The 118994-nt window shown below is 38.9% G+C and overlaps 3 protein-coding genes across 3 annotated transcripts; 1 reads left to right on the top strand and 2 right to left on the bottom strand.

The window, feature by feature from the left end:
• Window positions 1-628: 628 nt before the first annotated feature.
• Window positions 629-54500, bottom strand: BTBD19 (BTB domain containing 19). Its single transcript, XM_070939600.1, has 8 exons — window positions 54409-54500; window positions 45430-45631; window positions 42833-42886; window positions 12733-12792; window positions 4732-4800; window positions 3924-4055; window positions 1819-1944; window positions 629-781 (listed from the first exon to the last, which is right to left on the bottom strand). Exons 1-8 carry the CDS (start codon window positions 54498-54500, stop codon window positions 647-649), a joined length of 870 nt encoding a protein of 289 aa, XP_070795701.1. The 3' UTR covers window positions 629-646.
• Window positions 54501-64706: 10206 nt separating this feature from the next.
• Window positions 64707-65404, top strand: DYNLT4 (dynein light chain Tctex-type 4). Its single transcript, XM_070939599.1, has one exon. The coding sequence runs from the start codon at window positions 64709-64711 to the stop codon at window positions 65363-65365; it is 657 nt and encodes a 218-aa protein (XP_070795700.1). The 5' UTR covers window positions 64707-64708; the 3' UTR covers window positions 65366-65404.
• Window positions 65405-69528: 4124 nt separating this feature from the next.
• Window positions 69529-87562, bottom strand: PLK3 (polo like kinase 3). The gene is made up of 15 exons (XM_070939598.1): window positions 87268-87562; window positions 82774-82881; window positions 82558-82674; window positions 80917-81046; window positions 80460-80547; window positions 79006-79101; window positions 77241-77439; window positions 76591-76717; window positions 76025-76134; window positions 75795-75912; window positions 73814-73897; window positions 72879-73041; window positions 71913-72042; window positions 71334-71444; window positions 69529-70239 (listed from the first exon to the last, which is right to left on the bottom strand). The coding sequence occupies exons 1-15, from the start codon at window positions 87463-87465 to the stop codon at window positions 70045-70047; spliced, it is 1974 nt and encodes a 657-aa protein (XP_070795699.1). The 5' UTR covers window positions 87466-87562; the 3' UTR covers window positions 69529-70044.
• Window positions 87563-118994: the final 31432 nt, after the last annotated feature.

The following is a 118994-nucleotide window of genomic DNA, read 5'->3' as shown; positions in this document are numbered from 1 at the left end:
CTGGAAGGAACAGCAGATCAACCCCAAATTCTGGACCAGATTATGTACATACAGCAGGGGTCTCCGACTTTGGCAACTTTAAGACTTGTGGACTTCAACTCTCAGAATTCAAAGTGAATCAGATCTGACTCTGCTGTGGCTATTAACATAATGTATCTGCTGTTCCAATCAAGTAAATGCCAGATACCCAGGCTGCTTTGGATCAAGATCCAGGCCCTGCCTAGATTTGTTTGTTTGAGTCCCTGGTTGCTAGGTAGGTCAATGACTTGGAGAATACAGAAGAACTCTGGGAGTTGAAGTCCACAAGTCTTAAAGTTGCCAAGGTTGGAGACCCCTGACATACAGCATCCAAGGGAAAACCAAAAGCAGCAGCCCATATCAAAGAAAGGGATTTTTTTTATAAGTAACTCAAGGCAGTGATCATACCTAATACTCCTTTCTCCTTCTATTTTCCCTACAACAGCACCAATCCTGTGATGTGGGTTGGACTGAGAGAGAGTGATTGACCCAAAACCACCCAATCAGCTTTCATGCTTATGGCAGGACTAGATCTGGTTTCTAGCCTGGTGCCTTAATCACTAGACCAAACTGGCCCTTGGCTGGGCACGAAAAGTGCTGCTTCCTCTCTCATCCCAAGGATATCATGTCACTTATGCTGGGGGTCAAGGTGGCGATGATGGACTCGAGGCAATGTGCCACGCCGGCGCTGGCACAAGGAGGATTGCATCCCACGCCTCTTCCACAGAGCATGGGTTTTCCAGGCCTCAGCAAAACTCTCTACCTAGGAGGGGACAAAAGAGTTACAGAATATTTGAACTGGTACTATGTAGGAATGGAACTTAATAGGTAACACATTCAGAATAAGTTACAGAGGTGCCATGGAAAATGGATGCGTCTCTTTCTCAAAGGCAGAGAGGACATCCCCTGCCAATTTACTAGTTATTCTTTTCTTAGTCACTAAAGCCTTTCCCTGCAATGTTGGGATTACTTATTTACAACTGGGATATGCCACAAAGGATTGTAGTTTGAATAGTTCCTGTTCAGTGGGTAGCCAGCCAGACATGTCGGCTCTGAGATTAATCCATTGAATCCTTCCCATTGCACACACACACTCACACCCCACAAAATGTCGTTAAGCAATCTATTATGGCAACAGTGGACTGTTCAGCCAGTATTTCTTTAATATGTTTTGTTTGAAATTTGTTTGTACTTGTGCTGTGCTTAGTTTTTCTAAGCAAGACTGGATAAATCAGTGGGGGTTTAAATTTAACCGATTTGTTTCTTTTAATTCATCAGTGCGATTCTTTTTTTAAAATAACCCCCAAAATTTGCACTTGCTATAACATGAATTTTTAACATCTTCTCTCTCTCTTTTTGTTTATGCAATTTTCCTAATAAATGGTTTACCTAAATATATAACAACTTTTTACAAACGCATCCTTCCCAAATATGATAAGATTTCTGTACAACTTTTGAGAACACAGTAAATTCTGTGAACTTCTGACACAGATGGCAAAAAGCTCTATTCATTTCTACCATTCTGTTGCCACCATCTGTTTTGGTGGGGTGTGGTATTTCAAATTTTTTTTAAAAAAAATCCTCTGATGGATATTCTAACATAGAATTTCCAATGAAATGGATGAGACCACCAGAGGCCCTATCCTGTGTGAGTTAATTCACCTCCTTAAATGGAAGAAGAGGGCTATAACGTAAGAACACGCAAGCCAAGGAAATGACAAAAGTGGTAGAAGCTGAATGGGAATGTGTCAGGTCTCAAATGCATGCAGAAACTACACAGAGGCTGATAGCCCCCCTCACCGGAATCATCTGGTCTTTTTTGTTCTCTTCTTCCAGAGAGGTCAGTTCCCTTGGGGACAGCAGAGCCAGACGGAGCTGTGGCACCACAGTTCGTGCCATGTCATGCACTGTCCTCTCAAGCACAGCCTGCAGGGAGTGAGCACAATTTAGAACGGCTTTAAATAATAAAGACGGAAAAGAATAATAACAAAATAACAAAATAAATTAGTAAAATAATAAAATAATAAAATAAAATAAAATAAAATAAAATAAAATAAAATAAAATAAAATAAAAGAATAGAATAGAATAGAATAGAATAGAATAGAATAGAATAGAATAGAATAGAATAGAATAGAATAGAATAATAATAAGACAAGACAACAAAAGACAAAATAGAATTGTTGTTGGCTAGCATACCTGCCATTTCTCAGCTCAATACTGAAGTTCAAAGCGACTATATAAATAGCTATTCTATTTGTTGGTCCTACAATTCCAGCTCTAATTACAATACAGGTAATTCTCAATTTACAACAGTTCATTTAGTGACCGTTCAAAGTTATAACAGCTCTGAAAAAAGTGACTTATGATCATTTTTCACAGTTACAACCTCTGTAGCCTCCCCCATGATCATGTGATCAAAATGCAGATGCTTGGCAACTGGTTCATACTTATGACCGTCGCTGTGCCCCAAGGTCCCTTTTGCATTCCCTTAACAACTGTGGCAAGAAAAGTCGTAAAATGGGGAAAAATAAATATCTCACTTAACAACAAAAATTTTGGGCTCAATTGTGGTCATAAGTCAAGGACTACTGTACAGGATTCTGGAAAAAAAACATTTACTATATATGCACCTGAAATATCAAAAGAACAGAAGGCGCTTCTTATATCTTATAATGAAATGTGTTTATCAGAAATGGTGCTACCAGACTTCTGATTTTTTGCTATCATAGACTAACATGGTTCCCCTCCTACAAGGCACCAAAGATAGTGAAAGATGCCACATATTGCCCAAAAGTTATGATATGCCATTATTTTTAATAGAATTAGAGATAGCCAAGGAATCAGCTGATCTGTTATCACAGAACCAGCTTTCCTGAAAGATATCAGCATATCCTTCAGCTTTTCAGCTTTTGTAGCCTGAGGATATTGACAAGTCCCTGAAAAGGATGAGAACAATGCACTCTTTAAGATTGCCTATTCTGATATTTGAAATTACCCAGGGCTAGATTCTGTTTATAGAAACACTGCAATAAAAGTCCCATTAAGACACTGGTCCCCAACCTGTCTAGCTTTGCGGACCGGTGGTACCGGAGGTGATGGGTGAGAGGGGATAGTTTGGTGGGCATGCCTGCCACTTCCACTTATCTGTCCCGATCCTCAATGGGCCGTGGACCGGTACCAGTCTGGGGACCAGGGGTTGGGGACACATGCATTAAGAGATGGTGCTGTTCTGATTAACTGAAATCAGAAAACTTAAAAGAGGCAACAGCAACATATATTTTGTACATGGCTTAACATGAACCTGATATTTTTGTATAAGAGTCTAAACTGAGGAATACCTTCTCAATTGTAGACAGCTTTTGTAAACATTTGGATTCATTCTAATCCAGTTTTTCATATGGTTTTGAGATGGAAACTATCCGGCAGCATCAAAATGCAGAAAGTGGACTTTGCTAGTTTCCTGGATTGAAGGTTATCAGTACTCATGATAACAGCTCTCAAAGTATCAATCTAATACTGGATTAGGATATGGGGCCTTTATTGCAAGGGCTATTGTTTTACATGGAGAGAAGGGCTAGTTTCAAAAGATGGCAGTGAAGGTATTCAAAAGTCCCTCTTCTCAAGGTGTTCTGTAAGGCCCTGAGTATCAGGAAAAACAACAACTATGAATTACTGTCTCAAGTAAATATCTTTGGTTACTTTCTTATTGGACTATGTGAGGGTTCTAAAACCTCTATTGTTATCATAACAAGTCTATTGTTATCATAATATTGTTTTATTATCACTGACTACCATTAAGTATTTGAGGAGAATTATCTCTAGTTCTATGAAGCTTATTTAAAAAAAACCTTAAACCTTGGGCCATTCCACACACTCCCACCCCATCTAAACTATCAGTACTTACAGACCCAACATGAGCCCATTCTCGTACAGTATGGATCAGTTTCACCTCATCAATAGCCAGACAGTCACTCTGCAAAATAATTTGCATTGCCTGTTCTGAGAGTTCCAAGAACCCACGTGTTTGGGTCACTTCCTAGGGAGAAAAAAAGATGCTGTATATCTCTGAGATACGGAATATGAGGATAAAGAACTTCAGATAAAGATGAAGAGTCTGTGGAAAAAAGAGAGTGTTAAGGCAATCCAGTTCCCCATTATATTACTCACCAACATAACTTCTAGACTCAATGCCACCATTTCCTATTGCACCATGGAACAAAAAAACTTTTTTGAGGTAGAGAGATGATCAAATCTTGAATACTGCTGATGTACAATGGTTGTACAACTCAGTCTGAAAGCTGAAGACATAATAGCATTGCCAAATCTAAGTGCAATGCCTATTGTTTGTATAGGAAAATGTCTGGAAGCCCTATGTAATAGTACCGAGAGTTTCTGCATGCAAGGAAGTTTATTTTATATATATGGTTCAAATGTATTATTTGGGCTATTGTTTGTAACTGCTGGGTTTTTAATTGTTATGCACCACCCAGAGTCATTGCTGTGAGGTGAGTGGCCATATTAAGTAAATGCATACATACATATATTCATACATACATTCATACAACTGTACATATATACCCATGGTCCAATAGGAAAGAAAATTACATTAATTTATTATAAATTCTCTTCATTCCCCACAGTCTTGGTTAGAATAGGAAACATTGTATTGGGCCTCCTTTCTGCATGTCATCTCAATATCTACATCTTCTTACCTGAGTATAATTCTCAATGAAGGCCAAGCAATATGTTTGCAAATCTAGTAGTCCATAGGCTACTGCTGCCTGTCATAAAGAGAGTAAGAATAAAAAAAAATGGATAAAATGACTACAGTGGGTACAACCGCATTTATCGCCTATATTTTTGACGGCATTATTATGGGCAAGAATAACATAAATGAAATATTTATTCCAACATTTCAGGGTCTTTTCATGGGTGAACAATTAGATATTATAATCTTTAGCAACTCTATATATGGAGACAGATAATTTTGCAGTCATTTAAAGTCTCTGTATTTCCCTGTTCCACTTTACTTTTTTATAATATCTAGTTTAGACTTCCTGGCTGGTATCTTTCAGATGTGTTCACTCAAAATTGTTGAGGTTACAGTATCTATATTATCTAAAGAAATGAAAGATGGGTGAAAATTGATCTTAATAAACTGAGGGTATAATTCAGTATTATTAAAAGATACATTAGATCAATTGGTCTCTCCCCAATTACATCTACCAGAGCAGGAAGACAGGGCATGTTGCAAGTCCCACAACAGGAAGGTACACATAGAAAAAGGGCCTTCTCTGTAGTGGCTCTCTCCCTTTGAAACATCACTCCCCTCAGATAGGACTCATCCCACACTGTTGCTTTTCCACAAGGCACTGAATACATAGTTTTGTCAGCAGGTTTGGGGGAACTCCTTTAGAGCTTGTCTGATTGTGCTGTTGTGCCATGGAGTGGATGGAAGGGGGGGGGCACAGTATATTGTTGAACTAATGTTGTCTATAATTTTAACAGGAACATATTTTTGTTCCTTTTATGAAAGGAATTTCAAATCAAACTATTTCTAAAGGCAAAATCTGCAAATCGCACCCTAACAAACAGCTGTGGAATCTGTCCTCCGACCATGTGGCTCTCAAATGTCATTACCTGGTATTTAGATTGCACTGACAAAATTGGCAGTAAAATTATGCATTTTTTAAAAATACCATTTTTGTCCTATTATCAACTTGTCACTGTCTGGATTGGAAAAAGGCAGAAAATGTTCAGCCCCAACCACTGACAATATTACTTTATCACCAGACATGTTTCTGTTACCCCTGGAGATCAAACATTTTGGTTTTCTTTTTAAATGCATTACCAGGCTTTTTTTTTTAAAAAAAAGTCACTGGTGTTTGCTTTGGATTCTCTAGAGTAATGGAAATACCTCAGCACTATGTAGTGCTGAGTTCATTTTGAAAGTATGGAGAGTCACTATCTTATGCCTAGACTGAATGGGGATTCAGTCTCCATGTGACATGTTTACATCTCATTTTGCTTGCTCTACTGCTCCCCATCAGATTAAAACTACTGTTTTTTTCTGACATATTCCAGGTTCAGTAAGCAGAACTGCAGCTGGGAGTGAAAAGGAATAAAATAGGCAGTCTGCAAGATATAAACAATTTCTGTTACAGAGTATATGTGTGAAAACAATGTGATTGTGGCAAACCACATTATCTTGCCAGTTGAATTCAGGATATACCAGTCCCACAAAGGGTAAGCATGCAACTCACAACCGCTTCAAAAACAGTAAATACCAAACATCATGCAAAACACATCTGACCACAGCTGTGTTGTTTTTGTACCTTGATTTGGTATCTATATGTCCTGAAAAAAGAACACAGACCATGGTTTTTAGTGACCCCAGTCCGTCCTCTGATTTGCAAAGTGGGCTAACCAAGTAATGTATATATTCATAAATAACTACGCATCACTTGACAAACAAATAAAGGAAATGCTACTTGGCGGTTATGGAAAATACAAAGGGGGGAATCCATTTTTAAACGTGTGGGTGTGCCTCAGAGGCACAAAGGGAGAGTTTAGCAAACACCACCATGACACCACAAAGTTCATCAATTACATACAGAGGTTTTTCCGTATGTGTGGTTCTTTTTGCAGAAAAGAAGAAAGAATGCACCTGTGAGCCCACAGCGCTAATCTCTACTTTCATTCCCTGCTCCTGGATTACTCACGAATCTCCCCGGTACCTACACATGTCTGTGAGACACTAAAGAGGCTAATCTGAATTTGAGTATGAAAGAGGCTACTATGTGTTACACCATACCAATGTTTTCCAATCTCAGCAACTTTTAAGATATGTGGACTTCAAATTCGCATCAAATTCAGAATGTTGAAAAGAAATTGCATGAAATTCTCAGGACTATTCAGGACTATTCATCAGTAGAATAATAATGTTCCGACAATGCAACAGAACAGGATCATCTTGGTGTTGGGAGAGAAGATGGCAAAAGAAATAATGCTTTTAAAATGGGCTGGATCAAGCCATAAATTAGAGGGAAAAAATATAGGAAAAAAATCCACAATATATCCCTATGGAAGAGATAGTAGGATTATGTACAGAGTTCAAGAAACCATGCTCTGAATGTTTTACCTAAAGTAATTTCAGCCAGAAATTACTGGGGACCGTACCAAGGTTTTCAGGAACTACACACTATTCTAAGGCCTCATATTATATAAATGTGATCCCAATAATGACTTAAGAAAAAAATCATATTATAAATTAAAATCTCAGGCATAATATTTTATTTATATGTTCTATTTTAAGTTTTTTTTAAAGAGCCCTTGAAGCAATATAAATACAATATAAAGGTAAGGCAGTATTCAGTGCTGGGTTGCTACCGGTTCAGTCCGGATCTTGTGAACCGGTAGTAACGGCAGCGGGAGGCTCCACCCACCTGCCCGGACGTCATCACGGACGATCTGCGCATGCACAGAAGCGCTGCACGCGAGCGCTCCCATTGCGAACTGGTGACTATAAATGCGGGCCAATTGCTGAGTGCCCAAAATGCAATCACATTACCATGGGGGAGGGGAAATGGCCACTGGAACTTTGAATCTGGCTTGTAAGTACCTTTTTTGGGGTCAATTATAACTTTGAATGGTTGCTAAGCAACTACTGTGTAATGTCCTGATGGGCAAAAGCAAACCACAGTGCAGGACTAGGCCATCTTTGGTGGTCAAGAATTGCAATTAACCAGGGAATGCTAAACGTTGCAAAGCAGTTTGGCAGTTTGAGTCCCATTGGCTCAAGATTGGAGTGGAGTCACATTTTGGGTCAGGTCAGGTCAGGTCTGAATTTTGTTAATGGGGGGAGTTTGAGTTTCTTTCCTATTTTTCACTCTGATATGCCTATTTTGTTTTTGTTTTGTTTTATGTTTTATTAAATTTATATACCGCCCTACTCCCGAAGAACTCAGCGCGGTGAACAGGCACAAAATAAAATACATAAATACAAAAGTTAGAAACATAATTAAAACCAAATTAAATAATTTAGCCCAAGACAATTAAAAATCCCAATAATTTAAAACAAATTAAAATATCAATTTAAAAATTTAAAAGAAAGGGGAGAAAATTAGACCAGGCCGGTTTGCTGGAATAGGAGGGTCTTAAGAGCACAGCGGAACGTGCGCAGATCCGGGATCCGCCGTATCTCCGGGGGGAGCTCGTTCCAGATAGTGGGTGCCCCCACAGAGAAGGTCCTCCCCCTGGGCGCCGCCAGTCGACACTGCTTGGCTGACAGCACCCGGAGGAGCCCCTCTCTATGAGAGCGTACTGGCCGGTGGGAGGCTGTTTTACAGCTTTTACAATACTGCTCTTGTGTTTCCAACATGAAGATAGTGAGAAACTGTGCCATTAGTGTTTAGCAGCCTAGCTTAATACTTCAGGAGGTCATAAAAAGTGCCTGCAGGTTTCCTACCCCATATCTGGTTGGAAGGAAAAACATAGTTTTATGTATTGAGTAATTTGGAGTAACTCTTGTACTGTACTTTAGCCTATGATATCACTTGTTTAAAGACATAGGAAAAAGCAATATATGCTAATAGTGTTCGGCTAGGCTGGAGGGTAATTACAGTATAAGAACTTAGCAGTGCTCATTTCTCATTAAACCCCACCCCAACAAATGATAGGTGCCATAATGATACTGTTAGAGCAATGAAACTTAATTAGGGTGAATGAGTGGAGGTATTGAAGTGAATGGAGGATTTCCTCTCTATGGTCACTATACTCTTTAGGCTACAGAGGTATCAGTTAGGCCCATTTAAAAATAACAACACTAAAAATAACAGGCAGTTAACTGGCTTTAGTTCCACTATTATTTCACAAAAGTTTTTTTGAGAAAATTACAGCAACAAAGAATGCATCTGGAGACACAAGATAAAGTGTTTGCTTTTTTTTTTTTTAAAAAACTAGATTTTTAATTTACATTTTAAATTTTGTAAACTCCCCAAGGAAGTTTATTAACAGATTATAAATTTCTACAATATATTAAATATATTTTAAAAATTAATTGACATGTGCATGCAGACATATATATAGATATAAAGGTATCTGCATTGAAAGCTTTAAAGAAGGCTGATATTTGAAGTGAGGAACAGAAATTAACCATACAAACAGACTTCATTGCAAATTCTTAGTTCCAAATTTAGCAGAGGAAATCATTCTTTGAGAACAGGATTGGGAAGAATTGAAACCAGAACTTCTTTCTGAGAACGATGATTGGTTTTTCATATCCGAAACAGAATTTCCCTGTAATTTTACACTGGATGATTACGTATTAATGTAGGAATGTGAAAAACAAACAAGCATATCTAGATCGTCACAGATTGTCTTTTATGACTTTTATAATATGACATGGTTATGCTGATGGGCAAACTGCATAGTTACAAAAATCCTACAGTCTCTGTCATAAGCATGGAATGTGGGCATATTTGAAACATAGATTCAGGAACACACAGAATATGAATCACATGGCTGTGATTCAAGACTGCACCTTAAAACACTTCTGTTTGCAATTTCTTCATAACTATCATATTACAGTAGTGTCTGCCTAGCACAGCTGGGCATAACTGCAACACAACTAGAAATAAGCCCCCCCCCCCCAAGGCTCTCAATTTGTGACACCAGCTGTCCAGCATAACACAAAGCTGTGTATGCTAATATCACTTTAAGACAGGTCCGGAAAGCAGCACTACAGATTTATTTAATCAGATTATTTTATCAATAGAAAATTAATCCAGAATCTATTGGCCACCTGACATTGGAGCAGACATGCCCTCCAGTTCCTGGAGATTATTTTACAGGGCCATTCTGATAACTCTTTCAAACTGGGTTTTCTCCTGTGCCCATCAGGTCTTGGAGACCTAGATTATTTGGAAAACACTGAAAATCTACCGTGATGACAGCAGTGGAGCTACACAGTGAATCTGCATGGTGAAATATATCTCTTTTCTGTTGTCAACTGTTGTACAGACTTCTTTTGAATACAGAATGGGTCTCATGCTTTTTTGAACATAAGATTAGCATAATTTCTGAATGAGCTATTCTGGAATAGCCATAAATTTGTGTCCAAAAGGAGCTGAACCATGAGCTGTGAGGCTCTCTTTGAACACACCTGAGTACTTGTACAAAATCAGCACATTTTGAAAGAAGGATAAACTTGCTATCTGGCTCTTTTTCATAACCAACCCCCTCCTTCAATTCTATTCCTATAGTAGAGGATGATTCTTCCACCAGCTGATGACTTTGGGGGAAGGAGGAAATAATGTATGGGCAATCCATCAACTGTGTCTTGTACACCATAAATAAAGACACCATCATTTGCCAACATTACGCTTGTAGCAGAATTGGGCTCATCAATGGGGACAGCAAGTTTTATACTGCTGACGTTGCTGGTAAGAACAAAATAACTGGGCCATGTTGAAGAGCCCCAAATGACGCAGCCCCTTTTGTTACAGCAAAGTTTTTCATCCTCCTGCCGCATACACAGAATATGTGCTATTGAACTGAGATAGCCTACATAAACAACACAGAAATGGCTGCACCACATCATGTGGCACATCCTGTTAACTTTCACACAGTGAAACCGAACAATCCAATGCAAACAGAAGCAAAGTAAAGCAAAAAAAAAAACCAAACAGAACAGGAATCATTGTATTCTGTGTTTGATCTCTGGCTTAGGGAAATGTTGAAAGCTGCCACCATTTCGCATGATGGTTGCTCTTATACTGTATTTCACTTTCTGAATATGGTTCTGCATGTCAGCTAATATGGAATGAGCCAGGATAAATGTTTGTTGGTGTTGAAAGGCTTGCAGTACAAAAGCCCTTGGCACAGTGGGGTACTTTATAATATCCCTGAAAAAGATCTCCGAAGTGGGGGAAGTTCAAAGACAGCAACATTTCATGACTGGCTTTCAATGCAGAATAGAACTGAAGTCGGGAAGGGGGAGGACATGTGAGAGAAGCTATATGTTCCTTCCCCCTGAATTGGAAAATCCCTTTTTTCAATACTGAAAATTGCAACAGTAATGGGTTTCCAATGCTTCTCTCACCACCAGATTGGTGCTGTTTTTCCAGATACGGTACTTTTCCAATAATTCAGGTTTTTTCCCTCAGAATTAAAACTGTAATAGTTATAATAAGAGTATTTGCGACTTGTTTTGTCCAAACCCTGAGAAACACATCATGACTCTTCTGGTAAAGAGACTCATTTACCAGAAAGCAAAAATATCCTGTTTAGTTCCATTCCATTGCAGTACCTAGTCTTTGTATAACAATTCATTTATTGTCCCAAATGGCTGGAGACTGTAAAGGGTCTGGATGGAAAGGAACAGACTCAAATTCAGCCTTAGCAATACCAAGTAACTGGATATCTCGACCACCTGATTTTGGAGAATGTCCATCTTTAGCAATAGCACTTATATAACAGCCCATAATGCTTTACAGCACTCTCTGGGTGGTATACCGTGACAGCATATTGCCCTCAACAATCTGGTCCTCATTTTACTGATCTCGGAAGAATGGAAGGATGGGTTAACTTTGAGTCCCCTTAGGATCGAACTCTAAGCTGTGGGCAGAGGTTGCCTGCAATACTGCATTCTAACCACTGCAACACCAAGGCTTTTCAGTTGTTAATAGGGCTGCTCTTTCCTATTCAGGATTAGTACACAATTTGGAGACATTCTAGACTTGCAGCTCCTCCTTGAAGAGCAATTAGTATCTAGTGCTAGGAAAGCTAGAACTTCATCCTATAAGCCAGAGGCCCTCCAAATAGACACTCATGCCTCAGTCATCCTATATATGGATTATTGCAATGTATTCTATATGGGACTATCTGAAAGTCCTCTTGGAAGCTGCGGCTGGTCCAGAATGCAGTGACACAAATAGTATTGAGCATGCCATGGCAATCCCTGTTTTGTGAGCTGTACTAGTTGTCAGTTAGTAGAATTCTGGGGGCAATTCAAGCTTCTGGTTACTATGGTACTTCATACCATAAGGCCTCGCTATTAGGTAAACATATCTCTCTTATAGCATTTTTTCTTTCAATAGTATTTGCTTGTCTGCTTGTCTGCTAATCCACTTATCAACGCATTTCAACATTATTCCCTATCTCCATCCAACTGGTAAGATGGAGGCAAGCGATGCTTACTCATCACGGCTTATCAGGAAAGGTGATTAACTGCAAGTTTGCTAGTGCTAGTCTTTCCATACCAGTTGCTCAACATAGGTAGTCTATGATGAAGATTTCTACCACTGCTGTCTGTTTACAAGCAACACAACTGATTTCATGTGTTTTTACCAATTAAGGCATTGCATGTCTTTGAATTCAGCCTAACAACAAAGAATTTGCATAGAATTAGACAGCTGTCAATGTCTGTAGCAGTGGTGGGTTGCTCCCGGTTCACACCGGTTTGGGAGAACCGGTAGTAGCGGTGGTGGGAGGCTCCACCCACCCACCCGGAAGTCATCAAATAAGCTCTGCACATGCGGAGAAGCTTCTGCGCAGGCACAGAAGTGGCACGCGCGCGAGCGAACCAGTTGCAAAGATAAGTAAAACCCACTACTGGTCTGTAGCTTTGGCTTTCTGGGAAAGATCTCCTGCTTCTAGCCTTAAAGTGATTCAGGGAGTGACATATGATCAAGCCTGGGAACATCACTACTTACCTGAAAGGCCTCACATGCTTGGTTCACGTTTAGTGTGTCTTTGATGAATTCAATGCATAGCTGAAATAAAAAAAAAGACTGAGAATGAATGAGATGTGTATTGCTGTAGTGACTCAGCATCTCAAGACCTTACGCAACAGGGATAGGAAAGCTAAGACTTTTTCCCAGCAACCCTAACTAATAGCAAAGGAAATTGAGAGTTGTAGTTCAACAACATTTGGTCAGCATCACATTTCTTACTGTTGTAAAACTGCAATGTATTTTATTGGGGAGGGTCATCTTTTTAATGTGGAATGAGGGATTCACATTTCTGCTTTGAAATCCAGTTCTGAATGTTGCCTCTGTTCTGGAGTCTCTTTCAACCAGAAATTTTCTCACTGCTAGCTGAGAGCTACTTCATATAGTATTACGGAGGAAACTGACCAAAAGAAGCATTTGTCTTGGTCACAAATCACAGTTCATCAGCTGTATGCCAATAGTCATATATAAATGTTTCTATAAGAGCAGGTTCTCATTTATTCCCTAGGCTTTGCATACAGAAAGCAGGCAATAAGGACATCTGAAGGAATACCAATTATCTTTCTGGTGCGTAAGAAAAAAATAGCAGAAAATAAAAATAAATATTCCTGGAAACTAAAATTTTGCTAAATTTTTTTCTTGCCATATGGATTCATTGTTAAATTTGTATTGACAGAAAATTCAAAGTTCAAGAAGCAGTAGATATAACTTGATTTAGTAGACAATTTGGGAAAAAGGAGTGCCTTTCTCCCAAATGTCAGTTAAGCCCAAATTTACATCATTAGTGTTAGTTAAAGCCAAATGTACATCAGTTAAATGTCACTTAAACCCAAATTTACATCATCAGTGTTAAATTAGATTGTGTGATTACAAAATTGATATTTTGTATCATTTGCATTATGAAATAAATTGAAGTATAGGACATAAAGCTGGCAATTGCATAGTTATGCAAATAACGTAAATTGACCCAAGTGATCTAAAATACATCAGTTATGCAGGGCTAGGCTGCTTCAGAAAGAACGAGGTTTGCATCCAAAGAGACTGGAGAACCAATAGAATATTGGTATACAGGTGGCGTTCCTAACTTCCATTCTGCAATTGTTATAGTGAGCACCAGGAAATCTGCTTGAATTAAACTACCAAAATATAAAGGACAATGATTCTAAAATGATAGTAAATATGCCTATATGCAAATAAAGTGATAAATAACAAAACTGAAAGAGAGACAGAAAAAGAATGTGTGTGTGTGTGTGTGTGTGTGTGTGTGTGTGTGTGTGTGTGTGTGAACAAAGATTGCTGCACTGATAAAAATCAGACAAAGCTTTAGATTTTATCAAAAAGCAAAGCTGACAATAAGGGAAAATGTATATAATTAACGCAAAGCGGAAAGATTCCATTCTTCTGACAAAAGGAAAAAGTTTACTCTATATATGATAGTCTTCAGCTCAAAAGACTCCAACTTGTGTTAGCACATTAGCAGGAATTTGTAAGCACTAATGGATTAAATGTTCTGGGCCTAGAGTAGGTCTGCTTACACACCTACATCACTGCTGTATGACAGTTTGCGTGGAAAAGGTGAAAAATCAAAAAGCACAGCTTTTTGAAAAAGCATGTTTATAAGTTTTCTTTTTTGAATGAGGAATTGATATGTAATTATTGCTAAATACAACTATGTTCTTGGAGAATTAAAATATCTGAAGGCAAAGCTGTAAAGTTTATTAGGAATTATTATTAGAGATGTTACTGATTGTATTTAACAGTAAGCTATGGTTTAGTGCAATGACTAGATTAACACACAATATTAAGGTGACCAACTTTTTTACAGTGAGAAGGAGGACACAAATAAATTGAAGAAAAAAAATATCGTAAATAAAAGAAACATTTCATTCATTGCAACAATGAGTCTAATGCTGAGCACATTGTAAGCCGCCCTGAGTCTTCGGAGAAGGGCGGCATATAAATCAAATTAAAAAAAAAAAAAAAAATGCGTGCGTGTGTGCCGTGTCGTGTTTTGGTAAGAAGTAAACAAAGCCACTTGTATATGGCACAGTCTTGCGCACGGCGCACTCTCTCAAAACAGTTCTCCTGTGTGGAGCGCATGCATCTCATAATCGCGTCTCACCACACTGTACCGAGCCTTGATGAATCGTCATGTCAAATACAAATACGTCACATCACACGCAACGGATCGGATCGGCATCGATCGAATACGGAGATTTACAGATTAGTCTTCAAATATGGAAAAGGAGGACATGTAGGAGGACACTTTTCGAGAGAGGACAGAACTTACAAAAGAAGGACTGTCCTCCCTAAAGGAGAACGATTGGTCACCTTAACAATATACTAAGCTAAAACTAAATAAATCACGATACAGACTCATGCAATATGTGAACCCAGTCACTCTGTTGCCGCATTAAAGTTTATGCCTCCCATAAACTTCTGGAGTTGGGGGCCATAATATTTTTTATGTTACTGCTATTATTAAACATCTTTTTTGTTTTGGTTATAACATATATGCACTAAGCCCGTGATGGCAAACCTATGGCATGCATGCCACAGGTCGCACACGGAGCCATATTGGTGGGCACGCAAGCTCAGCTCCGGTGCACATGTACGTGCCGGCCAGCTGATTTTCGGGCCTTCTGGGCCCACTGGAAATCGGCAAACAAGCCATTTCCGGCCTCCGGAGGGCTTCTAGGGGGTGGGGAAGGCCATTTTCACCCTCCCCAGGCTCCTAGAAAGGCTCTGGAGCCTGGGGAGGGCACAAAGCGGGCCTACCGGGCCCACCATGCCATCACGTGCCATCACGTGCCAAAAACGGGGGAAGCATGGGGGGGGCGCACACACATGCGCAGGGGCGGGGTGCATAGAATTATGGGTGTGGGCACATGCGTGCGTGATTCCTCCACGATCCCCCCGCTTTTGGCACGTAATGGCAAAAAGGTTAGCCATCACTGCACTGCACGGCAGTTCGGCGGTTTGAATCCCTAGCGTGAGCAGGGGGTTGGACTAGATGACCTCCAAGGTCCCTTCCAACTCTGTTACTGTTATTATAAGTCCCTACAGTTTAACGAATAAGGTAACTCTGGGAGGTTAACATATATAACATATACCGGTAATATATATTAAAAAGAGATGTAGTAAAAAAGTAAGAATAGAAAAAAAAATATCTAACAAGCTATGTAAGAGAGGGGAGGGGAAGGTAACAAAAAAAGAATTAAAAAATTCAACAAAGCCTTCACACAGTAATTTATATTAATTCTAAACATTAAGGAAAAAATAATATTAGCCCAATAAAATTATATAACTTGCTTCAATTCTATCATTACAGCTTAATTTTTGAACAAACTGTGACCGTATAGAATCAAAAGGTCCTGCCTTGCCTTTCACGCAAAGTTAATTCAAATGTTGAAAAATCACAAATTTCATTTAGCTAACTTTTAAAGTATGGAACACAAACAGTGTTCCAGGAAAACTTATCAGGTAATCATATTTTTTCCCCCAGATTCCAAGCTCAGTATTTCCAAAGTTCTTCACAAATGAAGTGATTCCAGATTTGGGGGGGATATATAGCTTTTAATTCCCCTCCAAGAACTTAGTTCAGCATGGCAATAATATCTACCAATAAGGAATTATGGGAAGACTCCAACGTATGTACCAATATTCTTTCAAATGTATCATTTTCTGTGGTACAGAAACAATAATAGCCAACCTTTTTTAAAACATTCTTTGAGGGATCTAACAGACCCTAGAGAAATTTTTGTGCTGAATGAATCAAATATTTAAGTTATAAGAAACATACGTATCTATATTCCTTATAATCTAGACTGAAGATCTGCAATTGGGCTAAGAGGGAAAACACCATTTCCAGAACAGAGCATTTAAAGCTGTCTTTGGGCTACATCAGTTGAAGAGAAAGATGAATATATAGAAAGTGACATATGTTGTCTCTCATGCAGTATGCTCAGTTCTTAGGCCACAACCACACAGAATCCTTGCAAGTTCAACTAGATTGGAGAAGGCTGTTTATAGGATGTATCTGGACAGTTGTTTATAAAAGGCAGAAAGTTGACAAGCAGGTAGTCCTTGATTTTTCAACCATTTGTTTAATTGACTGTTCAAAGTTACAACAGCATTGTAAAAAATGACTTATGATTGATCCTTGCACTTATGACCAGTGCGGTATTCCCAAGGTCATGTGATTGGGCCCTTGGCAACTGGCATGTATTATAATGGTTGCAGTAACCCAGATTCACTTGATCACCGTATGCAATCTTCCCAGATGACTTCCAACCAGTGGTGAAATTCAAATTTTTAAATTACCGGTTCTGTGGATGTAGCTTGGTGGGCATGGCTTGGTGGGCGTGGCTTGGTGAGTGTGGCAGGGGAAGGATACTGCAAAATCTCCATTCCCATCCCACTCCAGAGGAGATACTGCAAAATCCCCATTCCCACCCCACTCTGGGACTAGCCAGAGCTGGTATTTGCCAGTTCTCAGAACTACTCAAAATTTCTACTACAGGTTCTCTGAACTACTCAAAATTTCTGCTACCAGTTCTCCAGAACCTATCAGAACCTGCTGGATCTCAGCCCTGCTTCTAACAAGTAAAGTCAATGGGGGAAACCAAGTTTGCTTAACAACTACTGCAAAAAAGGTCATCAAATTGTGTGTGACTGACTTAACAGTCACATTACTTAGTGACATATATTCAGTGGTGGGATTCAAATAATTTAACAACCGGTTCTCTGCCCTAATGACCAGCTGGGTAGGCATGGCTTGGTGGTCATGTCACCATGTGGGCATGGCCAGCTCAACGTCACTCACGTCGATGGGCACTTCACCTTAGCTATTACAATGGGTTAACCAGAGAGGCAGTTTCTGTAAGCAGGGCAATAAAGATTAGGCTAAAACAACACCAGAATGTTTCCTTCCTGCCTTCCTTACAGGATTATCCCTGTCAAGTGGGGAAAAAAACAAAATAAGATTTCTTCCAATAACCGGTTCTCCGAACTGCTTAGAAAGTTAACAATCAGTTCTCCCGAATAGGTGCAAACTGGCTGAATCCCACCACTGCATATATTGTGATCATAAGTCGAGGACTACCTGTAAACAAATTCAGAGGATTTGTCCCTCAAAGCCATACTACACACTCCATGTAATTTTGTTTTAATAGGCTTTGTAGCACTTAGTTCTGGAAGGGGTCTGTAACTTATGTCACAGACTTCAAAATCCAGCAACTTTGTACCTATTATTGGGCTGGTAGCATATATTTTAGGATGGAAATTTCAGCAACATATGAGCAATATAGGAATAAAAACTCTCCATAAATTTAGTGGAATATAATGGAATACCAAATGGAATACAAGAGTATTTTAATTACAACAATAGTGCCTCAATTCCATAGATAATGTGATTTAATCTCTCATCTGGCTAATACTGCAGCTGACACAGAATTTACCATGCCTACCTTTTTATTCTTTTTATTCCTCCATTTTTTTCTTCTTTTCAGAGGTCTTGCACTTTGAATACAGAATAGCAATAGCACTTAGACTTATATACTGCTTCACAGTGCTTTACAGTCATTTTTAAGCAGTTTACAGAGTCAGCATTTATTAACAACCCAACAATTTGGATCCTCATTTTACCAATCTTGGAAGGATTGAAGGCCGGTGAGATTCGAACTAGAATGCAGAATTAGCCTGCAATACTGCATTCTAACCACTGCACCACCACAGCTCTTATACTATACATTCATAGTTATCAAATACTGAAAATATTAATTATTAAAAGTTTATTTCTATTCTGCCTTCTACAAAGATAATAGTGTAGAACTAGATTAACTTTACCAAGGACAGAAGGATTCTTTTTTGTACAAGCACCCTAGCAGTGCACTCTTATGCACTACAATATAAGGATTGTGTTTGTGTGATATTGCCAAGAAAAGTCAGTGCTAGTTGCATGAACTCAGGATATTTGACACATGAAAATAAAGCACTCCAACCATTCCAAATTTAATTGCTGATTCTCTTAGCTTGTTCTAGACTCCCCATGTTGTCTAAATTCAGAAAAGAGAATTAAACTACCTTAGCTTTACTTCTGGAACTGGCGCTTATATGGGAGACTAGTCTAGCACAGAAATGGGGTTACCAAATTTGCCTGTTTCTTCCTGGTTTACTCTAATGGGCACAGAAAGGTAGCTGGACAGGAGCTGAATCTTACCTTAGGCATTCATGATATTTTTATCAAAATTGGGCTACTTGAGATTTAAAACATCTTAAAGCAGTAACAAAAGAACAGAAAAGGACAGCCTGTCAGCCACTGCAAAACATTCTGTAATACTGTGCAATACGAACAACCCTGATTTAGCAACTGCCTTATTTAGCAATCATTTGTAGTTATAATGATGATGAAAAAGTAACTTTGCAACCAATCCTAGCATTTACCATACAACCTTTACCGGTGTGTAAAGCAAAGGAAAGCTGCTGTAAGATCATGAACACAGCTGTGATTTTACTTAGTGACAGAGTTACTTAATGACCAAGTTACCAGTCCCAATTGTAGTCACTATACGAGACCACCTGTACTGTTAAAATATCTGTTAAAATTGGTGAATTCTTGAGTTTTCCCATCCTCTGGCACTGAATCATCAAGTCCTCCACCTATGATTGATATCACGAAGTTAACTAAACAGAAGTTCTTCTGGGTTATTATACACTACGTATACTTCTGGATGATCCAAAATCTGGAACTAAATATTCTTTTTGTATTAAGTAATAGAGCTGGTATGTTGTGATACAGTAATAACAGGGACAACTAAATGTCAGGCGACACATGTTGATGGAATGAGTTTAACTTTGGAGAAATTAAATCTTCCATTGTTAATAAATTTAAAACATTTCACACTGTGAATTTTAAGAAAGATGAGGAAAAGGTCAATAATAACATGGGTTTCTCCTTGACTGGAAAATATAAGAGAAAATATTTCTTTTATCTAAACCTGTTCTAGCTTGGTTTTGGTTTTCTTTTGCCATCTGTAGCCAGATTACAAACTCTTATTCATTTTGCAATGATAAAACAGGAAGGCTGGAAAAAAGCTTATCTTGGACCAGAGGGCTGGTCTTCTTACAGAGTCATATGCTGCTTACTCATTTATGGAAGAAGACACAATTTTGCACTCACTCACCTCTTGTTATTGAAACTTTCTATAGAATTTCATTTGACTTTTCATCCCTACTTGCAGTCTCTGACTTCAGAGCTATAAATATTGTTCTGGTAATGAGCAGAATACCAGTGGATCGGAAAATAAATGACTGCAGAGGATTATAATGCCCTTTTGGGGTTTCCCCAGGTACAGAATAATCACCCACCCACCATTATTAGCAGTGCCAATTACTGCGTATGCATGACTCATTATGGCTCAACAGTGGGATCCTGATAATTTTAAAAAACAGTCCCCTTTAATGTGATATGGAAGAAGCCAAAATTAGCCTTCGCTGAATCACAATGGGTCTTATTCACCCTGCAGTACAAATGGAAAAGTGTTATTCCTATGAACTCTCCTTGTCAATCTATTTTCCCACTTTCACTAATTTAAGTACAGACATTACCTACTGAGGACTTTTGAGTTGCAAATTTTTGCTGAAACAAACCAACCTATTCGCATCCAGAAGTCAGGAGAAAGCTGGGGCAAAAAACAGCTTTGGGTGCACTCCGTACATATGCAGCATGTCAAGTTTCCGAAAGCTTTGCAAGTTGACACAGCACACCAGAAATAATTTACTCCTGCTCTTTCCCAATCCTATGAGCCCTTAGGTTGGATAGAATCTAGATTCATTCATTGTAGCCATCCCTACAATGAGATCAAGCAGCTCAGGAAAGGTTGGAAGGACTGTACAATAGCAGCATCCCCCCAGGCTTGTCTCTGTAACTCTTCTTCACAAAAATGGCTTAACAACTACACCCTTGAAGAAGAGTGATCCTTGCAATAGTACACAATGGCCATACTGCCTCTTCTGTCCCAAAATTAGGACTGATGCAAGACATAAAACCTGGTTGGACAGGTCTCACTGAGTAGGATTTTCCTTTCTTTTCCAGCCAGGTCTCACTGACACATGCCAGGTTTGCCCTCTTATCCTTGAGTATATCATTAAGTTTTATTGCAGCCGGATTTGGCATTCAAAAGCATCAACCTGTGCCCAGCTGTTCAGTTGCCTGGGTCTTGAGATGAATTTGGAGAGCCAGCAACAGATTGGCATTGAATGTTAGTCTTTCTTCCTCTGGCATTTCTCATTGTATTTCCCCCCCCATTCATCACTAGTATTACCTTTTCTTCCATCTTTACTTCTCCTTAGCTAATGACCTTTCACCTCCTTGGTGTTCTTTAATCAGTGCTATTTTTTTTCCACTATCCAGAATCAAGAAAACTGAAAAGGGGAAGAGATTTTAACTTTACTTCCTGACCGACCATGTTCCTATAATCACTACTTGCTGTTGGTCCTTTCTTTTTACAAACAGTCCCCTACTTAAGAACAGATTACATTCCGAGAGGCTGTTGGCAACTTGGTTTTGTTCACAAGTTCAACAAACGTAAAAATACGCACAGTGCAGTTCTTGCCTTGCATGGGTTGCAATCCAGGGGGTCTTGGCTGGTAGCAGGAGGAGCCATGTGGGGAGAGGTATGCGTGTGTCAATTTCTGGCACGTGACGTAGGTACGTGGCGTGCTAGAAACTGGCCATTTCCTACTTTCTCCCAAATTCCCACCACTGCCCAGGGTTTGCTGGACCTGTGATGTGGCTTGTGTGGGGTAATAACTTTGCTGTCTGGAGCTTCCAGGTCTAGTAAAAGTCATAGTCTGCACCTGAAATCTGAAGAGTTGCATCAGTCTTCAGGGAAAAAAAGAGAAAGCAACAGATGGAAATGTTCATATATTCCTGCCTCTATCTGCTATTGTTTCCAAAATTATCTATATTGTTCGTTATATTCAGCCTCATTGACATCAAGGAAACATCTTTAACAGTCATGTGGATTCTATGTAAAGCTATTTTGAAATGAAACCTACTACACAATAAATTGCTTATTTACATCTGTTTCATTAGGTTAGATATTTTTCAGCTTTGGAAACAAGAACTACCATACAGTTGTCAAAGCCACTCCTATGTATTCCAGGGTAAAACACATTGCAAAACAACTTAGTGACTTCCCCCATATTTGGAGTTTACCATAACACTTATAAATTACTTTGACGTAAAAAGTGCAACGTTCTATTCTGTACATGCAATTCAGAGGTGGGTTTCAGCAGGTTCTGACCAGTTCTGGAGAACCAGTAGCAGAAATTTTGAGTAGTTCGGAGAACCGGTAGTAAAAATTCTGACTGGCCCCACCCCATCTATTCTTGGCCTCTCAAGTCCCAGCTGATGGGGAGGAAATGGGGATTTTGCAGTATCCTTCCCCTGAATTGGGGAGGGAATGGAGATTTTACAGTATCCTTCCCCTCGAGTGGGGTGGGAATGGACATTTTACTTCGCCTGCCACGTCCACTAAACCATGCCATGCCCACCTAGCCAAACCAGTAGTAAAAAAAATTGAAACCCACCACTGATGCAATTCATAAAAGAAAAATTATGTATTTAGTTCTACCTCCTCACGCATATCAAACATGTAAAAATTTGAAATATGTCATAGCAAATTATAAACTATCAATATAATAGTTTATATTGAACCCACTGCGGCTGGGTTCATATGCTTTTTAAAAAAAGGTTTAACCATGTTTTGAATATACCATAATTCTTATTCATGCACTATGTTATCCTAAAACCAAACAATTCATGTTATAACCTAATATGATATAAGAACTCAGCTTATGCAGTTAGCTTATGGCTCAGTATATTTTATCATCATAGAAAATTGCATTGATTCTATATATTGTGGTTAAATTTGTCATAGGTAAGTGTAACATATGAATGCAACTGTAGTCACATGTCATATTCACTGTTAACCTAATCATATTTTATTCAATTAAACCAATTTTCACAGCACACCATAAACTAAATGTATAGATTTGATTTGCTACCATCAGCTGACTGACATCTAATCATTAGGATTTTAGCTAAGGATCTTTATTGGTCCTTCTTGAGGATGCAGGAAATGAACTTGGAATATTTTATATACAAAGAATATACAGTAGTTTTTGTTAGTTAGCATTGCTAACTTCCTGGGAGGGAAGACAGCTAGTTGTAGCGGACAATCTTCTGAAGAGAAGATCAGTACATGTGAAATGCATGTACTAGCAGTTCCCGCCAATGTTTCAGTTGAATTAAAAAAAGACAGTAATAAATGTGAAAACTTACTGTTCATTCTTAACCTAACAATATGCGTAGGCAGCCAGTTCAGCTGAATGATTAGAAAGAAAGTACTCAAGAATAAATGAGAACAGAATATTTTTTGACAGTTGTTTATCAAAAATCAGAATATATTATAACAACAGATGCCCCCATTCCTCATATTTGGTAGTTCAAAATGAGGTATGTAATGTTTTCCCAAACTGTGTATTAGCATTATTATGTTGCTGATATTAATATTACACAAATTGCACCTCATTATTTTTAAGGGCATGTGATTTTGGATGCCTTACAAAAAAATATAGTTCCCACTTGGTGTTACATTTTCTTAAGTCTGCTAGCAAGCATTATACGTGTATCCATAGCAACATTTCTGATGTGCTCAAAGCAACAACAACAAAAAAATTGTAAGAGTTAAAAAAGAAAAAAATCCTTGTTATAGAATTATGAATGATGTTGAGCACTGGTGTCAAACTCGTGTCACGTGACATATCTTGATGTATCACCGTGTTTTTTGCCTTTGCGGAGCCAGGGTGGGCGTCACCTGCGTGTGACACGTCCAGCCTGTGGGGCGCCAGTTTGACACCCCTGCTGAAGAGAAAACTAACTGCAATGTTTCAATCTCCTTCTCCAGCATGGTGCCCACTGCACTGGCCTTCAACTACCATAATCCAAAAACCAATATGGCCAGGGAATTGGATCTTGTGGGATTTGAAACATACAGTATCCAAGTTGGGAAGAATGGAATTATAATCATAATGAATCATAGTATGATCAGTTTCCAAAAAAAAACCTCTTTTAAAGAAAATTTCAGCAAGGATACCTTTTTTCACAACCACAGTTATTAATTTACCATTAATTAATGTTTTTGGTACAATTAAAAATAGAGAAATTCTATTGTCCTTTGCCTTCTTAACCCATGATTGTAATTATATATCTAATCCAAGTTCTTCAATTTTAGTCAATTAATTCCTTCTTATTCAAACAGATCTAACTGAAACACAGCATCATAAGGGCTGCAACACTACCAGAAGGGCCATAAGAGGTCATAATTAACTCTGAGGGATGAATAAGGGCAAGGAGTATCCAAGAAGGGCATTCAGCAGCATTACTGCTTTGGAAGACAGGATAAATTACACAACACCACAATGTGTAAAGTCTTTAGCAGAGACACAGACATGAGGGCAGTAGACAGTTACTAATATGGGGCAGTCAACAATAGTTATTACATCTAAATAAAGCAGGGTCAAAGTATTGAAAACAGGGTTGAATTGAATGTGAAACAATTCAGGAGACGAGATCTGGCTCAATCCATGTCTCCATGTGAAAAGTACAATTAGAAATATGGGTTTGGAAAGCTATATGGTGACAACAGTAAATCAAGCTGTTATGGATCTGCAGCTGAGCAATATAGATAGGATATAGGTAGGTAGGTAGATACAAAACTAGATTGCAATCCTTTGATAGATGTAAAAAAAAAAGGGGGGGGTTTCAACAGGTATAGAAAAGTCCCTTTCCACCCAATAAGCAAAAAACAGAAAAATGTTTAATTTTGTTATAAAATACCTACCCTGTTTCTCCGACAATAAGACATCCCCTGATAATAAGCCCAATTGGGCTTTTGAGCGCATGCGCTAAAATAAGCCTCCCCCTGAAAATAAGCCCTCCCCCAAAATATTTAAACGTAGAGGTGGAAATCAGGTAAGATGGCAAGAGGAGCCCCATCTTGCTCCATGCGCCCCAAAATAATAAGACCTCCCCGAAAATAAGGCCAAGCGCTTATTTTGGGGTTCAAAAAAATATAAGACAGGGTCTTATTTTTGGGGAAACATGATATTTATGTGGCCCTAGTTTATTTTTTATTTGTAAAATTTATTTGCCGCCCATCTCACCAAGAGACAGCAAATCCTTTGAGAAATCAGATCTTCAACATAAAAGTTTACTGATAAATAACAGGAAATTCAGGAATGCTTCTTTAAATAATAATAATAACTATAGATGGGGGAACAAAAGCTGCTTCCACAGGAAACTTTTAAGGTGCAATAGTTTATTATAGTAATTTTCTGGAGCATCCAAATTATAGCCCTCAGCCTTTAATTATTAGCCCATGACTAAATCTGTGAGGCCTTGTTTATCAGTGAATGCATTATTCCACATTCCATACTCCTACTTCTATTGTTGCATAATATGCTTGATCAAAGTGATGAAGGGATGGGGATAGGGCAGGGGTGGGCAACTGTGGCCCTTTTACAACCTGTGGACTTCAACTCCCAGAATTCCTGAGACAGCCAAGCTGGCTCAAGAATTCTGGGAGTTGGTCCACAGGTCATAAAGGGGCCATATTTGCCCACCCCTGGGATAGGGGAAAGAACCATTTGCAAAAAGTGTGTACAGGTAGTCCTCAACTTATGACCACGATTGAGCCCAAAATTTATGTTGCTAAGTAAGACATTTGTGAAGTGAGTTTTGCCCCGTTTTACGGCTTTTCTTGCCACATCAGTTAAGTGAATCATTGCAGTTGTGAAGTTAGTAACCCTGTGGTTAAGTGAATCTGGCTTCCCCGTTGACTTTGCTCGTTAGAAGGTCACAAAAGAGGAACACAGGACCCCAGGACACTGCAACTGTCTTAAGTATGAGCCAGTTGCTAAGCATCTGAATTTTGATCACGTGACCATCGGGATGCTGCAATGGTCATAAGTGTGAAAAATGGTCATAGGTCACTTTTTTCAGTGCCGTTGCAACTTTGAATGATCACTGAATGAACTGTTGTAAATCGAGGTTTACCTGTATATAATGCAAACGTGGTGATCGTTACTCCTAGACATTCGTTCTGCTCTTTCCCACTTTGCAACTTATTCCCAAGTTCTGAAAATGGTTTCTGAACAGTTCAGAGTACACAGTCATATATATAAACAGCTGCCATGCAGGTATAAATGGACAATAAAAGGCAGAGACTGGTTTGGGATCTTGCAGCAACAATGCCAAGTCTAGAAAGAAGCAGCAAAACTGTAAAGATGCTCATACAGATCACTTTTGCAAGGGAACCAGCTATCCTCTGCTGACTGAAGAAATATAGTCATCAGCTGATTTCAAGTACAATAAATAAATTGTATAAATACATATACATGTAATGCTTTGATCCAAAGGAGAAATGAAAAGTCCTTTGGGTCCCTGTTCTTAAAGTAGCTACATCTTTTCTTTAAATTGTAATCATCCTCTCCAGTTGCTGTTTGATTCTGAAATGATGGGTTTATCTCTGGCGGAGATCTCTTTATCTCTTTAATAGCGGAAGGCACCAAGCTTACACGGAAGCTCTCATTTTATAGCTCAACAAGATTATTTTGGATGGTGCAACTATAGAGAGCTGAGAATACACTTTCTAGGGGAATGGTCATGATAAACACTTAAATAGCTGAAGTCATGCTAGACTCATCATTCAGGAATTTAGTACAGGGAGGTTTCCTTGCCTGCCACGTGGCAGCTGAAATAAGATGATCTCACCTCCTTCCCAGCCATCGCCAAGGCAGCTTCCAGGGGAAGAGACGGAATGAAATCAATGATTCTATCTATCAGGGGTGCTAGTCAGTAGGTATGACAGGTTCTGGAGAACCGGTAGCGGAAATTTTGAGTAGTTCGGAGAACCAGCAAATACCACCTCTGGCTGGCCCCAGAGTGGGGTGGGAATGGAGATTTTGCAATATCCTTCCTCCAGGAGTGGGGAGGGAATGGGGATTTTGCAGTATCCTTCCCTGGAGTGGGGTGGGAATGGAGATTTTGCAGTAGCCTTCCCCTGCCATGCCCACCAAGCCACGCCCACTGAACCAGTAGTAAAAAAAATTGAATTCCACCACTGCTATCTATCCAACTCCAATCTCTTTCTTACCCCAGATTTCCAGTAACAACTTTTTTCTCCTAGGTAATACAGGTGGTCTTCAATTTATGACCACAATTAAACCCAAAATTTCTGTTGTCAAGTGAAACATTTAAGTGAGTTTTGCCCCATTTTATGACCTTTCTTGCCCCAGTTGTTAAGTGAATCACTGCAATTGATAAGTTAGTAACCTGGTTTTTAAGTGAATCTGGCTTCCCCATTGACTTTGCTTGTCAAAAGGTTGCAAAAGGTGATCGCATGACCCATAGCATGGGTATGAACCAATTGCCAAGCATCTGTATTTTGATCACATGATCATGGGGAATGCTACAAAGGTTGTAATCGTGAAAAATGGTTTATAAGCCACTTTTTTCAGTGCTGTTTTAACTTTGAACGGTCACTAAATGAATGTAAGTTGAGGACTACCTTTATTCTGAACTGGGGATTCATTGCCTCCTCTATTTCCTAAAGTCCCTTTGCCCAAGCATGCCCACATTCCATTTTTATAACAAGTAGCCCAGATCACACTGCTGATAACGTTCTTTCCATGCATTGCTACCTCCTGGTATGCTGGATTTCTAGCTTAATCTTTTTCTTTCTTTCTTGCATACCTGCAATATATGATCTATTTGAAATTCTTTAGTGATTAGAGTTATAGATTAGCTAAAGAAAATCCAGTAAAGATCTGTGTCCCAATGGTATGATGAGAAAATTTCAATGTATGTGGTTTGTTCAGATCACATTTCTCCCCATGGGAAAATCTACCCCCAGAGCCTGGGAGAGCAAAAACACATGGCTAATCCATTATGTTTGGAAATTCCATTAATCCCCCTCATTTGGGGTATCCATGCTCCCTCAGTGACAGAAATTGGAACCTCTAAAAGTAATTCAAGTGATAATTATGATATACAACCAAAATAGTGTTGCTATATTATAGTGTGTATCAGCATGCTTGGGAAAAAGCAGAAAACATTATGAAGAAGAAAAATGACCCGAGAAGACAAACATCTCTGATACAGTTAATCCAAACGGATTAGCGAGGAATTAGTACACTGAACAGGCTTAGAATACTAACAAGTGAGGAACGAAAAATGAAAACTGGGAAAAAATTAAAATTAAATGTAGAATCTTGGCTAGAACTCTGAACAGCAGAAATCCACACTGCTGCGCTTTGCTGTAGATCCCACTTATCCTACCTCAATATCAGGATGCTGAAGGCAAACTTGAAGATAAGGTTGGGTTCACCTTTTCCAGGAGATATATGGCTGGCCAAGGGGTGGATTCTAAAATTTTTTACCACCAGTTCTGTGGGCGTGGCTTATTTTATGTGCATAGTTTGATGGTCATGTGACAATTCTTTAGGATTTAGCAGAGGTACTGGTCTACCAGGCTTTTAACTGCTTGCAGAGCTGTACTGGTTCACCCATTTGTTCTTGGAGCTTTCCGGTCTACCCATTTGTTTTTGGAGGCACCGGTCTACCCATTTGTTTTTCGAGCACACTGGTCTACCACCACACTGCCTTTTAACACTGATCAGCTGTAGGGCAGCGCTTTGAAGCCCCGCGACAAGAGTTTAAACAGTTTTTTTTCCTTCTAGCCGATCAGCTGGGACTCGGGAGGCAGCAAATAGATTGGGGGCAGAGCCAAATAAAAGGTAAGAATAACGCGGGGGCAGGCAGCTCCCGAAGAAAGAGAACTTGTTCGGTGACGTCATATCGTCACCGCTACCGGCTCAGCTGAATTGGGTCGAACCGGGAGGAACCCACCACTGGCTAGCCCATCTAGAAACAATGTCTTTTCATGTTCTTATACTAATTGAAATAAGGCAATGGGACCTCATAGCCAGGGAGGGAGGCCTCCCATACACCTGCAATTTTACCAACTTTTTCCATCTATTTGTTCTAGTCCACAGAATCATTTCCTCCATTACTCAACTGCTGAACAGAGAGAGGAGATGTTGGAGGAGATGACGTTTTTAAGTTCCTGATTCTTCAGTCTCCCTTCCCTCCTTGCCTGCTCTGCTAACGGGCAGGAAACAGTTTGCTACACTTCTGAACTGAGTGTAAAAGGTGACACTACTCATCAGTATCATGTGACATCCAGAAGGTTATCCATGAAAGTAAGACTGAAATGTTCCCCTATATCTTGAGATATAAAAAATGCAATAAGCATTTCTATGAATCTCTCACAACGTTAATTCAAACATACTATCTGGGTTCAAGACAGGTACTCAACTGCCACAATTGTGTTAATGAATCTTCAATGAAAAAAAACCCTGCAATTTGCTGGGTTGGCATCACATGCTAAGATACAAAATCAAATCGCTGCCATAGAGTTTTACCTCAATAGCCCTGTTTTAATGTAATAAGTGCATAGATGAAAAGAGTGTTCCTCTTTTTTAACAAAAAAAAAAAGAATCGCATATTAAACAGAACTGTATGACACGGCAGCCTTATAAAACATAATTCAGGTCTTTATGTTGTACTACAACCATTACTTCTTACTGAAAATCAAGTATGTTCTTCCCAACGGAAAAATAGACAAGAAATTCTCAATTTCAGTGCTTAATCTGAACCAATATTCAGCAGGCACATAGTACCTCAGAGCATACACAGAATGCTTTCGCTCATGCCAATCTCCACATCATTCCTCTTCTGGAATTAGGAATCAAACTTTGACTAGAACCCTTGGAACATCACCAGTCAGAATCTCCATGTTGCATAAATCATCCTGAAAACTCTGGGGAATTTTTATTTCTTTAACTCTCAGATATACATTAGCAGGAACTGAAATGTGGTTACATATAAGCACTGAAGGTTCTTCTACTTGCAATCATCAATGCTAAACACATGATCCTCTTTAGACTCTGAGACCAAATTTGCACATGGAATAAAGACACAGAGTTTTTACTTTACAAAAATAAACATTCTTTAGAGTCAAAGAGTAAATAGAGTTATTGCAGGTTTGTAAATGCTCCCTGTATCAACTGTGGGTGCTTTAATGGATCTACCCTACTATCTTAGGAATGTTAGTTTGTTTATTTAGCTTTTTCCCCCTGCAGCCTTGTTTTGTTGATAATATTGTCTAAAAATAACATTCGGATAACCCCCTGCACTTCATGGGAACGGCAATCTGCATTCCTCTAACACGACTGCTATTCTATTCTAGCTCTGGAACAGGAAATTATTCTTCCGAAAGCAAAAGCTTGGAAGATAAGAAAAGTGATGAGCCTGCCAGGAAATTGCCACAAAGCATATGGGCCCCAGCCAGCTCTGTGCAGCTGCTGACTCATAGACAATGAGCAACTTGAATTTGTGGACCACAGATATTGTATACTTTCAAAAGTTTTATTAGGAAAAGCCGTAACAAAGATTTGTGTCAGTTCTCAGTTGAACAGATTAATGGGATCTGTGTTACGTCTGCCGACAGAGCACCTTAGGCAATGAACAGTATCTCTTTAAATAGGGGATAGTTTTTGTTGTTGTTGTTGTTTTTACGCCATAGTACAAAACATGAACAAGCTACTCCCTATTCTTAAAATAGCATTCCCAAATCTGCAGGCTGTTCCTCCATGCCTAACTCTAATTCTCAGCAAATGGATGAGAAAAGATTCAGACACAGATTTTGTTTTCAGCTGAATTCCAGTAATAATGGAAAGAACTTACTTAGAAAGTAATAATCTGAAATTGGGGAAAACATGTCACGCAGAGGGAAAAGATTACACCTTCTCCTCTGACTGACACTCATGATCCTGATTTTAATTTCTCTCTCACCCATGTGAATCAGAGAAAGTGTCTAATTTCAAGGGGTTTAATTTTTGTTTGAGGACAAGACAAGAAGCAATGGATGAAAACTAATCAAGGAGTGAAGCAACCTAGAACTAAGGAGAAATTTTCTGACAGTTAGAACAATTAATCAGTGGAACAACTTGCCTCCAGAAGTTGCGAATGCTCCGACACTGAAAGTTTTTAAGAAGAGATTGGACAACAATTTATCTGAAATGGTTTTTCCTGCCTGAGCAGGGGATTGGAGTAGAAGAACTTCAAAATCCTTTTCAACTGTTCTATTCTATTCTATTCTATTCTATTCTATTCTATTCTATTCTATTCTATTCTATTCTATTCTATTCTATTCTATTCCAGAGCTAATTAGAGGCCCTTTGCAATATGCATATGATTTAGGGTACTTAATATAATTCCTGGAAATCCCCAATTTTTTTTTTATACTGAGGTACAATCATTTACATGTGGAGAAGAGTTGGTTGGATATGAAGTATGTTCTATTTGCATCTGCTTTGGTTTATCCAAATTCAGATGAAAGGATTAGAAATGCCTACTGCTTAGAAACCATAGCTGACATCCGTGGCATCATTATGACTTCTCTCGCTTCTATTTCAATCTTTTTGTACTTTCCTCTTAGTTCTAAAGACAAAATTGACAGTGAATATTCCTGATTATCCTTAACTATCATGCCAATTCTGCAGACTAGACCAATGGATGAAATATTTTTAATACATAACCATCCCCTATTTATACACTCTGTAATCTGTAATAATATGTTTCTTCCAAGAGAATTTGAAAGGAAAGATGGTGTGAAAACAAACCACAAGCTCTACCATGAAGGCCAGGAGCATTGCACGCCCTTTGCCAAAAGGACAGAAGAAATGCAGCCTCTCTCTTCAACTTGCTATCTCTACAGTGAGGGCGATAAGTCAGAAACAAATGTATTACTGTGGTTCTTAAATAAAACTATATAAACAATATAAACCAGAAGTATGCGGTATAAAAGTAAATGACCTCAAAATGACTTTTGTCCTACTAGTCCACCAAGAGCTATTATACTGTACAAGGCTTGTCCTGGAAGCACATAATGCTAACCGGCTTGCTATGCAAGCATGTTTGGGCCTGGATAGTGCCTAGATAAGGGAGCTTGGTTCACACATCATCACACTCAGCTTTTGCATCTCAGAATAAAGAGGCTCTTCAGTTTTTATTCTATGCACAAAATTGGGAAATCAGGTTTAAGGAGCGAGCAGCAAGTTATCTGCAGTTATTGCTGGAACATTCCCACAGTCATTTTTTTAAAAAACTTCTTTACTTCCCCTTTTGTTGTTGTTGTTGCTGTTATTCTATTGCTTTACATGTACACTGAATGCTTTTGCACCGGAGACAAATTCCTTGTGTGTCTAATCACATATGGCCAAATAAATAATTCAATTTAATAAAGTATTCCATTCAAGAGGCACTGAAACTAGAGACCAAAAGCAGAAGCAGAATACCTGATTGTTACACAAGTGTAATAAAGGACTCCACCAGTGATCCCACTGATGAATGAAGCCTTAGAGCAAGGGTGTCAAACTGGCGGCCCACGGGCCAGATGCATCACATGCAGGCCACGCCCACCCCGGCTCAGCAAAGGCAAAAACATCACGATGCATCGTGATCAGAGGTGGTATTCAGCAGGTTCCGACCAGTTCTGGAGAACTGGTAGCGGAAATTTTGAGTAGTTTGGAGAACTGGTAAATACCACCTCTGACTGGCCTCGCCCCCATCTATTCTTTGCCTCCTGAGTCCCAGCTGATTGGGAGGAAATATGGGTTTTGCAGTAACCTTCCCCTGGAGTGGGGTGGGAATGGAGATTTTACACTATCCTTCCCCTGCCATGCCCACCAGGCCACACCCACCAGGCCACGCCCACAGAACTGATAGTAAAAAAAAATTGAATCCCACCACTGATTGTGATACATCACGTGATGCGATCAAGTTTGAGCCACCGTTCCCTAGCTTAACAGAGCAGAATGTTTCCCACCTATTTGACCTTTAAGGGTGCTGAACTTTTCCCAGCAAGTTAGAAAAAAAATAATATGGGAAAAACACTTGTCATGCCAAAGTTATAGCAAGTAGGTCAGAACAGATGTTGTAAAAAGGCAGAAGCTGAAAACAATAATCTTGAAATATATATGATCTTCTATCTTATCTATTTCATGTAACCAGTCACTGGTAATCTGTGCTGGCATGTCTTTTTCTAGACAGTGAATTGATCATTTTGAGACATGCTGATTGTGTCCATGGATAACAAATTATACCTCTGCCCGTGACTGCTGGGCCTGGTAATTGAATTAGCTTGTTTCTTAGAACAATTCACAGAAAGAATTATTTAATGTTCACAAGATGTTGAAAAACCCACAAGTAAAATCACAGTGCCTGATTCACATATGGTGGGTTTGTTTCATTTTAACTTACACAATGTATGAGCTGAACTAAGGTACTCTCACAATAATTAAGGAAATACGTTCTAAAATAAAAAAAAGGAATCTCAGCCCACTTCACAGGAGCAGAGGTGCAGTGACTCTCTAGGCTGAATTTCCCCATGATGACTTGACAGCAGCTTGAGTTGACCTGAAGCCCTTGTGTCTTCAGGGATAAAACCATACAATTTCCTTAGCAATAACATGATAGTGATTCGTCATACGGCATTGACTGCATTTTAGGAGACGAGTAACATTTGATAATTAAGTAGGCATTGTAAGTGGAAAGCTGTGTTAGTTTATGATGGGGAAAAAAAATCAAAAGCCTCTTTTCAGGCTAGCAATTTTATTAATAGCGTTCATGAACTGCAGCATTAGCTTCATCCAAAGCATAGAAGGGTTAGATTGATGTATAGATTAAATTGGGGCAGGGGGTGGGAAATGGAGGAGACAGGTTGGTTAGGAAGGTGCAAGTTACAGGTGAGACAGTTTGCAAGTATCCTAGCAATTAGTAGTTGTAATGCATCTGGTGAAATTGCAAAATCATATGCCTTCTGATAAAATGTATTGACTGGAAAAGGTACTACTACCAGATTCCTGAATTTTTTACTATCAGGTAATATGGCTACTTATCGTGCTCCATATGGGATTAGAAACTGCATTAATGTCAACCTCAGCATTTATGTTAAACCAAAGAAACGTTAGAAGTTTACTTAGATAACAAAACAATATTTAATTATTTTTGGCCCGCTATATTAAGTTTCACATAACAAAGGGTTAAATATTTTTAGGGCTCCAGGGGGGGACAAGAAGCTGAAAGATATAGAGAAAAACCTCAAGAACTATGTAAAGGCAGTAGAGGAAGACCTGCAGATAGTTTCTTTGTCAAAACATTTGCACATCTGCAAGAGTTTGGCTCTCACACCAGGGATCACTTCCACCCTTGTCTGATCCACCAGAAGTTGTTAGCAACCCTGTCCCACTCACTCAGAGTCAAACTCAGATGTTGCTGGGAGATATTGGGGGAGGGGGAATGAAAGCAGCATACATTCTCACCAATTCCCAGTGGGTCAGGTTGTAAATCAGTCAAGTCTAGTGTTAAAAATCAAAGGGCAAGAGGAACTCAGCCATCTCCCCAGAAAATTCACTGATGTTTTTGTTTCCTTGTTCCCTTGGGAGAATCTCACTTCCAGTGTAATTCAGTTCCATCTTTTAAAGACATTTTCTCCTTAAAGCAAGAGAACTGACTGTTGACTAGATGCTCTGGGACCATATGTTTGTTGTTCTAAGATCTGTGAAGGACAACAGCACTGATAGTATAGCTGGCACACAATGCTTTTCCTGTCCAATTCTTAGAAGAGCTATAGGAGCAAATGCACCACAGGGTTAAGAGATCTGATTTGATATCCTGTTGCACAGTTCACTAAATGTATTATCCTAGACTCTGCATTGGCAGGTAAGCTAATAGTATTTTACATCCCCAGAAACAGAACAATATTTCTAAGCCCATCATATGAGATAGTATACTTCCACCCTAGAAGTCTTTGGTTACAGGTAACAACTCCCATCACCTCCAGCCAGCATGATACTGGCCAACAAAATTTATAAGAATTTTAGCCTAATACATACCATCCTGCCCTATAGATTTATACTTTCTTTTCAGCTGGCCCTGAAAAATGGAACATGACTTCAAATTAGCTGGCAAGGATTTTTTGGCCTAATAAATTATGACCTATAAATGTGATTGATAATTGATTAATGCTTCAGTGCTGGTTCTTGTGATTTATTTAATGTATGATATTTTATTTGACTGGCTGGTCTCCTTTCTGTTGAAGAGCAATTGAAGTATTTGATTACAATAAACCCCAAACCTGTTTCTCGTGTCCTTTACAAAGCACTCAGCAATGCTCAATGGCAGGACCAGCTGTTGGTATCATGCTATTCCCATTTTTATTAAACTGGTAGTAAAAAAAAATCAATATGTCCACAATTTGTTCTTTTACATTTAGAAACACTACATTGTCTTGCCAAAGTATATTCACTTATCTTCAGATAAGGATTCGCTTACTTATGTAGTTACAAAATGCTGAATCTATACAAAATGAGATAGAGTTGGAGTTTCTGGGAAACTTCAATCCCTCTGGAATTAAACAGACTGTGCAAACATTTCAGCTCTTGTTTATTTAACTCGGGGGTGGGGGAGTTTAAACTGGAAAGGTTGAATCAGAAAGAGATAAAGCTGCAGTGTGGTAATTGCTACCTGCTATTGGTATGGATATTTTGAAAACTATTTATAAGTGAAAGAAATTGAATTTTAAGAAGCAACATTTTTGAAAAGTATACATATGGGATATCCTGGAGCTAGAGTGGGCCACTTCTGGACACATTTACAATTAGAGAGTAGTCTGATAACGTATTTTAGCATAAAAGTATTTAAAGTGTTCACTTTATCAGATACAAGGAGTAGCTAAAATGATATAGGATTTAACTTGATACAATTGACAAACATGCCAGAATTTGCATAAACGAATTAATAGATAGACTCAAGTTTGACATCAGAACTCAGAACAAAGACAAAATAATAACAAAGCATTTTAATCTCTCCAGATGCTCCATACAGATCTCAAAACAACTACTATGGAACAAAAAAACTTCACCAACAATATTCAACAAGAGACTGCTAAACTCCTATACATCACATGGTTTAGGTTTTCTTAGACAATCTGGACAAACACAATAGGTTTTAATAATTAAATTACAATTGTTAATTGATAAGGTATTTGCAATCTGATTCACCAATAACTCGCATGGACATAACCACAGTCTTCTTCCTCCTTCATCCCACTATCATTCTAATTTAAATTCTACTTATTTTAGCTATTCATTTCTGCTGTAGTTCACAAAAGCTGATGCCTTTTAATAAAATTGGTTTGCCTGAAAAGACGGCATCAGATTTCTTCTGATTTTGGCTACCACAAACCAACATGGCTCTTCTCCTGCAATTTTTTATAATTTTACTTTACAATTATCTAATTCTACTTTTGTCTCTCCTTGTTGCAGATTCTATTATTCCAATTTTTCTGTTCCCGCACAATTTTTAAAATATCTGCATTACAATATTGTGTAAAATCTTCAAGATTGTACCATCATATTTTCCAAACCTTTTTTTTCTTTTGTTTAATCTCCAAGAATTCCCACATTCTAGACACAATATTTCTTCCTAATTGCCAGGGTCATTAATTCCTTCTTAGTCAGACTTTGTGAACTGTCTTGTGTTGTATGGATGTGTTCATCCAAATGTAGTTTCCTGCTACTCCCACATTCTAAGATACTTGTATCAATTGGGAAACTCCTGATGGTCACATAAGGCTATTCTTGGATCACCAAGTCAGCAAGGAAATGACAGTTATGACAACTCCTCAGGGAACAGTGCCTAGGGCTAGACTTTTAAACCTGCTGGAGAACAGATGGATAAGCTTATGTCTGTAGCCAGCTGTCACTTCTCCCTTGTTTGTTTCCACGATTTTTCTTCTATTCTCTTCCTAAGAAAGAAAGTCCCTCCAAAAGCCACTAATTTGTGTTAATAGTCAAGACCTAGTTCTCCCTCATCCAGTTTTCGCATCCTTTTATGAGTCTTTGTTGCTATGTTATTTCTGGGAACACTTGTTTACCCTTCTTCAGAGGACAGAGAAATTCTAAATAATCTGATGCTGTTACAGATTTGAGAAAATATGTCTAGATGTATGTATGCATTTCTCTTTAGCCAGGTTCTTCCTACTTAAACCAAGATTTTTATGCAGCCCTAGTTCAGTGAAATCACAATCCACTAGTTTCTAGGCTTTTTTTCAGGCAGCCAGCAAACACTCTGCCGCCCATTGGGAGACTAAGGAGACTAAGATAGATCTATCTTAGTCTCCTTAGTCTCCCAAGATAGATAGATCCTAAGATAGATCTATCTTAGTCTCCTTAGTCTCCCAAAGGGCAGCAGAGAGCTTGCTGGCTGCCTGAAAAAAAGCCTAGAAACTAGTGGATTGTGATTTCACTGAACTAGGGTTGCATAAAAATCTTGGTTTACGTAGGAAGAAACTGGCTAAAAAGAAATACACATAAAGCCTACGAAAAGAAAACATACACACACACACACACACACACACACACACACACACACACACACAAAATCAACTAACAATTAACACTGCCAGTTAAAGTACTATCTTTAGATGCATTTTCACATGTAAATATCTTCTTATTAATACATGCCATTTTTCTCAGCCTATGTATATTCTTACCTGTAATAACAAAGAAGTCCAGAATGTTTTATGTTTCCCCAGAAATCTCCACGAGAGTTAGTTTTAACACTAAGATATACGTAACATGTTGCTGTAATATATCTTAAGTAAAAAAAGGGAAATATATCCTTTATGTATATAAAAAGAGAGCTAACAGTCAAGAGTTCCATAGTGCCATCTCTAAGCACAATACACTGACATAGGACATACTGTAACTAATTTGAGCTAGAAGGGTAACTCCCGTGTATATTCTGCAATTCAATGCCAAGCCATTCAGAAACCATGGATTTCTATTCCCAGAATAGGTTTTTTTTTCTCCTTTCTGGTAGTTATTGAAAAGAGGATGATTAATATAACTGTACAATCACTTGAACATGTATACTGGCAGGTTCACTTTATTAGCTGACATATTTTAAGCATCCTAGTTATCAGCTACTAATGTAGTAGCTGGAACAGAAAGCATAGAGAAAAGCAGGTAAGGAATACTGGGCTCTTATCTCAGAGTTCTTGCAAATGGAATTAATTTTTTTCACCTGCACATGAAATTGCATAATTCCATCTTATCTCTCAGAACTGGACAAGGGAAAAAGAATGAGGCACCAATGTCGTCAGGTAGCTTGAATTATATGTCCCAATAGTTGCTTTAGTACTTCAATATAGCACTATATATTCGTAGTGGATGCCATAATTATCTGGAGTTGTTTGTTTAGTCCAATGGGATATTACTGTATTTTTCGGACTATAAGACACTCTGGACTATAAGACGCACTTAGCTTTTGGGGAGGAAAACAAGAAAAAAAAATCTGCCTCTGCCTCCCAGCAATTTACTTCCTTGCAGCAACCAGCAAACAGCCTGGTCAGCTTCAGCACAGCCTGATTTAACACGAGCAGCTGATTGGCGGTTGGATCGGCCTTCCAGAATACCACCTACCAGCTGTTCCAGGCTGCGGGGACTGCTGCTGCCGCCTTTTGCCGCCTCTGTGCACCCCATTTTTTGCCTCCACGCATCCCGGCGGCGACGGTGGCAATGGGTGGTAGCGATTCCCGCAGCCTGGAACACCTGATAGGCAATATTCTGGAAGGCCGATCCAACCGCCAATCAGCTGCTCGCACTAAATCAGGCTGTGCTGAAGCTGACCAGGCTGTTTGTTGGTTGCTGCAAGGAGGCAAATTGCTGGGAGCCAGTTTGCTGTTTGTTGCAAGGAAGCAAAGGCCAAAGGATGGGGGCCGGCAGTGAGCGGGGCTTTGGCAACATTCGCTCTATAAGACACACAGACATTTCCACCCACTTTTTGGGAAGGGGAAAGCGTGTCTTATACACCGAAAAATACTGTAATTTTCTCCAGGTTTTTGCAAATGAGTGCATGAATTAATACTGGTTTCTTTTTTCCCTCCTGCAGTAGTAGTTACATTGCCAGTATATGTTCATTTTTCATAAAAATGCATCTATAACTCTAGTTATACAGATGCGTCTACTTTGTTCCCTTTAGCAGAACAAAACAGTAAAACACAATATCAAAAAGGCACAATCTCACTACCATCCAATTTAAAATCACAATTAAACAGCCTCAGTAATCTGCATGGTCCATATGATTTAAAATAACCATTAAAAACAACATTAAATGCTTAATATCTTGCTGCATAAAAGTAATACTTAAAGCAGATTAACAAAGGCCCATAAGAAAGAAACATTTTTAATACTGGTATCTTTTAAAAATCTGCTCAAGGTATAGAACTGATGGAACCTGATTCCATAGAACTGCCACCAGATGAGAAAAAGCATGATGAGGTTAATATAAGAAAGACTGGTCCCCCCCTGACTAGACAATTGGGTCAACAAGGCATATGAGAACAAGCATTATTCCACTGTACAACACCCAGTGAGTGAACACCAACAGATTAAAATTGATACTATTTGTGAATACTCAGCCCGCGTATGATTTGGCAAAAAAACAAAAAACTCCCATTCCTGCTGTGCAGTAACATCCCACCTAGTATCATTATATACAGCATAACTGTTTTCTTCTGAAGTTGCCCTATATGGGGGGCGGGGGGTATCTTTTTCTGTGAGTTAAAATGAGAAACAAGAACACTCAATGTGTGTAACCGTATCTCCACTGACCTTTACAATGACTCACCATTTGGCTTCTGACCTGTCACTGCGTTATGTGTTTGCCAGCTGAGCATCCATTCTAAGACTTACGGTAGCCTGCCAGAGAACTTTATCACGTCTCTGTAGCAACAGAGATAAGACTGTCTTGTGATTTCTGAGCTACTGCGCATGTCCAAGTTTAAGGAAGAAACTTCCTGATCTTTTCCTTTGTCCTGTAACAATGTAGTTAGTAACTTTGTTTTATTTCTTTATAATAAAATGTTTTTTAGAATATATTTCGGGTTTTCTTTCTTTAAAGTATACAGCATGGAAAAACAAGATCCATCCGCCTCTAATCAAGTGCAATTACCCCAGGGGGAAGTATCGAAGTTGATTTACGCTTCGACAGTTTGGTCTACTGAAAATGATGCTTAGGATGGAAAAGAACCAAATATAGAACACTGTAAAATATTCAAAGCAAACCATAACAACTGTTATGAAGGAGATTGATCAGTCTCTAAGAAAAGGCCAGTACTTAGAGCTTCCTTCAGATTACTCCCAGGAAAGTCTAAACCTCTGATATTAGATGCTAATTTAATGGGGGGGGAGGGGGATTCCAATAGGCCGGAAGTGGAAGATCAAAGAGATGGCTAACTCACATGGGCTACATTTCATCTCTACGCATAATTCAATAAGTTTGTACAAACAAAATAATCACAATTCCAGTAAATATAAATGTTATCAATGGAATTGTGTAAATGTGGGAAAGAAAAAGGAGAAAGGAAAAGGAAAAGAAGCCGATTGTCAAGTTGTCAGGAAACTGGCTAAATGCAGCTGAGGGTTTAAAGAAAGAAGCTCTAGAACTAAACACTTGGAGGGAGAACATGGATTTTTGTCCAAAATAGAAGCAAACCAAATGGAGACACAAAGCCTTCATATAATAGGAATTAACCAAATTAGATTTGTCTAAATAGGACAGATTTAATGAAGTCATGAGAACAGAGTTCTACAATGTCAGCAGTTCCTGTGTTAAACAGCACCTGCCGTGCCAAAGCTCAGTGGTGCCATCAACAATGTGACAGTTGCTGTTGGTTTTATATAACTGATGCAAATCTGAAAGTACCCAATATATGCTGCTTCCTCCAAGTCACCAACAGTTAATTCGTGTGTGTGTGCACATAATATAGAGGATTATCAGTTTCCAAAGTAGAATTTCTAATTTTAATTTAGATTATAGGAATTCCCTAATGCTGTTCCCACAGCAATTCCCCAGGTTCCTTGATATCAGTGACAAAAGCAATAGATTTTCAATACATAAGTAATTAACTCAGAGGTACTGAGTTTTGACAAATGGTATGTAAATTCCAATTAATGAAAAATCAACATATAATGAAGGCCCAGCTTAAACTCCATCATTAGATCTGACATTTCTGCTTAATAGACCATATATATATGACAATTTTTTAAACAAAACCTTCCTCTAAATGCAGTCCTTACTTGGCTACCACTTAATTAAGAGGCCTTTCCCCATGCTGATGTAGAAAGTTAGCACCCACCCTTCTCCTAGAAGAATGAAATATTCTAGGAAATATTAAAAAGGCAGAATGTTATATTTTCCCTAAAGGAGAAAATGTTTCTAAAGACATAACTCAGAGCCTCAACTCCCTGCTCCCCCAGCAGATATTTTGGTGCCAACCTATCTACAAGACAAAAGGCTGGGCCAGTTTATCTACAAAACAAAAGACCTTCACCTTCAGGACATAATGGGATTAGTCCTCTACCCATTTCACCAAATGGCACCTGGGAAGATTGCATCACCCAGTAAAGTTCAACCAAGCCTGGGACTCAAGACAACCTATAAAGTTAACCCTGCATGGCCCCCTGGGAGTCTGACAACCAATCAGAATATATGTCCTTGCCACAGGAACAGGAAGCAAGTTGAAAGCCCAAGAGAGGGTCTCTCTCTCTTTCTCTTTCTCTTTCTCTCTCTCTCTCTCCCCCCTCCCTGTCCCTGTCCCTCTCCTCTCTCTCCATGTGCTCAATTGCCCAGGACCTCAAACCACATGGTCCTGTCCATTATTAAACTATCTTTCCAAACAGCCTCCATGTTTGCAGTGTCTTTCTCCCCACTTGGAACTGAATCCAGATGGACATTTCTTCCAATATTGAGTAGTAGTGATATCCCCCTATCCTTTAGCTGGCAGAAAAGGATAACAGCGGGAAATTCCCACTGCCATGTCTGGCTTAGATTGCCTCTCTTTCAAGGCACTGCGATCATCTGTCCTCCTTGAGATAACAAGTGACAAAACCTGTCTTTGAATGACTTGAGAGTGCCCTTGGAAGGTGCTAGAATATGGGATCCACCCATTGTGCTAAAGATAACTTAAGATTGCTCCACTCAATGCTCTGGGCATAAAAGATGAAAGGGGACAGAACTGTTCCTACCAGTACCAAATCTGAGCTGATAAAACGCAATCAGGAGATAAAACAAAAATGTTCCCATGACAGGTTTTTGCCACAATTGGGTTCAAGTGGGAAAAAGCTCTTAATTTAATTAAATCAGCTTGTTTTCCTGCTGCTAGTAACTGCTATAATTATTTTCTTTCTGCCATTCACTTACAAAACTATAGAAATTTACTTAATATTTTCTTAGGCTTTCAAGAAGATAGCAGGATAACACAGCTTAATAACAGACAAAACTAAGGGAGAAAAGTAGCAGGACAGAACGTTTTGATTATGAACTGAATCAATATGTAGTTCTGTCCTGCCAATATCAATACTGTACTGCAGTGGTGGGATTCAGCCAGTTCTCTCCGGATCGCGCAAACTGGTAGTGGCGACTGCGGGAGGCTCTGCCCACCCACTCGGATGTAATGCACAACTACTGCACATGCGCAGAGGTGGCACGTGCACTCACATTTGCGAACAGGTAGGGAAGGTAAGTGAATCCCACCTCTGCTGTATTGACATGGTTTCTCTTTTATAGTGAGGAATGGTAGAAAGTCTTACCATTTTATTACTTCTATATGGGCAGGGATCTCAGGAATTTGGGTTAAATGATCTGTAGTCCAATCTAGAATAGCAAAGTGTCTAAAATAATATAAGGATATAAAACTTGCAGTCTTTGAATAAAATAAACCAGTATCTACTGCTTGCAATATATACCACTAACTACATTAGCACATACTTCCATAATTATAAAATCCTAAATCATTATTCATAAACTGCAGTGCGAGATCCTTACCTTTCTGAGGTCATTTAACCCATATTCAATGGATGAAGTCAAAACCTCAAGGGCCTGCAAATAAAACGAATAAGGCAAATATTTTGTAATAAGCCACATCTTTTATCTTGTCAAAGATAAAAAAATGTACCTAAACTTTTTTATTTTCTCACTTTCCAGCAGTATGAAACGTTTCTATGTGATTTCATCATACTTTCAGCCTTTTGAGTGTTTATTTTGATCTTCTCAGAAATGTTGTATATTGTTAACACAATATTCAGACTGATACCTTTAGGATTGTTGGAAGACATTATCCCTGCCCACTATGCATTCTTTCTAACTGTATGATCATTTTTTAAAGGAAGGGAAAGAAACCTGAAACTTTCATAATTCCTCAGCAATTAATATGCTGGCTTGATGGAAGCTGTAACTCAACAAAATATAATGAGACACAAATTGCCCATCTCTATTTTAAGATAACATCTGCAGATTTTAATTTGCATATTCATTCAGCTCCTCTAGTAAACAGAAAAAATGGTAGATGAAGCAGATTTAATGATACATTCTATTTTCTGATTTGTGAAAGGATATTTGAATTTCTAGGGCCTTGGTGATTTCAAAAGTGCATACTAATGACTGCATTCTGTAATTCTGGACAACTCACTCTGAAGATTCTTGTAGATATTGAAAACCAAGGGAAGGAAATCTGAGATAAAAAAAACTCTGTAAGGAGAATTGGTATACATTGAGATAATCATCTTGATACTACTTCTGTCACATATGCGGGAAAATGTATCTTTTTGTTTCCAATAAGTGAAACTAATCACTGTTAACAAAAGCAGAGAGAGAGATCCAGGATAATGAATCGGTTTTATATCCTCCACACATGTAAAAATAATATCTGCCCCCAAACCCAACATCAATTCCATGGCCCCTATGGATGGTCATCTTCATCCAAAAAGGATTTTCTATTGCAGAAAAGTCCTCTATAAAGGTGGGCTTCCCAGATGACACAACTGATAGTGGGAAAGATAAAGTTGTTGTATTTCTGCAATTACACAGTACAAATGAAGACACTAAACGTTATTAATTAAATGCCATCTTAATAAGGAATTTCAGATTGACTGAGATCACAATGTCTCTGTATTCAAGAGACTTTCCCTCCATGCTAGTAAAGGAAAAGACAGTCTTATATACTGAATGTAGTTTTGAAACTCGTTATTCAAAAATCGTTTTACTGCTTTCTTTTATCAGAACTGTGCTAATGATTTTGGGGTGGCTGCCAACAACGTTAAATTAGCAAAAAGCTAAGCAACAAGACTTATTATCTGGAAGCTATTCAGAGTAGTTGCTTAAGCCAGCATTCCTGCAGAAACATCCTTCCTTCCCAGCTTCAACCAGCTTCTCTATACTGCAGTGGTGATAGGATTTTAGAACTCAAGGTTCTGCAATTCAAGACTCCATGGAAAAGATTTGCTTCAAATATTAAGAATTGTTAATATGAATATGGATAAAATTCAATGCGAACACTAATGTTTCTATCTTTCACATATAACTACCATAAAGGCTGCTTCCAGAACTGAGTCTTCATTCACATTATGTCATTGGAGGTTTTGTTGTTGTTGTTGTTTATGGAATTGCAATACAGATTGTACACAGCTTGTTCCTCCTAATTTTTATTTTATTTCATCATATTTGTATACTTTTTTTAAATAAAAAAAACACTAATTGCGGATACATTGTGTTACTTGCCATACATATAACAGAATTTTCTTTCTTTTTTGGGGGGTGGTGGGTTGGAGGGACAGCCAATGAGAAAAGATAAGTAGATATGAGGTGATAAAATTGTATTTTGAAAGTCTAGAGCTGAAAAATATAACCATGTAGAAGCAAAAGCAAGAGTAAAAACTAAAAATGCTGAGCACGCAGATGTGTATGGCAAATCAGGGAAGTGTAAGTGTATAATTTCCATTAGGAGAAAAAAAATAAGAGAGATATAAAACTTGGCTGATAACTGAAATGAGAAAAGATTCTCTGCATGTTCAAAGAAAATATGGTAATGAATCATACATGTTGCACATTACAAGTGCCATCTGGACACTTCAAGAATCTTAGTGCATTGAGCCATGAGCAACTGTATTAGCTGTCAATTCTGTGGATTAAAAGAGTTTATTGATCAGTTACTCACTTGGATATCTAGCTGATTTTTTCTAGGCCACTAATTCACCATGGCCTTTTTAAAATTATCATCTTCACATTAATTTTTCATTATCATCTGTTTACTACACACCTCACTGTCATACTGGAAAAATCTATACTGAAAGTGGGTTACCGAATTTTTAAAAAAATACTATAAAAACAGCAAATTCGTAATTAGAAAAGACTACATAGTATGAACAGATTTCCAAACTGCAGAATTAATCAAAATCAGGAAAAGAGAAAAAAAACCCAAATGTTTTTATATGTCACTAAAAAGCTGATAAGATTTCAAAATTCATCTATTTCATCTTACAAACAAATTAAAAATACAGCATTAATAAAATTAGTACTGCTGACTAATTTTAATTATTCCTCCATCCATTTCCCTGGAAGCCCAACCCAGCCAGTAATATACTTACAGTAAGATTGTTGAGAGTTACACCATTGGTGTACAGGTACTCAATGATTGTAAGGAACACTTCTGGCTGTATGCGATTCAGGATCAGTGGGACTTGAATCTCATGGTTTAGCATTGCATGGAGAACTTGGCAGCGGGTGGAGAGTAGACAGCGATGGGCAAAGACTTTCTGCTTCTCTTTGCCAACCAGAAAAGTTACATCACTGTGGAAAGAGAGGCCACACAGATCTCAGTATAACTAGCAGTGTTTCCCATATAGATGGCTTAGCTTCTTAGCCTGCTGTCTTCTCATTTTTCTATAGATGCCTCCTTTTGAGAGCCAACATGAAGAATTCAGATGACCTTTGGTAAAGTAAGTCAAATCAAGGGCTAAACTACTAACTAAGAGCACATTGACACAAGGATGTATTTGAATGCAGTTCTAGATTTCTCTGATCCTGTAACATCAACAGTGTTTGACTGCTGAGCCTTGTTCTTTTATGTAATTAACTAACACTTTGGTCTTTCTCTTTTTTTTTTAATGATGACGCTTATGGCAATTTTAATCTGTTTCTCCATTTGCAGGGATTCATCTGACTATGCCTTCCATATCTTGGTCTTCAGGACTTTCAAGGAGAAAAATGGCTTAACATTTTTTTCAACACTTGATATAAACCATTAGTTTTGTGGGATTTTTGACCAATCAGAAAATATGTAGAAGAGTGAATAAGAAGAATCTCTGGAAACTATGATGCCTTGGACAGAAAGATAGTAAACTGAGAAAAGCCAATTTGATGTAATGGTGAAAATGCTAGCCTATAGTAGAAACCAGGAGCTTGTGAGTTCTAGTCCTGTCTTAGGTATAAAAGCCAGCTGGCTGACAGGGCAGTCACTCTCTCTCAGCCCAATTTACCTCATAAAGTTGTTATGGGGAACAGACAAGGAAGGAATATTATATATGTTCACTGTCTTGAGTTAAAATAATAAAGACTGGATTTAAAAATCTAAATAATAAATAAAAGAGGCAATTTTGTATCAGTTATTTCAGCTGGGGGTAAAAGTATAAGAAGAGAAAACAGAATCATAGCAGTCAATAGCTGGCTACATAGATGGGGTTGCAAGAAGGGTTTACATTATAGGACCTGGGAAGAAAGTGTTTGCCAGATGCTTTATTACTCTCATCAAGGCACTAAACTAGAATAAAAGATGGAGGGCGGCAAAGCTAAAAACTGAATATCCAGTCAAAGATTGGGACCAAAAAAACAGAATACAATGGGAAAAACAGAAGGTCAGAACAGGGACTCAGAATTGGACAGGATCATAAACAATTCAACAGCAAAGCATGAGCATAAACCGGGAGAAACAGACAATTTATCTTCTCTCAGGTAGATAAATATGATGTGACAGATATAATTAAAACTTGATGGGATGATACTCATGATTGATATATAGTACTGGAAGGCTAGAATTTATTCAAAAGAAGAAGGTGCAACAGAAGGAATGGAGTGTTTACTGAATATAAGGGAAAAAATCAGAAATTAAAAAATCAGAGTATATAACACCTTGCTGAAAGTGGGGATTTATTGAAAAAGTAAAAGGTGAGAAAAAAACAAAAGTGATAGTGGGAGTTTATTATTCACTGCCTGGACAGTCAAAAGACACAAATAAAATGCCTCACTTTCAAAGAGACATGCATCAGTGATAATGAGGGATTCTAATTTTTTTTATATCTTCTGGGAATCTATCTCTGCCAAGAGTCAAAGTTCCAAGAAATTTTTCTTTCCTATTGTTGACAACTTCATTTGTCAGGAGGTAGATGAAAGAACATGAGGATCTAGTATTCTCAACCTAATCCTTACCAGCAAAGAGGAATTGGTTAAAATTGAAGATGACATCTTTGAAAAAATGATCATATTATACTCAAATTTAGAGACTAACTTGAGAAGAAACACATTTCCTATTCTCCATCAGATAACAAATTTATTGGACTAGTCATATTGCCTTCAACAAAAAGTAGTAAGAGAATACCCAATGATGAATAAATTAGCATGTGGGAATGGATGTATATAACAAGGTCAGAACACACTGCAAGCAGACAAAATAAAAACAAGGCAATAACCTCACTAATTTAATAAGTAGAGCCTCATGTACTGACTTCTGCTTTCCAAGCAGTATTGCAGATCAGGCAGTTATATATTTCAAGATCATTAAATTCAAATGATCTGTTGCACCAGATTATAAAGAACATGTAATCTGATATTCCTACCAGATTATGTAGTGACAAAGCACTCTGTAAAGGTAACTACAGGAGTATCTTCGGTAATTTATTTGGCATTCACTTTATATTTCATTATCTAATGACTTTCTCACTTTTGGAGGCCAAAAAATGGAGTGTTTTTAATTTTTCTAGGAAATGAAACATCACTCAATCAAGACAATTATCTTAATTCCTAGCTGCACCAGATCAATAGCTATTGTAGAATAATGTCAATCAGCCAAGAGTTATCTACATTTTATTGGAGTCTTCATCTACCCAATTCCACACATATTAAAATTGGACAAGCTTTCTATAGGGAGCAAGACTGAACAAGTTTATTTTTCAGTTTAAAATGCGGGGGAGGGGGGAATGTACTTTCCTTTTGAGGATGCAGAACCCAAACATATATATTAAAAATAATAAAGGAGAGAGAGCAAGTAGCCTTGCTAATATGTATTAGTTTACATTATTGGAAACATCTAACATTCAAACAAGTTTACTACTTATTACTATATTGCACTTTATATTGATATTGATATTAATATTGTTTCCTGATTGCTTATTTGGACCCTATGACTATCATTAAGTGTTGTACCTTATGATTCTTGATGAACGTATCTTTTCTTTTATGTACATTGAGAGCATATGCACCAAGATAAATTCCTTGTGTGTCCAATCACACTTGGCCAATAAAAATTCTATTCTATTCTATTCTATTTATTAATTTATTTAACATATGGCAGCTATATTGTACTGTAATTTATGAAGTCACAGACACTATCTACTACGTGTGATACTCACAGAACTATACTCCATTCAGCATTGTTGTTCACAATGAGTATGCATTTTCTCACTGCTAATATATTGCAACTCAGCATGTTAGAAAATGCAGTTTCTTTTCAACAAAGTTAGCTATAATATGATTTCTTAATAAATATTTGTGGTTTATAGAAATGAGCCTTGTATTCTATGCCAGCTTTCCCTGGGAAAGGCAACTTGGATTGTTTGTGTTACATAGTGAATGAAAGCTATATCACCATATTAGATAACATATAACACAAACAATATTAAATATCCTCATATAGAGGATAATTGATAACTGAAGAGCAGACAGTGCAATCTGAGCATTGCATCAGCAGCACCATTTGGAATATAGTCAGAAAACATGGATCAAGATAGCTCAAAAAAGCAAGACAAAATACTTTCGATATGGAAAATGTGGAAGGGAACATTCAATATATGTTCTAGCATTAGCAGTTGGTTCTCATCAATATTAATCGTCATTCTCTTGAATGCTTTAAATAGATTGAATATCTTGAAAACAACTGCCTTCTTAAAACTTTTACTAGGTCACAGTTTTGGCGTTTGATTTTGCCACAGACTGGTGATTCATTCTTCTGTTGGATTGTACAGCGTGCATGGCTGATCCTGTTGTATACACTGTGAAAGAGAGAAACAGGAAGTTCAGCTACTTAACTTTTAACTCAAAACTAGGTCTAGTTATAAGCCTCTTAGCTTATAGAGACAATTGGCTGTCTAGGCTGTTGTTATGATATGACTTTAATTCCACATCTAACAAATTAGGGTTGATAACATTAATCACACAATGATATTACCAATATGCAATATATTACAAAATAATCACAAAAGATTTTGGGTCAATGATTTTGTGTCCATAATATATCATTTATTTTTCCCTTTGAATTTTGTATCTTTACTTTACTTTACTTTTATTTGATTTGTATACCGCCCTACTCCCGAAGGACTCAGGGTGGTGAACAGCCAACAATAAAATACATACATACAAAATTTAAAAACAGAGATAAAATCGAATTAAATAATTTGGCCCAGACAGATTAAAACCCAAATCAATTTAAAACAGATTTAAACTTTGAAGATTAAAAGATATTAAAAATATTAAAATATTAAAATTGTTTAAAAAGAGGGAGAAAGTTAGGCCAGGCCTGCCTGATGAAATAAAAAGGTCTTTAGAGCACGGCGGAAGGTCCGCAGATCTGGGATCCTCCGTGTCTCCGAGGGGAGCTCGTTCCAGATAGTAGGTGCCCCCACAGAGAAGGCTCTCCCCCTGGGGGCCGCCAGTCGACATTGTTTGGCTGACGGCACCTGGAGGAGCCCCTCTCTATGAGAGCGTACCAGCTGGTGGGAGGCTATTGGTGGTAGTAGGCGGTCCCGCAAGTACCCAGGTCCTGAGCCATGGAGCACTTTAAAGGTGGTAACCAAAACCTTGAAGCGCACCCGGAAGACCAGTGGGAGCCAGTGCAGCTCGCGCAGGAGGGGTGTTACATGCGAGCGCCATGTCGTTCCCATTACCACCTGCGCGGCCGCACTCTGCGCCAGTTGGAGCCTCCGGATGCTCCTCAAGGGGAGCCCCATGTAGAGAGCGTTACAATAGTCCAGGCGGGAGGTGACGAGGGCATGAGTGACCGTGCGTAAGGAGTCCCGATCCAGAAAGGGACGCAACTGGCGAATCAGGCGAACCTGATGAAAAATCCTCCTGGTCACGGCCGTCAAGTGCTCTTCTAAAGACAGCCGTGAATCCAGGAGGACGCCCAAGTTGCGCACCTTCTCCGTGGGGGCCAATAATTTGCCCCCAATAGTCAGTGATGGCACCAACTGACTATATCGGGACGTCGGAAACCACAGCCATTCGGTCTTGGATGGGTTGAGCCTGAGCCTATTCCTCCCCATCCAGATCCGCACGGCCTCCAGGCACCGGGACATCACTTCAAGGGCATCGTTGGGGTGGTCTGGGGTGGAGATGTACAGCTGGTTGTCGTCAGCGTACTGGTGGTACTTCACCCCGAAACCACGGATGATCTCGCCCAGCGGCTTCACATTGAACAGGAGGGGCGAGAGGACCGACCCTTGCGGCACCCCACATATGAGGGGCCTCAGGGTCGACCTCTGCCCCCGTCAACACAGACTGCGACTGGTCAGAGAGAAAGGAGGAGAACCATTGCAACACAGTGCCTCCCACCCCTAACTCTTCCAACCGGTGCAGCATGATACCATGGTCGATGGTATCAAAAGCCGCTAAGAGATCTAACAGGACCAGGACACAGGAGCACCCCCTGTCCCTAGCCCTCCAGAGATCATCTACCAACGCGACCAATGCCGTTTCCGTGCTGTACCCGGGCCTGAAGCCCGACTGGAACGGATCCAGATACGTCGTTTCATCCAGGTGCTGGGGGAGCTGTTGTGCAACCACACTCTCAACAACCTTCGCCACAAAGCGAAGGTTGGAGACCGGATGATAGTTTACCAACATTGCCGGGTCCAGGGAAGGCTTCTTGAGGAGTGGCCTCACCACCGCCTCTTTCAAGGCGGCGGGAAAGTCACCCTCACCCAATGAAGCATTTATAATCCCCTGGAGCCAGCCTCGTGTCACTTCCCGGGAAGCCAGCAGTAACCAAGAAGGACACGGGTCCAATAAACAAGTGGTCGCGTTCAGTCTGCCCAGAATCCTGTCCACGTCCTCAGGGGTCACAGGATCAAACTCATCCCAGATAACATTCTCAAGACCTGCCCCAATCCCTCCCCCTGAGACTACCCAGTCAGTGTCCAGATCGTCCCGAATCTGAGTGATTTTGTCATACAGATACTGAGCAAAATCCTCGGCTCTACCCTCCAAGGGGTCCTCCCGCGCTTCCTGGTGGAGCAGGGAGCGGGTCACCCTAAAGAGGGCGGCCGGGCAGTTATCTGATGACGCAATATGAGCAGCAAAATAACTACATTTCGCTGCTTTTATCGCCACTAGGTAATTCCTAATATGGGATCTTACTAGTGTCCGGTCAGATTCAGAAAGACTGGCCCTCCAATTACTCTCTAGGCGTCTTTTCCGGTGCTTCAACTCCCTCAGCTCCTCGGAGAACCAAGGAGCCAATTGAGATCGGCGCCGGGTCAGAGGCCGCAAAGGCACAACCCGATCCAGAGCTCCAGCAGCCGCCCTATCCCAGGCGGCCGCTAGGTCTCCAGTCGAGGCGTGTGCCAGAGCCTCAGGAAATGGCCCAAGCTCCATCTGGAACCTATCAGGTTCCATCAGGCACCTGGGGCGGAACCATCTTACGGCTCCGCCTCCCTGCGGCGGGGTGCAGCAATTCGAAGGTCGAGACGAAGGAGAGAGTGATCTGACCATGACAAGGACTCGGTGACTATATCCCCTATCTCAAGATCACTCAAAATCAAATCACATTCTGGCATAGTCAAGATTAAAATATGCTACAGTATACTAAGCACAGGGGTGAAATCTAGCAGGTTCTGGAAAACTGGTAGTGGAAATTTTGAGCAGTTCGGAGAACCGGTAGCGGAAATTTTGAGTAATTCGGAGAACTGGCAAATACCACCTCTGGCTGGCCCCAGAGTGGGATGGGAATGGAGATTTTGTAATATCCTTCCCCTAGAGTGGGGTGGGAATGGAGATTTTACAGTATCCTTCCCCTGCCATGCCCACCAAGCCACACCCACCAAGCCACACCATGCCCATCAAGCCACGCCCACAGAACCGGTAGTAAAAAAATTTGGATTTCACCACTAAGCACAATAAATACTCTACATGATTTGCTTCATCATGATTTATTAAATAAACTACAACCATAGTAGCTAGGTTTATAGTATACAATATTGTATATTTTCTCTATTCTAAATGGCCGACTTGTTCACCCTGATTGCTGAAAAAGCCTGCTACTTAAGAGTAAGGCATATAAATGATCTGTGGATACTAACATTGTAATTCAAATTCCCGTTTAAGAAAAATGTATTGGCTGGTTTTGTCAAATCTTGATACTATAATTATAGGTGTCTGTTTCCAATGGCAATTACATCAAAATGACAACATGTGCGTCATCAAAATGTCACCCTTTTATATTTTACCTCAAGTACCTAAGAAACTGAGAGTTTGTCACATTAGAAGGCACATTTTGCCACTTACCCTTTTCCCACAGACATTTGTGGTTATAGACATTTTCTTTTCTCTCAAGAACAAGTGCAGTGAATAGATTATAAGAGGGGTTTACAAATTTAACACACCGTGGTTAAATTGACTTGAAATAATTATCTAGGACAAAGTATTAACAATACTTGAGAGCTAATTCTCATATTTTAGGTTGTCAATGCACAATAAATTCATGTAACTGTGCATCAAATCCAGTGGTGAAATCCAACAGGTTCTGATAGCGGAACTGGTAGCGGAAATTTTGAGCAGTTTGGAGAACCGGCAAATACCACCTCTGGCTGGCCCCAGAGAGGAGTGGGAATGGAGATTTTGCAATATCCTTCCCCCAGGAGTGGGGAGAGAATGGGGATTTTGCAGTATCCTTCCCCTGCCACGCCCACCAAGCCAGACCATGCCCACCAAGCCACGCCCACAGAACCGGTAGTAAAAAAAATTTGGATTTCACCACTGATCGAATCATTCATGCTGCATTTCCACTTCTGGACTACTGCAACACCTTCTACATGGGGCTACCTTTGAAGAGGATTCAGAAGCTAATGCTGGCGCAGAAGGCAACTCTGTGGACTGTTTTAGGGGCCGCTAGCGTGGCCCATGTAATGCCATTGTTGCATGAGCTGCACTGGTTGCCCGTTGCTTCGGGGTCCAATTCAAGCTGCTGGTTATTACTAAAAAACCCTTTATTGCACAGGTCTGGGTTACTTGAGGAAACATTTCACTCCAATGGGATGGACTTGCCTGACCGATGCTGGCAGAAGGGACCCGCTGCAGATCCCCCATCAGTCAAGGAATTCCACCTGGGGGGTCGGGAAAAGAGCCTTTTCTTCTATGGCTCCTGCCGTATGGAACACTGCGCCCCTTTAGGTAAGATCTGCACCTCCTGGCCTTCCATAGGGGCCTTAAAAATCTGGCTCTGGCACTTGGCCTGCCCTCCCCCCCCATGGGAGCGTGACATACTGGAGTGGTTACTGGACTACAGAAGTTTCCACCTTCATCCCGCTTATATCTTGCTCCCATCCTTGCTACCTTTGTTAATTTTAATGTGAATATTTATGATCCTAATATTTTAATGTTTCATCTTGTTGCTTTTACTCTGTTGTAAACCACTTAAAAGTCACCTCTGGGCAAGATGTATGGCATATAAATGTAATAAATAAAAAATAAAAAATTTCACAATGCATACCTGTAAAGAGAGACTTTCGTTGTCATTTCTCACAATAGTCTCCAAAACAGATGATCCAAATATTTCTGCATCTATCTATCTACAGGACAACTCTTTCAAAACAGTCATGTGACTCACTCTTTCCCTTCCATTCTTACAACTAGAAAGATTACAGAATCAACGCTCGTTTGAAAGGAGGGCTTCCATTTCTTGCAAACAGTCGTTTATTTTTAGTAAAATCTTTCTTTGGGCAGGGCCCAAAGAAAAGAAGACCACAACGCCTTTGTATGCATTTTTACTGCAAACCCAATTTTTTTTAAAAAAACTGAAGCCACACAGGCCGGAAAGAAACTCTCTGTCAAATCAGACACGTAGTTGTGATCTGGGGAAATTCAAAGAACCGAGCACATTTACTGGCGTGCGAAGTCAGGGAAACGATTTAAAATCACACAAAATCCGTCTCTTGTTTCTTTGTGATACCGTAGTGAACTTTTCCAGCAAGCCTCATGGAATGGGCTTGACTGCCTTCCCAGTCACGTGATCGTCCCGGCCCGTTCTTCGGGCTGATTCCCACAGCAGGCAGGCAGGCAGGCAGATTGCTTGGCACGCTTACCTGAACTGGGGGTTGTTGATGAGAGTCTTGAGGGCGGCAGCAAAAGCAGATGGATCCCCCAGCAGGAGAACCGAGCCAGAGGCAGCGGCCATAAGTCGGCCCTGGCAGGGAAGGGCAACCAAACACAGGGGCTTTGCCTGAGTTTCCTTGGCTTATTGCTTGCAATCGCGGCGATACTGAGAAACGACACGGCTGCCTGGAGCCTCAGCGGCAAGGCAGGAATGCAGAGAAAGGCCAAAGAAGTCGAAAGCAAGACTTTGGTTGCTAAGCAACAGGCAGCTGCCAAGGTCCTAATATCCAGCTGTTGTGGGAGGGACCACAAAAATATAGAAGGAAAAGGCTTTTGTAGAAACCGGGAGTCCCAAGAGAGAAATCATCCAGCCAGGGGTCCTGATTGTTGTAAAGAAAACAAACAGGCTTTTCTCCTTACTTGGGGAAATTGCATGTGTGGGTTTTGTGCTTCCAGCCAGCTCAATGTTTGGAAAAAGCTCATGCTTGGAACTGAGATGTCATCTAACTGCCAACTATTCTTTTAATAAAATTAAAACAATACTTCTCTGTACATGGAATGGGATGGAATTCCTGCTAAGGAATTTCATATTGTGATTAGATTAGATGCCATCAAGATAATGTTGACTCCTAGCAACCACATAGATCATGAGTGTCAAACTCACGTCACATCATTATGTGGTCACGTGACGTATCACAACTTTTTCCCCTTGGCTAAACCGGGTGTGGGTGTGGCCAGCACATGACACATCCAGCCCACGGGTCACGAATATGACACCCCTGACATAGATGATGATCTGGGCCTTCAGCTCTTTCAAAAGTGCACTCATTGCCATTGTAACTGTGCTTGCTCCATGTCATCCTCCTCTTCTCTTTCTTTCCAACTTTTCCACCATTCGAACATTTTCCAATGTTCCAAAACTAGGGCATTGCATAATGTGTGCAAAGTAGGATAATTTAAGCCTGTACCTCAAGTAAGAGTTCTGGGTGCTACTGGTTTGTTTACATGGCTGTTCACAATATTCTCAAGTATCTTCTTCAACATCAAAGGGCACATTATACATCTATGTGCAAGTTAGGTCATGTTCATGCAGATCAATTTTGGGAATGATAATATAATGCCAATTTGGGAATGACTCCAAATGCAACAACCTCATTCATCCCTTTACTCTGTGGTAGCCCGACAAATGCAGAAATGTGGAAGAAGAACAATAAGAGAAAGCAAGTGTTTAGAATAAAGGAACATGATGAAGGTGTTTATCATCCAGAGGAGATATTTTGGTAGACAGCTTTCCATAATGATTTCCAACTAACGCTGACTGATCTGGAAGAGTCTGACTGGTACTCGGATGAGAGATAGCCATGAATCCCTGGGTTGTAACTTAAATTGGGAAGTTTTAAATAATCTTGAAAAAAGTAGTGACAAACCAATTCCATTTCACTGCCAAGGAAACGGCATGATTACGTTTGAGAAATCTCCAAGGGTTGATTTGTGTCTTCTAAGTATATTGGACTTCAATCTACACAATAGCTTTTGGCAATGCTAGTTAGGGATTGTGGGAATTGAAGTTAACACACTTGGAAGGTTTGTATTGGGATGGACAGACACAGCAAACCATCTGTTTTCCCAAATATTAGTGCTTTCATAACCTAAGTGATGTTATTGCTTCTTCTGTGTTAGGATCCCATGCTGCTGAACTAATTGAGGGTAAATTACTTATAAGCATACATTACAACATAAAGTTTCTGCTACTTACAACATGTTTACCATTCACATTCTAGTGCCAGCTGCTTAAAGAAAGCTGGAGCAGATTGCCTATGAGGAAAGGTTGCAACACTTGGGATTTTTAATCTCAGTCAGGTGAACATAAGGAAACATGATTGAAGCGTACCATGCAAGGTGTGGATAAAATGGACAAAGAGAAGCTCCTTTCCTTTTTCCAAAATACTAGAGCAAGAAGTTGCCCAATGAAATTGAATACTGTTAGAACTAGAATAGACAAAAGGATTTTTTTATATATATAATGCATAATTAAACTTTGGAATCCATTGGCATATGATGTGGTGCTGGCTAGCAGCTAGGCTGGCTTCAAAAACAGGTTGGACTAATTCATGGAAATTATGAAGATCAAAAGCTAATAGCTTTGATGGCAATACAAACCCTCCAATGACTGCCTCTGAAGACCATCTGGTGGGAGACTACTAGGATTCTTTGGCCACTGTGAGAACAGACTGCTGGACCAGATGGGCTAGGGCAGCGATGGCTAACCTTTTTGCCATCGTGTGCCAAAAGCAGGGGTAGTACCGGGGAGGGGGGGCAGTCGCACACCCGTGTGCCCACATCCATAATTCAATGCATCCTCTGGAGCCTGGGGAGGGCAAAAATGGCCTTCCCCACACCCCAGAGGCCCTCCAGAGGCCGGAAACAGCCCGTTTCCCCACTTCTGGTGGGACCGGGAGACCCGAAAATCAGCTGGCCAGCGCGCACATGTATGTTGGAACTGAGCTAGAGCAACACTTGCGTGCCCATAGATATGGCTCTGCGTGCCACCTGTGGCATGCGTGCCATAGGTTCGCCATCACGGGGCTAGGGATTTATTGCAGCAGGTCTGTTCTTGAGTTCTTTTCTCCTTATAAAAATTACAACTAGTAGGATCGTGAATAAATATCCTTGTTAAACAACATTGCTCACCTCATTTCCAGTTTGCTGCTCACTTCAGTGTACTGTGCAGAATAAAACACCATCTTATGAAACTACCTCTGATAATTGTATGAATTTCCAGTAGGTTGTTTCACTTAATCTCTGCTCACTGGAAAATGCCTTGGCTTATTCCAACTATGAAAGTAAGCCGATCTGGTGGAATTTAGCCAACAGCCAGATGAAAGTCATATGAGAATATATTATTACAGTTCTTTGCTTCTTTGTAATCTAACCCTCTCCTTGGTTAGCTAAAGACCTGTCATGCACTGGCTTTGTATTTGAAAAAATATAAGACTGAGCAAGCTCTCCTGTTACTGACAACTCCTTAATTAAACTTCACATTTTACTTGCCTTTAGTTGATTCTGTTGGCTAATCAAATCCCAATTAAAAGACAATTTTTCCCAAGAGCAAGCTGTACAATGCAATTCAATAAATACAACTGTACCTGGTAATTAAATGCTAACACCTGTCAAAATGAGTTTCTTATGTTTGTGAAGAAATCAGTTCAGATTAATTGGAAAGAATTACATGATCATAGTTAGATGCACACACCCTGCCATCCTTGCATTTCTTTTGTCTAAAAAGAAATATCCAGGAAACATTTTTAAATATCAAATCACTGTCAGTGTACCTGTCTAGTACAATAATGGCTGAAACCTGGCTCTGCTAAAAGAGGGTAGCAACCAAAGATACTACTGGAGTAGGTTATGTAGTAAGCAGCAAGCAGTAATCATGGAGTTAGCCTTGTATTTTGAATACATACATGTTGAACTATATGTCAGTTGCAAACATTTGTAGTGAAATCTTGATGTTTCATTCCTTAATGAAAGCTATGCTGTCATATTTGTTTCCAGATCTGTTCAACTTAGAAGAAAGAACTGTTGTGGAAACAGAATACCAAACTCTTCCTTGGCCTATTGCTACCAGAATAAGAGTTTGAAGGTACCTTGGAAATTTTCTAGTCTAAATCCCTGTTCAAGCAGGAGACCCTGTCCCATTCCAGACAAATGGCTGTCCAATCTCTTCTTAAAAACATCCATTGATGGAGCACCCACAACTTCTGAAGGCAAATTGAGTCACTGAGGGCAGGAAATTTCTCATTTCTGGGCTGGTTCTCTCCTTGGTTAGCTTCCATCCATTGCTTTTTGTGCTGCCTTCAGGTGCTTTGCAAAATACCGTGTTTCCCCCAAAATAAGACTCTGTCTTATATTTGTTTGTACCCCAAAATAAGCGCTTGGCCTTATTTTCGGGGAGGTCTTGTTATTTTGGGACGTGTGCCGTCTTACCTGATTTCCAGCTCTATGTTTAAATATTTTTGGGGAGGGCTTATTTTTGGGGAGAGGCTTATTTGAGCGCATGCGCTCAAAAGCCCAATTGGGCTTATTATCAGGGGATGTCTTATTTTCGGGGAAATAGGGTAGGCTATCTCCCTCTTCTTCATGGCAGCCCTTTAGATATTGGAACAGTGATGGAACACTGCTATCATGTCACCCCAGTCCATCTTTTCATTAAATTAGACATACCCATTCCCTGCAACCACTCTTCGTATAATTTAGCCTCCAGTCCACTAATCATCTTTGTTGCTCTTCTCTGCACTCATTTTAGAATCTCAATGTCTTTTTTATATTGTAGTGACCAAAATTGCAATACTCCTAGTGTGATCATACCTATAAAGTGATACTAACCAGGGGTGAAATCTAAATTTTTTTGCTACCAGTTCTGTGGGTGTGGCTTAATTAGTGGGCGGGGCTTGGTGGTAAGGTGACTGGGAGGGCGTGGCTTGTTGGTCAGGTGTGTGTGGCCAAGTCAATGTCACTTCTTTGCCCTTTTTTAACCTACAAAACACAACACAACACAACTGGCTCACCCACAATATAAAAGCAGCTGTGCTAGACCCAAAATGGCCCCTGCAACAAGCAGGAACCTCACACAGCCACAAAAAGCCCAAAAAACCAACTTTCACAATTTACACACACACAGCACAACACAACACAACTGGCTCACCCACAATGTAAAAGCAGCTGTGCTAGACCCAAAATGGCCCCTGCAACAAGCAGGAACCTCACACAGCTACAAAAAGCCCAAAAAACCAACTTTCACACTTTACACACACACAGCACAACACAACACAACTGGCTCACCCACAATGTAAAAGCAGCTGTGCTAGACCCAAAATGGCCCCTGCAACAAGCAGGAACCTCACACAGCCACAAAAAGCCCAAAAAACCAACTTTCACACTTTACACACACACAGCACAACACAACACAACTGGCTCACCCACAATGTAAAAGCAGCTGTGCTAGACCCAAAATGGCCCCTGCAACAAGCAGGAACCTCACACAGCCACAAAAAGCCCAAAAAACCAACTTTCACACTTTACACACACAAAATTCCACATACAGCTTTGTGAGATTTTGTGTGATTGTGTAGTTAGAGTGAAACATTACAGAAACACACTAAATCTCAGAAAAGTGCACAAATATTATTTTATTTTTATTTATTTTTATTTTTATATAAAAGCAGCTAAATTTAAAACTTCCTAAACTTTAAATGGCTAGGTCTAAAAAAAGAACAACTAAAAAAAACCCTAATTAACTATTTTTTTAAAGCTCCCAAAGGGGAAAAAAACTTACCCAATTGAACAGGGGTCTCCAACCTTGGCAACTTTAAGACTTGTAGACTTCAACTCCCAGAATTCCTCAGCCAGCTTTGCTTTGCTGGCTGAGGAATTCTGGGAGTTGAAGTCCACAACTCCCTGTCTGCTTGATTGCAGGCAGTGAGATTCAGTTGCTTGCTGATGCAATCAATTGCAGGGATTACAGCAAGGCGTTGCGACCAGCAGCTAAAGTAAGCAAGCTGAGGGGGGGGGGAAGGGGAGGGATTTTTGCTACCGATTAGCAGGCAGAGCCATTTAAAAGGGAAAAAGTTTTTTTCTTTTACATGGCTCTGGCAATCCAAGCTGAGTTGCCTGATTAGCAAGCAACTGAGCTGGGATCGTCAGAGCTTGGCTGGTCAGAGCCATTTAAAAGAAAAAAAAGGCTCTGATGATCGCGCGACTCAGCTGGGCATGGGAGTGGGGCAGGGATTTTTGCTACCGGTTCTCCGAACTGCCCACCGCCATCGCTACCTACTCGCCCAAGCTGGTCCGAACCGGGAGCATTTCACTCCTGATACTAACACTTCACATGCTCTTGATTCTAACCCTTTTATCTTGATACTATCCTTGTCTTTATGTTGTACCCTTCTCTTAAGGTTTCACATGAATAAAATCTGCAAATGTTAAACTGGACTTTATTTAAACATTGTTTATTGAATAAATTGCAATTGATCTATACATTTTACTAAGCCATAAACCATTGCTTACAAACTACACAGGGTGGGTTTGTGAAAATTCTAAATCAAATTCAATCAAACCACATTTTGGCTCAGCATATTGTGTAATCCAGCCCTTACAGTGATATACAAAGCTGGAAACTGGTTCTGAAACGTCTACATTGAAATTGCTCTGCTCTTATCAGAGGATCTTGATATACCATTTCTCTAAACACACAATGGCTGCAAAGAGTTAAAAGGGAAATGATATACTTGGAGAAACCCTGTGTCACATAGCAACAAAAATGTTTCACTATAAAATAAACACATAATTTCTTGAATCTTTCTCTCCTAGGATAGAAGGTCTCCAAATATGGTATGCAAAAGGTAGCCAAACAAAGGTGTGTCAGAAATAAAATAACACTTTCAGCAGAAAAATGCAGAAATGAGTTTCAGCTAAACAGATTAGGAAACTGGTGGCTAAATGGGATATATTCAAGGCAGTAAATTGTTAAGGAGGGAGGAGTGGTTATATGGGGCCAGAAAGACAGGTGTTTAAAATTAGTAGAATTAGGATGAACCGGAATAAAAAGTGAATATTTGAGTGAATAGAAAGGTGATTGTGAAAATGCAGAACAATCAGCATAAAAATGTTTTGACAACCAGATGGAGGGCTTGAAACTGGATTTAAAAACTGCAAGAAAAGGCAGTTTGGAATGGATAAACTCTGTTAACAAGCAGTAAGGAAGACTATTTAACAACTCAGGACAATTCAGAAAGCAACATTAAGGTAAGGCAGTGGCATTCCAATAAGCTTTCATATCCTCAGTTAATATTTGAAAATATAAGAAATATATAAAATGATGTTTCTAAAAATTTTGCCAGAAAATGTTTCTCATCAATCTTCAGTAAATTGTAGCTGTACATAAATAACAAGCTTCTAAGCAAGTTCTGGTACTGAAAACAAAGGAGTGACCACATCATAGATAAACCTTGGAATGTAGTTTCAATCCATCCTGTAGGAGGAATGACAGAACCTGGAGGCAGAGTCAAAAGAGAAATCAGACTAGAATCTCTACATATCCACAAATGGACAATGTCCAATTCCTCTTTAATTTTGTTTACCTTATCTAGTACCAAAACAGTACAAACCATTAGTTGAGTGGATTCCAGTGCATAGGCATGAGCAATAAATTTTTAATTGGAATCGTGCCTGACATCTCCATACTTTAAGCCTCCTGCAACTTCAAGCATTACCCATAATTGATTGGTAAAATTGGAAACTGCAGCCCCAAAATTTCTACAAAGTATTCTTTGGATAAATTCCACTATTTTTTCTAAGCTTTTGGCATTTTGACTTTTGTTACAAATCTTATACAAATATATTGATCATTTTAAAAGAATCTATTAAACTTGTAAACTAATTGGGTTAATCTGAAAAGAATATTACCAATAAAACTCACTGAGTAGTTAAAGCTGCACTATCAAAATACATCCCTTCTAGTTTATAAAACTGGAAAATCCACTTAAACAAAGGATACATTTCACAAACTTGTGGCCATATTTTGATTTTTTTTTAAAAAGTAAACTAACAGTTAAGAGAATGCCTATATAAGGACATGTGCACATTAAATCTGGTTTGGCTCATCAACTTTCTACAGCTATGAAAATACTGCTTCAAAATCAGAAGACAAACTTTGAGGTAATATAAGTGATTCCAGGGAAGCCTGCTGAAAGGGGACTCTTTAGTTTGAACTAGTCCTTAAAGAGTTACTTGTCCAGATCCAGATCCTTTTACTGGAACTCAAAAGCCATCAAGATGAAGAGAGGCATTAACGTTCCTCTTCACGCACACCAGTCTGTGCAAAAATAATGTACATGATACTGTCTCCATGGGGACCACACATTTCGGATGGCAGGTTGCCCAGCCCTACTGCAGTCCTTTGGATGGCTTTCCCATTGAACTGTCACTTCAAAGAGCCAATGATTTACCATGGACAAGGGAGAAACTTATTAAGACAGGGTAGTAAGGGCTCCAGCAGGTTTGTGCAACAAGCCTGAGCAAGCTTTAACAAGATAACAGTATTAAAAGCCTTTGCAATCTGCTGTAGGTCTTAGATCCAGCAAACCTCACCTGCCAGGAAGCCTACTAGCCTCTAGTCTATATTGCTTCCAGGTATGTTACTTATTATTTTAGTATATACACTGCCTTTTTATCCATAGGCTACTCAAGATGGTTAGCAGCCAAAAATACAATATAAATAATTAGATCACAGGAAACAGCTAGAATAAGATTATGCTTGCATACCATACTAATCTATGATTAGCTGAATCATAGTTCCACTATGTACTAAGCAAACAACTTGTATTCCTGAGAAAGACTAACAAACTAACTACATTGCCTAGGTTCACACAGCATATTGAGCTGCAAACTGGTCGACCTTCTTTTAGCCTTACATAGACTTAGCTAGAGATTTCCCCTGAAGGAAGAAAGAAGGGACACAAACTCAGCTTTCCATAGCTTCAGAACAATGCATTCAGAACAATGGGGAAGACCTTCCAAGACTTTTCTCTTGGAAAAATGTGCCTCGGAAAACAAGAGGGTACTAGCACCCAGCTATTCTGTTACTGATTTTCTTGTGTGCTATAGAATTCATATACTTGTGCCTGTATGATCAATTAATCTTAATGCATTATCACCAAGGAAGTTTTAATCATTTCATTGTTGATTGAAACAACAGTCATATAGATTGCATGCAACTTTTTTCACCCATTCAAAGAATGTTTAAAAACAGAGAAAGAGAAAGCATGCTGGCTACAAAATGCAGGTTAGTGATTCTAGCCTAAAATGGGTAGATAAATAAGGAACAGAGAAGATATTTTGAAAAATTCCTACTAAATAAACTAGAGTGGAAAATAATCCTTTATTATTATTTATCAGTTCCAATTATTGAATATAAAAGCATTGAGAACAATTTAAAAATACAATAATTTGCATTAGGTGATCAAGATAATATTCCCTAATTGCAAAAAAAACTTGAATTCATAGTATCAATAGAATTTATTCAAATTCTTAACCCATTCTATCTACAAGAAAACAGAATATTTAAAAGTTTTATTCCAATATTGTTATAAATATTAGTCTTTAGAATAATTTAAAATTGAATTTTTAAGAATATTGGCAACATTAAGACTTTACTAATTTCTATATGGCAATGATGTTTATTACTATATGAGTGATGATGCATTCTTGGCTTTTATCAACTGTTTTGCAATTTGAACAAAAAATAATTAAAGGAAGCTCCTCAAATATTTGGCTGATTTATTCTTCTCTCACTGGATTTATGATTTTTAGCATTAGCCTATTTATTCCAGGCTTGTTTGATTTTTTAATCATAAACATTCTTCAGATACATTTGGAGTCACAGGGATTGTCCATATAGATGCATAGAACCTGTAATACAATGAGGACAAGGATATAGAACAAAGAGGCTGAAAGGAGAAAATAGGAAAGAGGCAGTGAGGGGCTAAAATGAGAGGCAGATCTAGTCCTTGAAATCTATGTAAACACATGATTGTAGGCAATTGAAGAGCAACATTATTGGGCTAAGAAAACCACATGAAGAGAAAAGGAATTTTGAAATATTTAAATATTTTGGAATATTTAAACATGGAAATCGTACTCTTTTGGGGGTGGGCTATATTTCTGTGAAAAATGAAATAATATAAATCTAACCGTATTCTAATTCGATAGCTAGATGATAGATAGGTAGATAGATGTAGATGATAATGATAGGCAGGCAGGCAGGCAGGCGATAGAGAATTAGAACACCAAGAATTACCAAGATAGTATAAAAGAACATATATATGAATAAATCAGTATATTACATAATTTCATTTTGTAATGTAAATTTTATATATGAAAATAAAATTAAGATTTTGGGAAGCATATTTGCTTTATCTGGAGCTCTTTTCAAAATATTCAGTCCACTGGAGTTGGGTGGCTAATAATAAATAAGTAAATAATAGGAGAAGATGTAACAATAATCCCTTCAGTTTTATTAATAAATTTATAGCAAAAAAAATTCCACAAAAGAAGTCTACTACATTTAATATAATTAAGAATATATATATACAAAGAAGAATGGGTGCTAGGAAAATAGGTTCCAGCAAGGAATTACTTGTAACTGTGTGACTCTTTTCTTTTCGAGGATTTTACTGCTGATGTATGGTAGATTGGCCTCTGGCAACATCCCAGAAAACATTCAATTAGGCAATGGCTTCAGAAGATAGTGATTCCACCCATCCAAAGAAAGGATCACTACCTCTCCACCAGAGCTCCCAGCCTACAGATATGGCACCTAGACCATTACTGCCTCTGCAGAGTATTGAAGGGAAAGCCCCCTTCCCACCATCCCGGAGAAGCTCCATTATGAGCATCCTCAATGCCCCATTTTTGAGTAGGAGAAATTCATTGGCTGCTGGAGGAAGGCGCCTTTCTATTGGGCCCTGGATGCATTGTGGTCGAGTGAGTTTTTCTGGGCTACCACTCTTTGAACCCATTCAGGAGATACACTATGAGAACACCTACAAGACCCAGCCAGATAAAGATTGCAGATTTAATTCCTCGTGCACACAGCAGATTCTTGAGTCCGTTCTGGCCAGCTTCTTCAGTGATGTCAAATACAATCCTGCAAATAGTGGGCAGTTGGTCCAAAACCTGTCAGAGCTTGTCAGGAGCAGGGTCAAAGATCTAACCCCACCACGCTACAAACTTGTGTGTAATGTCTTTCTGGGCCAGCTGGCCAACCAAGGGTTGCACATTGCTAGTCGGTCCCTCTGGGATGTGGAGAATGATAGCTTTGCTTCCGCCACTTTCACAAATTCATCGCTTTTTGCTGTAGTCACAGTTCATGGATTATATTATGAATGAATACAAATCCTAAAGATTAACTTCCCTCTCCTAATTTTATCTTGCTAGAGATTAAGATCAGTCAGAACTGGGGATGTATCTGAACATAGTTTAAAGTAACAACATACGGTGCAAAATATATGTGCTAAAACCATAGAGCATCAAAAGATAAAACTAGGAAATCTGCCCCAGTGGTCAACACATTTCCTTAAGAATTCTTTTGTTCAATTGGCAGTTAGAATTGTTTGAATCTACAGTATTACTTATGCCTTTGCTTGTACAAAAGATTATGTAACTTCCTTTTTCAAAAAAAATAAAATAAACCCATTGCTCTTCCTTGAACAAAGAGGATATTTCAAAAGCAAATTATGCTAAAGGTGCCCAAAATATAGCTATATAAGTATTTGCTGGATTTGAGACATATATTGCAAGTGAAAGACCAAAATATCAAAAGGCCTCTACATGCACCAAGATTTTTAAAAACCTTGAGAATGTTTGAGACACATTTTCTTCTCACTGCATCCTGTCAATGTAATTTTTTTCCATTGAGGTCAAAAACCTAATCCTGTAAACTCAAACATGGGGAAACCCGAACACATTCTTGACTTAACTCTTGAAATTATATTTTAACTGATTAGCTTTACTGCTTTGAATGATAAAGTACAATATAACCAAATGTTAATAATAATGGCAGTTATGCTTTAACACATTGGGTGAACACTAATTTAGGGAAAGCTATGCATCAAATATGAATTTGTCATCTCTGCCAACTTTGCTAAATGGGGGGTAGTGATGTCCAAACTATTAGCATTTATCAACTAGAAATGAACATGCTGAATGTAATGCTGAAGATGTCATATGGGGATTACTCTACGTACATGCATAAAATTACTTCAATCCACTTGATAGACTATTGAAAGAAATGCCTGAACAGGCAAAATAAAATACCAACACTAGCCAATCTAACATTGTCTTTAACTTTAATAATTGCAGGTATGTATCCAATCCTGTTCTAGTACTGGGAAGGGATTTTAGTTACCAAGAAATGTTACCAAAAAAGGCAGTAAGTTTCTGCCTTGCCATTGTACTGCTTTCCATTCTAACTGATAGTGCATTTTAATCTTTAAGTCTACAAGAGCTGAGACCACTTTACCATAAAAAAACACCTCCCTTTTTCATCTCAGACCTTATATAGAAGACCAGTTCATGCTATCAACTTGCCCTTGGCATAATTTCCTATGAAAGGCTCGTCACAGCCTCTTATCTTCTAACTATAATTAAATTATTTAAAGTAATTAAACTTAATTAAATCTAATGTTTATTTTCACAGAACTTAAACACCTACAATTGCTTAAAATATCTTTGCTATTGCTAGAAGTTGTTTTAATTCTCCGTTGATAGAATAGTTTGCATTGCATATTAGAATGTAGGTACTGTGCACAGTTTGTCAGGCGTTATTTCAAACACACAATTGAGTGATAAATACTGATAAAAATATTAACATTCTACATTAAAGCCAGAACCCATCAGATATTCTAAGTCTATAATATCTGCCTTCTGAGTTGCAGAGTATAAATTGTATAAAAAACTATTCTGGTTATTCAGTAAAGATACCCAAATAGCTCCACTCTACTCAGATGACAGTAAAGCATAAAAAGAAATTAGGAAAGGATGTAAGTATCTCAAAGTATCTTTCAAATATCTGAAAGGTTGGACATCAGGTTTTTGGTGCTGGAGGTGTAAAAATGTGAGGTTTCATTAACCCAAGGGATATGACCATGTGTTCATTTGAAAATGGGAAAGCTTGAGTTCTAATCCTGAATTGGGCACGAAGCCAGCTGGCTGACCTTGGACTAGTCACATTCTCTGACGTGGGAAGGAGGCAATGGCAAACCACTTCTCTAAAACTTGCCAAGAAAATTGCAGGGACTTGTCCAGGCAGTCTGAATGTTGCACATGATTGAACAAAAAAGAAAAAAAAATAATGTACATATGTAGATTTTACTGGAAAATCTTCATATGATAAAAGATGTTGTTGTGATGTTGTACTAAGCTTTAGAATCTGTTCATCAGGAATTATGATTGTACCAAGAATGGAGGGTGACTAAAAGAATCATATTGAGAAATTGGAACCATTATTTCAGATATTGAGTGGTTATCAGAAGTGAATAAATAGAATAAGCTGGAAGGGACCTTGGAGGTCTTCTAGTCCAGCCCCCTGCTCAAGCAGGAGAACCTATACCATTTCAGATAATTGACTGTCTAGTCTCTTCTTAAAAACATCCAGTGATGGAGTGCCCACGATTTCTGAAGGCAAGCTGTTTCACTGGTTAATTGTCCTGTTAGGAAGTTTCTCCTTAATTCCAGGTTGCTTCTCTCTTTAATGTTTCCAACCATTTCCTGCTTCTGGTGCTTTGGAGAATAATTTGACTCCAAAATGTGTGATCTGTTTTAGAAAATATAGAATTTTCTACTGATCAAAGGATGCAGCTATCTGTTTCCATGGCAGAGATTTTGATATATTTTACAATACCATATTGTACTGATTATATTTGTGTATTAGTAAATCAGTGCCTATTGATCAGTATTAAATGTAAGAATTTTTCCTTTTCATAATTGCATTCGAGCTTGCTTCTTTACTATTTTTTAAGTTTGAAGGTTGTTTTGTAAATTGCATATGTAAAGAATGTTAAAATAAAAATTATCCAGAAAGGGGACAAGAATCTCCAGTGTGTTTACATAACAGTGCAAGAGCCTAATCAAAGTAATTGATCACCTAAATTCCTCCCATGACATGTTGCCAGGCAAACTCACAAAGCTCAGGGGGCTGGGGCTTCTCCAGGTTGGCCACATACTTGGCCCTGGCTTTCAGCTGGCCCCTTCATAACCAGCCTTCCACAAAATGGTTAAAATAATCTTGCTCAGGTCAGCTTTTGAATTTTGCTATTATCGAGTTTTTCATCTGGGATTTTATCCATTGACCCGAGTTTTATAAAGCAGGTATTTTTGTGTTAGATTTTTCATTGGAATTGGCTATAAACTGGCATCTTGGAAGATGTGCAATATAAAAATGAATATACTGCAATCAATAAACAGTAAATGTCTGTTGTTAGCCTCTCCAAATAATAGGCAGAAGAATGCCAGAAGCCTGGTTTGGAATTTGGAAGCACAGAACACCAAATCTGTCCACCACTCGGATGTTTGTTTTGTCAGTTTCTTTGTTATCAAAATACTGGTGTAAAACTTTTCTTATTGTGAAGAGCATACAGCATATTGTAGCAGGTCAGAGTGCTGAAATTACTGCTCTAAAGAAATCTATGTAGTCATCTGTCTTACTCCAAGTTCCACAGAGTCAACTGGTTTCCACAAGATACTGTTTTGGACACAAAATAAGCATTTATCCTGCTTTTATTAAAAATGTGTTTATTATAATCAAACTGCTGCATTTTGGGAAATATGGTGTGCGTGATTGATAGGACACATGTGCAAAATAAATAGTTGGCATAAATACATAAATAAAGTTCTTTGATGTTCACACCATGTAGGCCCCACAGCTGAACAGTCTGTCAGGTTCAAAACTTCAAGTGGGCAGCTTCTTTTTAAGCTGTTCAAGTCTGTACCAATTTGTGAGATCTCCTGCTGTACCCTGGACTGAAAAGCAGCCAAGAAATTGGAGCAAACAGGTCATTCACAGTTTCAGCAAAAAGGAGTCCCATTTGCTTAATTAGTGTAACAGTTATATTACCCAACATGTTCCTTCATAGCTTCAAGTGCTTTGCAATAACACTAAAAGCCTGAATCGATCCAGATTTTAAGGCTGAACATTCAACTCTCGCCATTAAATAGTCCTTCCAAATTTGGAAGAGTTCTTCTCTACCAATTCTAGAGGACAGGCAATTGGCACTCTAGCCAACTAGAGTGGCTCAAGCATTTTTGTTTAGAACTATATTATAACTGGCACAAGAAGCTGTTTATCTGCTTTCACAGTAGAGAAGTCGGCCATGCCACAACTGCTTCCTTGCATAAGCCTTTTCTTCTCTAGATAGCCACACCCAATTCACAGCTTTGGTCCATGAGTCAGAGCCAAGTGAAGCTTGGGTAGTAACGCAACTCCCAGCGGTGCAATGCCAGTTTCCTGAGCAAACGATGGTAGTGTTGCAAGGACTTGAGACAACACAAGTAAAGCCACCAATTTCTATATTTTACTCCTCTTTCCATCAGGCTCTGGTACACCACTTTCCATACCAAATATCTGCTATCAGGCATTAGACCAAAAGCCTAGAAACCATCATAAAAAAAATATTTGTACTTTCCTTACCCTGTATATAGTGTATGGAGCGTAATTTCTCCTTCCTTTCTACCCAGTGACACCATGTGCATAACCAATTGTGCAATGATTGCACAGACATAAAACTTAAGGCATCTATCCCTACACCATTCGTCTGTGAACTGAAGCATTCACATCAAGCCATTTTTTTTTTAAAACAAGAAACTCAATGATGAAAGGGATCCAGAAGTGGATGAATCCTGAGGAGTTGTTCGGAGCGACATGTGTGCAGATTTGAAGTTTTCCTTTCTAGAAAATTAGACATCGGAATGCTTTCAACTGTGGATGCCTAGAGTTTGCCGTCCTTTATGCTATTAACGTATCCATCCTTGGAGTAATGGAGTGTTCCGGTGAGACTACTCCGCTTGCAGCCTTAAGCATCTGCTCGCTGTAGCAGTAGTTTGAGAATATACTTGATCCGACGTTGAAGTTCTGGTGAACAGCCCAGTTCTGCAATGCTGCTCAGCTTGTAAGTATAGGAATTCCTATCACAGTTTATGTAGGTAAGGAGGCAGGAGTGGTCAGGTTTGCTGAAGATCAACTTCGTATGATCGTTGTAAAAATTCACCTATAAAAAAAGACAGCACAATCACTTTCTTAATACTCATTACTGATGGCTATTTAAGGGTCTAGCACAGGGCTGCGGGCCGGATGAGTCACACACTGGCCATACCCACTCCCAGTTTAGGGAAGGGGGGAAAAGTCGCGATATGTCACGTGACGCCGCACGTTTAACACCTCTGGTCTAGCTTTTTTTTTTATTCTCCACTTTTATATTGCATGCATCTAGATTAAGCACAAATAACTCTTCTTCAATTATAGAGTGCTGTAAGCAATGTTCCATAACTTCAGCAGAAATAGGCCTGGAATTTTAGATCTGCTTTTTGGTGGGATTACCTTTTATATTTTAGATGTGGATTAAGCATATAAGCATTTTGCTAGATTTACTATATTTCACTTCCTGCTGAAAATTGGCAGGAAATTGAACAGCTGCTATTTAGGGGCTTGCTACTAAATTCTGGCTGTATGATCTTTGTAGTTATGGAGAATATGCATGCCACACCCCTGGTTAGCACATTTGCTAGGACACTATGAGACTTTGACTGTAGTTTTCTTCCTCTGTTCCCTTCAGTTAAAACACTGGAAGGAAGCAAAATGCAGAAGTTGAATTGAAGGGCTAAATATATAGATATACAGAAATGGGCCTACAGGTATCCAATATATGTTAAATTACTATAACAAACATATATGCACTTATATCCTGCCTTTTCTCCAAGTATAATAAGGTAGCAAATATGAGTTTATTGTACCTATTCTACTCTCAAAGCAATATATAGGATTGAGGGGTTCCCACAAACCTCCTCATAGGCAACCCTTTCCATTGCAGAGCCTTGTATTTTCATGAGGAGGAAGGAGTATTAGGTATGTTCACTATCTTGCATTATTTATAGAAACAGTAAGGGCAAGAAATAAATAAAAGCCTTCAAAAGATAAACTACCTTTGGCATAGCATCTTCCTGTTAATAAAAATATTTCTCATGTCAGTTAACATGAAGTAGCCTTGGAAGTGTTTGGCATGAGAAGTCTGTCTAGAATTCTCTTAAGTAGACAAGGTCACGGGTCATAAATACTTTTACATAAGGGACTTATTGCATTACACACCTGTAAAGTTCCATTGCTGAAGAGCATCAGTAAAGCCTGATTAGTTTTCACCCACTGTAGGAGCAGCAGAGGCAGCTGTCCAGTCTCTTCTATGCTGGGCAAATCTCCACCCTTTGAAAGAGGACAGAAAAGTTAGAAAAATGGACAAAAGAACAATGAACTCCTAACATTCCTTCTCAATCTATTCTCAGCATTCCCACCCAGATGATAATAAGTAGTTCCTCAGCTTCCACTGCAAAACAATAGCTCGTGTACATCAATACCAGAAACCATATTTAAGAAAAAGACAAATTAGCAAAAATTCACTGCATTCTGCAGAATTTTAGCTAAAGCTTCATTATACATGTGGAATAGGCATAGCCAGAAGAATAAGGCATAGCATCTGAGTACAGATCAGACAATGGGACCTGCTGATCAAAGAGAAAAGAAGGGAGGGAGGGAGGGAGGATTTAACTATTCTCTTTGAAAGTATTATGAAAGATGCCTATCAACTTCTAGATGAATTTGTTACAAAGTCAGCAATTCCTTCTGCATTCAGAAACCATCACAGCATAAACATAAACATACATAACATCTTACCTTCATGAGATGCTCCTCCATGTATGAAGCAAAGTACTGCAGAATCCCCATCTGTTCCTGTAGCTGTTCGGGAATTGCTGAAGTCGGGAAGGTGAAACGTTTGCTATTTGTCAGGTTGTAATGCACTTTCCTAAAAGGTAAGAGAAGGTAGTTAGTTATAGTAACACTTTGGATATATTATGTTATGCAAACTATCTACATATGGTAGAATGAAATGGAGAGGTATCTCCTTATTTTGATTTTATTTTTTATTTTTTTGGCCATTCAACAACTTAGCATTGGTAACATCAACAATCCTGCCGCATGACATGGAATGAAAGTGCATAGCTCCGAAAGAGGGTTTCTAATATAGTGATAAATATTAAAATGTGTTTTAAAAATGCATATCAGGTCTTCTAGAGCAGGGGTCCCCAACCCCCAGTGCGTGGACCGCATGCCAGCAACTGGGCCACGCAAACAAGTGAAGCCCCATCTATGGCAGCATGCAAAACCACACTCCCTCTGATCTGCGGAAAAATCTTTCTACATGGACCCGGTCCCTGGTGCCCAAAATGTTGGGGGCCACTGTTCTAGAGCAGGGCTGTCAAACTGTCACATGCTGGCCATGCCCACGCCCGGTTTAGCAAAGGGAGAAAAAGTCATGATATGTCACGTGATGATGCAGTGATGACGAAAGTTTGACAGCCCTGTTCTAGAGCACCCCAAGGGGGAAAAAAGGTAAGCACAAATTGTTGAGCTACTTTAAACAGAAAATGTCACTTTCCCTTTGTTATGAACTCCTTGCTCATGTCTGCAGTCATCCATTATTTTATTGCCTATTCTATCCAGTGATTATCATTCAGCCAATAAGGCTGAGCAATAGGTCTTCTGCTGTAGTGCAGATCTGATCCAAGTGCTTTACCAGCCTCAACTATATCCATATCCCTTCCTCAGCAGCTCCTCAATCAATCAATTTATTCGACTTACTTCCAGTCAGCTGAGAGAGACATGTGAGTTCCATCATTGAAGAGGACCCCAATGCTGTGGTTGGAGAGCTGGTAACCAAATCCGTACTTGTTGGAATAATCCACCCACTTGCTCACCCAAACAAAATGTTCATGGCAAGCCAGGGAAGCAGGGTTCGTCTCAGCTGGATAATGAACAAAGATACTCATTAATTTAGGAGAAATTGTTCGTATTAGATCAAATAATACCCTTTAAAGGACTGTATCAAAGACAGACAACATAGAAAGGAGCAAACTAAGATGGCTCCTCTTCCTCTTTCCCAACATCAGCCTCTAAATATGGAGGACGAATATGTGAAGCAAGAACTAATCCTTATTTATGAAGAACCACTCTCTTCCAATTCATGACCAAGTGCGAAAAGCCATTTGCACATTCAGCAGGGAATATAGACCCCTATATGATTTAGTTTCCTTTACAAAGTTCAAATCCTTTGTAAACAGTGTTTCAGCTCACATGGAAGCCTTTGCATGCAAACCAAGGCTTCCTTAAGGGCAGTTCCAGCTGACACAAATATAACTGGAAAAACAGGGTTCATCCTAGCTGCTTACATGGTCCATTTTAATCTTGAATAGGATTACAATTTTCCAGTGTTCTAAATCATAGTGAGAGACCCAAAGGTAAAGATAATTGCCCAGTTTCTCTCCCACTACAAATGGAGGGGGGGGCAATATGGATGATTAAATATGCTGTTCTCCATTCCCTCTCCTAGTGAACAGACCGTCAACACTTGGACATTAATATTAAAAAGGACTGGGAGAGGGAAAAGTGTTTGGAGGCAACAATATAGAGCTTTGTACCTCCTGTGCTTTATCCTGTTATTAACTTTCAGGAGAGAAGCTCTTTCCACAGGGTCCACCAGCCCATTCTGGGTTTCTGAATTAATACCCTTTACTTACCTGATGGCATAATAGAAAGACAGTTCTTCAGGAGCACAACAGCAGATTCAAAAAGAGCTGATGCTGTGACACAGTCTTCAAATACTAGACAAAAGAAAAATAATGACACAAGATTATTCCAGCTTCTATGGAGCAAGCTTAAGGAGATTCTCATTTGCGAAGCTAAAAATCTGAATATACATGTTAGGGAAATTCATTTTTATTAGATGATGATGTAAAATTGCAATCTCTGGTTCACCAAATTAGCAAAATTGATTATGTTGAACCTCTTAAAAGCTGTTTTGCTGTTCCCTGCCAGACCATGGCAGAAATCCATCTGGCTAAGATGGCCCCCACTCTGCTGTTGTTGTTTAGAAGAGCCTTGCCAAGGGCCCTGGATCTCCATCCAGGGCCCTTGGCAAGGGAGAACAAGACCCCCTCACTTTGATCCATCTGGCCTGTCGCACTTGCCATCTTTTATCTTTCTTTTTCCTGTTTCAGTGGTTTTATTCTAATTTGATTGTTGTAATCCACCCAGAGTCCTTGAAGTCGGGCCACATACATACAAGTTTAATAAATTGTTGGCCAGAAACTCAGCCAGATGATTGGCCTGAATTGGGCATTTTTATGCACCTATTGAGTCCTTCCCAAATACCTGGAGTAGGCAGATGTTGTTTGATGGTGTTAAAAGATATCATCTTTAAGCTGTTCCAAGCAAAGCTGCCTTTTACAATTGACTGATGGTGATTTTGTCAATGAGAATGGTGTTCAGATGACACTCCAGATGTTTTGGGATAGTACCAATAGCAATAGGTGCCTTGGGTACAATCTTTGCTTTCCTTTAGTACAATCATTCTATAACTATTGTAGGTCTTTGCATTTAGTGATATTTTTCTCCATTTCTTTCTCTTCTATTCTGCTGCCTCCAGGTATTGCCATGTCCATTGACAAACTTTTTTTAATCTTTCTTAATAGTTGTTATGTCTGGGGTGCTATATGGCAGTGTTGGTCAGTTTAAATTTTAAAGTCCCAGAGCAATTTAGCTTCTTTATTTCCTATTATTTTGTCTATTTTTTGGTCCTACCAGTTCTTACTTGCAGGTAAATAGTATTTCTTCCAGATATTCCAATGCTGGTACTTTGTCATGCTACTGATCGTGATCAGTCTGTGCAATTTTTTTCAGTGGCTAACTAGGTGGTCCACTTCAGCTTCTTTGCAGAAGTGGCCTTTACTGTCTGTGACTACCTTCTCAAGACTGGTTTTGTATGCATTTTGTATGTTCTTAAGACTTGGTCTTGTGCAGCCAGAATTAGCCCCTCAGTCCGTTTCTTCAACTTTCCTGCCCTTAACCATTTCCAGGTCTTGTTGTTACCTGATTGCCTATTATTATTTTTTTCTGTACTGGCCATGTAATACTTTGTCTTGTCATGTCTCTTTTCCATCCTTCACTTGGTCTTTTCTTGTAGGCCAGTTTGGTTTCTCCAATATTTAGTAAGCCTTCATGATGAAATAGCTCCAGTGCATCTTCTTCACTGTTCTTCAGATATTCTTCCAATGACCTTTTTTCTACTTCAAATGTCTGGTGTACTTTCCATACCTACGTATGTTCCTTGATAAATAATATCCTTTATCTAAGAAAGGCCAGGAATAAGTCTTGGTTCTGCTATTGGACTGATAGCTATCTTGAATTTCCAATGTCTGTTCAAATTACAATCCTGATCTCAGGTATTTGCAAGTCTATTGCTTGTCTATGGAGATTCTCAGTCATCGAAGTCATAGTTGTCCCAAAGGTGCTTTTTCAAGAGGCAACTGAACTTTGTTTTTCTTTGAAGACGTTTCGCTTCTCATCCAAAAAGCTTCTTCAGTTGTACTGCTGCTAGTAAACTCCTTATTGGATTTAATCCACTTAACCAACTTTGTATACGTTTAAAGATAGCCACTTCATTAGGTAAATGTATTCTGAACATCACCATATCCTACTGGAGATAATGGTAATTCTCACCTTCACAGCTACTAGCTGTTGTCCCACGAATGGATCTGAAGATGGACTTCTGTGAACCCTCTTCAGCTAGGGTCTCTGCAGGGCTAGAGCTAGGACTCTGACCGTTCACAGGAGTGACCTTAAAAAAAACCCAGAGTCATTTTAGTCTATATCCTTCTATCCATCTGATCCTTCTTTCTTCCCCTTCTGAAAGGGCCATGTGATCAACAAAGTTCCTAAAGTTAACTTACTTCATTTCCATCCACCATTTTGTGACTTATTTGCCTACAAATAGAAGTCTTTACAAGGCCCGATACCAGCTTAGAGATGTCATCTTTCTCTTCAGAAGTAGTCTTCTTAACTGTGGAGAGGGGAAAATTCAGAAGACTTATATAACAGACAATCCTATAAGTGACAAAATGAGTTCAAGGAGGAGAATAATGAGTGTTAAAACCAGAAAACTACATTCAGCTTGACCACAATCCTATCCAAAAGATGATAATATAGGAATCATATAGTTGATAATATAGCCAAATTTACAGCTCCCTTGTCCATTATTTATATCTCAAATATCATATAGTAAATTGTTAAGAATGACTTGCCTGTTGCCAATTCTAATGCTTCCAAAATTTCCCAGACATGCAAAGGCAACTCTCAAACCAATTAAAATTAAATATTCTTTGATGATTGGTCCAAGACGTGCAACCAAAAGACCACAAACTAACTGGATAGGATAGGCATGCTACTACTTTTTGTCCAATACAGTTGTAGGATTTTAGGAAATATGTCGTATACTAGGTCACACTGCAGAACTCACCTCTGGACTTTCTTTTTCTAAAGAGTGTCTTTGTGACCTTTACCAATAGGCTCTTAGCAGGGTTGGGGGGGCTCAGTTCGGGCGCCATCATGCAGCTGCTGGGTGGGAGCTTATCAGGTGTGTATGCCTAGGAAGTTAAAAGTATTAGTAAAATTTAAATTAAATGTCAGAACAGAAAGCATTCATTATATTACATTTTCCTTGCTTTTTCAGAACTCTCTTATGCAGGTTTGAGATTGGGCCATTTTCATCAAACGTTCCACAGTCATGGGTTTTAAAATTCTGCAGAAGGTTCTGATTTAAGAGGCAAGAATGTAACAATCAGGTTGTTCAGAAAACAAAAGCCAGAGCAAAGAGCAGAGTCATGTGAGCGCAAGTGTTAATTAGAAGCAGGATGTAATTATCTAAATTACAATCCAGGCAAGATTCCAGGAGCTCACACCCTTAGTAATAGGGGCAGCGATGTTCTTGCACTGCTAGGGCCCCAATGATGGCTTCACCTGAAAACTTCACCTCTAGAAGGGCAGTATCCAAGCAAAAGATGGAGATACAACTACCAATGGATTATACTTTGTAACAGCCCAGTTTGTGGTGCTGGCATTACTGCGCCAAAGTTAAAACAGTGCACTTTTGAAAGGGCTGCAACTCACCTTCGTGAAAAACTCATGGTCCAAGATTTCTTCCAATGTGAAGCGTTCCTCCGGATTGCGTTTCAAGATGCCAGCGAGGAGGTTTTTGGCCGATACAGAAAGGAAAGGAGGAAGTGTATATACAACATATTTGATGCACCGATAGGTCTCCTTGAGATCTGAAGTCTCAAAAGGTGGGTTTCCACATAGTAAAGTGTACCTAAGGTGTGGGAGGGAGAGAAAGAAGAGGGCAAAAAAAGAATGCTAAGGAGATTGAAGGATACCACTTCTCTGCAGTCAGCACTGACAGACTCTCTATTAGCACTTGACTCAGCAGCAACCATGGAGGAAGTTGATGTTAGACAACACCCAACTTTAAGTTTTCTCTGTAATCAAGCTCATGAGACATTGCTATTCCTCCAAGTGCCTGCAGACCGGAGGCACATCCGGCTGGCAGATGACAGGGCTCCTCCATGTGATCAGAGCTAAGAATCTCTTAGGAACTAAACTTTTCTGGAATGAATCTGAGCTGAAGCACAGGGAGTTGTTCCCTTAAGTGGCTTCTCAGTGAATATCCCTCTCCCCTTTCTCAGCCTTTAGAAGTACATTTTCCATATGGGCTGTGTAAACAGGAAACTGTGGGTAACCAAAGCAAAGCAATCTAAAGGCTCAGACTATTTTTCAAGATGCTCCGGAAAACTGTTGAATACCACCTGAGAGTTAAACAGTTACCCTGTGCGCTGCAGAAAAGCCACTTTTTTCCATTTGTTTTGAAGAAATTTAAAAAGTAGATCATTAAAGTTTAATAACAGCCCTAATGTTTTGAATTTTAAAGCAATGTTATATAAATTTATGCTTAAACACACATGGATCACACATAGTTTAAACTCCGTGATCTACACACAGTCTAGATAATCAGCTGAGCTTTTTCTTGAGGCTAATTTTTATAAACTGCAGGAACAAGGAACTAGACTGTTATGGAGACCTGGTATATTTAGCATCAACAAGAGAAAGTGGATGCACTTTGTCATCAACTCCTTTTAATGCCCTCAAGGAAACATTTTTGGAGAACCATTTGTCTGAAATAGCATATGGTCCAATTGAGCGGGAGGTTGGACTAGAAGACCTCCATGGTCTCTTCCAACCCTATTATTCTGTTACGTTTCATCAGAACACTGTATGTTATAGACATACGGAAGGAGTGTCCCAAGGTGCTTTTTCAAGAGGCAACTGGACTTTCTGGTTTTTCTTTGAAGATATTTTGCTTCTCATCCAAGAAGCTTCTTCAGCTCTTCCACGGAAGGATATTAAGATTTGCAGAAATCAAGAGAGAACTAAAATGGGCCTCATGCAAGTTACTGCCTCCATGAAGTCCATTTTGACTTGGACTTACATGGTACTCAAGGAAGTGATTGATTTATATATCCCATTGCCAGCTATTTGTCAAAGCTTGGAGAAGGCTCAAATAATGCTATTTTGTGATTACTTTGCAGTTTCTCCATAATACTCTGCTGAAACTGGATTTAATGGCTAGAATTTGGCCTTTTGCTATATTCTATTTATTTTACTAGAATTTCTATTCAGGTTCTTGGACCAGTCTAACCTTTGGCCTAACTTCAGTACTTTTAAGTGACAAAACAGCAGACTTTTAAATGATGTTATATATACATGTACATGCACCTATTAATGCTTACTATTTCATTTACCCACATGAAAGAGCAGAGCTCCACAAAAGCCACACTGCAGAAGCAAATAATCAATCGTAAAATTTAAAGTCTACACTTACATGACACAACCCAAAGACCATACATCTGATTCTGGCCCATGTCCTTGTCGCACCAGCACTTCTGGAGCAAGGTAGTTTGGAGTACCACAGATAGTCCTGGAGGACAAAAGTACACAGTATGAGACAATGAACTGAGCCTAACATTTCTGCAACTCTCTTTCATGCCTTCTATTCAACTTGACAACATATTTATTATGCCAAGGGACAACTTTTCCCAACTTAGTGTCCTTCATGTGGTCAGGTTAGCTAGAATTTTCAGCTAGTACTTAAGGGTGTACATTTAGGAGGTATAGGTAACTAAAGGCAATGATCCTGCTGCTGCCACCACATAGCAGGTCCAGTAAATAGGACTGAAGTGTTCCCCCCTCCCCAAAAGTCCCACCAAGATAGCCTCTCAAATTAGGCAGGTATTTGTTAAATGTAAGTTGTCAACACTGGGAAGAAGCACAGTACCAGTAAATAAAAAATGAGCCTTTTAAGAAAAAAAATATATAACCAAACTATTTTTTATTTTGAAGTTCCACTACTGCTAGGGGTGATTTTTTTTAAAGCTATAATACAACTTGATCCATTCATTGTTAGCTCTTAGGAGAAATTAAACTTTTCATCAAGGATGCCAGAAAACAAAACACGTCTTGCCATTTTTATTTTGTCATTTCTTTTATTCTGCAGCTGGGCTTCAGAAACCTTCCTTCTTCCAGCCACTTCATAAGTCATACGAACACATTGCCTTGTTCTACGAACAGGACACGCAAGAAGCTTTTTCACAACTTCCCAATGAGGAAGTATGAGCCTTCTGCACCTAACAACCTGTGCTGGTAAACTGACACTGCTTTCCCACTAATACTCATTTCTGATCAGTACGTTTGCCAACTCCAACTGCCAACATTTGCACGAAGCGTAACACAATATAAGCTTACCCATTGTTTCCCCTCTATGGAGCAAACCACAAGGTCTCAGCCTTAGACATGACTACAGACACCACATTGTTTCTTCGGTGACCAAGTTCCAGGCTGATGCAAAGGAGTCTATTTCAAGTCCCTTGGCCCCTGTTGCACTCAGATTCTTCCCCTCCCCCCAAAACGCAGCTGCAAAGAATGAAGCACCAGGACAATAAAGCTCTGTAAAAGAAGACCCTTCGCCCTTACTTAGAATAAAGAGCGCATTAGAGATGGCAGCACAAGAACATAGTCCCAGAGAAATACGGCAGGGACTAGCAACATGGGCCTGCAAACACTAATGTTTGCATTGGTCCACCCTTTCTAATTTTTCTAATCAATCATAGACTCCTTTGAAAAAATGGAATTTAGAACTTCCACTAAAAATCTCCTGCTTTTCAGTCTTGGGGGGGTAGGGGTGGATAGAGAAGGGTTAGGCAACTGGGAGATATTATGCAATAAAGCAAAGGCCTGAGAATTTGCTGATGCCTGGCATAAAAATGTTGAACCACTTACTTTTTTCTCTGGTCTGCAGGCTCCTGGCGAGCAGCCAAACCAAAGTCACCAACTTTCAGTTCCATATTTTCATTGATGAAAAAGTTACCTGTGGCAGACATATTGGTTATTTGCTTAGTTTTTATTACCTATTTCCTGCCTTTCTACCTCATTTTGACATTACAAAAATATTCTCAGAGTTCATACCTCCCTGCCTCTAGGCCAAGAAGTTACTAATCCTATATTAGTGCCATGTAAATAAAAAAAAATTAAACTAAGTACTTTTTAGCATTTAGAATCCCAGTTTTTGCTTTTTTTTTAAAGAGAAGATCTTAACATGCAAATTTAGAGAGATTATACTGTGTCTCCTTAAGGCAATCTCATTCTCAAAACAAGTATTGTAGTTAACACGTTAGATATATATTTTTGGCATAACTTATTTTACTCATGAGTAAGAGAGCAGCTGTGCTGTACATACCCAACTTGAGGTCTCTGTGTAAAATGCCTTTAAGGTGGAGGTACTTCAAAGCAGAGATTATTTGTTTGAGGTAATACCGAACCTCTGGCTCCAGGAGGGTATGGCGGGACTTCCAGATATGTGCCAAAGACTAGAACAAGACATAATTAATCATAAAGAGGCTACAAGCAGACTGCTATTTGGCGCACTGTTCATAACGCAAGTTCAAATCCCCATTCCTCCGTGAAATTCAGGAGTAAATGTGAGCCAGTTATTAATCTAATCTAATCTAATCTGCTCCACAATTCTTCAATTTGATGAAATGGAAAACTTTAAGCCATACTGGTGGTTGGTGGCAGAAAAAGAACTATAAATACATGGGACATAGACATGACTGTCCCAGTTACCCATGAGCCTCATGACAAGTAAAGGCAATAGAAAGGGCTTCTCCTCAATCCTTTATATATCAGGCATGGACAAACTTGGGTACAATAGATTTTATTATACTGTAACATCTTATCCACCTTATGGTTATGCTGGCTAGAGATGACAGGTACTGAATACATTAATGTCTCGGTGGTCGATATGCTGCTCTTCCAAGTTCTAATATTTTCCCATTCAAACTCAGTCTAAAGTGTTCAAGTATGTTTCCATTTGATCCTAAACCTTCCTCCACATTCCCATTTAATCTTCTTAATGAAGTTATGGTGTATCTACAAGTTTTTCTAACTTTTTTCTCAGACTCCAAATAAAATCCGTGCAATACTTCCATGTCCATTTTCCAAAATTCAAGATACTCAAGTGACTAGAAATTTTATCTTGTGGGTACAGTGAAATATGCTAAAGTGTATATGAACTGCACGAATGAAATTTGGTATTTAAGCATTAAGAAGGTTCACCAAAGAAATTTTCAAATCTTAATAGCCATTTCTAGCAGAGGTCATTCTTCTCTTAAGTAATGGCATGAATTCTGATATAACATCTACAAACACTATTGCAACAAGTAATCCTTGCTGGACAGTTTAATACCCACTCTGATGTACCCCAGAGCAACTGAAGCCATTAAGATGCCAAAAGTTGACACTGTTTATATGAAATTAAAGTGCAAATAAAGAACAAGTAACTAAAATAGAACAAGTGCTACTTGTGGGAGTCCTAATGTCTATACTGAAAATACTTCTATGACAGATTCTTACAAAGAACATTTTTATCACTCTAAGAATACTTTCAAAGCAGTAATAAATTTAGGAAGACAAGCAGGAAGCATCAAAGTGGCAAGTTGCAATACACACCGTCAGTATTGGTAAGCAACCTAGAAGTGAACATCTTTACTAACAACATTGTGAACAAAGTTTAACAAAAATGGACCCTGCAAGATGATAGCACCAAATCATTGTTCCAGAGAGGGCATAACCTATAAACTATAACTATATGATCCATAGGGGAATGCACAATGCTATAAAATATTTTTGTTTCAACTGCTCATGTGATAGCAGCCCTAGTTTCATTGCCCAGCAGAGAGCTTCGTAAGGCTTTGATGGTGAGAGACTGTTAAGGAATCAAAAGAACATACATAATTGTAAAAGAAGGCGGCTATAATATAGTAAAACATGCTTCAGGGAACACATGGGGCTCAGAGACAGAATGTAACTTAGTACTCACTTTCCTACTACAATGCTCAAGGAAAATATAAATGTTGTCTGCATCTTCAAAATGATGTGAGAACTTCACAATATGTTTGTGATGCAGATCTCGGTGTAGTTCAATTTCATTGATGATCTGAAAGAGTCACCAGAAAGGTTACAGTTCAGGAATCAACATCTAGCACAAATTGATCACTTCACTTATTCTCAGCCTGCTCAGGCCTCAGTCACATACCTTCTCACGTTGGTGTGGTTTAGCCACTCTGCTGTGAGGGATAACTTTCACGGCATATGTTGTGTTGCTTGAGAGGTCAATTGCTTCATAGCATCTTGCAAATCCCCCCTGCCAATCAAAAAGCAGAAATTACCTATGTATGCTGCAGGACAGGGTGGATTTGATTTGATCAACTTGATTTAAATTATAATTTTTAAAGAGCAACTGTCATCCCTGCTACTCCTCTGACCTGCTGTTGCAGAATATACAGCCTCGTGCTACATAACTAAGCTCCATTTCATGCTGAATATACTAAATTATTTATGTATCTTAAATAGAAAACTATCTTTAGATAGATTTTTACTCCAAAAGCATTTTATTAAAATAAATTTGATAAAAATAAAAGAAATCCGATTTAAATAAAAAAAACTGATTTTTTAAATTTTTTTAAAATCCATTTTTATCCACCCTGCTGCAGGAACTTCCCATTTTCCCATGATGCACAAGTAAATTATTGGAAGGCACTTATTCAAGACACCCACACTATTCTGAATATAATATTCTGAACATAAGCCTGTAGTCAAGGTTCTTGGCCATTCTTATATATTTTTTAAACTTCCTGCCCGACCACCTCCCTTGCCCTATGCCAATTTGCGAAATTAGCCAATGGGCCATTGTTAGAGAGAGAGAGAGAGAGATGGAAAGACAGAGAAATGTAGAAAGCATCTACAGGTCTGGTCTCCAGGTAAAAGCTTCAGAGAAGAATAACAGGCAGGAATATTCTTTGTCAAATAGATTAATGTCCATAATAGCCTATTTATAATGTAGCAGATTTTCTCAGACCTTCTGCTTTTTGTGACAGCACTGAACAATAATAAACAGACCTAAAACTCCAAGATAAATACCTTGTCAAGAGCATAGCGCAAATGGTATGAGTACATAAATTGCATAAATATCACCAAGATATATCTGGGCTGTGTTTAATGTCAAATTCTGATACTTTGTGATAGAAAGATGAAAATGTGTCCAAAACTTTTGCCCATATTTGTCTCATCGTACCTATGACTCAAATGCATAACAGATTTAAATCAGTTGGAGATAAGGACAGTTCAGGAATCATATTCTGGCTTTCGGTCAATCAAATTTTAACCAGAAAACAATTACTTATAAACAGCAAATACAATGGTTACGAAACCTAGAAATTGAATCCTATGATAAATAGCTAAAATAACTTGGATTACTTGGCTTGGAGAAAAGATAAGTCTTCCTTAGAAACTGTATCCAAAAAAGAAATTTAATTTTTAGAAAGTTATTGGTGGCAGCTTGCTGACAGTAAAATAATATGTTTCAGAAGATAATATGCTTCTTGGAAGGCATTCAACAGAAGTGGGTGGCTAGAGATACTCTTGATGCAGATTCTCACACCGAGGCCTAAATTTTCCAGATCTTGTTCCAAATGTTAAAACAACATGCTTGATGTACTGACTACACAATCAAATATTTCATTGCTTCTAATGTTTGTCAGAAATGTGCAGGTACAAATTTGATAAATTTGATCCAGCAATTTGAAATATACTATTCTTTCTTTGTTATGTATTTTTTTAGCATATAGTTTTGCCTATGGCTTTGGAGCTTTACATTCACGCCTTTGGGTTTCACTTTACTCACAGGTAGGCTTTTTTTCAACAGAGAATGGCTAAGCCCTATTCATATGACACCCAAAACAAAATTACTCTCTAGACAAGTTTTTCAAGCAGCATAGAAAGTACAAGCTTGGCTGCACCATACTCCTTTGTTTGAAATAGCTTCACACCTAAACAACATTTTGGCCAAGACAAACCAGTTTCTCTGCACCAGAGAATCCTGGTTTGGGTATTGTCTTTACAGAAGCAATTTAAGCTAGTATCATCAAAAACCATTCCCAATTGATAGCAATAAGAAAACAAGTATTTCCACACACTGCCACATTCAATGCAAAAGATTGTTTTTCTTGATATTAAACAAAAACATCACCATAGCCAATGAACAGACACATTGCTTTGTATAATGTAGAGCAAACACAACCAAAAGTTGGACCCCTTCTATCAAAGTATGATCTTTGAAACACAATCAGTTTTCCTGGTAGAGATTTCCAGCATAAATGCTGCTGTTTTCTCCAACCTGTTCAGAAAGCTAGTTATGTATTTTGCTCAACAAGTATGCCAATTTTGTATGACCCAAGAAGAAAAAATATTTTAATCAAAATATTCTTGCTCTTGTATTTTGAGAAACTCTCTGTATCCAATAATATATAACTCAGCAGCATCTACCTAAATAATAGCCTTATGGCATCTTAAATATAACAAATGCCTTTTTATTGTGTAAAGTCCTGTGGATCACAGTGTGCTTCATGAGATGCATGGACTATTGTCACAAAAATAGAGTACATTCTGATTCTATTAGGATAAAAAATACAGAAATGGCCATTATCAAAACAGTGGGAAAATGCGACATAGACCTATTTGTACTGATCACCCATTCCTATGAAATCCACTTCTAGGTACATCCTTTAAAAATTAAATAAAGGCATGCTTCCACGAGTTATGCTGAGAACTTTGCAGTGCAAGACCAGATTAAGAAAACATACAAAAAACCTCTTGGCTTAATCTTGGAATTCATCTTCAGTTCTATTTTCACATGGTCATATTGCTCCTTTATTGCTTCATGAGCATTAAAAGACAGCTATCTGTTTCTAAAGAAAACACTTGCGAAGCCGCAAAATACTAGAAAAACATAGAGTGGGTTCACGTATGGCACTAAATCAGTGATTTATTTAAAAAAAACATGGCTTGGTGGAGAATGTCATAGTCACATTATGAGTATAGAATTCCACAGCCTCCATCAGCAAGCACTGCAGCCTTGTTCAACGTGATGCTGTTAAATACATTGAAAATTAGTTGCTAACATTCCCAGCCAGCTGAGTTTTCAGTCATACTAACTATAAATCACAAGGCTTGAAGTCCAATGCAACTGGAGAATAAACATACTGGACTGCCTTCAGATTCAAGCTATTCCTATTGAGTAACTTGATGTACCGGTCTGAGCATGAAAGAGTCATGTAAGGATACAGTCCTCCAAATGCCTTTGGCATTTACGCCCCACCTTTTCTCTGGGATGCTCTGGGTAGTTTATAATGAGATAACCCTCAGAAGTCTGAGGATTAAGCTAAGCTCATAATAATTCAAAAAACTCCATATAAACACAATACAGATCAAGGCCACCCACTCCCAAGTCCAATTTCTGTGGCAATTATTTATTTTTTTACCAGAATTCATAAACCATTAAGTTGGGGGATGGTCAGCATATAAATTAATAAAATAAAAATAAAAATTGGAGGCTTAGTAGGTGAAACTCATATTTATCTGAAGAATTCTAAACCCAGAAGTTTAAATATCAAAGCTGAACCGAGTTTTCAGTCTTCATAACCCAGAAATCCATTGGCACCCAGCCACCTTCTAATTACACTATATTAAATCACATTTGTTTTGCTAGTTTTATTCTATTGTGATCACTTATATTACTGTTGCTTGCTTAACCATGGTTTATTAAATAAACCACAGTTGGTTAATTGACACAACCCTAAACCACGTAAACTACTAGAAGTTGGCCACTGGGTCACCAACTGTCTAGTTTCTGCTAATCCCTACAGTCAGCCACTGTAGAGAGAGAAATTTTCTGCCAAGGTCAGTCTTCACAAACCCCCGAGAAACATAGTTGAATTAAAATTTGCTTGCTCGCAATTAAAGCCAATTTTCCAGCATCAACAAGCCAACCACAAGAATTGATTCACATACAACCATAAGCTAGAGTTAGAATTCAGGGTCTTGTGAATACAGCCCTTAGCCTACAAATCCTTTTCGCAGTCACCGAACTATCTGCAGGATGGAGAGACAAACTATCGTCTATCTCGTGTGTAACATACGAGTAGCAAACCAACACAGGCTCGGATTTCTTTAAAAGAATCCTCTTAGAGAGAATTGGACTCTAATAATGGGAAATCTCTGATGCTTTTAAGGGAAGGAGGAGAGGGAAAAGAACGCATAGGCTCAGAAGAACCAGATCGTATAAGAACCCAGGCCACCCAATGGGGAAGAGCACAGCAGGAGTCGTGCCCAGACAGGCCTGTCTCGGATCAGTCGAAATCTTGCTGGGATGGAAGAGAAGAGCCTCAATCGGGACGAGACAAAAACCCAGGCCAGGAGAAGGGAAGCTTTTCGCTCCCCCATCACAAAAACAATCCTCAACTACCACACTTATTATCACGTTCAATCATTCCCAGCACAAACCAGAATAAACTACTCCTTAAATCCATTCGTCCTTTTCCGTGAACGCGGCTCATTCAGTCCTTTCCGCGCCCAGAGCAGAAGCCAGCTTGGCTCATCCCTCGGACACGGACTGCAGAGCGGCCGAGGAATCGCGATCGCTCCCCTCCAGCGAAACCCTTCCTACCCGTTGCAAATGCACACCCGCACGTACCTTGCCGAGCAGACGGCCTTTGTTGTAGGATCTGCCCGTGACTGGGTCGCTAATAATTCGGATGGGTTCGGCCGGTCTAGATGTCTCCATACGGGTGGGTTTAGGCGTCTCGATCGCGGGAAACGAAGGTTTGTACAGATCCGAGGACAGAACGTGGTCGTTGAAGGGATGAGAAGGCGGGAAACAAAGGGGCTCCATGATAGCCCGGCTTCTTCACTCCCTACGAGGAGGGGAAGGAGTCCCAGCGCCTTCTCCCGAGCGCTCGCAAAGACACGTGCCGCGCCGGCAAAGGAAGTTTCATCTACACTTTCTGCGCCTACAGTCAGGGAATCCCGGTACTTTTATCAATGAGTGAGTCTGACGTCATCGAATAGGAAACCCCACCCGCCAAACGTAGAGGGCGGGAATTAGCCCTTAAAGAACCCGTCGCCTCTCTTGAAACAAAAGAGAGATGCAAAATATTCCATCCGTCTTCTGGAAGAGCAAAAAAAAGTAGAGGGGGAAAAAACTCGGAAAGCTGCATCGACGGAAACTAGAGATAAAATTTAGAAGTGGCGTTTACAGCCTCCGGGGAAAGGTTGCCCAGATTAACATCTGGGGTTTCTGCTCAAAGATATACCGGTAGATATATATGACTGCAAAATGAGGACCAGGATTATGGGGCAATAAAGCCTTCAATAAAGGATAATGTTTGTAGCTCAGGGTTGAAATGAGGGGTCCTTGGTGCTCTCTGAGCTTGCTTGTTTTCTTGCAGACGTTTTATTACCCTAACTATAGGTAACATCGTCAGTGCTAGTCTAATAAAGACTTCGCTTTGCTCCTCTCTAGAGACCGTTTGGAGTTTTGCTCTCCAGAAATTGTAAGTCTGCTTGTTTTTCCATCTAGGAGCCCTGTTTAATGCTGAAAAACAGTTGCCATCTTCGGGATCTGAAGAACAGATCCAAGATTGCTGCTGGTTTGATTCTGCCGGTTGCAAAAACTTTTAACATAATCAAGCCCATGTATTTAATTAAACTTAGAATATAACATGTCATGTGGACACAGTGGATTCACACATCACCCTAAGCTATAATATAATTTGTTTGATTTTAACTTTGTGTATTCCAGAAACTCAGCTATTGTGGTTGGCAAACAACAGTAGTTTGAATTAACTACTGTGACTTAATTGTGATTTATTCAAGTAAGCATGGTTAAAGAATTGTGGTTTAATACATGTGAACTTGATCCCAATTAATGGTGTTCACATGATACATTTAGCCATGATTAGTTTTAGTGTACTCAGAACGTCTGGCTAGATTTATGCAATACATTGAATTATAAAGTATTCATATTGGCTGGATTATACTACAATATGGCTAAACCCCACCAGGCTAACCTAAAATAAGTTTGGCAAGTCAATGATTCAATGACTCATATGAACCCAGGCCTGGATAACCTTGAGCCATTCGCTACTTCTAGTCTAACCAGCTGAGGCTAGTTTTTAAAACTAGAAGACAATAATTGTATTGGATATATATTAGAATCATTGTGTAATAATTAGGCTAGATATCATGTAACTTAAAAGAGCATGATATTGAATGTGCAACTGATGTGCAACTATTTCCAGATAAGCATTTATAGTGGAATCTGAATTGCTCACTCACTCATACTTTACAGGGCCCTTATGATGGTATTTATTTGTAATCCACTATATTTCCACAGTTCTATTTTTATCTGATTCACTCAACAGAAAAGGCATGATTTTCCGGAAGCCCAGAATACCAGCCCCATCCCAATGTATCTTAGCATTATGCTTATCATTATGGGTTTGCTATAAGGAGTAAAAGTATTAAAAAACCATCAGCATAAAACTTTCAATTAAATATAACAGTATCATTTTATGACCATTTTAAATCATGTTACTAGGATTTTTTTCTTTATGTATATGTGAAATGCAGTATTCCTTATAATTATACATACATATGTTTGTGTATGTTTATGTGTACTGCCAAAAGTTCCTTCTGAGAGTTATTCCCATTTTAACTATTTTTAAATTCATTATTTTTTTTAAATATACCCACAATATTTTAATACAATCTAAATAATTAATTTTTAAAAGTAATAAAACCAGTAACAGATGCAAAAGATTAAATGTGTTTCAGCAGTGGTGGATTCAACTGGCCAATAAATTGGTACCCATTTCAAAATACACTTCTGAAAAACTCAGAAAACTAGCATAAGGATTGTAGTAAGGCAGAAATAGGCGTTGTATTGCAAAAGTGCAGTAACTCCTAGCTGAGTGAAAATCTATAGAAATTCTGCTTATAAGAAGAAAACAACTATGATCTACTAGAGTCCTACTACTTGAGTCCAACAAAACTGGGGAGTTCAGAAATGAGAAAAACAAATAAATTGAAAGACGTCAGCAGGGAAGGAAAATGCCATGAGATTAGAATTGTAGCCCTGTTTAAAAAATTAATATTCATAATCATCAACCCAGTTTTGCTACTTGGAAATATCTCCTATTGGCTACATATTTCTCTGTATTGTTATTTCCATGTATATCCCATTTCTCCCCCCTTAATTTTTTTTTTTTTTTTGGCAGATGGAAGCAGAAGGAAAAAAAATGGTTCAGTTACTGTGCAATTTGAGGTGTAGTATCTGAAGCTTGAAAATTATTTGCCAACTAAATCAGAAAATTCCACAAATACCACTATCCTTCCCTATCAATAATTACCATTTGCTGCCCTGTCATTAATTCAATGATTAGCTGCCCAAAGTAATTGTCTTAGTGGCTGCATTGGCATAAAATACTTAATTATGATTAATTTAACTACTGTCTATTCAATTGACCCAACTTTTTCAGTTCACACCATACAATGAGTTGCAGTCAAACTTTGTGGGCTGTATTTGGACAACACGGTTGGCTAGTTTGGGGCCCAGACAATTAAACCTGATTGCATCACCCACTTTACTGAGTCAACTGTATCCCCAGCATGTTGTTAGAACCCCAAAATGCAGGCATTATGTACAGGGTTGTTAATTCCTTTGGGATTCACACATTGTTGGAGTAGAAGAAAATGTTAGATTAGCCCTCCCTTCTGACCTCTGTCATAGAGATGAGTTGTTCCACAAGAAAGGAGTTGTTTCAGTCACTCCATCCACTGTCATTTGGACAATTTCTCCCCTGAATGTTGGGGTTACGGGTTGGAGGATAGAAGTTAGGCAGGGCAAGTCTGGCCTCTCTCTTAGTGGCATGAATTCCAAGCCCAATGAGCCTTCCTGAGGGCTTTAGTGAGTCATGCAAACACAACCATTCTACCTCAGGGTATGGATGATCCGCCCCCACCTTTTAATCACCATAGCAACCCTGTGAAGTAGGTTAAGACTGTGGGACTAAAGCTAATCATGTGATGTATACCTCTTTTGCTTTACATTTCAAATTTATTTAAATTTATTTTAAATTTAAACTTTAGACAAGGCAAATCGCCACAGGAGATAGATAGATAGATAGATAGATAGATAGATAGATAGATAGATAGATGATAGATAGATAGATAGATAGATAGATAGATAGATAGATAGATAGATGTGTGTGTGTGTGTGTGTGTGTGTGTGTGTGTGTGTATTTCATTTGCTTGTTAATGTTATCTTAAGGTTAACATTAATTGTTTGGTACATTCAGTTGACTAATTTAAATAACTTTGCCTAACCTGCTGGCCCATGATCAGGCCCTGATTGAGGAAACCCCAAGTCCCTCCCAACTTTGGGGCAATTAGCACTTATAAAAAATACAGCTGTAAAAACATCCCCTGGCCATTGTGCAGCTTGCTTCCCCCATGGTCACATGACTGCATGCTGGGAACAGGTCACCCTTATGACCAGTTATGACATTTTGAAGTCATGTGACTGTGATTCACAATGGGTGAGGGTTTTTCTGGCCAGTTTCCAGCATTTTTCTAACAAAAACCTCCCATTTGAACATACTTATAAATGCTGCCTTCACGTAACTGTCACATTCACTTAACATCTATTGCAAAATGGGTCATATAATCATTTCACGGGACACCTTGAGTTACAACTGTAATGATTTACAACTGGATTTCTGGTCCCAATTGCAATTGTAAGTTAACAGCTACCTGAAAAATAAGAATTTTTAAGAATAAGAAAAATAAGAATACGTTTTTGCCTCTTGGTCAGATGACATTTTTGTTTGTAAAGGTATAAATCAAGCAATTGGAGATGAATGGAAAATAGTTTTTTTTTTGACTGCAAGGTCTCACCACAGTTTACTATGGGCATGATTTAGAATTTTAATATGGATTTCTAAATTCATCTATTGAAAAAAAAACACCTATTTGATTATTGTTTCCTTTAACTGTAACTATCTCAAGGGTAACAGAGAATAGAAGGATTCCAGGCTGGTTTTTAATAGGTGAGTAAGTTTGTAGTTATGTCACTTCTGCATTTTTTCCAACTGGTTCTTGTATCACTGAAGCACAAGACCAACACAAATTACTATAGCAACAGTACAGTGGAACTGAGATAAAGAGAAGTGGTTCCTGTTGTAAGGGAAAGTTTTTAAAGCCACAGCAACTCCTAAATAATTAATCTTTACAAAATTTGCAAGTGAAATACTACGAAAGTGATACATGCCTGTGTGAAAATATAGCATTCTAGGTATAATAGATTTTTTAAAAACTCTAAGAATTAAAATAATGTGCGCTATAGGGACTGTCTGAAACAGATGTTCACTAGATTCAGAGTGGTATGTTACACCCCTTCCATTCCTAGAAGATACTCCCACCGAAGATACTCGCTTCTTGTTCCAATTAAACCTTTTAATATGTTATTTCCAAACCACTTTTGCTTCTTTTATGGTATGTGGATGCCTAAATCAAGACTGACCATGATTTATTAAATAAATCAAAGTGGATAGGTTCATACAGCATTCAAAGCCGGCCCTCCACATTAAGATTTAATATATTGGTATGAACCTAGCCGCTCTATTTTCATAATGATTTTATATGCTATTTTATACGTTAGCTTATTTAACCGTAACCATTAGTCTGGGTTCAAACATGCAAATCTACAAACTAGGTAAGCCAAAAAGAAGCATGGTTTCAGATTGTGATGGTCTCTGTAATTTAACTGCTGTTTGAAAAAATGTTTAGGTTTGGAAACAGTTTGGTGATGGCACCAACCCTGGAATTCCTTTCCCTAAGGAGCATCGTTTAAGAAAAATGTATTAATTTGCTTCTATATTTTAGCTTCCCTTCACATAGAGTCCGGTTTTAATTTGTTGTTTTGACCATTTAATATTGATGCAGTGTATTTATATGGTTGCTTTTATTATGCTTATCTAGAATAAAAATGTACAGTATTATTGCTGTATTGTATATTGATAGTGTAGGTGGTATTTTTTTTTACTTGACTGTTATTTATATTTGTGATAAACCAATGCAAGCCACCTTTCTGGGAAAGTGAGGCATAGAATGAATCAAATAAATTCTAAGTGTAGCCACATATGGCTTAAACTGTCTTAACTAATCCAGGTCAATAAGTTAGTCCATTGGGACATATTTACCAGTTCCCCTTCCTCTTGCATAACTTGTGGCATTTATAACACTTATTTATCTACCATATAACTAATTTAAGTATAGAAGCTTATGGTACATGCAATGGACATGACCTCATCTCAAACTTCTCTGTGATCCTTTTATCATTTATAAAACAAGAACAGACATTTAAGGTCTCTTAACTATTAAATAGTTAATTAAACTTTGGTGACATTTCTATTGCAACATTCCCAAATAATGTAATTGATCAGAAATTAGCCAACAGTCTAGTTTCTACTCACCTGGAGAGTCAGTAGGCCAGAGAGAAGTTCTCAGCCAAGGTCACCAATTGACTTCTGTAGACCCTTAGGAAAAATAGGGTAAAACATAGTTGTGTTGAAACATGCTAACTCACAGTTAAGTCGATCCAATTTTCTAGCATCAAGGGCTATAGTAAACCACAACTAATTACACATATTTCATATACCACTGTATAGGCTTAAGTGAAGTTGGAGCTCAATATTTTATGAACATAGTTAATTTGTCGTTTTCCCAATAGCACAGTATTTACAAGATGGAGTAGAGACAGACTAACATCTATCTTGAGTAACAATCTGACTAGCAGGCCAACACCAGCCCCAAGTCTGTAGACTTGCACAAATGCTAGCTCAATGTCCCATCTCTTTGCAGTAAATTTTGGACCAGTGGCTCCAGTTTATCAATATATGTTCTTCTTTCATCCACCAGTTCTGAAAACTACTTTTGAATGTTTACAGTGTTATTTAATTTGAGCAGGGAAGAATCTAGTTATGGAAGATACTAACAGCTACATCATGTGAGATCGCCTTCCTGCTTTCAACTAAGAAATTAACATAATAATAAAAAACTTGCATGTCTCACATCATAAAGTGTTAATGATGAAACCATACTCACGTGTTAGTTGTTCTTTATATGCATATATGGGTTCATGCATCACACTTTGTCACTGTTTGTTAAATAAGCATGATAGCCTAGATTTTGCACAAAACGCTAAGCCAAATGAAACATATTGTGGCTTAGTATTACGTATGGACCAGGTTTGACTAGAGGGAAAAGCAAAGGATCTTTCAGAAGTAATTTGCTGTAAAAGCTAGTCTTTCCCAATCTGATGCCCCCAACAGGCATAGAACTATTGTCCTCTTAACTCTCAACCATAGTGACTGGGGATAATGGGATTTGCAGTCAGTGCTGGAAAAACTAGAGCACACCAATTGGAGAATTTAGCTGCCAAAATTCTTTAATACTCTCCAGAACTCATCTGCAACTTTTTCCTAAAGCCACTCAGGAAGGATAAAAGTCTGATCTCTACAGAAAGATTGTTCCAGAAGACTGGCATTGCTTCCTGGCTCCAGCTCCTCTATTTCTTTGGGATGGGATGCTAAGAGGAATTGCTTCCTAGATGATCAGGCTGATTCAGGTTGGGGCAGGCAGTCCTGTAGGTATCCAGGGGACAAGTCATAAAGGACTTTATGGATCAAAGCCAGCCCTATAAATTATAAATAAATAAAAGGAGGTAGTAGTATTGAATATATTTGCTATCTTGAGTTATATATAAAAAAGGCAGAATAAACCCACCCACACATTGAATATGGAAATAAGACCTGGGAGCAGGGGTGGGTTTCACTTACCTTTACCACCGGTTCGCCCCATGTGCACTCGCTCACATTGCACGCACTCGCACATGCGCCCAGCCTTCCGTGCATATGCTTTGCTCGCTCACGTGACTTCTGAACATGCGCCTGGCCTCAAAAATGTGCCTAAATAGCACGATTTGGAGCTGGGGCAGGTGGGCAGGTGAGCCCACCTGCGATCGCCGCCACCAGTTTATCTGAACTGGTGCGAACCGGCTGAATACCATCTCTGCCTGGAAGCTTATTGATGGTCAGAGCAAGTTTTATTTAATTAACTGGATCACTGAGATCCCAATAGCAGAGAAGATTTTCTCCTTAAAACATTTCTATAGATCCTTTTACAGACTATTTCTATTGATAGCAACTGTAAGCAGGGAAGTCTAGTTTCTTCCAAATAATTAATGGTATTGCAGCAGTGATAAGACACTGCCATCTACCGATAATTAAGAGAATTGTGCACTTTATTCTCAACATTTTTGACAATACCATCTAGAGAGAATCTAGTTCAAGAAGGCTAGCAAAAGTCAGACTTCTGTGAGGTTTCCTCCTCCTCGCTAATCATACAATGACATGCTGGGAAGACAGCAAGTTGCAGAAACCTAGCAGAGTTAGGGCTTTTCCTGCCCAAAGGGATTTTCCTGCCCTTTGATATCTTGGGAATGGATAAAACAACCAAAGCCTTGGGGTGGGGGGTGGGTTTATAGTTTTCTTTGATTATGTGCGGGGGAGGTTTAATTATTCCTTTAAGAGTGGTTTGATATGTGTGAGCTGGATTATAGATAAAAAGCTGGCATGGAATAAATTTAATTTTAAAATAGGTAAATTCCATTTTAATATGAACTGGTCCTTTAATAATAATACTGTTTTGAATTGAATCCAGCCTTTTTTAAAAAATTTGTTCAATTAATTTCTCCGAGGGGTTCTTGACAGTTTGATTCACACATTTCTTATTCAGACTATTTTGACCAGATGCAATTGCTATTTCTGAAGTCTCACAGTGATCAGAGGTTTTGGTGGAATTACAACAATGGGGTTACTAGAACAACAAAATGCTTGATTTCTTTCCTCTGAAATACCTTCAGCATGTTTAATGAGTTGGTTGCAACCACTTTATGATTGGGGATGAAACATGAGAGTTAAAACATTAATTCTTTTGGTGTTGATTTTCATATTACTGCCACTTGGGGGGACTAAAATCAAAAGAATTATTTATATGATTCTGGATTAATCACTTGTGTTAAAATTGCAAATATTCTTTGCAGCTATTTCTCCAAGATTTGGAATCAAGATTTATAGATCTTTTTTCAACATGGGGCTCACTAAAAGAAATAGAAACCTATCACACTGGGATAGAGAAATCTATACTGATTTGCAGCAATGGATTGTTGTTGTGTTGCTTGATAAGAAATTGACATGTGTAAATCTTCATAAATCCTGGACCTCTATGCACCGAGCTGAGGGTGAAAGGAAGGCAGCATGCACATGGACTGGGTCCTGGGAGGTTGTGAAGACACAATTGTGGGTTAGTTTCCCTTTGTCCCTGTGCCTATGTGATTTAGGTGGCACACACTGCTCCCAACCCCCATATTGTTATTATTCTCAGCAAAACATTAAAAAATATAGTATAGGAATACCTGGCTCAATAGTAGTATGGTAACTGTGAGAGGGATCTTGGAGTCCTAGTTGACAATCACTTAAATATGAGCCAGTGTTGTGCTGCAGCTGCCAAAAAAGCCATCACAGTTCTAGGCTGCATTAACATACTGCATACTGCCACAATGTAAGAAAGATGTTGAGACTCTAGAAAGAGTGCAGAGAAGAGCAACAAAGATGACTGGGGGACTGGAAGCTAAAACATATAAAGAGTGGTTGATAGAATTGGGTATGTCTAGTTTAATGAAAAGGAGGACTAGGGGAGACATGATAGCAGTGTTCCAATATCTCAGGGGCTGCCACAAAGAAGAGGGAGTCAAGCTATTCTCCAAAGCACCTGAAGGCAGAACAAGAAGCAATGGATGGAAACTAATAAAGGAGAGAAGCAACCTAGAACTAAGAAGAAATTTCTTGACAGTTAAAACAATTAATCAGTGGAACAACTTGCCTCCAGAAGTTGCAAATGCTCCAACACTGGAAGTTTTTAAGAAGAGATTGGACAACCATTTGTCTGAATTTGAAATGGTATAGGGTTTCCTGCCTGAACAGGAGGTTGGACTAGAAGTCCCTTCCAACTCTGTTATTCTGTTCTGTTCTATTCTATCTTTGTTATATATTGATTAATCATTTAATTAACCTTAAACAGCTGGGTTTGCATAAAAGAGCCAATTTGGTTTAGTGGTTTAGGCACCAGGCTAGAAACCAGGACACGGTGAATTCTAATGCTGCCTTAGACATAAAAGTTGGCTCAGATGACTTTGGGCCAGTCACTCTTTCTCAACCCACAATACAATTCCTGTCACAACTAATGGATCAACACTCAGTTCATCTGGGAAAAAAAGGACCTGCGCTTGAGGAAAACACTAGAAAAAAATCAATATATTACAATCCACAGCAACTGCATCCATGCAAAATATTGAACAAAAGCAGCAGTATGACAGCTTAGCATAGTCTGTAACCTCAGCCTTTGGGGTGATTCTAAGATAAAAGTTAATTGCCATTTTTCTTTGCCCTGTTTTTTCCTACTGGGATTTTAGTCAGGTCATGAGATTATATCCTCTGTGATCATAAGATTGTGATGATAATGATGATAGCATTCTTCCATATGATGCCTTATGAGAGGCATTTCTTTGTAGGAATGGGTAAATATGTGTCTTTGTATAATGTTTGAAGCATTATACTGGATAAAGACAGTATTTAGAAGGTTGCAAAAGCTGATCACATGATCACATGACCCCAAGGCACTGCAGATATCATAAATATCAGTCAGTTGCCAAGCATCTTAATTTTGATCATGTGGTCATGTACGTGTGAAAAATGGTCATGTCACTTTTTTCAGGGCTGTTGTAACTTAGAAAGGTCACTAAGTGAACTGTTATAAATTGAGGACTACCTGTATATGTCAGAAAGAGGACACTGTTTTGATTGATGTTATCCCAGGACTTAGATGGTGCTGCAAATTAAACTGTGGTTTTTGTAAACCAATCATTCTAGGATGCAGATGCCAACTTCCCCAGTTCAGAAGTTGAAGAGAGTTATTTATTTCACTGTATTTCACTGTTGTTCAATTTTAGCTTTTATATTGAACCTGCCTTCTATGATTCCTGCTCCTGTTCCTATACATGATATATATCAGCATGCTAAAGTAGTATTTTCCTGACCCCCTTTTCCAGTCAACACTAGAGGCAGCACTTTTTGACAGGGCAAGTATGGCAACAGTATGTGAATGGGGATTAAACTTCCTGCAGTGGCTCCTTGCCATTTTTTCCAAGGAAATTGAGATCATTCCACTTTTCTCCTGCCCTATAAGTTAGTGCTGTGATTCCAGTTCTGATAGATATTTTATTTAATTCTTCCTCTGCCTTTCATTTCTGGTATTTCTGGGAGGAGAGGAGAGACACAGCACAACCTGGCACTATCTGCTTCACCGAAATGAAACTACTGACTACTCTCACTCCCCATTTTCACTATTTTTCTCATGCCTTTCCTTTACCTGCACCAGAAATTTTTCAGGGAGTGCCATGAAGGTCCTAGCTGAAGAGATTTAATCATTAAACATGCATTTTCTACCAGCATTTAGTGTTTGGCACAGTATCCAGTGATCCCCAAATAATGCTTTTTCCATTGTTTGAAGATCTGCCTTCAAAACTCTCCTCAGACTTGCCAAATATTCAGGTTCTTGACTGAGGAATCCATCTTCTGTGTTTGAGTTCTGTTTGCCATATATTGCAGTTAAGGTGGGAACGACCTCTGGATAAAGCACTTTTTCTTTCTATTCTTGGCATAGGGTGTGTTATATTTGCTATGTTGATAATGGTTCTAATTTACCAATTGCTAACAGTGGCTGCCCATAAAGAAAGCATTATTTATTATGAAGTTTTGGCCATGCAATCTTCTTTTTACTTGAAAGATCATTCACCTATTTTTTTTCTGTTTCTCTTTGTTAAACCTGGCCAGTAATCAGACTATAGCAAAGAGTAAATCCATCTAAGCCAGAGGTCATCCCAGTTTCTAGTCAAGAATTTCACAAGTTAATTATTAAAGAAATACTTTTTATGCATATTTTCTCTATAAAAATTAAGTTAAAACTAGTTTGTGGCTGCCTGATACAAACCAATTCTTAATCTGTATGGCAGTGGACTGTTAAACTAATTCTTGGTCCCGAAATTTGGAAATACATTGCTCAATGTTGCAGTAATATGTGTTATACTCATGATTGCATAAATACAATCTCATTTTATAGAAAACTAATTCAGATAGACAGATGATTCCTGTCTCAATTCAATTAGGTGCATTTTGAATCTAGTGCACCCAAATTTCCATCTGCTTATCAAACGTACACACATCTTTGATTCCCTTCTGAATTGCTTGCCCACAAGATTCAGAGACCTGCTTGTTCCTAAGCACTTTGCTCATTCCAACATGAACCCAAAAAGAAGATTCATTGTTCAACTTCCTGCTTCTTTTTGCCTTCTCTCATACAGTAGCCCCAGTGTTGAATAAGGCAAGGAAAGCCAATCTTTTTACAGCTGCAGGTTGCCTTTCATTTCATTTTATTTGCTTGTTAAGATCTTTTAAGGACAGGAGATGGCATTCTGATGTTATCAAAGGAGTGGAACTTGTACTGAAATATGGAATACATAGTTCATTATAAGAAAACCAACAATCTGCAAGCAACTTCTTTGTAGGCGGGAGGCTACGGTCAGAATTCAATATGCTTCCCAGGAAGGACTTTTTTGTAAACTAGCTGTACAATCTTTGCATCTATTTATTTCTAAATGGTTCTTCTCCACACACCACTGCGAAGTCTGATGATGCTTGATAATCATACATCAGCGTTGCCCCTCCAACAAAACTCCAATTTGTTGCTAAATTCCTGACAACCCTTGCCATTGGTAATATGGGACAGAGCTCTGGAGAATTCTCATTTTCCTGTTACTTCTATATAGTCTGGGATTACATAACACAATAAGGCTGAATTAAAAGGTAATTTGCTTCATTAGGGTTTAATGTGAATCCAGCCACTGTAACATATAAAATTTGCTCTGTGACTTATTAATTTTGGTTTATTAAACAAATCATGGTTAAGCTAATGATCAATTAATGTATTAATCAAACCAACACCTTTCTTGTAACCTTCCAAAAAGATATCTTAAATCTTGTAATCTCTTATAAAGGAATCATAGGTTCCTAACCAATATCCTGGAGCATTAATTATGCTGTTTTGCAGAGATGGAGAGCATATAAAGCTAAACTACAATTCTGAGCACCTTCACTTTTGACCCCATTGATCAGGACTCTGGAAATCTAGTACAGCAATATTTGAAGAACTCAGATTGCCCTCCTTTGCTATAGTGAGAAAGGAGGAGAGATAGAACATTGGAAGAACAAAAGTTCAGCAGGGGTGAGTTAGCATACTTAAAATGACCCTGTAGAGCTACTGACTTCTAGCTTTACATTTTCAGAGATGCTTGATCTTGATTCGTGCTAGAAGGGAAACAACTCAAAAAAATGCATGTCAGAGGGGCAGATACAGATGTAGTTCACTTTTACTTTGGGTGCTGTATAAAACTATTGACATTACCGCATAAAAGCAGAAATGTGGCTTACTCTATTGTATGCTGGATGCCTTGCAAAGAGTTCTGTATCTCCAGGGCTGCTTCTAGTCCAGGCAAATCTGTATGTACCACTGTACTATCTCATTCATAGGATGTTATGAGAGACTTTGTGTAACTTTCATATTTTTTCTTTCCATGGAACATTTATTAAGCGCAAACTTTACAACAGTTGTGCTTATAATTGAAGCACTGAGCATTATCCATCTGACAAGATCCCAAGTCAGTGATTTACCTGGAGAGGGTCTAGGACAACTTGCTACAGCCAACTCACCGCCAGTATTAGATGCATAGGCCTTGACCTATACCTGCTTTCATGTTGAAAGTCAATCCTCAAGTTCGTTTCCCTTTAACAAATTAACTTTGTCTCAGTGTTCTTCTTTGGAAGACACCACATTAGATTGCATCAAAAGGAGTGGTCTCATCAACCTGTACTGTCTGGTTGGAATGGAGCAACTATGACTTGATGGATAAGCAAGTTCAAATACTATTCTGTTTGACATTACTGAAGACCCTCTGGGGAAAATGAATCATCCTAATAATGCTTACTTATCCAGAAGCCTATTTTAAAGCTCTGAATTTAAATGCCAGAGTTTGAATGAAACTATTGAATTCAACCATGTTACGATGAAAGTTACTATGTGCTAATACAGGATCCTGTCTTAGAATTCATAAGTTTTTTAATTAATTCACCTGGCCTAACCCTCAACAAGAGGATTAATCCCCCAAAGAGAAGGTCTTTTGATTGTTCCAACATTAGCTTTTTTACGTGCATAGCAGGGGCAGAATAGAAATGGAAAGGAGGACACAAGGTGACCCCTTTTTTATTGTGCATGATAAACAGTTGGTGGATGGGAATAATATATAAGGTGATCTTTTTTATTATGAATAGTATATCTATCTGCTCACCTTTTAGCATCTGACTCAATAATTAGTTAGATTCACTCTACAACTGTGTTACTAACTTAACAACTGCAGTGATTCATTTAACTGTGGCAAGAAGGAAAATAAAATAGGGCAAAAGTCATTTAACAATGTCTCACTTGCAACAGAAATTTTGGGCTTAATTGTGGTAAGTCAAGGACTACCAATATTAAAAATATTAGTTTTTCTGGGTGTACTTCTTGTCAGACTAACTCATAAAGCTGACATTAACCTTGCAAATCTGAAGTTATATTTCTTCTTGGTCACCTTTGTAGCCCAAGAAACTAGGGAGGATCCCTTCTGAGATATTTGTCATATCTACATTGCTGCTGTAGGCTGAACTGCCTTTTATTGGCAGCTGCTCTGGCTCTTCCCTGTGTCAAGGTCATTTGCACCTACCATTATAGGAGATATTTCATATCTTTGTTAAATGTTAATATATATTGCTATATGATGTGCTAAATAAATACATATTCATATTTTTATTCAAGACTGGTCTCACATTATTACTGCTAACCCTATGGAGCAGTGTTTCTCAATCTCAACAACTTTAAAAAGTGTGGACTTCAATTCCCAGATTTCACCAAGCAGCATGTTAATATTGCAGTTATCCAATTGAGTGAATACATTGCTGAGCAATTAAAAGGCATTGCTTACCCACAGTCTCAACAAATGTAATGGCAGGAGAATTATTTAGGCCATCTGTTAGCAAATCATTAAAATCTTTAAGGTACTTTCTCTGACTGAAAAAGTCAGATTTGGATGTGCTTAATGAGATCCTTCAGAAAAAATGAAGTGTGAAGATTAAAGAAAGAATATATTAATCAGTGTAGGATACAGTGGAAGCAAATATGGTTTGCAACAATAAAATGCTACGGAAAGGTTTACTGACTGAGGTTAAAGTAAACTAGATTTAGTTTTTCTTTCCTTATTTTCTGATTTTAATTTACTTGGTTTATTACTTCTCTCTCTCCCGTGTATTTTGTGTTATGTTGCTTAGCCTGAAAGGAAATAGCATGATGGGTACATATGTATTATGTGTGTACTGTACAAGTAAAGATTAGCAGTTAGGAACCAAATTCAGTATAATCTCCTGAAATTTCAAAAGAACCCTCTTTGTAAGCTGCTGTCACTTAGCCACTGCGATTTATGAAGAATAATTTGTCCTAATTCTTGGATTATGTTATTTATCTATGCAGGGTTAGGTAGACTATTAGACAGATTGCCTATCTTATTCACCAGAGAAAATGAAATGTACAGACTAAGGCCAATGGAGTGAATGTATCAAACTACTGTTGTTTTGGATTACTGTAATTACAATCATAATACAGGTAGTCCTCGATTTACAACAGTTCATTTAGTGACCGTTCAAAGTTACAATGGCACTGAAAAAAATGACTTATGACCATTTTTCAGAGTTACAACCTTTGCAGCAATCCCCATGGTAACGTGATCAAAATTCAGACACTTGACAACTGTCTCCTATTTATGACCGTTGTGTGGCCCACGGTCACATGGTCACTTTTTGCAACCTTCTGAAAACAAAGTCAATGGGGAAGCCAGATTCACTTAACAACCGGGTTACTAACTTATCAACTGCAATGATTCACTTAACTGAGGCAAGAAAGGGCATAAACCAGGGCAAAACTCACTTAACACATGTCTCACTTAAGAACAGAAATATTGGGCTCAATTGTGGTCAAGGATACTACCTGTAGTATCTGCCCTCATGGAACCAACCACCTAGTCTTTAAATATGACACATAAAAAATTATGGGCTATTTACTGGTGAAAGGTGAAAAAAATAAAATAAAATGTGTACTCAGATTAGTCATTCCTGGTGTAGGACAAGGCGCCCATTCGGCTCGCCCAGAACTCTTTCTCGGGAGAGGCGCAATGCGAGTCTTCCTGGATTCCAAGCGCGCCACCCAAAAACTCCGCCGGAGGACGCTTTGGGCTCTCGAAGCAGGCGAAGGCCCCCAAAGCGGGCACAGCCGCGAGCGCCGGCGGGAAGAAGCGTACAGGCGCCCGCCGGCTTGGTTCTCCCTCCTCTCCGCCAGATGCCTTTTCCAACAGTTTCTCGGGCGGCGGGAGGGCCACGCCCCGGGGAAGAAGGCAGAGCTCGACGCTGCCCGAGGAGGCTCGCTCGGCGAAGGAGAAGCGTCCCTTCCCGAGCCTGAGCCAGGCATGGAACAACTTTGACGGGGCTTCCCGCGACGCGCCGGGACAATGGGACGGGACAGGTTCCCGGGGACAGGTGAGTAGCTGGAGATTCTCCAGGCTGGCCCGAAGGCGTCGCCTGCTATCCTCGACGGTCAAAGGGAGCTTTCGGGCTTTCGGAGCGCGCCTTCTTGGGGAGGGAGCGCGAAGCCTTGCTAGCGGGGCGCTGTGAAAGGACCTTCCTTCCCTCGCGCAGGGCGGCAGGTGTCCCAGAAGAGGAGGCAAAGGGGGAGGGCGTCCCTTGGGGGCAGCGTCCCTCTCTTCCCTAGGAGTCCCGCCGAGACCAAGCTGTACTTTTCCGGCGCGGCCAGAAGAATTGGCTTCATGGAGCTGGGATGGGCGGGAGAGTCGGCCCTGTTGCAGCCTGGCTGGACGTTGCGGGGAGGGGGGGGGGGTGGCGGCAGATCTGCTCGGGGCTTTGGGCTTTATTCCCGGCGGCACCAGGACGTTTGCCAGGCCGCGGCTGGGAGATGCTTTCTGTTTATAATCTTGTATCCTGGGAGACCGGGCTCCGGTTATTTTGAGAAAGAAGAACGCCGAGTTTTTTTTTTTTTTTTTTTTTTTTGCAAGCGACTCTTCAAGAAGCGGGAGCGAATTGTTGCGCAGCGGTTCCCTGCGAAGAAAAGGCCATTGTAGGGGCATCTCGAGTTACTCCTCCGGCCTCTCCAGGGTATAATAGTACCTGGGGTGAGATCCGTTTTCCTCTCTTCCAGCCAGCCACTCGCCCATTTCCAACCCCATTTCCTGCCCGGGGGGTGGGAGGTGGGGGGGGAGGGGAGTGAGGGAAAAAAGTTTAAAAGCACCGTGTGAAATGCAACAAATTCAATTCAGTTCAAATCTTAATTGTCAACATATGTATAATGAGATTGGTTGAGCTCATTGAGAAACCAAAATAAAGTAAAAAAGGTTTTTCAGGATGGTGTGGAAGGCTTGAAAGAAGAAATAAAATAAAACGTCTCTCATCATTACTGCTTGGCTGAATGAAGTATTGTACAGCATGGACAAATAAAAAGGGTATCCCTTTCCAACTGCTGTCAGTTTTCTCCGCTGTTTCCCACAGTCTCTGACTTGCTCTTCTCTAGGGTCAGTTGCACTTCCGGTGCTGTAGAGGGCAGCAAGTATCCAGCGGATCACTATTCAAGATGGGGGGGGGGGGTGATTTTATAATTTGCAATGGAATGATAGTAACCAGAACAGCACAAAAGTTCAGTAAGGCCGCATTTGCATTTCACGATACTGTGCTAAAATAATTGCATCTCTTGAGATACTTTTTTTTTTAGGTGTCATCTTTCTTCCCAGATAAAAGGTCTGAGCTGATGGCACAGAATCTACTGTTAGGGGAGTCCCTAATAGTATCTTGTTTACTGTGGGCCTGCAGCCTCCATTCTTTCTCCAAAGAGTTGCTAGTAAGGACCTTTCTGTTGGCTTCAGACTGGATCCCAGCACTGGGAGTTTTCTGATTTCCCAGAGTGATTAAAAACTTCCTTATTCATTCTTCCCTCCTCCTTACCCGCCTTCTTGAATCATAGGAGAAAAGAAAGTGAATTCTGCAATTGGCTTGGGTATGGCTCCTTCATCACACAAGGAAAAATGTATGCCTGATCTATTATCTCTCCCACTTCATTTGCATTTGTACATGAGGAGCTAGCAGGTGCTTGTAGCTTTAAAGTTGGAGATAATGACTCCATTCACAAGACCTGTGCAATCTCTCAGGTGTAACCCTAACTTGCTTTTCAAAAGCAGAAGAATTTTTGACTATAACGTAAGTGGTAGGGATCAAGGCAGTTGTGGGTTTCAAACCCCATTGCTACTGGTTTGCTCGTGGGCGCGCTTGTGCATATGCGCACATGCGCAGAAATGTTCAGGCAGGTAGGCAGAGCCTCCCACTACCGCTGCTACCAGTTTGCCCGATCCAGGGCGAACCGGTAGTAACCCACCACTGGATCAAGGAGTTCAATCATGATTCATTCACCTACTCCATGCAATAATGCATGACACGAATATTCCAAGGATTTGTTTCCTCTTTGAAGGCAACCATTTCCTGCCCTTCTAGATATAACCAGAAAACATATTGAGGTAACTTTCCTCTTTACAGGAAACTGACACGTAGATCAGTGATTCATTTGCTAATCTGAAAGCAGTTTGTGCTTCTTGGGATACGTAATTTTTTTAAAAAAAACTTAGTATTAGAGGACAAGTTCTATTATGTTTGAGGTTCCCATCGTATACACAAAAACAGATTAGCTGTCAGTTGACTCTATCATCAATAGTAGTGAGGAGATAACATCTTTCACTGCACCCGAGGACAGCAGGCCACTTAGGGACACAGAGAAGAGCAAGTAGCATAGGCAAAACTATCATTTACCAACTGTTGCTGTCCCATCTATCACCTGCATGCTCTTTGTTCAAATAAATGTGCAATTGAGGCAACAGACATCAGCATGTGCCATGCAGCAAAAGCAGCAAACAGTATAAGAGTGCCTCTCTGCCTTCTTGCTCAGTCAAGGTCTTTTCTCAATACTGTCAATGATACGTTGGGAAGAGGCCAAGTGACATTAGCAATCCATTCCAGCAACAAGCAAAGATCACTAACATTAAAATAGTAACTCAAGAGGAACTGTTACCAATGCCAGTGCCAGCTTGCTCCATATAATGGTAATGCTAGTTATGAAAGAACTGCAAACAAAGAGATCACAAGAACTGCCTTATGAATATCACTGATCAATAGAATACCCAGGATCAGATACTTCAAAAGAAATTGTGCAGCAAAAGCTTGTTTGTGGAATAAACTATCCATTTAAAATCCAGGATTTTAACAACCAGACAGTGTAGGTTATATAATTATAATTCCCAATAATTAATGGGAAGACTTTTGTGGGAAGACCTTTCCCACAAAAGTCTTCCCATTAATTATTTTTGTCTGACTTAACATTAATTGATACAATACTTTGGGTACTAAATTCTATAGTCTCCCATCAGGTTATCTGTTCTTTTTTCAGTGGGAGGCAAGCAGTGCCTACTAAAAGCTTGGGATTATAACTTCCCTAACCCTTTTTTATTTGGCCATGTTTATTTGTATTAATGGATGTAATAGTTCAAAATATCTAGCATAAGCATATTTCAATTTCCATTAACATCAACACTGATATGACTTAACCTTAAAAGTATAATGGGGTTTCTGAGTTTCTCCCTATATGTTGTAAATTCTTCTGGAAACTATTACTTATTCATTCATTCAGTTTGATATTGCTTGACTCCAAATGACAATTACTGATCTTAATGTTCTATTTTAATAGAATATTAACATCAGGGATGTTTGAGAACTAAGCCTGAGAAGGAAAAGCTGATGTCATTGGTCAGGAAGAGCTAGGGTGGGATCCTATTCTGGCTCAAGGCCTGCTAATTGTTCCTGTGGTATGTAGATTAAATCAGTGTCTCCAGCACAGGGGCCACCATACCACAACTTCCGATTCAACACAATAGCAGAAGGAAAACATTAGAAAATCATAGCAGTGATTGGTTCCACATTAAACCTGGTTGGAAGTTATTGGGAGATGTTAACATAAAACCAATTAGCTCTTGCTAAATGTTGCAACACAACTTTCCAGCAATTAATCTTACATAGGCCTGCAATATCTTTTGAAGGTTTCAAGCTTCTGTTTCATTTGCAAGTGCATCCTGTATACACTAACTATACAGTACTTGAAAATGTTAAATGCTTTCATGTTTCTTCCTATTGTACTCTGTGTGTTCCTAGACAAAATGATTATAAAAGAATTTATATTCTAATATTGCAAAATATAGTGATTAAAGGGCTTAACTGTTCTTGATTAATTATGAGGTTTTAAATGTAGATGTGCAGGAGTTTCATAGGATGTATGTCTATAAATTTGCTTGCTTATGGTTCAGATAACATCTTAAGTCAAAGTCACAGAAATCACATTATGACTTTAGTCTGTGAAACTGACCACAGACTAAACCATCTACAACTTAATCATGCTGTGATTATTTCCTAGCAACAGGAAAGAACTGGTTGCTGTTTGTAAAGTAGCATTGTTCCTTTGGTATACAGTCATTATTTGCTGACTTTAGATGAGGCTCCTGCAAAACTCTTCAACGTGTAAGAGATGAGCAACAGAAAGCAGGGTCATTTTGCTGCCACATGATCTGAAATAGAAGTTGAATCTTCCTTCAACAAGTAGGATAATTTTTCCTCCAGTTGAGTGAGTACGTTAATTTAAACAGTTCAAGGCAGTCTGTGTTCTACAGTTCAACAAGACAGGAATGATCAGAGAATATAAGAAGAATAATTAGAATGACCTCTTGCTTGCTTGTTTTCATAGCAAGTACAATATGAATCAGCTGTTTTACTCTGCTCCAGCTATGGATAGGCCAAAGTGGCAGAGTTCATCACTAAGCTATGATTTACTGAGTAAACAGAGTTGCTCAGTGAGAAAGATGGACAGTCTCCAAATTTGATTTATAAATGAAATAAAATAAATTAAAATAAATAAATGCTATTGGATTTGTAAAATATATTCAATAATTCAATACATTTAGCTATGGTTTATATGACACTTAAACTAGGCTACATTAACTTGACACTATTAGTCAAAACAAACCATATTATGGGGCAAGTGACATCCTGTAGTATGGAAATGCTTAATTGATATCAAATTTATACACTGTCAGCATATGGCATTCCCTAAGCAAAAGGCTTTGTTGCTACATCTTTTCTGGAATGAAAAAGGGGTGTGTGTTTTCTTCATAATAACACTCTTATATACAGCATCAATCAAAGATTAAGACATCCCCTTCCCAGTGGAGTTTTAGACACCTAGCCAGGTCTGTGTTTTACTTTTTAAAATAAACAACTTCTCATTCATTAATTCACAGCTCTCCTGTCTCCTTCAGAATTCAGTTACTTCATTTCTAAAGGAAAGGACCTGTCTTGTACCTTAGCAGGGTAAGGACAGGAGGAAGCATGCCACTAGCATTAGAAATACATTTCTCAGGAGAAGGAAGAAAAAAATACTGTGAACAGGGGAAGTGACTTGTACTTGGTGGGCCATAAGTTCCCTGGGTTTTGAGCTTCTCTGAGAGTTGTCCTCTAGCATTACAGTACAAGATACTAAGAGACACAGTCCATGATATTAGCAATCATATAAATAGAAGAGCCTCCTAGTGTTTTATGATGCTCCACCCCAAACTGGTTAATGCTGCTCCCTGAACACTAAGAATTGCAAGCTTTTCCCAGAAAGTGACAAGCAACCATTTTAAAACATTATTTTACTTTGTAGATATTGTGAGGTGTCACGTTGTGCCCACGTGACACCCCTCCTGCGCGAGCTGCATTGGCTCCCAGTGGTCTTCCGGGTGCGATTCAAGGTGTTGGTCACCACCTTTAAAGCGCTCCATGGCATAGGACCCGGGTACCTTCGAGACCGACTTCTGCCACCAACAACCTGCCACCGGCCAGTTCGCTCCCACAGAGAGGGTCTCCTCAGGGTGCCATCAGCCAAGTTATGTCGGCTGGCGACACCCAGGGGGAGGGCCTTCTCTGTGGGAGCCCCTGCCCTATGGAATGAACTGCCCCCGGAAATGCGTTAGATCTCCCACTCTGTGTATTTCGCTGTGCCCTCAAGACCCTGCTGTTCCGCCAAGCCGGGCTATCAATGTAATGATTTTTAAATTGGGTGTTTTAAATTTTGGGGGTTTTAAATCTGAGCCGAAATTATGTAATAATTTTAATTATTTTTAACTGATGTCTGTCTTTGTGTTTTTAATAGGCTGTACACTGCCCTGAATCCGGGAGAAGGGCGGTATAGAAATAAAATTATTTATTTATTTATATATTGTAGTATAAATTCTGGTTATAATGAAAACATCTTCTTGTCCTATTTGATGGCTGCAGCAGTTTTAAAACAGTCTTATCTGACTTCTGATACTTCCATTGTGATGAAAGCTGCTTTTAAAAGCTGCGGGACCTACTTGTTCATCTTGAGACAAAAAGGGATGGAGTGGGGTGCAGTGGAATGGAAGAATCAGCCATGTCCTGTGTCTTCTCTGAATGGAAGGAGACTTTCCATGATCATTACAGTTAATTTGGATATAACCTATTATTAGTGAAATAAATTATTGCAATTCAGTTTAGAATAATTGCATTTGTCCAATAATTGTTTATTGAATCTGTGACTTAACTGCAGATACAGTTGATTTCTAATTGCAATTCATAATGCAAATCTGTGCAAAAGGTCTAATAATTGCCATCTTTTTTATTTAGATCAGAAGAAATGGACAGTTATACTTTTTGGTGGGATGCTATTAGCAACCAAATTTACATTTGGAGCAATGGAAAAGACCTGCAACTGCAGCACAGATATCAGTTTCCAGAAATTTAGGACTAAATTAGCTCCTGAGATATGTTGTTTGAATTTCACAAGGACTAAAATCGATACTTTGGACTGGAGCATCTTTGCTGGAACTGTAGGGTTGAAAGAACTGCATCTATCAAACTGTGATATATCACATATTAAGAATGTAAGTGTTGGTTCTTTTAGTCTGGAAATTCTGTACTTGGACCATAACAAATTAAATTGGCTTCCAGATAATTTCCTGAAACATGCACCCAGCCTGCGTGTTATTCACTTGGAGAACAATCAACTCCAGAATTTATCTGAGTCATTTCTGGAAACATCTAACCACATTCAAGAGATCTACCTTGATTTCAATAACTTATCTTCCCTTCCTTCTGGGATTTTCAAACCTTCCCTTCTCACACTTGGCCTCTCTCACAACAGTTGGGATTGCACTTGCAACTTTCTTGAACATCTAGGAAAATATATCCTTAGTTCATTTGACATTGTTTGTCACACCCCAGAACATTACTATGGCATAAATATAAAAAAAATTTCCAAGGCAGAATTGTGCCAGACTCATCGACTCACAGCTCTGTTTATTTGCTTACCTCTGGTTGCTGTTCTTGTCTTGGTCACCTGCTACTTTTGCAAGCACAAAAAGAAGACAAAGAGAAAGACAGGCTATGCTCTTCATGATAGAAAGGAATGCCAGTTGGCTACAGTGGAGAAGAATGGAACCAATAGATCAGATGATCATCAATGCTCTATTCCTCCTATTATGGGTGTTAATTGCGCTGCAGGGAGTGAAAACAACTTGTTGAGAAACCAAATTTTGCTTAAACCTTCAACTGCATTGTTGGAGAGCAGCAGAGACCTTTATGAGGAAGTGGAGATTAAACTGGGGGCTTCTGATGATTCCTTGACATGTAGAAATCTTGACCAAGAAAAGTTGGGAACAACAAAACCAGTCACTGAAGAGGAAGAGACAATAGATGGGGAACCCGAAGCGGAGACATTGAGTGTAACGGATGTTCTGAGAGATTCAGCAGACCGTGAGAGACTCTACATGAACAAATCAGTAGATTATTACAACCTTGTCCCCGGGATTGAGTTGGAAGACTCAGATCACATGGAGAATGAGAATGTTAATCTTTGCTGAGGCTGCTTGTCAGAAGAATAGGATTTTATTGTACATTAAATTGAACTATTGATGTGGAGGATCAACTAACTTATATATAAAAATGAGACCATATCATGGTTTTTTTCTATTTTTCAGAACTAGACAGCTTTGAAAGGAACGTCCACTGTAATTAAGCATAGAAAAAAAAGCAATTTTAGAACAGTTTGAAAACTAAGTGGGCTATCTAACTGAAGTTCCTTCCCAGCCCAGTTACGCTATGCCTTTTAACTACCTACTTCATGGTTTTCAAAGTTAATGCTTCTCATAATTAAACATTTCTTGAAAGGAAAGGCTTAAAATAAAACCTTTCAAAACCTGAGGCTTGCCAACCCCATATGAATAAGAAAGGGGAGGTCATCTGGCACAAAATGCTTTCATTCCCTTTAAAAAACAACGTCCCATTTCTTAATTCACAGCTCTCATATTTTTATATTACTATACCAAGAGCCACAGTGGCACAGTGGTTAGAATGCAGTACTGCAGGCTACTTCTGCTGACTGCCGGCCGCCTACAATTTGGCAGTTTGAATCTCACCACCAGGCTCAAGGTTGACTCAGCCTTCCATTCTTCTGAGATCAGTAAAATGAGGACCCAGATTGTTGGGGACAATATGCTGACTCTGCAAACTGCTTAGAGAGAGCTGTAAAGCACTGTCAAGCTGTATATAAGTTATTATATACTATATATACTATTTATATAATATATTATTTTATATAAATAATATATTATATATTATATAATAATATATTATTTATAATATATAAAATTCTGCATTATTTTCTACATGGCTTTTCCTTCATGGTTTTTTCCAAGTCTACCTCCTGAATTCTGACATTCTGTATCCTTGCATATGAGCTAGTCTCTCCAATCAACCCTCCTACATGTTTAGCTACATCAGCCTTGGATTGTCTCCAATTTTTTAATCACTCCTATTTCAAATTCCTGTCAGGTGGAGACACTGCCTCCTAGTGGAAAGGATTGCATAAACCCATTCTCTTAAAGGATTCTTTTGACTGTTAAAATATTTCAAACACTTTGCATATCCTAATTTAATTAACACATTTTCTAACCTATCCAATAATAACAGTAATTTGCTTTCATTTGTTTTGCTTTCACAGTGTCTGGGTACATATAGCTTGGCCTTGTGCAAATTTCTGAAACAGTCTTCTTTTGGGCAACTTTCATGATAGATCCATCAGTTGAGTACTTATAGAGAGATTTCCATAAGTTAAGTGAAGGCTAATGGAACAAAAATAGGTTGTTGGTACAAATCACATGTGAAATATCATATATGTACTTTCATGTGCATTGTGTGGACACCCTTTATTTGTGGGGTCCTTGGTGCTTGTTGAGCTTGGTTGTTTATTAGCAGACACTTCATTACCAAACTAGGGTAACATCATGAGTACTAGTAGGGAACGGGGGTTTGCTCTCATTTTATATACTACCACAGGGGTCTCAAACTTGCGGGCCACAGGCCAGATGCATCAGGCACTGGCCATGCCCACCCCCGTTTTAGCGAAGGGGAAAAAAGTCACGTGATGACATTTCACTCCCTATAGGTATGAAACCTTTTATTTTTCTGGCAGTTGGAATATTTGTGAAATTATACCATCTGAATCATTTAGTATTATGTACTTCATTGCTATTAGCACACTAAAATGTAAGATCTTAATCACAGTTAATTATGCTTCAAAACTACATTATATAGGAGTCACATTTATACAAGCGCTGTTGCTTTATTACTACATTTTCACAGCTAAACAAATGTTAAGAACTGGTTCAATCAAGCCATTTACAGTTCAAATTTAGGGAAAGTAAGAGGAATGCTATTTTTATAATTTTCTCAATGCATTCAATATTCACAAAATGAGGCACACACTCTCACACACAATATCTTAGACTAATGGGCCAAAAAATGAAGAAAATCTGATTTTTAAAGAATCTAAACTGTAAAAAATAATTTGATACTGACATTGCTTACTGTGAAGAGGGGGCGGTATGTGTGTGGTGTACGTAGAATTGTATGTGTGTATACCTTTTGTACAAAACTGTTTTATCTATGTTATTGTAACTTGTCTCAAAAAAGAATAAAATAATATTGCTAAAAAGGAAAAGCTAATTTAATACCAAATTAAATATATTATTGTGGAATAAATATTTTAGAAACTAAAGAAACTACAATAGTACTTGTTTTTTCCTAATAATTACTGTAGGATTTTTAAAAATGCCTGGTTTATTAAATACATAACCTCAAAGCATGAACATTTTAAGGAGTGACTCTTGCCTTATTATTTACCAGTAAACCATTTAAACCACATAGTCTACAGTCTCATATTTATCACTCTCTGGAATCTCATACATGTTCCTTGATCAGTTAGTCCTGTTTTTATTATCCCCCTAGAATGTGGACATAAAACTGGACATTTGTCCCTGTTAGCTCAGGATTGGGCTGGAAATAGAGTGCAGCAATGGGGAAGTTCTAATGCCAAATCAGGAAAGCATGATATACCAATGTGTACACTCCGGTGTTGATGTTCCTTTCATTCCCTCATGCTAAATCAGCTGTAACTACTTGCATGCAAAAGGCATTGATCATTTTACCATTGTTAAGAAGAAAGAAATTCCATATTCATCTCAGAAGTACATCTATATGTTACAATTTCATTTCTTTCCTTATTTAAATCAAGTTTTCTCAGTGGACCAGCAGACAGCATTACCACTCTGTAAAATGAACTGATTTTTATTTTTTTTAACATAGAGAATAGGGAATAGCATCATACTTAAAGGTGCAAGCAAGGCAGGATATTCAACGGTATTCATACTGTTCATATGTACTAGTTTATAAATCTTCACTGCACAAATAATTGGTTTGGAAAACTAGCCTCATTTTTGCAGAGTTTCATAAAAGTCAACTCCTTCCCCATTCCTATTTAGCATATACTGTACTAAGGACAAATTTCTTGACAGCTAGAACAATTAATCAGTGGAACAACTTGCCTCCAAAAGTTGCAAATGCTCTAACATTGGAAGTTTTTAAGAAGATGTTGGATAACGATTAGTCTGAAGTGGTGTAGGGTTTCCTGCCTAGGGCAAGATCATCTGTCAGCATGGGGTCAAAAATCAGAATCCTTATGATACTCCATTATACATCTCTGCCCTGGGCTTATTGATTCTGAATGAGATGACAGACTTCCAGGCAGAGTTGGTGTGCAATTTGAGGATATTCCTGCATTTTTCAGGTCCTGCTTGAGAAACAGATGGCAGCCATGGCCAGGACAAATTTTGCACAATTGCATCTTGTATGCCGGTTGTGCCTGTTCCTAGATTGGGAAGCCCTACTCACAGTCACTCATGCCTTTGTCACCTCTGATTTGGATTATGCAATTGGCTTTATATGAGATTGTCCCTGAAGAGCACTCAGAAGACGCAGCTGGTCCAAAATGCAGTGGCACAGATAGTATTGGGTGCTCCATGGCATACCTATATTAAACTGCACACTGTTGGCTCCCAGTAGACTTCCAGGTGCATATCTTCCCTTTCATGGTGCTTCTTCCCCCATGATACAGGCAGTCAAATATGTGATCCTGCTGACCTATTCACTCAGTCACTGGGACCAGGGGGCTAATAGAGCTCTCCTGTGGGTGCAGGTATATCCTTTATGTTTCTAAGAAGAATTATTAGGAGCCTCAACTTGGTTTCTTTTATCTAATGTTCTGTGATTGTGTTTTGTGTTTACTGTACTTGTTTGCCACACAAGTGCCTCTGTTAGATTTAACTGCATTAATGATACACAGAGCTGATTAATTTTTGTTTGATGGATGAATAAAAAACAGACACTACCCCAGCAGCAAGCAATACATGTGCAGTCAGATCACTAACTAGAGACTTCCCTAATGACTTGTAATATCTGTAGTAAAAGCTCTGTAAATCCAAAGTAAATAGCTGTTGGATATGCTTCCAGACTACTCATCATACAAACCAAACCATCTGGCCATAACTGAAGGCCATCACAAATGAAGCTAATACAGTTCAATTGCAATTCTTTTTTAAATTTACTGGATACAATTTTGTTCGGGCTTTTCTCATTGTTATTTTGAATGGTATCACTTCAATAAACCAGCTGTCATTTGATGGATGAAGATAAGTCTGGAGCAAACAAAGACCCTCTGGGGGAAAGAAACAGAACTTGGCTTAGCTTAAATATTTATGTTCAGATCAGTAAGTACTATGTGCAATGATAAACACTTTAAAAGTTTCTTCCAATTGAACGGGCGTTAAGTGGTCCTTGATAAGAAATGCAGTGATGCTGACTGAGGTCAGACGAACCAAACAAGGACAAAAGTACTTTGAAGGATAGATTTACAGGCAGCAATAACTATGGCAGGCCAAGAGTTTGTCATCTGTGAAATAAATTATAATCTGGTGAGATTGCAGAGCTATAAATTCTTGCCTGCGTAAACTCCCATCTATTTCCCAGGGCAATTCAAAAAAAGCAAATGTTTAAACTATATTTCAGGGACAACTTTTAGCATCAGTGGGTCTGAACTGAAAGTATTGCATAAGAATATCAGTGCAATTCACATCCATTTCCTTTTTTCCTCCATTTATTTAGTAAATAATGGACAGGGCCAGATTTAGATGAAAAGAGGCCCTAGGCTATTCCGCTTATGAGGCCCTTTCACCTATAGTGAAAGTGTAATTTTAATTTTGCTAACAATTTGAATGTAGGCCCCTCTTGATCTTGAGGCCCTAGGCTGAAGCCTAGTTAGCCTATAGGAAAATCCGGCCCTGATAATGGATTATGTTTTATCACTTCTCTCTCCAGATAGAGTCCTGGTCCAATGAATATTTTTATTTTCCTTATTCAAAAAATAACTTTTCTGAAAACTTTTTCTTACTTATGTTTTCATCAAAAAGATGTCCAAAATTAATCAGAAGGGGAAAAAACTATATAAACTTAAATGCAATAACCAACTATAGTTAAAGATAGTATACCACATTTTAGTATACCACATTATTTGGCGGACCATCTGCAGCCAGCAACAGTTTCCCATCGCCCGGTGCATTCCCACAGGGAAGGCCTACTCAGGGTGCCATCAGCCAGATAGTGTCAGCTGGCGACCCCCAGGGAGAGAGCTTTCTCTGTGGGCGCACCTGCCCTTTGGAATCAACTCCCTCTGGAGCTCCGGGTGGCCCCCGACCTTCGCTCTTTCCGCCGTGGGCTGAAAACTTGGCTATTTCACCTGGCCGCCTTGGACTGATGGGGGTTTTAATCTGGGTTTTATTGAATTTCTTAATTTTAACTTGGACTTCTGTTTTAATGGTTTGTTTGTTCTGTTTTAATTGTTGTGAGCCACCCTGAGTCCTGTGGAGATAGGGCAGCATACAAGCCCCATTAAATAAATAAATAAATAAATAAATAAATAAATAAATTCAGAAACCAAGGGGAAGTCTGACAGAAGAAGAGAAGGGCCACTTAAAATATAATAGATGTTTTCAGTCAAAGGGCCTGGTAAGAATTGCTCTTCTACAATCATTATTGTGAGGCAATATATCTAAAAGATTGGACCAAAAAGATTATTAATAGACTTATGCTCATGATAGATGATGAAGTGGTTATATGCAGATGTGTTCTTGGTGATTCCCCTGCTCCACCTTCAGAATAATTGATGTGGAACCCTGGAGCATCCAGAAAGATGAAGGGGAACCAAGAGAGATGGCTTCCCTCTGCTTTCCACAGTGAAGAACCTCCATTGCATTCTGTTCCTCAGCTTGCAATATGATCAGTCTGAATCAAATCTAAAATTCTGGGGCAGTTCTGCTTTCCCACTGTGGAATATATAAGTGCAAAGGGTAAGAGCTATGCTTCTTGAAAAGAGGGGCAAACACATTGCACTTCTCTACCCTAAACTTTCAGAAGCAGTTTCAAGGTGATGATAATCCAAGATTGTCTTCATTTATGACTACTAGACATGAGGAGAACAATGAATGAAAATCACTGCCCTGCCCTGGGCTCTTCTAGATCATGCAGCAATGAAAATGACCCTGCATCTATTTCACACAGAAGAAAAGAAAAATTGCCCTTGTCTTATTTTTAAACACTAAGTTTATTACACATGCTCTGTTCAGAGTTTCAGATGAGTATACTGTATATGGCTAGGAGTCAGGGTCAGGACAGAGACTGGCAATGGGGACAGCGAATTTCATGCAGTGTAGATTCCTGCTAACTCAAGGACAGATGGATAATCAACTCAGCAATGGAGAAAGGGCTTTAAAAGATTTGTTCTATTTATGCTTCCAGCCATATCTAGAAACTGACATTATTTTGTTACTCATGAATGCTAATGAAGTGAGTTAATTCCACATCGTTAATTATATACATACTATCATATGTAGCTCTGTACTTTTTAAGCATAGTTATATGCAAATCCTGTGAAATGTGCAATGACCTTTAATTTACCTGCAGGCAGCAGGTTTTTACAGTATGCCTTGTGGATTTTACAATTATGGAGCAGATTATTATCAGTGGGGAATGAGGTGCCCGACTATATGGGGTTTATACAATTTATACAATTATCCATGGACATTTCCCTGCCTTGACATTATAGCCTATAACTCTGATACTATAATTGAGATCTGTCATTTGAGTTACAAGGAATCAAGAAAGAAGTAATGAAACCCCTTAAGAATACTAATTCTGCATGAACATAAATAAAATCCTACTGTATAACAGCCTATTCCACTCTAAATTGGGATGGCTGAGGGGAGTGGGGGATAAGATTGACAGCAGGAACAGGGATGATGGAAGGAAAGCCATATGCACCGATTGCCTGGTAGGCTTTTCAGAAAAAGGAGAGTATAAATCAATATTAAATGTGTTCCTGACTTAATTTGAGCCAAAACTCAGCTTTGTGTCTGTTTTTTTTCTAATCTTCTGAGTTGTTTAAAGTTACATTTTCAAGTTTAATCATGCTTATCCCATGTGAAGTTCTATAGTTCCTTATTCTTGGAGTATGATAGCCTCCAATCTATCATTCTAAGCATTTTAATTTATTGACTATGAGGAACATATTTAAAGGAAGTTTGTAACAGATGTTCTGGTCTCTTCAAATTAGTGGAAAATTTACAGCAAACTGCAGTCCAAATCCTATGGCAGGTAAGTACTTATTTCTTTTCCTTAGAGTAACTAATAATAGGGCCTATTATATAATAATTTTAATTATTTTTAAATTTTGTCTGTCTTTGTGTTTGTAATTAGGCTGTACACCGCCCTGAGTCCTTCGGGAGAAGGGCGGTATAGAAATAAAATAAATAAATAAATAAATAAACAAACATCAAGTCTTTTTTTTTCCTGGCAGGGATACTGCCTCTTTTGGAGCAGTTTATCCCCCTATAACATTATCTATGCATGTGATGCAGCTGTTACTAAAGCTCTACTGCTGGCTTATACATTACCCTCTTCAGCCCACCGAGCAACTCAGCAGCATGTTTAGAAATTCTTTTCTCCATATTTCCTGTTGTTCAATTATCTATTGGTTTTGGGGTAGCTCAGTGCAATTATAATATGTTATTCAAAAGTAATGCCACCTGGTTTGAAGTGATTTGTCCACAGACTGTGGATTGTGGGAAACAATATCAACAGTTCACTTCCCTTAATTGTTCTCTTTCCTCCTTGGAATGCCATCATTATTCAACATCCAGTCCTCCTTAAAAAATGCAAGAGAACAGAGAAGCTTCAATCTGCCTTGAAAGTATGATGTCTTTTGATTTTCAGAACTAAAATAGAGCAATGCTGCTCCATTTAAAAGTATAAGGTCACCTAAAATGGACTTGGATTGGTTCTCCTCCTTCTCCCCTTTCTGGCATTGCCATTTTGAGAAGTTGGGGTCTCATTTTTCAGTCTTTCTTTTCCTTTCCACGCCCTTGGCTTCTTATTCTTATTCTGGACTTATTTTATCATAAGTCACAAATAGCTTACAAAGTATTGAGAAGCAAAGCAACACTGATGCTTCTAAGAGCTTTTATGTTTTTAATGGAGCCATATTCTCTGCAGGTTCAGTTGTTTG

This window comes from Pituophis catenifer, unplaced genomic scaffold (assembly GCF_029215685.1).
Source record: "Pituophis catenifer annectens isolate HBS135680 unplaced genomic scaffold, rPitCat1.0.hap2 SCAF_3, whole genome shotgun sequence".
NCBI lineage: Eukaryota > Metazoa > Chordata > Lepidosauria > Squamata > Colubridae > Pituophis > Pituophis catenifer.
This window is presented reverse-complemented; position numbering and strand designations above follow the sequence as displayed.

What these genes read in the sequence shown, in the direction of transcription:
- BTBD19 (XM_070939600.1), bottom strand. Translation starts at nt 54,500, where the DNA reads ATGGCCGCTGCCTCTGGCTCGGTTCTCCTGCTGGGGGATCCATCTGCT. An exon ending in AAGCATGTGAGGCCTTTCAG is followed by an intron (nt 4,801 to 12,732) that starts GTAAGTAGTGAT and finishes TCTTTATGACAG; the next exon opens with GCAGCAGTAGCCTATGGACT. An exon ending in AATGGGCTCATGTTGGGTCT is followed by an intron (nt 1,945 to 3,923) that starts GTAAGTACTGAT and finishes CACTCCCTGCAG; the next exon opens with GCTGTGCTTGAGAGGACAGT.
- DYNLT4 (XM_070939599.1), top strand. Translation starts at nt 64,709, where the DNA reads ATGGCTTCAGAAGATAGTGATTCCACCCATCCAAAGAAAGGATCACTA.
- PLK3 (XM_070939598.1), bottom strand. Translation starts at nt 87,465, where the DNA reads ATGGAGCCCCTTTGTTTCCCGCCTTCTCATCCCTTCAACGACCACGTT. An exon ending in TGGTCTTTGGGTTGTGTCAT is followed by an intron (nt 77,440 to 79,005) that starts GTAAGTGTAGAC and finishes CCCACACCTTAG; the next exon opens with GTACACTTTACTATGTGGAA. An exon ending in TGGAGGAGCATCTCATGAAG is followed by an intron (nt 71,445 to 71,912) that starts GTAAGATGTTAT and finishes CCTCTTTCAAAG; the next exon opens with GGTGGAGATTTGCCCAGCAT.